Here is a 120,179-nt window from a genome sequence, read left to right on the forward strand (position 1 = left end):
GTTCTCTGCTGTGTTCCCTAGCTCAGCTAGTCGCTGAAAGGGCCCCAGCCTTTTGAAACTATATGGCTCCAGTGACACTCTGCTGACTTAAAGGAGGGAAAGGAGGCTCCCCTCCTCGGTCCCGCGCCCTACACCCTGCTCAAGCCCCTCCTAGAACGCTCATTGTGGCACAGTTAGGCCTGTGCCGTCTCTCCCTGAGCACTGCCCAGAGCATCCCCTTCCCTGCCTGGCTCTCAGGGGCCAGGGAACTGGCTAGGAGAGTTTTAAGTGCCCCTCAGTGGGACACGATGGAGCCGCATTTGCAGTTCCTCCATTTCTCTCCCTGCTGCGCTGATGTAAGCTCTTCTGTGCAGGAGTCGGCTCATGTCGGCCAAGTCCCATCTCCATCGGGTAAATGAAGCCTCTCCCCTCTTTCTCGACTGATGGGGACGGGGAGAAGGGCCTTGAGACTGCTGGGGACTGCCCCATTTCCATCTGGGGGTCCGCTGACCTGAGCTGTCCTCTCCAGCCTTTTCCTGCGGCTCCCTCCCCGCTCCCCCTCTCACCAGAGCTGCCCTAGGAAGGAAAAATAAAGGCATTGTACCCCCTGTACATTCCCATTAGAACATCAGCCCCCAAATCTGATTTTGGTTTTGTAAAAGTTATATGTTCCAGTGATCTTTTTTTTCTCTGTCTTCAGTACTGATGGGGGAAAAAATAGCTCACCCAAGGTGTTCGATGTTCACATATATATTTATTAATTGGAAGATTTAGTTCTGTCGAGTCTTTTATTACCTCAGATCAGTTTTTGAAACAAACTTTGGAGGCTATTTTATCATTCCTGCTCTCGAAAGACTCTCATGGTGCCTGACAAGTTTACCCTTGAGGGCTTGTGTCTACTTGTTTAAAGTCAGTGGGATTTTTTCTGTGTATTCTAGTTTCTGTAGTAAGAAAGAAAATATAGAAATATTATGCAAACAATATATACTTTTCTTTAGATCATAAACTGATATTTTTTGAGTCAGCCATATGTATTTTGTTTAAAGGATTTAAAATAAAGTGCTGTCCTGTAACCCTGTGGAAGGGGGCACAAAAGCAGCTGTTAGACATGACAGGTGACTCATAGTGTATTTGCAATTGGTTTTTAAACCAATGCACCATTCTACCTTGCTCCAAACAGCCATCTTCATGCTTACGGGGAAGAATTTTGTTGGATCTAGAACTTTTTAATATAAATTTTGCTGGTATGGAATTGAGCAAGTTTAAGTGCTTATGTGCATATATTTTTTATATGCGGTTTTTTTTTTTCCTATTCAGTTTCAGTGATCCCACTGGCAGTGGATAAATATGGCATAAGTTAATAAACCTTTCCCCAAAAAATGGTGCTTTGGATTTGAAAAGAGCCTGATGGGGAAAAGGGGGAAATATTATCCTAGATTCCTCTCTTGATAAAACTAGAAAAATGGGCAGTTGATTACCAATGGGAAGGAAGGCATCCAGGAAGAAGGAACAGCTGGCAGGAAATAAGTGCACATCCCCATGGAAACGGGTATCAGGAACTAGTGATCAGGATCAGGGACCTCAGGTAGATTTGTATTTCTTGAAGAACAGCTAGCAGAGTGGTACCCAAGACACTTGGGCTGCACGGGTACTCTGATTTGGGGGTTGCATTTTTTACGGTTCTTTCATCCTGTTGCCCCTGGAGTTTTCCATTAGTGATTTTTTTGTGCAAGGATTTGATTTGAGACTTCTCCCCCTCCCCTAGAAAAGTTTTATGCAATATATCGGATGAGAGAGAATAGCTCTACATGGAAAATAAAGGCTGGTTCTAGCCCTAGGTGACAGTCTTGACTAGATCCTTCCCATAGGTGTCCTCTGCTTCTAAAATGACTCTCCATCTCTAAGTGTGGTAGAGAGACCAAGAAATCCCGCAGGCACTTGTGAGTTCTTCAGGGTTTGCATTTCTTCTTCCCTTGAGCTTCAGAGGGGAGAATCGCACACTTATATCTGAGTGATTACCTCATTGCCAAAACCCAGGGGCATGGCAAGCTCACATGTGTCCTGAAGCCTCTCAGCTCATCCATCACTTCTTCTCTCTCCTGTCTTCCCTGCCCAGTGGCTGAAGCAGCCCGTGATGCCATCCCAAAGTGCACACTTCCTCTTCCTCCCTCTGCACAGCTGGGGGCCCCCTCGCTGCAGTGGGTGGGGTGGGACCCTCTGTAAATGTCTGCTCTCTTAAGCCTTTCCAGGCTCTTCCTCAGAACAGACCCGACAGGCCTCCGTTTAGCTCAGTGCTGCCCTTGCCTCCCCAGCCTGCTGTTAGACCTGCTGTCCCATTTCCTCCTGATTAGGAGAGGTGCGGGGAGGTGAGCTCCCCACGGCTGAATCGGCCTTTCGTTCATGTGTTCCCCCTGTGTGTGTATATGCTGTGTGTGAGTATGCCATATACACGTGCCAACAAACCTATCTACATTGTTTCAGGTTAGCACACACACAGGGACTCTGAGTTTCTTTTTTTCTTTTCAGTAACTAGTACAACAGGCACTGGTATTTTGTATAAAAGAAAAAAACCAAAACAGAAGATTGATTATTGTGATCTGCATGACATACACAAACGGTGATATCAAAGCAATGTGTACCCCAGTGTGTGTGGTTATAGTCTACAGTTCAGCTGAACAGTGCACCCAAACTGTATTTGCATTTTAATATTATTTAAGCTCTCTGTACAATGTTTTGCATATATTTATATGGTTCTTAGGGAAAAAAATGCTATAAATGGCAATTCTGAAATTCAAATATGTTGTTCCATTGAGACAGGAAGAATGGAAGGGGAGTTTTAAAAGAAGGGAAAAAAGAGATCTTCTTTTAGAACAATGAAGCTGTTGCTGATGAGCAAAAACCAAACTATTGTGCACTGAGTATAAAAATCCATGCCCGCTTGTGACTGTGCTATCCTCTGTATGGATCCACTTTGGGGAAAGGTCACCGGTTGTTGAAATCGAGAAGGGCCCTGCCACGGCCACGTTGAGCGCCTAACTGTGCAAGCCCAGGACTCGGCCTGTTACTGGGTCCTGAAGTGCTTCTCTGCCAACACTTCCCTTTGGTGATTCACAGCCCTGGTTGCCAGTTTCATTCCCTCAGGAAACGAGCTTTGCTCTGCCCACCTTGGTTAGAGTCTGCAATCAGAGAACCATGAAGCTGGGGCTTTTGAAAAAGGATGAATCTGGAAGGATGAAAAAGAGTCAGGTTTGGCAGTCCTTTCTTTCTTTGTTTTAATTTTTAACAAAATGCCTATCAGGAAAATGTTTCCTTTATGTTAGCAGCTAGACTTCCCTCGGAGCTCAGTCGGTAAAGAATCTGCCTGAAACAGGAGACCCAGGTTTGATCCCTGGGTGGGAAAGATCCCCTGGAGGGGGAAATTGCAACCCACTCCAGTATTCTTGCCTGGAGAATCCCATGGACAGAGGAGCCTGGTGGGTGCAGTCCACAGGGTCACAAGAGTCGGACACGACTTAGCAACCAAACCACCACGTGTTAGCAGCTATTCCCTGCCTTCCTTCCTGAGTTCTTCAGTTCCCACCTTCCCAGAGGTTTCTGGGGGGTTGAGAGTCTGTTGTTTGTTTTAGCTGTTCCATTCACTGGGTCTCTAACATGACTAATATTAGGCCTTAGTTTCAGGTCAAAGCAGCCTCCTGGCAAGTCATTTAGGTTTGGAGCTTTCACATCTCAGAATTCAGAACTCCTCCCAGCAACTCTAATCCAGAGGCACCTACTCTCCTTTAAAACAGCAAGTAAGGAAAGGAGTTGTTGGCTCCCCAAGGTATTTTAGGGAAAGTATGATGTTGAAGAAGAGCCCAGCTCTCCTGGCTATTTGAAGAGGTCGATTCTGAAGGAGGAACCAGCCACGGTTGACAAGTCTTCGGTAATGGGAAGTGTTACCCACCTTTCCTGCCTGTCCCAGGTTGCTCTCCACGGGCACGGACACACTGCCCACCTAGGTTCTTTCAAACGTGCTGGGGAGAAAATAACTAATAACCAACCAAGCAAACAGGATCTGGGACTTATTTGAAAACAGAAATCATTCACAAAACAGGACTAAAGTCTTTTTCTTTACTTTGTAGCTTCCATCCCAAATACCCTTACTTAAAAGGGATACAGAATACACACACACACAGCTCGAGTCCTTTCTAAAGTCTGGCCAGATGTTTCCCCCCTGCCTCTCACCTTGTCTTTGCTGGGCCCCACATCTGTGCGTCTGCCACATCAAACAGGATCCCAAGGAGCCGCAACCCCCAACCCCAGTGTGTGGTGAGGCATAAAGCAGAGCTTCAGAGCAGCTTTCTGGCAGAGACCAGTGTTTCCTAAGACATTGGTTTAATGGGGTATATAGCCAGCTCAGCTCCCTAGGCTTGAGTTACCACATGGAAAAAACACTGTTCTTTTCTTCCATCTTTTCCTACCCCTGTTTCTTAAAAAAAAAAGAGCAGTTTCTTTGTCCTCCGTCTTTAATAATGGTTTGTGAGTCTCCCCTTTCTCAACAACTGCATCCTCTCCCAGCGGTCACTGGGTTTGTTTGAAACTCTCCACCAGGACTGACTGACCCTGCCCCCAGCCCCACACCCCCACCCGAGTGTATACACACAGCCAGACAACTCCCTAACTTATTCTGGGCAAATCCAAGGATGACTCACTAGGTACCAGTAAGCTGGTTACCAACCCTTGACCTGGGTCTATTAGGGCATGGCCTCCATGCCACTGCAAGCAGGATAAAAATGGCATGTCCTTTACCAGCAGATTTTGAAACCTGTTATAAATAAAACATGTGAACCTGTTACTATCTGTGTAACATCGTTCACATCCAGTTGTCCCCCAAATGAACCTGAGCTCCCAGGAGTAATAGTCAACTAGATTCATAGACCAGGATACCTTTAGCCTTGTCTTTTAGCCTTTTAGGCAGTGACTTCTGGGTTCTGGGCTTGCCCGTATCATGATGGAACTAATCATACATCTCTGAAATCTGTTTCAAAGCACACCTCCCAGCTCTCAGAAGACACAGTGCTTGAGCTGAGCGGCCAGTGCCATGACACTCAGAGCTGGCCGCAGCGTCTCCGCTCAGGCCTGGCCCCTGGGTTCAGGCCTGGGCACTACATGGCTTCTCTGGTGTCCCCTGGACTAATGGCCATGAAGACCATCCTCCAAACAGCACAACTGATTAGGTTAGGGTTCTTGTTTTAACTCCCGATCTTCATATCTAGGTAGGCCTTATTTAAAGCAAATATAGGGGATTTCTCGGATGTCACCCTGGAGAAGGAAATGGCAACCCACTCCAATATTCTTGCCTGGAGAATCCCATGGACAGGAGCCTGACGGGCTGCAGTCCATGGAGTCACAAAGAGACACGACTGAGCAACATTGACCAGAAGTCCAGAGGTTAGGACTCTGCTTTCACTGCCAACGGTGCAGGTTCAATCCCTGGTCAGGGAACTAAGATCTCGCAAGCTGTACAACATGGCCAAAAAATAATAACAATAAAATTTTTAAAAGAAGCAAATATATATGAATACTTAAAAGAGAATGTGAAGGTGGGGAGAGAAGGACTGGAAACTACTGATTGCCTTCAGACGTGGTTACACAAACTCTTCATCTGAGTTAAGCATTTCTCCATTAAACCCTCGAGCTGAAACTGCTGCTGATCAGGTAGGAAAGAAAGGAGTTTGAATGTTTTTCTGCTCACCCTATGGTGGAGGAGCTTAAACAGAGTAATTAGATGGAGTAAAATCCTGATATAAACTCTGCTTCTTGCCTGGCTTGATTTTCCATCTCTACAAGGAAAAAGTGGAACTACATCAATGATTTTCAAGCTACATTTTAAAGACCTGAAAGGGATTCCTTAGTGTTGATTCAGAGCCCACGGCTATTCAACAAAAGGAGCACTTTTTAAATATATATAGTTAATTGACTTCTGGGTCAGCTGTAGGTTTAAAAAATGACTTAAAAGCTTTATGAACTCGCCATCTCTAAGGGTCCCCAGTTCTGAAATGCTGAGGTTCTAGTGAACAAATAAAATCATCAGTGCTGAAATGATCCAAACGTGGGTGACAATGTCACAAGAAGTTGTGTGAATAAATGTACAAGCCAGCCTAACTGGGATCCTGTCTTTATTGTCTCCTACTATAGTTATTAATGTAACATGAATAATATATAGTAAAACTTTGTGATTATAGATCCTTCAGCTGAGATTGTTATCTGGCTGTTCTGTGTTGGAATTTGTTGGGAAAGAGCAGTAGTTTGGGAATCCAGAGACCTAATCCAGCGGAATGGCATGAAATTAGAGAAGCGAGAGGGCTCATCTGAGCTTTGGTAGACAGAGCTAGCCAGGGAATCAGAAGGCCTGTGTTACAATCCCAACCCTGGGACGTCCCTCTAGTCCAGTGGCTAAGGCTCTGAACTTCCCAAAGCAGGCAGCCAGTTTTTGAAAGGTTGTTGTTGAATTACGATGCCGGGATTCTTGGCCCCCAGAGGAGAAGAATTCAATCTGGGGCCAGAGACGAGGCTTGATCACTCAGAGCTTTTGTGTAGCAAAGTTTTATTAAAGTATAAAGGAGATAGAGAAAGCTTCTGACATAGGCATCAGAAGGGGGCAGAAAGAGTACCCCCTGCTAGTCTTCAGCTGGATGTTATATAGTCACCAGCAGTCTGTTAATGAAAGAAAGGAATGTCTTAAAACTCAGAATGGCACCAGGCCCCTCACCCATAAGATGCATTTTGGGATAATCTTGGCTCCAAATGGTTCATCTTGGGCCATAAAAGGATTAACTTCAATCTTGAAGAAGGGCAGATCACCATACAAATAGTTTCATTTACATAGATTAGAGGAACAATATCGGAGTATAACGTACTGGTTTATCAAGTAGGTTCTGAGCCCAAAAGGGGGAACCGACTTGAAGACAGAGTTTGGGGTAAATGCATAGTACATTAGCATAGCTTAAGAGAAACATTTCCATAAGAAAAAGGCATTGGTTAACTTCAGGTGAAACCAGGTGTCACTATGGCAACACAGAATTTTGAGAGAAACCTCCTTTTAAATTTGTATAGAGAAGGAGAAAATATCACTAGTTTGTTTCCTCCTGCCGCTTAAGAGAGAGAAAATGTCTGATACTTGCAGGCTATTTCCTCCGTTTGGAGACCCCTGGCCTTCCCACCTGTTACCCTCTCATTTTGATCCCTGATCAGGGAACTAGATCCCACATTCTGCAACTAAGAATTCCCATGTCACAATGAAGGCCTGGCACGGCTAAAGAAAGAAATAATTGTTCTTAAAACAATCACCAATCCTGCTGCTCATTTGCTGTGACCTAAGAGTCTCTCCAACTCTGACGCATTTTCCAAGCTTGCTCTGGCACCTAAAATTGCTATTAATAACCATGAGAGAATATCTAGACGGCCTTTCTCCATTGCTTTATCGCCTCTAGAACGCAGCGCTGTGTGTGCGCTGAGCACTACCGCATACTGGTACCTGCAGGCTTCACCTGGGGCTCAGACACTTATACCTGCAACAAAGACAAATTGTTCCCTGGCCCTTAAAGTACAAGAAATCAATTTCTTTTCTAAATCAAGTCAACTCTAGCACCAAAATAGCACTGGCCAAGATCTGCGAGAGGCCTCTGCTAGTCCTTTGTTTACGGTCTCATCTCCTCCCCTTGGATATTGGTCCACTCCTTCATTCATCAAGCACTTATTATGCCAGGCACCAACGAATGCGTTCGGGATACAATAGCGAACAAAACAAAGACTCTGACACTTTTAAATTTAGTCTTGTGGAGAGAGACAAAACAAATAAATAAATACAGAGCATGTCAAATGGTGACAAGGACCAAGGGGAATAGTGAAGTGCTGTGAGAAAAACAGGGAGCACAGGCCATGAGGATTGGTCTTCTGTAGAGCGAGTGATCGGGGAAGGCGTCTCTGGAGAGGAAGGCTGTAAAGAGAGGGTCTGGAGTAAAAGCCTGAGCTAGTAAATATGCAGAGGAAAGAGATTTCAGGCAAAGGATACAGCAAGTGCGAAGGACCTGAGGCAGGCACTCTTGCTCTGAGGCCATGCAAAGGCGGCAGGAATCGCCACTGAGTGACTAAGTGGGAAACTGGAGGAGTAAGTTCAGAGATGGAGGGATGGGAACCCGAACGCCAGCATAAGCTTGGCTTTCTTGAGACAGGACTTCATGAGAGGGCTTTAGCTGAGGGTTCCGATGACCTATCTTACAGTTTAAGGGGGTAACTTTGGCTGTTGCGTGGCTGCAGTCTAGGGAAAATGGAAGGAACACGCGTGCAACACACACCTCACATGGGCCTAGCCCAGTACTAAGGGATACAGGTAAACTCAGCCTCCCTGTCTGGCTGTGGTCCTATGACACACAAAAAGAAAATGCCTGTTCAAAACAGAACTGAACTGTTTGCCGCCCCAGCTTGTTCAGGCCCTGGTTCATGAAACAGTTGAAATGATACTTTGTTCACTCCCAGGAGAAGGGAACAGGGAACCGTCCTGATGTCCGCCTCGCTCGGAAAGGCCTGCTCGGCAGCGGCGCCCGCATCCTCCCCTGGGCCTCAGCCTAGCAGACAGAGGCTGTCTCCCAACCCGGTCTCACTTCTTGCTTCCAAATTCTCCACAACTCTTCCCGAGGACCTTAGGTTGAATGAGAGCAGGGAGCAGAGAAGTGAAAGAAATATTTATGCACTTTCCAAATTTCTCTATCCGAACTCTGCTCTCTCACAGTGTTAACTTAAAAGGAGGGCATCTGCTGCCTTTGTTCTGCTTCAGACATGTCTGGACTGGAGAAGGCCTCTCCATGAGCAAACGTGCAAGGAGGGACAGGGCTATCAACCAGCTGTCCTCCTGCTCCATCGTCTCAGCTCCTAGACCTTCAAAAACGAAGCCTGGCTGTAGCTGTCTTTCCCACAGGGCAATTTTGGCATGTTGGATGAGTCCAGAAATACAAGAGCCACTGATAACCCCTTCCTAGGGCAAAAGTGAAAGTGAAAGTGAAGTCGCTCAGTCGTGTCCGACTCTTCGACCCCATGGACTGTAGCCTACCAGGCTCCTCTGTCCATGGGATTCTCCAGGCAAGAGTACTGGAGTGGGTTGCCATTTCCTTCTCCAGGAGATCTCCCCAACCCAGGGATCGAACCCTGGTCTCCCACATTGCGGGCAGATGCTTTACCATCTGAGCCACCAGGGAAGACTCAAAGGAGAGCCAACACAGGCCCTGGGTTGCCCTTCCTGGGAGGAACAGCGAGGGCAGTGCTGAGATGGCTTTGTCCTCAGCCCATTGGTGCACAGCAGGAAAAGAAGACTAGGACGCTCGTTTCTTTCTCAATATCTCCTCCTGTCACATACTTAGGTCATATCACAACAGCAATAAGCACCAAGAGAACGTCTCAGAGGACCCAGTTAGCTCTTAAGAGTCAGGCACTGCGTCAAATGCCAGAGATGTAATAAATTAAAGCACAGTCTGCCTGAGAAGGTTCAAAGTCTACACGGGGTAACAAACATTTAAACAACTCATCCCAACAACTGGGAGGTGCTATGTGTAAACACAGGGCCATGAAGATACAGAAGAGCAAGAATCCAGCTCCAGATGCAAAGGGCTTTACAGAAGTGGTGATGCTTACGGCAAATTTTTTAAAAGAACAATTTTGGTTTTTTATAAAAATGACACTGCAAACAGTGGGTCCAAAAAAGGAAAATAACCAAATACCTCAAGTCACACACCCAGAAATAAACTCATAAATGTGATTTTACTGGAATTCTACCAAAGAAAAGGACACTGTTAAAATGAAGGAACTAGTGCAAAAGCCCAGACTATGAAAGGACAATGAGCTGGGTCAGCTTAGAAGGCAAAGGGGTCTGGAGCTGACCACAGCGGAAGGGCCGGGACCACATCTGGTTCGTGTGCAAACCGGTACTCTGTGGTGGAAGACATCCCAGAGACGTGTGCTTAAAGAATAAAGGAACACACAAAAGGTAGGCAGGCTAAGCATCCAGAGGGGAAGAGAGAAAGGCCTGAGGGAGTGGTCCATTAAGTGTAAAGAAATGAGCCTCAGGCATCAGGAGATGATACTGTAACAGCAGCCCCATTTAATGAACCGGTGCATATGCCAAGTCCTAAGCCAGGCATTTTTCATAGTTCAACCAATTAATTCTCACAGCAGCATTACTTAAATATCATTATGATTGTCATTTTACATCCAAGGACACACCCAAAAAGATTAGAGGACTTGTTCAAGATCACCCAGGTAGTAATGTAAGATCTGATACTCTTAACCCAGTGCCTCTGTTTTTCCAAAGAGGATGTTTAGCATGTTGCCCCTCCACCGCAAAGGGCTTTGGTTGCTCGGATGCTTACGTTCTGTCCATTGAAAACCAATCCTAGAATCTTTAGAATCATATGTCACATTCAACTCTTCAAGTCACTCAGTTCAGTCAGTTTAGTCACTTAGTCGTGTCCAGCTCTTTGCGACCCCATGGACTGCAGCACTCCGGGCTTCCCTGTCCATCACCAACTCCCGGAGCTTGCTCAAACTCATCTCCATTGAGTCGGTGATGCCTTCGAACCATCTCATCCTCTGTCCTCCCATCTCCTCCTGCCTTCAATCTTTCCAGCATCAGGGTCTTTTCCAATAAGTCAGTTCTTCACATCAGGTGGCCAAAGTATTGGAGTTTCAGCTTCAGCATCAGTCGTTCCAATGAATATTCAGGACGGATTTCCTTTAGGATGGACTGGTTTGATCTCCTTGCAGTCCAAGGGACTCTCAAGTGTCTTCTCCAGCACCACAGTTCAAAAGCATCAGTTCTTCGGCACTCAGCTTTCTTTATAGTCCAACTCTCACATCCACACATGACTACTGGAAAAACATATCTTTGACTATACGGACCTTCGTCAGCAGAGTAATTCTGCTTTTGAATATTCTGTCTAGGTTGGTCATAGCTTCTCTTCCAAGGAGCAAGAGTCTTTTTAATTTCATGGCTGCAGTCACTGTCCACAGTGAGTCTGAAGCCCAAGAAAATAAAGTCTCTCACTATTTCCACTGTCTCCCCATCTATTTGCCATGAAATGATGGGACCATATGCCATGATCTTAGTTTTTTGAATGTTGAGTTTTAAGCCAGCTTTTTCACTCTCCTCTTTCACTTTCATTAAGAGGCTCTTTAGTTCTTCTTCACTTTCTGCCATAAGGGTGGTGTATCTGAGGTTATTGACATTTCTCATAGCAATCTTGATTCCAGCTTGTGCTTCATCCAGCCCAGCATTTCGCATGATGTACTCTGCATAGAAGTTAAATAAGCAGGGTGACAATATACAGCCTTCATATACTCCTTTCCCAATTTGGAACCAGTCCATTGTTCCATGTCCTGTTCTAATTGTTACTTCTTGACCTGCATACAGATTTCTCAGGAGGTAGGTAAGGTGATCTGGTATTCCTATCTAAGAATTTTCCACAGTTCATTGTGATCCACACAGTCAAAGGCTTTGGCATAGTCAATAAAGCAGAAGTAGATATTTTTCTAGAACTCTCTTGCTTTTTCTATGATCCAGCAGATGTTGGCAATTTGATCTCTGGTTCCTCTGCCTTTTCTAAATCCAGCTTGAACATCTGGAAGTTCACGGTTCATGTATTATTGAAGTCTGGCTTGGAGAATTTTGACTATTACTTCGTTAGCCTGTGAGATGAGTGCGATGGTGTGATAGTTTGAGCATTCTTTGGCATTGCCTTCCTTTGGGATTGGAATGAAAACTGATCTTTTCCAGTCCTGTGGCCACTACTGGGTTTTCCAAATTTGCTGGCATATTGAGTATAGAACTTTCATAGCATTATCTTTTAGGATTTGAAATAGCTCAACTGGAATTCCATCACCTCCACTATTTTGTTCATAGTGATGACTTCACACTCCAGGATGTCTGGCTCTAGGTGAGTGATCACACCATCGTGATTATCTGGGTCATGAAGATCTTTTTTGTACAGTTCTTCTGTGTATGCTTGCCACCTCTTCTTAATATCTTCTGCTTCTGTTAGGTCCCTACCATTTCTGTCCTTTATTGAGCCCGTCTTTGCATGAAATGTTCCCTTGGTATGTCTAATTTTCTTGAAGAGATCTCTAGTCTTTCCCATTCTGTTGTTTTCCTCTATATCTTTGCACTGATAAGTGGTTAAAGGCAACATCAGAGCAATTCGGTTTAAAACACATATTCTGTCACCAGGAGTGAACAGTTTTCTTCTACTATCAGGACAAATTACTTCAGATACCTGTTTTCTGTTTTGAGTGATTGGTTTAATTGGTTTACTGTGGTGAGGGCAGGGGTGCAGCCAGAGCCGGGAAACCCAGAGCTCAGTCTGAGGCCTGGGAGCCTCCTGTGAGGAGGCTGTTTCCCTCAAGCATGGGGGCAGGAGAAAATAAGAGGGGATGGAAGACTCGGCTGACTCAAACACGCTATGTAGATGATAAGATCACACAAGGGAAGACCTTGAGATGGTCGCGGGCAGGGGGACGTTCTTGAAAATTTTGTTAAAGCAGCTGTCGAGGTTCTGAGGTTTGGCTCTGTCTGCTTCCCCACCTGCCATCTTCCAGGCTGCCCGTGCACATGCCGTCTGCTCTTGGCACCAGGTCTGGGAAGCCCTGCACCCACGAGCCAGCCACAGGCACCCAAAATCTGCATTTGTTTCTAAAAAGCACCTTCCAGTGCTCCTCAGACACTGAAACAAACACTGTCAATCCGGAGGCCGATAAAACTCAGTATCACAGAAACCCAGGGGGAGCAATCACAAACACCCTATCACCTTGACCCCTCTTGAATCACGCTCCCCGCAGACCACAGCGCATCAGCCAGCCCAGGCAACAGGGTGCAGGCGCCCTTGCTTCTATCATATTGAGAGCTGAGCATCACTTCCTGGGCCCCAGGCTTCATTAGCACGTCGGTGGTACTGCTTCCTGTAGCTGACTATCTGTTTCCATTCTGGCAAAGTGTTTGCTCTCTTCTCTCTGCTTTGGGGGTTTGGGGGAGGATGAACTTCTCAAGGAGCCCGTCTCTGCCCTCTTGGCCGTCTCCCCCTCGGAGCCCCGCACGTCCCCGCCACAAGGCAGAGCGTCTGGCGTCCCCCTGAGCCGAGCTGGGGAGCTCCACACCCAGAAGCGCTCTCCCCTCTTGCAGTCAGCATCGCAGCCACAACCAGGTAGAGCCAAACTTGCTGTTTTATATTTTGGGTCAAGTCAGCCTGACATTTCAGGGATAGACGCAAGGTAGAGTTGGTTGTGGGAGAGAAAGTTCTAGAAAGAAAGACTGGACGCTTTAGAAAAGAAGAAGTAAAAACCAATAGACTTTTTGTGATGGATTTTGATAAATGAAGATTTAAGAAGATGAAAATTTGAGAGTCGAGTTGTATGTCAGGGAATGTTCAGAAAATGGAGACCAGGAGGATTTCTGTCATTCTTATTTACTAAAAAAAAAAATGCTTATACTAGATGGGATTATATGTAAAACACAAACCAATTCTGCCTTTTCTCTTGAGAGTCAGCAGTTTAGGAAGAGACAGGAAAAGTGGCAAGCTGACTGGCAAGCTGATGACGACTAAGAGAAGGCCTAGGAGGAGAAGCTGAAGCCAGAGAGGGTCGCAGAATAATGGATGCCACCACTTCAGCGCAGTCGGAGCCTGCAGGGAGAACCTCAGAGCCCAGCACTCTGCGGGGAACCCTCGGCAGCCTGGACAAGTGAGTGCCGGGGGCGGTGAGCGCTCCCCTCCCCTGATTTAGAAAGAGGGTCCTGGTCTATCCTGGGAAGCTTCTGCCCCAGCAGCCTTGCCACCCCTCACCAGGCTCTCGTCTCCTAAGACCACTAAACTCTTGGCTCAGAGAGGTTTGCTCAGAACTGCTGGGAGGAAAGGAATAGGTATTGCGAACAGAAAGGAGTTGTTGGGAAGAGAGGAAATATGATAACACACCACTTCCTTAGAGCTGGCTTCCTGGCATGGCTGGGTTTCTCATGCTTAGAGGCCCTCATGGCGGTCCTTGAGCTTTCCATTTTCAAGTCCCACAGATCACTCCTCAAAGAAACAGAAACAAAAACCAGTTTCTACTCTGATGGAAACAAACGGCCCACTTTTTACACAGATGTGCTTTTACGTCCTAAACACTTGCCATGAATGAAAATGGAATCACAGATATGATAAAGACACAGCCTTAGATCATAAAACCCCACAGAATTAATCATAGATGTAAATCCTTCAATATTATATTAACCTTCAATATTATATTAACAGTTAAAACCTTCAATATTATATTACAGTTAAAACCTTCAATATTATATTAACAAAAAGTCCATCAATAGTTGAAACTTTGACACTGAGAGGTATTGATTTCAGTGCAATGATAAAAGCACAGCTCAACAGCAATAAATTAAAAATCACTGTAGTTTGGGGAGGTAAATGTCATTACCGTGATAAACAAATACATGTCCCCTGCAGGTGGACAAGGTCGTTGATGGGGAAGGAATTCATAAAGTGTCAGAATCCTGCAGCACTCTTCCAATACTATTTCTACATCCATTCATTTGATAATTTATTCATTCATTCATTTAACAAATATCCATCAGGTTCCTACTGAGTGCCAAGCACGGTGGCAGGCACAAGGTGAATAGGACAGACAAGGACAGCCTCCTGGAGGTTACAGTTAAGTGGGAGGGTCAGATACAAACAGATGAACAAAAGCATGGCTAGCATAACATCAGTCAGTCGTAAGCTATGAAGAAAAACCAGGGCAGAGTAAGGGGACTGGAGGACCCAGGAGGGTGTGACCAGGGAGGACCTATCTGAGGAGGTGACATTTCAGAAGAGTCCTAAATTAAATGAGGGGATTGAACTGCGGGAGAGGGAGCAGCGAGACTGAGACAAGACTGTGCTTTGCTGGAAGCAGCATGGAGTCCTGGTCATCAAGGTCAGAGGAAAATAGTAGGAAAGGAGGTCAGAGGCAGGCAAAGGCAGAAGAGAAGAGGCCGTCACATTCTCACCTGTTAGGGACAATGGATGCTATCCCACGTGTGATGAGAATTCATGGGGGGTTGCAGAGGGGGCACGTGATCTGATTTAACCGTTTAGAGGATCACTCTAGCTCTTGTGTGAACATAGTATGTTGGGGCCAAGAGTGAAAGCAAGGAGCTCATTAGAGAGGTTCTGGAAAAGGTCTGTGTGGAACTAGTGGTGGCTCAGACCGAGGTGGTGGCAATGGAGGAGCAAGAGGTGATGCTTTGGGGTAGATGTACCGGTTGAGCAGATAGAAACTGCTGGTTAACCAGCAGTGGGATGTGAAAAAGAAAACATTCAAGAATGGCTCCAAGGGTTTTGACCAAGCCATTAGATGACAGGAAACACCAGAGGAACAGGTTTATGGGGGGTGGGGGAGAACAGGAGTTCTGTTTTAAACATTTTTGGTTTGAGATGTCTATTAGGTTACCACATGGAAATGTCCGGTATGAAACTGGGTGAACAAGTCTAGAACTCATAAGGACAAAAACCTTCCCTGATGGATGACCTGGTTTCTAGCATTTGGAGGGGCAAGTCTGCTAGTGATGCACTCTGTAACCTCAACTGGCTGATTCCTATAGCCAAAACAGAGCTAGCCTGGCCCTGCCCAGGAATTGCAAACAGCCCGGTCCTTACCCAGCGCATCTGCATGGTCAAATTCCACAGCAGAGCAGAGTGTTGCTTGAAGACCAGCCCCACAAGCTGATGCTACAGGGATTATTAAATGCAAGCAACCTGGACTCTTGTCCCAGAGCTGCTCCTTAATTGTAAGTGGATAATCTCTTCCAAGCAAGACAGAAAGCTGAGGGGCAGGGAACAGGGTAAGCAGGAGCAAATGGATTTGACAAGTTTGGAAGACAGTGTGAAGCCATAGAAAGAAGAGTCTTTGGGCCCAAACAGACCTAGATTCACATTCCATCATGCTCCTTCCTACCTATGTGATCTTCCCTATGTTACTCTACCTTACTGAGTCTAAATCTCAGGTTCCTTGGTCACAAAGAGAGATGGGATCGTTATACAGATTAAATAAGCTTTAATGCAAACCACTGGCATCCAGTGAGCATTCAGAAAGGATAGCTTCCTTCTCCCACATCCTCCTTCCCTCTCTCCATGAGGAGGTAACCCGCTCTTCTACCACCCAGCCCATCCCACCTCAGTTTTCCTTCCCTCGGCTCCCACCCCAAACCCTCAAGTCCTGCCTCTGGAGGAAGCATCTCCCCCCACCCCCCACCCCTGGTCCATGGCTGGATCGTGGCCCTTGGTTTTCCTCACAGGACTGGAGACCACAGCAGCAGCATCTTTTCTGGGTTTGTGGCTCTCCTTGCCATCCTTCTGGTTGTGGCAGTTTTCTGCGTCCTGTGGAACTGCGGTAAACGGAAGAAGCATGAGTCCCTTGTTTGTCCAGAGTTGAGACACACTATGATCAATTGTCTAGTCTGGAATTTAAAGCCCAGTTCTCAGATGGCACAGTGGTAAAGAATCGGCCTGCCAATGCAGGATATGCAGGAGACGTAGATTCACTCCCTGGGTCCGGAAGATCCCCTTGAGGAGGAAATGGCAACCCACTCCAATATTCTTGTCTGGAAAAATCCCATGGACAGGGGCCTGGCAGGCAACAGTCCATGGGGTCACATGGAGTCAGACATGATGGAGCACAGACACACACATTGCCCTCCTGAGATAAACCGTTGCACCGAGGAGTCCTCTGTTCTTACCTGTGTGTTAACACAGGTCATTGTCTCCGTTGGGATCACAAGCTGTGGCTCTGAAAGCTCCATGCTGAGTCGAGCTTCATTCTGAAAGCCATGGCCTGGTACCCTGTGTCCATTTCTTCTTCCTGCTTCTGTCTCCTGAGTCCCCTGTTCTTCTAGCTCAAAGGCATTGGTCAAGTCTGGAAACACATTTTTCATAATACATGGTGAGGATGGGGAATATTTTCAGGTGCAGTCTCTTCCCCAGTTCTGTGCAGCTAAGCCCAGCCATGACCTCTGTGTCTCTCATTGTCTTGCAGGGCAAGTTCCCTACCTCCAAGTTATCACCATGCCCTTGTTGACTCTGCCTCGACCCAGACAGCGAGCCAAAAATATTTATGACCTCTTGCCCCGAAGACAAGAAGAGCTGGGTAGGTTTTTCTTTCTCATCCATGGAATCCAGGCCTACAGAACTTCTGCCCCCAGAATATAGGTCTCACCTGCAAAAGCGGCTTTTTCTAAGCATGCTACCATCCTGCTCTTCAGGGAGCCGGCAAGAGGACGGGACAGACAGGTGGCAAGGTTCACCTCCAGTGGGGCCTGGGGGCTTGAAGAGGGAGCAGGGAGTCATCGGGGTCAGGGATCTGGTTTGGGGTTTTCTCCAGCTTCATTGAGAAATGACTGGCCTATGTCACTGTATGAGTTTACAGAGTACAGCATGATAATTTGATTACATAGGCTACAGTTTTGGTTTTTCTTGATGTAGTTAGCTGGGTATGTCTAAGGTTGGGAAAGACACACAGGAGGAGAACATGGCCTCCAGCCTCAAGTCAGGGAGGGCTCACCCGAGAACACTCCTCCCAGCCAGCCTCCTCGAGTCCTGTGTTAGTGTCCATTTGTCCTCAGCGAGCTGAGGAGTGTTCCTGGTCTCCCAGCTCATCATCCTTGAAGCCCTGTGTTAGGGACCAAACGACGGTCTCTAGGACCTGAGTCATGTTTACCAGAAAGAGACAGGATATGCGCTCATCCTGCCTGGCCAATCATGTAACGCCAGCTACTCCTGTAACTGAGACAAAGAACTGCCTGTATATAAGCCGCCATACTCCTTTGTTTGGGGCTCTTGTCAGATTCCCTTGTGTGGGATGAGACTTGGGCCCTAGCGCGCTAGGAATAAACAAACTCCCTTATTGCATTTGCAATACTGTGGTGGACTTGCTCTCTTGGTCGGTTTGGAGATACGGGCTCGGAGCATAACATCTGGGGGCTCGTCTGGGATCTCCGTCCCGCCAGGGAGGACAACTCTCCTGGTAGAAGGGAGTAACCTCGTTAGGAGATAAGAGCTCTGAGCACCGGTGCTAACGTTGCAGAAACCCGGATTAAGTCCGGGGCCTGGTATCGTACTGGGGAGGCATCTGGCTGTAAAGTGCAGAGGCAAGTCAGTGTAAGGCCGGGGCCTAGTTTCGTGCTGGGGAGGCAGCTGGCTCTGTGAACATCCTGCAGGTAAGATTGAGTGCATTGTCGGTGGCCACCTTGTGTTTGTTATCTGTTTGTCTATTTGTGGTGTCTGCGCTGCTCTTTGTGTGCTCTGTTGGCTCCCAGTGTACTTTTCTGTGATCATGGGACAAACAACTTCTACTCCTTTATCTCTTATGATTAACCACTTCTCTGATTTCAGGTCTAGAGCTCAGAATCTTTCGTTACTGGTAAAGAAGAGCAAACTGGTGACTTTCTGTTCTGTCGAGTGGCCCACCTTTGACGTCGGATGGCCACAAGAGGGAACCTTCAATCCCCAAATTATCCAGGCAGTTAAAGAGAGGGTGCTTACTCCTAGTCCTGCCGGGCACCCAGATCAGACTCCCTACATTCTGGTCTGGCAGGATCTAGTGAGAAACCCGCCAGAATGGCTTAAACCCTTTGTTCTCGCTCCTCCTAAACCTCCCCGTCCCTCTTCCCCAACTCCAACCTCGCCAAGCCCACAGGCGCTAGTCATGAAGGCTTCCGAAGAAAAAGAAGGAAAAAAGGATGAGAATCAACCAAAGCCGGTCTTCCAGGAATCTTCTCTGTATCCTAATCTGATAGATCTGGAAAGCGAATTGTTCCCACCCCCGTATGCGGATCCACATCCGCCCTTGCTTCCACAGGTCCCACAGGTTTCATCGGGAGAAGCCAGGAGGAGAACCGAGCCTTCAGCTCCTCCCAGAGAAGGGGGCCCCGCCCAGGGAACTCAGGGAAAAACAAGAGAAATGGCCAGTGTAGCGGAAAAAGACCCAGAAGTCCCCTCCTCCACTGTTCACGCGTTTCCGGTCCGGGCGGGACCAGCCAGAGAGGGTGGAGAACGGACATATCAGTATTGGCCCTTTTCCACTAGTGATTTGTACAACTGGAAAACCCAGACTCCCTCCTTCTCTGAAAAACTGCAGGGTCTTATTGATCTTTTAGAGTCTATCCTTTTTACTCACAATCCCACTTGGGATGATTGTCAGCAACTGTTACAGGTGCTTTTCACTACAGAGGAGCGCGAGCGGATCCTGTCAGAAGCTCGGAAGAATGTGCCAGGGGTGGATGGGAGGCCCACAATACAGCCTAACCTCATTGAGGAGGGATTCCCCTTGGTGCGACCCAACTGGGACTTCGAACGCGCTGAAGGTAGGGAGCGTCTCTGGGTGTACCGTCAGACTCTTATGGCCGCCAGGAAGCCAACTAATTTGGCCAAAATAAATTCAGTGAGGCAGGAACCAGATGAGAGCCCAGCAGCCTTCCTTGAAAGGATAATGGAAGCTTTTAGACAGTATACCCCTATGGACCCACAGGCAGATGAGTCACGAGCGGCAGTTATGTTAGCATTTGTAAATCAAGCAGCCCCCGATATTAGAAAAAAGTTACAAAAGATAAAGAGGTTAAATGAACAATCCTTGCAAGATCTAGTGAGGGCAGCCGGGAGAGTTTTTAATCATAGAGAGACCCCAGAAGAGAGAGAGGACCACATTAGAAGAGAAGAAAGAGAATTTAGAGCTGAAGAAAACCGTAAAAATCAAAAAAAGCTGGCCCAGATATTTTTTGCTGGGGTTGAAAACAAAAACAGGTTCCAGAAAGGGGAAAAATTGGACTCAAAAACTGAAGAAAAAACGACAAGGCGTAAGCTTGAGAAAAACCAATGTGCATTTTGTAAAGAGTTTGGACATTGGAAAGATAAATGCCCCAAGAAAAATCTAAAAGAGGGGCCCAAGAACCCCAAGAACGAGACTCCCTCTCCAGACAGTCATATCCTCTACGCGGGTGAGGATAGCGACTAGGGGGGTCAGGGCTCGAAGCCCCTCCCCGAGTCTTGGATAACTATAAATGTGGAGGGGAAACCGGTTGGCTTCATGGTGGACACGGGAGCCCAATACTCAGTCTTAAACAAAAAAGATGGACCCATGTCTAAGAAAAGTAGCTGGGTGCAGGGAGCAACCGGGACTAAACAATATGGATGGACTACAAAACGACATGTGAACTTGGGGGCCCACCAGGTAACCCATTCTTTTCTGGTGATACCTGAGTGTCCAGCACCCTTGTTGGGAAGGGATTTACTGTCTAAAGTAAATGCCCAAATTCATTTCGACCACAGACAAGTGTCAGTTTTAGATGGGACCGGGCATCCTCTTCAGGTCTTGTCTCTGGCATTAAAAGATGAATACAGACTCTACTTGCCAGAGGACCCAGCGACAATAAGCCCCGAAGTACAACCATGGGTTCAAAGATACCCTCAGGCCTGGGCTGAAACTGCAGGAATGGGACTAGCCAAACAGAGGCCCCCTATCATTGTGGAACTGAAAGCCAGTGCTTCCCCGGTGAGGGTACGACAGTATCCCATGAGTCAAGAGGCTCAACAAGGAATTACTCCTCATATACAACGCCTCATAGACGCTGGGGTCCTGAAAAGGTGCCGGTCCCCATGGAACACTCCCCTGTTGCCTGTGAAAAAGCCTGGGGGAACTGATTTTAGACCGGTTCAAGATCTATGAGAAGTCAACAAACGGGTGAATGATATTCATCCTATGGTTCCTAACCCTTATACATTGCTAAGCAACTTGCCTCCAAACTACATTTGGTACACTGTTTTAGATTTAAAAGATGCCTTTTTCAGTTTGCCTCTTGCCCCCGCAAGCCAAGAGATCTTTGCCTTCGAATGGCAGGAAGACGGTGGTCAGACCCCTGTGCAGCTGACATGGACTCGCTTACCACAGGGTTTCAAAAACTCGCCCACGTTATTTAATGAGGCCCTGGACGAAGACCTCCGTGAGTATCGGGTTGAACACCCTACCATTGTTTTATTACAATATGTTGATGACCTTATGCTGGCAGCGGCTACAGAAAAAGAGTGCCAAGAGGCAACAGGTGACCTTCTCCAAACCTTGGGGACTTTAGGTTACAGGGCCAGTGCCAAAACGGCCCAGATTGCCAAGCAAGAGGTTACATACCTCGGTTATAAGATAAAACAGGGCCAGAGGTGGCTAACACGGGCTATGAAAGAAACCATCCTCCAGATCCCTGAGCCGGCTAACCCTAGACAAGTGAGAGAATTTCTGGGAATGGTGGGATATTGCCGGTTATGGATCTTGGGGTTTGCAGAAAAGGCCAGGCCCCTATATGAAGGGACCAAAGAAAACAAGGACTGGAAATGGACTGAGTCAATGAAAGAGGCCTTCCAAGAGCTCAGGCGAGCCTTGCTAGAAGCTCCTGCCCTTGCCCTCCCTGATCCATCTAAGCCTTTCCAATTATTTGTAGATGAAAAGCAGGGGATAGGAAAGAGATGGGGACCATGGAAGCGACCTGTAGCTTACCTTTCCAAGAGACTGGACCCAGTGGCAGCCGGATGGCCACCTTGCCTCTGTATCATCGTGGCCACCGCGCTCTTAGTCCACGATGCTGATAAACTGACTTATGGACAGAGACTCTTGGTCTACACTCCTCATGCCATAGAGAGAGTTTTAAAGCAACCCCCAGGTAAATGGATTTCTAATGCCCGCTTGACGCACTACCAGGCTTTGCTACTTGACACCCCACGGATTCATTTCCAAATGCCCTGCACTCTAAATCCAGCCACTCTTTTGCCCAATCCAGGGGAAAATAGCCCCCTCCATGATTGTGATGAGATACTGGCCGGGGTAACAACAATGCGAAAGGACTTAACCGATACTCCACTGGATAACAGTGAGCTAAAATGGTTCACAGATGGCAGCAGTTATGCAAAAGATGGACAGAGACAGGCGGGAGCCACAGTAGTAGATGACTCTGGACGGACGATATGGGCAGAGGCCCTTCCCCCGGATACCTCAGCACAAAAGGCAGAGTTAATTGCCCTGATTCAAGCATTAGAGAGAGCCAAAGGAAAAAGAATAACTATTTTCACTGACAGTTGCTATGCTTTTGGCATGGTACACATCCAGGGCCCGATATATCGGGAATGGGGGTTTTTGACAGCTGAAGGAAAAGAAATTAAAAACTTGCCTGAAATCCGTAGACTTTTAGAGGCTGTACAGATGCCTCCGGCTATGTCAATAGTACACGTACCTAGACATCAGAAGGGTGACAGCCCCACGGCACAAGGGAATCGTGCCGCAGACCTGGCAGCTCGAAAAGTAGCTGATGAAGATTTCATCACCCCTGTGTTGGTGATCGGACTTCCACTTCCAGGTATGGGAACTCTGCCCCCAATCCCTGAGTATTCATCCACAGACTTTGCTTGGATCCAAAAACACACCAACCTTCAAAAAGATAAAGATGGATGGTACCGAGACTCAGATAGCTACCTGATACTCCCTGCTCAGTTGGGATGGCAACTATGTGAGCATTTGCACTTGTCTGCTCATCTGGGAGAAAAGAAGACTCTGATGCTCTTTCAAACTGCGCACCTGAGATTTCCCCGGCACCAGACAACTGTAAAGAACATAGTGCATGCTTGTAAGGCGTGTCAACAGACGAGGCCAGGAAAAGGACAACATGCAGGACTGAGGTATTGGGGAGAAGGACCAGGGCAACACAGGGAAATAGATTTCACCAAGGTAAGGCCAGGCAAGTATGGTTACCGGTACTTGTTAGTGTTGGTGGATACCTTCTCAGGGTGGGTGGAAGCTTTTCCTACAAAGGGAGAAACCGGGACGATAGTGGCAAAAAATATTTTAGAAGAAATAGTTCCCAGGTTTGGCCTGCCAGTGACCATCGGCTCTGATAATGGACCTGCTTTTGTGAGTCAAATAGTTCAGAGCCTTGCCCTAGCCCTGGGGACTAAATGGAAGTTACATTGTGAATACAGTCCACAGAGCTCAGGGCAAGTAGAAAGAATGAATCGGACTCTAAAAGAAACTTTAACTAAATTGGCTATAGAGACTGGCGGGGACTGGGTGACCCTCCTTCCCTTCGCCCTCTTCCGTGCGCGTAATACTCCTTATCAACTTAATCTGACCCCATTTAAAATTCTGTATGGGAGACCTCCCCCTGTATGTCCAATATTTGAAGGGACGAAACTACCGCCTCCCACGTTGGGGCAATTCCAAGAGGCCTTGATGGCCTTAAGCAAGGTGCACTCTCGTGTCTGGAAACTGCTCCGGGAAATACATGTGGGTCAAAATAAGGGAACTATTCCCTCACATGACATTGGCCCCGGAGACTGGGTATGGGTCAAAAGGCACCAAACCAAGGCACTAGAACCCAAATGGAAGGGTCCTTATGTTGTTCTTCTTACCACCCCAACTGCCCTAAAGGTCGACGGTATCGGGCCTTGGGTGCATTGCAACCACGTACGCCCAGCTGCTTCATCAGAGCAGGAAGACGCTAAGAAAGAATGGGAAGCATCTCTGCACCCGTCCAACCCCTTGAGGCTAAAGCTTTGAAGGCGCCAACAGGACCAGGACAACTCGGCTGGGCCATCTTGTGGATGACCCAGTTACTCTGCTCCGGAGTTGCCAGCGTGAACCCGCATCAACCCGTCAAAATCACCTGGAAGCTGCAAAATGGACTAACACGAGAGGTGCTAAACTCCACTACCGCAATACATCCACCAAACACATGGTGGCCAGACTTGTACTTTGACCTTAAGCCGATGGTAAATGTGCCTTGGGCTAGGGGTTATCTCCGAGAACAAGGGTTCTGGGCATGCCCAGGTGCACCCAGACATGACTGGAAGTCCTGTGGGGGGGCATAAGACTCTTATTGTAAAACTTGGGATTCTAATGATGGACCTCGGTGCTGGGAAGTAGGAAATCGAGATTTACTTAATTTTTCATTCGCCAAGCCCCTCCCTAGGGTCCTCGGAGATCCAACTTTTAGCTGTGAAAGTTGCAATTATGCACAAGTCAGAATAAGGTTCAATCCAGAAAAAAGCAAAAAAGAGGGGACCTGGATCTCTGGCCTATCTTGGGGGCTACAGACGAGGGAATCAGGAGGGTTTGGGGTTGATGGGAAAGGGATTACAGTAGTGAGCCAGGTCTTAGAGCCAATTCTTGTACACAGTATTGGGCCCAACAAAGTAGAAAAGCTGGCTGTAACCCCCTGCCTAACGACTTCCATGCCAACATCTTTGGCAGTGAGCCCCGAAGCAGAAGCACTCGCTGAAATAGATCCCCTATGGAAGCTGATTAGGGCAGTTTATGCCACCCTGAATCAGACCCATTCTGAGGCAACTAAATCTTGTTGGCTATGTTACAACTTAATTCCCCCTTATTACGAAGCAGTAGGCCTCAACGCCTCTTATGACTTGGCCAACAGCACCGATCCTCCTCAATGTCATTGGGGGGACCAAAAGGTGGGTCTGACGATGAAAGAGGGATGGGGAAAGGGCTTATGCATGGGCACGGTGTTACCAGCAAAGCCTCCACTTTGTGTGCATGTCGTCGAGCCTGATGACTTGCCTGTAGCTAAATGGTTAATACCTCAAATGGAGGGATGGTGGGTCTGTTCACACACGGGGCTAACTCCATGCCTGCATAGCTCAATCTTTGACACCAAAGAAAAATTCTGTGTTATGGTGGCTGTCATGCCAAAGATTCTGTACCAACCAGAGAATGCAATATATGATTATTGGGCCCAGAAATTAACTCTAAATCCTCCAAAAAGAACTTATAAAGTTAAGAGGGAACCTCTTACCACCATAACCATAGCAACTATGTTCGGTCTTGGAATAGCCGGGGCTGGAACCGGAATAACAGCTCTGTCCCTGCAAGGCCAAGGATTTAACTCCCTGAGAGCGGCCATAGATGAAGACATTACCCGTATAGAGCAATCTATTAGTCATTTAGAATCGTCTCTAACTTCTCTATCTGAAGTAGTTCTGCAAAACAGGAGGGGATTAGATCTGCTCTTTCTGCAACAAGGGGGACTCTGTGCTGCCCTAGGAGAAGAGTGCTGTTTCTATGCGGATCATACAGGAATAGTTAGAGAATCTATGGCCAAAGTGAGAGAAGGACTAGCCCAACGTAAACGAGAACGTGAGGCTCAACAGGGATGGTTTGAATCTTGGTTTCAACTATCTCCTTGGCTGACTACCTTAATCTCCACCTTGCTAGGACCCCTGCTAGTACTTTTACTAATGCTTACCTTCGGCCCATGCATTATCAATAGACTTGTAGCCTCTGTAAAGGAACGCATAAATACCGTACAGCTGTTTGTGCTTCGACAACAATATCAAACTGTGTCTCAGGACCGAGAGGAAGATTCCTCTATATGATCTAAGGACAGGGGGGAATGTTAGGGACCAAATGACGATCTCTAGGACCTGAGTCATGTTTACCAGAAAGAGACAGGATATGCGCTCATCCTGCCTGGCCAATCATGTAACGCCAGCTACTCCTGTAACTGAGACAAAGAACTGCCTGTATATAAGCCGCCATACTCCTTTGTTCGGGGCTCTTGTCAGATTCCCTTGTGTGGGATGAGACTTGGGCCCTAGCGCACTAGGAATAAACAAACTCCCTTCTTGCATTTGCAATACTGTGGTGGACTTGCTCTCTCGGTTGCTTTGGAGATACGGGCTCGGAGCATAACACCCTGATCCTCTCCCCACAGAACACTGGCCCCCAAATACCAGATATCAGACAGGTCCACTTCACCCAGAATGTGAGGACTGAACAGGCTGAAGCACTTGGAGGACTGGCTGACTGTGCTCAAGGTTTGCTCTCTGTCCTTTCAGGAAGACATCTCTCAAGAAGCATCTGTATTGTCAGCACCGAAAGCCTCGTCTCCAGGAATTCTGACAGCCCTCCTTCTGAGCATGTGGTAAGAGTGAGCTCAACGACAGTCCCTTTGGGAGAAATGACGTGTCTCTGGCAGAAGAGCTGAAGTGCAAGAGTTCTAGGTTTTGCTTCTTATTTCACTATAAACAGCACCCCAGGCCCTATTAATAAATGGGAAGACTAGCCTCAGGACCGCCCTACCACCCAAGGCAAAAAATTTCAAAAGAGAGGAGCAAGTGCTTGAGATTTTAAGAAAGGCACCAAGGCACATGTGTTCATGGATACTTGTTGGAACCCAAATGCACTGCTTTAACAAAGACACGATAATGCGTTTTTCCAAATAAGTGCTGTCTCCTGTACCGTAATTACCTTGGGAGGGTACATAAATTTTCCTACAGGGCTGTTGGTGCTCAAAGCACCCTTAAAGTTCTGCTTTGGGAATTACTTCCAAGCCTATGTCAAATTGTTTCCACCTTCCTCCATAGCAGAAATACTCATAAGTCACTCAGCACTGCGACTGGTGTCAAAAGTGTTGAGCGCGTTGGGGATACCTTTGCCTCTGGCTCTGAAGTCAGCTCCCAAGAAGGAGACGCACAGCAGTGTGGGGCAGAGGGACTGTCCTGAAGATCAGGGCGCTCGTTTCTGCAGATAAGTCCTTGTTAGCTTGTTAAAGAATTTTTTTCTTCGGTTTTACCGCATCCCTGGGTGAGTACAGCCATGGTGCCGCTGCTGCCGATTTGCTCGTTACCCAGCCTCTCTTTACCCAGGGCTGCTGATTGGCTCGTTACCCGGCCTTTCTTTACTCAGGGCTGCTGATTGGCTCGTTACCCAGGGGCGCAGGTTTGATGACCACGTGGCCGCCTCCAAGTCGCCACATTTGCTTCCTCCTGCTCTTGCGTGTCCCATTCTTAGCCTCTGGTCCTGCTTCTAAGACTTCCTAGGGCAGGAGGTCCACGTGGCTATAAATGGAAGAGTGGAGGAAATCCACTGCTTAAGCTAGTTCTCAGATTCAGCTGAGCCCTGAGGGGATTTTGCACCTAGAGTTTAGATCTCAAGCTGACTTAAACCTATAAACATGTTTGGATTGTACTCTGTACTGTTTGAAGGACATTTTGAACCAGTTGCCAACATTTAAAAGCCTAAGAGATTTCACACTGAAGTCCAGATATTCAGCCTTTTTTGAAAATCAGACGTTCTAGAAACATCAGACCAGCATTCCTGAATGGCTGTAGCTGATCTGTGTGTCAGCTGCGCCCATACTAATAACAGCAAGCATTTCGTAGTGTCCCCTCTGTGCCAGGAGCTAAACAATTCAGAGACAGTAATTCATTTTTTCTTCACAAAAATCACATGGTATTGATGTTATTATGATTAGCCCCATTGTATAAGTTAGGAAGCTGAGGCACAGTGAGATTAGGTAACTGTGTAAACTCAGCACAGAGTGGTAAGGTTAGGACTTGCACTCTCAGTCTGAACTTAAGCCTCTATCTTTAGCCACTATGCTGGGCCTAGCAATATGTTCTGGGGTTGCAGGCTCTCTCTAGTTCATAATACTTCCCCCACTGAACCCCCACAGTGTGGCCAGAAACTAGTTACAACTTACTGTCACATTTACACTGCTGCTGTCCTTAAACCCAGCGCACTTCACTCATCCCAACCTGGCGTCGGAAGCCTTGTGATCTGAGACCCCTGCTTCAGAGGTTTTCTCTGCAGTGGAGAGCTGAGTGAAGGCGCCGTTAGATACAGCAGTACCAGGTAGGGAGAAGAAAGGGCTTGTCCTTATTCCTATTCCTGCCCTGTCACTTGCCTTCTCTTCTTACTTACAGCCCTCCCAAGCAGGCGACGCCCTCCACATGCACAGAGCCCGTACTCACACCATGGGGTATGTAGTGGGCATCTATGACAATGCCACGCGGCCCCAGACGTGTGGAAACCTTGCTCCCTCGCCTCACTATGTCAATGTCAGAGCTTCAAGAGTTTCCCCTAGCACTTCTTCAGAGGATTCGAGAGACTATGTCAATATCCCCACAGCCAAGGAGCTTGCTGAGACTTTGGCTTCTGCCAATAACCCTCCTGGGAACCTCTTCATCCTCCCAAGCACCAAAGAGCTGGCACTGTCTGAAGAAATAGATGAGGGTTGTGGGGACGCCAGTGACTGTGCCAGTTTGGGGTCTCCAGGAACGGATAACAGTGACCCACTCAGCGATGGGGAAGGGTCTTCTCAGACCTTGAATGACTATGTCAACGTGGCAGAGTTGGACCTCGGGACCCCCCGAGGGAAGCAGCTCTGGGGGACGTTTCAGTGCCGCAGGGATTATGAAAATGTACCACCAGGTCCCAGTAGCAGCAAGCAGCAGGAGGAGGAAGTGACATCCTCAAACAAACACCATGTAGAGGGCAGGACAGATGGTCCAGAGACCCACATCCTACCTGCCGTGCAGTCAGGGAGCTTCCTGGCTTTAAAGGATTACGTGGCTTGTCAGTCGTCTGCCCACAGTGAGACCAGGCCGTGGAAACATGCAGAAGAGACGTCAAGTAAGGACTCTCATGACTATGAGAATGTGTGAGCTGCCGAGACAGGCGCAGGGGCTGAGCAGCAGCCTGACCCACGGCTCTTTCCTGACAAACTGAGACCCAGTCACCCAACCAGCAAGCTACATGAAGTGGTCGATGCTGCCAGAGTCACCCTTGACCACCCTGTATTTCAGTGGTTTCATTTGGTTAGGCTAAGGAGATGAAATGAGTAAGGAGCTAAGGGGCTCTCAAAAGCAGAGTTTTGAGAAAGCCAGAAAGTATTTTTTCTCAGCAAGGTTCTGTTACCTCTCGTATCAACTTAAGAATGTTTGCTGAAACTACCTTACAGAATTTTTAGGAGGTTAAAAACGGAAGAGTCCTTTAGTGAGCAGTGGAAACACGATGTAGCCTAAAATCATTGGCTTTGCTAATACCAGCAGGCTGCAAAGCTAGAATAGATTATTTGGTAATCCAGGCAGAGGCCAAAAGGAATGAAGCAATTGGAGCGGGGTGGGGAGGGAGAGTTTCCACTCTAGAATGAGTGTGGACCACCAAACGCGGGAGAAAATACAGAATAATAATTCTCATCATTGCTAAGGGGATTGCAAGCCATAAGCTTCACTCTGGAAAATTGTTCATCAGTTTCTTATTAACATACACTTATTATATAACCCAGTCATTCCAGTATTAGGTATTTATCCAAGTGTAAAGTTTGTGTTCACAAGAGAAAAAAAAAAAACAAACCTCATACATGACTGTTTATAGCAGCTTTATTCATGACTGTGAAAACTTGGAAATAAGTCTTTCAACAGGTGAGTGGATAAACAAGCTGTCCTATAGTCACACAATGAATTTATCCACACTCAACGGTAAAAATGAGTGAAGTATATAGGTTCATGCAACAACATGGACAAATATTAAACACATTTTGCTAAGTGAAAGAAGCTCTACGTAAAAGTCTACATATTGTATGGTTCTACTTATATGACATTTCTGAAAAAAGCAAAACTGTGGAGGCAGAAAACAGATCAGTGGTTGAGAGGCTTGGGAAGTGGGAACACAGGAGCTGTACAAGGAAATTTTTAGGACAAAGTTTCTATAAGGTGATTGATACTTGACTGTATGTGTTTGTCAAAACACACACAAAAAAAGCCCGTACAGCACAAAGGATGACTTTATTACATGCAAATTTTAAAAGCTCACCAGGCAAAAAAAAAAAAAAAAAAAAAAAGCTCACCAGGCTGTTGGGGGGGCCACAATATAATGCAGACTGTAAAAATTTTGTAAAATTTTGTAAAAATTGAACTGGTTTTACAAATGTATGACATAATGTCACTGAAGGGAGTGGGGGAAAATTGAGCTGGCCCAAGTAACTTTGGAAAACAATATTTTGCTTGGAAATGTAAGATGAAGACACAAAGAGCTGAACACAAACACTGCAGTGTAACTGATAAATTTGTGTCTCATGGGAATATAGTTTAGCAATTTTTAAACTAAGTATATCCTCGAGTTGAACAAATAAGTAAATATGATATAGATAAGGAGAGGCAGGTTTCTTACTCTCAGAGAAAGAAGCAATAAGTAAGCAAGTAGAAAAGGAAATGCAGATGAGTGTACACGTAGGCTTCCCAGACGGTACAGTGGTAAAGAGTCTGCCTGCCAACGCAGGAGACGCAGGAGATGCAGGCGCGATCCCTGGGTTGGGACGACCCTGTGGAGAAGGAAACGGCAACCCACTCCGGTATTCTCGCCTGGGAAATTCCACACACAGAGGAGCCTGGTGGGCTACAGTCCATGGGGTCACAAAGAGTAAGACATGACTGAGCACACACAGCACACTCATGTGTGTATTTCCTAGGCTAGTATACGTATGCGTATCTCCTAGTATACGTATGCGTATCTCCTAGTATACGTATGCGTATCTCCTAGTATACATATGCGTATTTCCTAACTCTGCCCACTAGAGGGTCTAGAAGCCATTCTCCAGTTGCAGTGAATACACTTAGCTCCCAGATCTTGGTTTCCAAATATCATTGTCCAATAAAAGGAAGCAGAACTCCTTGGAGGAATGGCTGGTTTTAGAGCTGAGGCTGGGAAAATACAAGATGAGTTTGAGCACTGTGTAGAAAAGGAAAAAGAAAGAAACAAGGGGTCAGGGGAAGAGAGGAGAAAAGATGAGGGCGTGTCAGAAGGAGCCAATTGAGAGCACTCTCAAAGGTATTAGAGCAATTTAGGCAATAAAAGTAAATGTTTATAATGCAGATTTATAACTCAAGTTAAATATCCACGAATCCCTGCCCTGATACATGGTAAAATTAGCAGGTGGCACCTTATGGAAAAATAAGATAATTTCATAACTTCAAAGAATCTCCCTTCAAATGTGTATTCACTATCATGATGGTTTTAACTTGATCCACAAATTATTTGATACTGCCCTTGGCACTTAAGTCCCTTCGCCTTTGGTGCGGGCTGGATTTAGTGACTCTTGTCTAAGGAAAAGAATACGGAAAAGAGAAAATAGTAAATCTACAGTGGAGAAACCTCTGTATATGTAGGCTATTATACATGTATATTTCCTCTGTCCACTGGAAGGTCTAGAATCAGAGACGCTCCAGTAGGAATGAGTGCACTCAGCTCTCAGGCCTTGGTTTCTAAACTTGGTAGACACTATCTTAACCACGTGATCAAGGTCAACTCACCATTGGGAAGCTATGTTGTGGACTTCCCTGGAGGTCCAGTGGCTAAGAATCCGCCTGCCAATGAAGGGGACAAGAGTTTGATCCCTGGTCCAGGAAGGGGCCACATGCCAAAGGCATCCAAGCCTGTGAGCCATAACTATGGGGCCTGCGTGCAGAACTACTGATGCCCTCATGCCCAGTGCACGTACTCTGCAGCAAGGGAGGCCACCGCAGTGAGAAAGCTGAGCACTACAGCTCAAGAGCAGCCCTCATTTGCCACCCCAGAGAAAGCCCACCCACAGCAGTGAAGACCCAGCACAGCCATAAATACATGCATACAAGTTATGCTGCTCTATGACCAAGGACAAGGGTGCTTCGCCTCTGTGGTATCTTCCCTAAAAGCCACAACCCCAGTCTTATCGTGAGAAGCATCAGAAAACTCAAATTGAATGACATTCAACAAATACCTGGCCAGAACTCTTTAAAGTGTTAGAGTCATGAAAGACAAGGGAAGACTGGAGAAACTGTCAGACTGGCAGAGACTAAGAAGGTGTGATGACTAAATACGTGATGCCTTGGATCGGATTGTAGTACATGAAAAGGACATTAGTGGGGAAAAGTTTAAAAAACAAACAAAAAGAGAAGAAAGTTCATATTGCAGTCAATAGTACTGGATCAATGTTAATTTCTTAGTTTTGACAAAGGTACCAAGGTTATATAATTAGCATTTAGGGGAAGCTGTGTGAAAGGTACAGGAACTCTCTGTACTGTCCCTGCAACTTTTCTGAAAGTTATGCCAAAACAAAAAGTAATTTTAAAGCATAGATAAAGCTGGGAGTGAAGACATCTAGGTTCTTTCCACTCAAATAAGGGTGCCTTTGTTCCTTTCTCTGCAAAAAGGGACATAATATAAAGCACATGCTACTATCGTTGCTTTGGATATTTGTGTTAGTTTTCTGCATGGTTCTGTTAATGTATGCCCTCAGTCTCTCCTATCAAACTGCAGTCCCTTTGTCTGTAGGAAAATATAATTAAATCCTTTGTATTCACCCTAGTACTTAGCACAAGCCCCAAGATAAAGTCAGGTTATCAATAACTGACAGGTGATGTGATTTCAGTGCATGTTGAGTGATGTTTTTCTGTGGTTCAGGAATGGAGGCCGAGGCTTAAAGCTAAGCATCAAAGGTGTAAGAACATCCCACGTTTCTGAGTTCAGAGCACCACCAGCTGTCAGGGGTCAGCCAACAACCCTCAGGGCTTGCTGAGAACAGGAAAAGAAGTCTTAACGCGCACTGCTCTCCACAGCACTGCGCCTCCGCTCCGCGGGAGAGGACCAAGCGTGGCTGTGGCAAGCCTCTGAGGACACACTGGTCGCGAGGAGTGTCTTTCCTCCTCACTGCCTCTGTCCCCAGGGGTGGGAACCATCTCACCATCTCTTCTGCAGGGCACCTGACGCCCCAGGAAAAGGAGAGAGTAGAGTGTGTGCCAGAACTGAGAGGAAGGGCCTTGGAGGGGCTGACTACCCACTGCTGGGCATGGCGACTCTAAAAGTGTCACCAGAGGAAGGCCTCTGGGCCTAGGTCATTTCGTTGGTACTATGTCAACAGGGTGCAGGGCCAGGGACTTCTAGGATAAATCTGTGAGGCATAGAACATCGGAAGTGGCTTCACAAGCACTTGGGTAGGTGCTAGAGACTGCACATTTGTGTGGCCCTGAAATTCATATGTTGAAACTTAATCTCTGTTGTGATACTATTAGATGGTGAATGCATGCTCAGTCACATCAGTCATATCCGACTCTTTATGACCCCATAGACTATAGCCCGCCGGGCTCCTCTGTCGATGGGACTCTCCAGGCGAGACTACCGGAGCGGGTTGCCATGCCTTCCTCCAAGGGATCTTCTCAAACCAAGGACTGAACCCGCACCTCGTGTCTCCACTGCAGGTGGATTCTTTACCGTTAAGCCACCGGGGAAGCCCCATAGAACGTGGGGCCTTGGATGACCAGGTCGTGACAGTGGAGCTCTGATGGGTGGGGTCAGGACCATTGTAACAGAGGCCCCAGGGCCTCCCACCCCTTCTGCCTTGTGAGAACACAGCCAGATGGCTGCCTGTGAATCAGGTGTCAAGCCCTCACCAGACACCCAGTCTGTGAGTACCTTGATCTTAGACTTACCAGCCTCCAGAACTGTGAGAAATAAGTGTTCACTCTTTCAGTCTCCAGCCTATAGTACTGTTGTTATAGAAGCCTGGGCAGACAGACGGTGGGATAAAGGCTGATTTTTACGGGAGCCAGCTCGCATACCTGTTTTGGGTAGATTTCTTCGTTGCTCTCAGATTCACTCTACATGTGACAAGCATTTAAATGTGCCACACACGAGGGCACTGTGTCATTCTGATATTGATGGCCAGTAAAGGTTAGCCTAGGAAGCAAAAAAAGGCACGGAAAGAGCATGGCAACCTCATTCATCAAGTAAAGAGAGATTTGTGTCAGATCTGTATGAAGATTCAGACAGAGCTGGCTCTTAGACACTGGCATGAAAGGCTCCTCATAACCGAGAGATAGCTGCATTGCCAAACCCGGGCCCATGCGCCCTCCGCACAGTGAGGCCAAACACACTGACACACTGGAGTCTGGAGTACAGAAGGTCTATGGCAAGGGCTGTGCACAGAGAGTGCTCAGAAGGCCTGAGCTCACAGTGCTTTTCAGGGAAGAGCTTTCTGTTTGGTTGGTTCTGGTTGCTGCCTGCAGCTTCCTGGATCTTAGTTCCTCCACCAGGGATGGAAGCCAGGCCGCAAGTGAAAGCGCTGAGTCCTAACCACTGGACCCCCAGGGAGCACCCAAGGAAGAGTTTTTACAGGCAATATTTGGGGTGAGAGCTGACCTCTGATCAGTTGGTGGCAAGGTAGTACGGCGGCCTTCGGGAACCTCGGCCTTCAGTCTTCCGGTTCTCCCCAGTCTCAGTCTTCGTGTTCTCCCCCGTCTGGGGTTTCAGCGTGCCCTGTCTTGCTGTGTGTATACTCCCTGAGACAGCACCAGGACTCCGTGCTATCACTGAACTACTGCTTCCTGACTGCTTTTTGTTTGTTCCTGCATCTCCTAATGGTAACTGCCTGAAGCTGAATCTGCTCTTTGGGACTCAGGGAAGGCCTAGGACACTACAGTACTTTTCTTTAAACTAGAAGTGAAGAGTCTTTTGTACCCAAGAGGGCCCCACAGTGTCCTGTTCAGTGTCAACCCTCCTTTTTTTGATACTCCTCAATCATGAGAAACATTGGGCTGGAAGAAGCACAAGCTGGAATCAAGATTGCCAGGAGAAATATCAATAATCTCAGATATGCAGATGACACCACCCTTATGGCAGAAAGTGAAGAGGAACTAAAAAGCCTCTTGATGAAAGTGAAAGAGGAGTGAAAAAGTTGGCTTAAAGCTCAACATTCAGAAAACGAAAATCATGGCACCTGGTCCCATCACTGCATGGGAAATAGATGGGAAACAGTGGAAACAGTGTCAGACTTTATTTTGGGGGGCTCCAAAATCACTGCAGATGGTGACTGCAGCCATGAAATTAAGACACTTACTCCTTGGAAGGAAAGTTATGACCAACCTAGGTAGCATACTGAAAAGCAGAGACATTACTTTGCCAACAAAGGTCTGTCTAGTCAAGGCTATGGTTTTTCCTGTGGTCATGTATGGGTGTGAGAGTTGGACTGTGAAGAAAGCTGAGCACCGAAGAATTGATGCTTTTGAACTGTGGTGTTGGAGAAGACTCTTGAGAGTCCCTTGGACTGCAAGGAGATCCAACCAGTCCATTCTGAAGGAGATCAGCCCTGGGATTTCTTTGGAGGGAATGATGCTGAAGCTGGAACTCCAGTACTTTGGCCACCTCATGCGAAGAGTTGACTCATTGGAAAAGACTCTGATGCTGGGAGGGATTCGGGGCAGGAGGAGAAGGGGACGACAGAGGATGAGATGGCTGGATGGCATCACGGACTCGATGGACGTGAGTCTGAGTGAACTCCGGGAGTTGGTGATGGACAGGGAGGCCTGGCGTGCTGCAATTCATGGGGTCACAAAGAGTCGGACACGACTGAGCAACTGAACTGAACTGAACTGAGCTGAACTGAATCTTGAGGGGAACAGGGGCAAGACAAGAAAGGGAATTGTTTTGGATCGAGCGGTTAATCATAAATTTGGCAGAGAAATTCAGCTTGGGGGAGCACTTGGTTTCAGTTATGAGATGAGAGTTTATGGGATCAAAATAAGTTGTTAAGAGAGCTACCGCTCAGTAAGAAAGGGAGGTTCAACCTACCACAGTTGGGTGGCAGGTCCCAGAGAAAAGAAAGCCAACTCATGCTCATGAGACAGAAGGGAGCAGGGCACACAGTTGAAAAGAATGACATAGCCTGAGGACATGACATAAACCGATTAGAACCAAATAGGTTCAAGATGGTGGCCCAGTCGACTTCTTCTAGAACTTGAACCATACTGTATCCTCAGGGCAACACATCAGCAAGCTAAATCAGAGACCCCCCCCCCCCCCACACACACACACACACACACACAGCCCATGGGAGTTCCAAGGCCAACCATGAAAGACAGAAAGTGAGCAGTAGCTCAGTTCCTGGAAATCACCACCCCTTCCCCAAAATTCCTGGTTAGAACCAACTAGGCCCAATAGTCGTCTCACTCGTTAGTCTATGAACTTACCCACCCCTATAAAAACTGACAACCCCATGACCCAGTGCCTCACCTTCTGAGGTGCCTATTCTCTGTGGAGTGTTTCTTTCTAAATAATTCACTTCTTGCCTATCATTTTTTCTCTCACTGAATTCTTTCTGTGATGAGACATCAAGACCCAGAGCTTCATGAAGTCCTGAGATCAGGTGTGTGACCTCAGTTAAAGACCATGGATTTGAGACCCAGTCTGGCTTCTGACTGGTTCAAGTCCTGGCCCATGAGCTCAGGTTCTAATCTGAGTTGCACTGTTTCACTTATGCCCCGATGAGTTAAAAAGCAACAACAAGCCCCAAATGGAGTCATGTACACTTCACCGCATCCACCCAAGTTTCAATCCTGCCCAGAAATGTGACCTACAAAGCAATCTGAAATTTCCTGAACAGCTGCCAGTGAGGCAATATGCATGATAAACTAAGCTATTTCCCTCCCCTCAGAAAGAAGGAGACCTGGCCCAAAGTAACCCTTTTCTCTTGCTAATAACTGTCTTGCCCTCCTTTGCATAAAAGATTTCCATTTTGTACTACTCTTGGAATGCCCTCTAGTTGCCAGATGGAGTGCAGCCTGATTCATGAATCACCTTCTTAAGCCATTAGATCTCAAATTTACTTGGTTGAATTTTATTTTTAAATGTCATTTATCCTTAAATACATTCTCCTAAATTGAGAATAATTAATAAATTATGTTCTCAGATAGGTAACCTTTCTGTTTATTTCTTCTTCTGAGAATTTTTAACAAATGAATGGATGAAAGACTGTCTTATAATTTCTTCCTCTTATAGTTTTATTTTCTCAAATTAGTTGCCAGGAAATTGTGAGTTAAATGGAATGCTAGTTGTGAAACAGTGGGGAGAGCACAATCTTTAAAAGAATGACATACCCATCATACATACATAATAAGCCACTCCAGTCGTGTCTCTTTTGTGACCCCATGGACTGCAGCACCCCAGGCCTCCCTGTTCTTCACCATCTCCCAAAGTCCATTGAGTCAGTGATGCCATCCAACCATCTAGTCCTCGCCTCCTTCTCCCTCAGCCTTTCCCAGCATCAGGGTCTTTCCCAGTAAATCAGCTCTTCACATCAGGTGGCCCAAGTATGGGAGCATTACCTTCAGCATCAGTCCTTCCAGTGAGTATTCAGGGTTGATTTCCCTTAAGATTGACTGCTTTGGTCTTGCTGTCCATGGGATTTTCAGGAGTCTTTTCCAGCACCACAGTTCGAAGGCATCAATTCTTTGGCGTTCTCACTTCTTTATGGTCCAGCTCTCACAACTGTACATGACCACTGGGAAGACCATAGCCTTAACCATACGGACCTTTGTCAGCAGAGTAACGTCTGCTTTTCAACACACTGTCCAGGTTTGTCATAGTTTTCCTGCCAAGAAGCAATCGTCTTCTAATTTCACGGCTGGGATCACCATCCGCAGTGATTTTGGAGCCCAAGAAGAGGAAATCTGTCACTGCTTCCACTTTTCCCTTCTATTTGCCATGCAGTAATGGGCCCGGACACCATGATCTTAGTTTATTTAATACTTAGTTTTAAGCCAGCTCTTTCACTCTCCTCACTGGCAGCTGTTCAGGAAATTTCAGATTGCTTTGTAGGTCACATTTCTGGGCAGGACTGAAACTTGGGTGGATGCGGTGTAGTGTACATGACTCCATTTGGGGCTTATTGTTGCTTTTTAACTCATCGGGGCATAAGTGAAACAGTGCAACAGTGAAACAGAACCTCACCAAGAGGTCCTTTGGTTCCTCTTCACTTTCTGCCATTTGAGTGGTATCCACATATCTGAGGTTGTTAATGTTTCTCCCACCTGTGTTGATTCCAGCTTGTAACTTGTCTAGCTGGGCATTTCTCATGATGTGCTCAGCATATAGGTTAAACAAACAGGGTGACCGCAGACAGCCCTGTCGTACTCCTTCCACAATTTTGAACCAATCAGTTGTTCCATACGTGGTTCTAACTAACTGTTGCCTCGTGACCCTCATACAGGTTTCTCAGGAACCAGGTAAGATGGTCTGGTATTCCCATCTCTTTAAGAGCTTTCCAGTTTGCTATGATTCACACTGTCAAAGGCTTTAGCACAGTCGATGAAGCAGAGGTAGACGTTTTTCTGGAACTCCCTAGCTTTCTCTGTGACCCAGTGACTGACACGGGGAGTGTATACATGTGACTCCCAGTCTCCCGGTTTGTCTCACCCTCTCCTCCTCCCTGTGCCCACATGCCCATCCTCTACATCTGTGTCTCTTTCTGCCTGAGAAAGAGGTTTATCTGGACCACTTAATTCCATATATATGCATTAATGTAAGATATTCATTTTTCTCTTTCTGACTTACTTCATTATGTGTGACAGACTCTGTGTCCATCCACACATCTACAAATGGCCCTATTTCTTTCCTCTGGGTCACTGAGTAACAGTCCATTGTTCACAAGCACCGTGTTTTCTTTATCCATTCATCTGTCATTTGACATGTAGGTTGTTTCTCCTGCTATTGTTAAGCAGTACTGCAATGAATATTGGGGTACATGCATCCTTCTGAATTAAGGTTTTCTCAAGGTATATGCCCAGTAGTGGGTTCGCTGAGTCACATGACAGTTCTATGTTTAATTCTTTAAGGAACCACCATACTGCTCTCCTGGAGAAGGAAATGGCAGCCCACTCTAGTACTCTTGCTGGAGAATCCCATGGACAGAGGAGCCTGGCAGGCTACTGTCCATGGGGTCGCAAGAGTCAGACACGACTTAGTGGCTAAACCACCACCACCACCACCAAACTGTTCTCCACAGTGGCTGTATCAATTTACATTCCCACCACGAGTGCAAGAGCATTCCCTTATCTTTATTGTTTTTAGATTTTTTGATGATGGCCATTCTGACCGCTGTGAGGTGATGCCTCACTGTAGTTTTGATTTGCATTTCTCTAATAATTATTGATGTTGAGCATCTTTTCATGTGCCTCTTGGCCATCTGTCTGTCTTCTTTGGAAAGATGTCCATTTAGGTCTTCTGCCCACTTTTGATTGGGCTGTTTGTTTTTCTGATATTGAGCTCCATGAGCTGTTTGTATATTTTGGAGATTAATCCTTTGCCTGCTGCTTTGTTTGCAAATATTTTGTCCCATTCTGAGGGTTGTCTTTTTGTATTCCTTATGGTTTCTTTTGCTGTGAAAAAGTATTAAGCTTAATAAAGTCCCATTTTTTATTTTTCGTTTTTATTTTCACTACACTAGGAGTGAGTCAAAAAAAAAATCTAGCTCTGGTTTATGTCAGAGTGTTTTTCCATTGTTTTCATCTAAGAGTTTTATAGTGTCTGCTATTACATTTAGGTCCTTAATCTATTTTGAGGTTATTTTTGTGTATGGTGTTAGGAAGTGTTCTAATTTTATTCTTTTACACGTAGCTGTTCAGATTTCCCAGCACCACTTACTGAAGAGGCTCTTTTCTTCATTGTACATTCTTGCTTCCTTTGCCATAGATTAAGTGACCATATATGTGTGGGTTTGTCTCTGGGTTTTCTATCCTGTACCATTGATCCACATTCCTGTTTTTGTGCCAGTACCATACTGTCTTGATACTATAGCTTTGTAGTAATTTTGAATTCAGAAAGTGTGATTCCTCCAGCTCCATTTTTTTCCCCCAAGATTAATTTGACTATTCAAGGTCTGTTATGTTTCCATACAAGTTGTAAAATTTTTGTTCTAATTCCATGAAGAATACCATCAGTAATTTGATAGAAATTGCATTCAATCTGTAGGTTGCTTTGGGTAGTATATTCATTTTCACAATATTGATTCTTTCAATCCAAGAACATGGTATATTTCCTCATCTGTTGTGTCATCTTTGATTTCCTTCTGCACTGTTTTCTGCCTCATTAAGTAGGCTTATTTCTCGGTATTTTATTCTTTATGTTGCGATGGTAAATGGGATTGTTTTTTTCTCTTTCTGCTCTTTTGTTGTTAGTGTACAAGGATGCAAGAGATTTCTCTGCATTAATTTTGTTTCCTGAAACCTTATCAAATTCATTGATGAGCTCTAGAAGTTTTCTGGTGGCATCTTTAGAATTTTCTATGGATAGTATCATGTCATCTGCAGTGACAGTTTTACTTCTTCTTTTCCAAATTGTATTCTTTTTATTTCCTTTTCTTCTCTGATTACTGTGGCACTTCCAAAACTATGTTGAATAAGGGTGGTGAGAGTGAATATCCTTGTCTTTTTCTTGATCTTAGGTGAAATGCTTTCAGTTTTTCACCATTGAGAATGATGTTTGGTGTGGTTTTGTCATATATGGCCTTTTATTATGTTAAGTTCCCTCTATGCTCACTTTCTGGAGAGTTTTTATCATAAATGGGTGTTGAATTTTGTCAAAAGCTTTCTCTGTGACTGTTGAGATGACCATGTCATTTTTATCTTTCAATTTGTTAAAATGGTGTATCACATTGATTGCCTTGCATATACTGAAGAATCCTTGGAGGATTCTTGGATCAGGCTCGGGACCTCAGCAGGTGCCCCAGGGCCAAGTGGGCAGGGGAAGTGCCCCCAAGGGTCTCTCCCCATCCCCACTGCCAGCTTTCTCTGTGACTGTTGAGATGACCATGTCATTTTTATCTTTCAATTTGTTAAAATGGTGTATCACATTGATTGCCTTGCATATACTGAAGAATCCTTGGAGGATCCTTGGATCAGGCTCGGGACCTCAGCAGGTGCCCCAGGGCCAAGTGGGCAGGGGAAGTGCCCCCAAGGGTCTCTCCCCATCCCCACTGCCAGCCGCTTCCACCAGTCCTCCAAACCTCTTCACCAGAGCCCCTTCCTGTCCAGTTCTGGTGTTCCCCCTCCCCTCTCACTCATGCTCCCTGGACTCAAGCAGGCTGTGGGGGCCTCAGATGATGGAGGACCAGGCCTGAGACCACAGCGGCTCCCAGGGGCCCAGCGGGCAGGGGAAGTGCCCTCAAGGGTCTTTCTTGTCCCCACTGGCCCCGTGGAGGTGTGCCTTTCCAAGCATTGGACACCCCAGTTGCCCCTCAGGACACCAGCCCCGTTGGCTCCACTTCCCCTCCCCCTTCTCTCCCCTGCGTGCTCTATCCAGTCACTGGGGAGTTCCTTCTGGACTCCTCGCCTTCCCATTCTGCCATCTTGTCTCTACCCCTCCATAAGTCTAATTTTATATTTTTAATTATTTAAAAATGTAATTATTTATCTCTGCTGCACTGGGTCTTCATAGCTGCATGCGCACTTTCTCCAGTGGTGGTGGGGGCTAGTCTCCATTGAGGTGCAGAGGCTTCCTGTGGCGGCTTCTTCTGTTGCAGAGCCTGCGCTGTAGGGCCACGAGCTTCAGTAGCTGTGGTGCACAGGCTTTGTTGCCCTGCAGCACACGGAATCTTCTCCAGCCAGGGATCAAACCTGTGTCCCCTAAACTGGCAGGCAGAGTCTTAACCGCTGGACTACCAGGCAAGTCCTGTAAGGATTATTTTAAACTGGTTAAAGAAACTGCAGACACAGCAGGAGCTCTGAAAACTGAGCAAAAGTTACCTTTTATAAGAGACACTTGCATTTCTAAGGAAGCTCTCCATTTGTAAGGGTGTCTTCCTCACTGTTGGAGAAGGCAATGGCACCCCACCCCAGTACTCTTGCCTGGAAAATCCCATGGACAGAGGAGCCTGGGTGGGCTGCAGTCCATGGGGTCGCAACTGAGCAACTTCACTTTCACTTTTCACTTTCATGCATTGGAGAAGGAAATGGCAACCCACCCCAGTGTTCTTGCCTGGAGAACAGGGACAGCAGAGCCTGGTGGGCTGCCGCCTATGGGGTTGCAGAGTCGGACACGACTGAAGCGACTTAGCAGCAGCACCAGCAGCTCCCTCACTGTGCCAAGAGGAGGGAGGGTGTCTAAACTTTTAGAAACCTGTATCACTGGAGAAGGCAACAACTTGAGTCTGCATGTCAACCTTACCCTTGTTTACTGTGCTTTTCCTGGTATCTGCCTGTAACTGGCTCTTCACCACCATGCCCTTTGTCTTTAGCTAAAGGTGGTAAAACATGAAACCAAGTTCTAGTTCATGGAGCCAGAGAATGAACTTCACAAACATGCGAACACTCACACGGGCAAAGTGTATTTTAAAGGATAGAGATACAAAGCTCTCAGCATAGACACTGAGAGGGGGTGAAGTGCCCCCAAAGGTGAGAATAACAACAGTTTATACCTTTACCAGTATTGATCTGTTCACTTTTGGTTGGCTCAGGGCCCTGATGTGTGTACTTTTTGACCAATCATTTTAAATGTTGTAGTGTCCACTTTGTCGTTTTTACGGCTTTCTTTGATCCCCCAGTCCTTGAGTATTCATAGACATTGAGTCATCAGCCTGTGACCTTTTCTCATGACCTCAGGCTGTTTAAGGATCAGATGGATGTTGAAGAATTAGTGGTCCGTCTGGTGTTTTTTTGGTTGATAAGTTGGACTGCAGTTACTGATTTTCTTGTCATCTGAATGCCTGGGAACTAGAACAAAAAGTACAGCTATAGGTTAATGGAGTGAGACACTTCTGTGAGGGAGTAAGTAGGACTGAAAATCTACAACTGAAAAAAGAATCTGGGCTGCAACCATTACTTTGCCAACAAAAGTCTGTCTAGTCAAGACTATGGTTTTCCCAGTAGTCATGTATGGATGTGAGAGTTAGACTATAAAGAAGGCTGAGCACTGAAGAGTTGATGTTTTTGAACTGTGATGTTGGAGAAGACTCTTGAGAGTCCCTTGGACTGCAAGGAGATCCAACCAGTCTATCCTAAAGGAATCAGTCCTGAATGTTCATTGGAAGGACTGATGTTGAAGCTGAAACTCCAATACTTTGGCCACCTGATGCAAAGAACTGACTCATTGGAAAAGACCCTGATGCTGGGAAAGATTGAAGGCAAGAGGAGAAGGGGACGACACAGGATGAGATTGTTGGATGGCATCACCTACTCAATGGACATGAGTTTAAGTAAACTCCAGGAGTTGGTAATGGACAGGGAAGCCTGGCATGCTGCAGTCCATGGGGTCGTAAAGAGTCGGATACAACTGAGCGACTGAACTGAGGCCTCAAGCCTACACTGACTGCCTAGCAATTTCTACCTCAGTAGTATTTAAGGTGCAGGTTTCAATCCTTTTCAGATAGCTACTCAGTTTTCCAAGGTCTCTCCCATGTATACAAGTTATTAAGCTTTTTGTGTGTGTGTTTTTTCCTCCTGTTAATCTGTCTGACATCACTTAGGCCAGCCAAGAAAACGAACAGGCGGGAAGGAAATGCTGTTCCCCTCCCAACCCCACTGAAAAAGTTACATAGCAAGAAAGGGCAAAAAAGGGAAATTCATAAATTTTTCTTCAGTCTGCCCTTCCTCAAGTCAAAAGTGGAGAGTGTTGGTAGAATGCATGTCTCTCAAGCAGTGGAGTCAACAGTTCTGATCACCAGTTACAGGATGTGGGGAGTTTCTCCTGGGTGTCCTACAATTCAGTTCTGACAATATCTACACTGAAATAGCATCAGATCCCACAGGTTAAGGACTGAGTCCTACAAGACCACCATCATTTCAATGCCAACCACAAGTCCTGGTTGTTACATGTGCTTCTGATTATAAATCACAGCTCTTGCAGACTCCTTCTTGGGTTTGATTAATTTGCTAGAGGCAGCTCACAGGACTCAAGAAACTAGTTAACTCACTAGATGACCAATTTATTACAAAAGGTACTAAAGGATATGAATCAATAACCAGATTAAGAGATACACTAATTCATCACCTAATTCTAAAGCTGAGCAGGACACTGAGAGGCTCCTGAGCACAAAAGCCTTTCTGTGGCCCCCATTTCTTGTTTGTAGGGAATACACTTCAGCCTCCAGGACCTCTCCTAAGAAGAAAGGGCTTATTCAAACAGTTGCTCGTCAGGAAAGGAAGGGCAGGAAGAGACAAAGGAGACTCACTCAAGAAATAAGAGTGCAGCCTTGGGGCAGAGTCCTAGCTCCCCCTCAACTTAAGCACAGAACGTCTTTGAGTTTGGCAGAACTAAAACCCCCAACAAATGGAAGATGTTAACTTCTTGATGAAACATTCTTCATTCCAGAGAGAAGGTCACAGTTTGATAACCTCTAGATCCACAGAAAGCTCATCAGGAGACCACCTTAGAGCGGATTAGAGTGCAAGCCCCCCACACACCCTGATCCTTATCAGCAACCCTGTCCTTGAACCGCTGCTATAAAACTCCTCACTAAATTGCACAGAGGGGGGCACTCTTTGTCTCCCTTCTGATGTCCATGTCAGAAGCTTCCTCTGTCCTCTTTTTGCTTTAATAAAACTCTGCTACAAAAAAAGCTCACGAGTGATCAAGCCTGGTCCCTGGTCCTGAAGCTAAATCTTCTGTGGAGATGATGAATCAGACATCATTCTCCATAAGCTATCATCTTGGGGGCTTTTCCGGGATTTTCAGGGCAAGGTTTTAGGTTCCTTGTTCTAAAAATTTTGAGTCATCTTCTTTTGGATTTGTTTTTGGTGTGCTTTGTTCTGCCTCTTAAAATTTTAAACAGTGTGATGCGTCCTGCATGAATAAGCAACCAGTGGATACTAGGAACTGAGAAATTCACAGGAAACACAAGAAGAGCCACTAAGCCAAAAAGCTGTGTCCCCAGAGGCATACCTCAGGCTGGCTGACCCTTCTACTCATTAGGAACACAAGGACTGCGGTGAAGTTTGCAACTCACTCCCCTTTCCTTCAGAGCCAACAACCTCAGTGAGAGACCTTAAGAACTAGATGGGCAGGACATGATTACTCAGTGTCTCCTTCAAGAAGCTGGAAACTTGTGGTAGCTCTTCACGGAATTAAATTCCACCACAGTCTTGACTGTGAGTAAGTTCCAATGGAGGTGCCAGCAGGTAAACAAGATGAGAAAAAAGATTTGTGAAGACACATGTTGAGAAGACCTTTGCACACGAGGCTCACACACCTCTGGGCAAGCTCCACCCCTTCTTGGGAATACTAATCAGTCTCAGGTTGTCATTTCCTGTATGGGGTCACCCAGCACAACCTGAAGCATGCATTTATCTGCCTCATCCACTGCTGCTGCTAAGTCGCTTCAGTCGTGTCTGACTCTGTGTGACCCCATAGACGGCAGCCCACCAGGCTCCTCCATCCCTGGGATTCTCCAGGCAAGAACACTGAAATAGGTTGCCATTTCCTTCTCCAATGCATGAAAGTGAAAAGCGAAAGTGAAGTTGCTCAGTCGTGCCCGACTCTTAGCAACCCCATGGACTGCAGCCCACCCGGCTCCTCCCCATCACCCTATTAAAATGCAAGCCTAGATAGTACCCCTAGTGGGGTGACTGTGAGTCCTAGACTTGAAACAAGATAGTTCCAAATGGAGCAAGAGCAAGTGTATTCAATGAAGTCTCACAGCCTGAAGACAGGGGTTTCAGACTGGAAATGAGAAAAATGAGGAGAGCTATGTGAACACTGAGAAAAGGAGGTGGGATGGAAAAGGTTTCTGGTAGGTGGCCCAGAACTAAAGGATCTTCAAGGTGCATTAAGACCACCTTGTAGGAAGAAAGTGGAATGATTCTCATTTCCACAGACACTTAAATATAGCCAAATTACCATGGAGGGATTTTAGGCAAGATATTAAAAACTAGATAATGGTGAAAGGTGAGTGAGAACAGAATGAAACCCTGAATAGTGTGGCTGTGAGGGAAGGTTTGGAGGAGACACACTCTCCTCGGCATGTAACCCATCAGAGTTGACTTAGATGAGGATGGCAGGTGAGTTTGGAGGGCTCTTTAGGGGCATTAAAAATGCCTCATTTCTCCCACCAAAACATTAGAGTTGCTCCCCATCCTCCCCTAGAGGTGTCAGGATAGGGCTTTGTGATGTCAAGGCCCACCCAGGGCCACCATTGGCTGGCGAAGTGACTTGCTGACCTCATAAAGCATAACGGTGCGGCCCCCTGGGGAGGGGTATATATAGGGGTGCTCAGGGGCTCTGGAGCAGACCACAGGGAGCCTTCAAAATGACTAAAGTGACTGGGATGCCACAAAACTCTAGAGCAGTTATGGAACAGCCAACTCCAGATACCCAGGACGGAAAGATGAAGACCTCCTATCAACCAAGATCCAAGAAGTGTGTCAAGGTGGCCAGGGAACCGTGAGGGTGAATAAGCACATTCAAGAAAAGGTGGCCAGGAAAGCTTCTCAGAGATCTTCCACCTCTAAGAAACTTAAGAAAACCAGAGATTCAAAGCTCTGTAGCCAGTGTTCCAAGGTGAATGAAGAGCTAAATCAGGACAAAGCGGAGGAGGTCACAGAGATCGTGGAGAGCCCTGCCATTCCAACTGGACCCGTGGGCAGCCAGTGACTTCAGAGCACAGCTAGAGACTTCAGGAGTCTTCGGGGGTCTCGCACTGAGACATGGCCAACAGTACAGACATTGAATCTTACACCAACAGCATACATCAATAAGGAAAGTTAAATAAAATCAACCTGATATGAAAAAAAACTTGCACAGATGTTGGGACACAGAGTTGTTTTATTTTTATTGTAACAATGGGGTAACGTGAATATTGTATTAGTTGCCTATTGCTACCATTCAGTGACTTAAAGCAACAAATATTTATTATCTCACAATTTCTGGGGACACAGAATTTTGAGGGCATGAACTCCTGTGTCCCCCTTTGCCTGGCAAAGCCATAAACCTAGTATTTTCTACCTCACCCAAAACTCTTCTCCAAGATTTGATTTGGCACAGGGGAACCAGTTTTCAGTATCAGTTCTACAAGAATTAAGTCAGGAGCCACTCATTAAGTCAGGAGCCACTCAGTCACTGAGCTTCAACACATCCTTTAAGGAATTCAAGATGGAGACCAGAAAGTAAGCATTCTGTGCCCTGGAAAAACAAAAACAAAAAGAAACAGCAAAACAAGCCTTCAGAGAGAGATTTTCAGGAGAAATCTTTATGAATCTGCATTCTTACATCTGCCCGTACTTAGAAAGTCCCATACTTGGAAAACTGTAACTAAGGTACCTGAGCTATCTAAGTGCCTTATGACCTGCAGCAACCTTCCGCTGAGATATGTGCATGATTATACAAATCAGTCCCTCTCTCGTGTCCGACTCTTTGCAACCCTGTGGACTGCAGCACACTGGTCTTTCCTGTGCATTGCCAGTTACCGGAGCTTGCTCAAACTCATGTCCCTCGAGTCAGTGATGTCATACAACCATCTAATCCTCTGTCATCCCCTTCTCCTCCTGTCTTCAATCTTTCCCAGGATCAAGGTCTTTTCCAATGAATCAGTTCTTTGCATGAGGTGGCCAGGGTATGGAACTTCAGCTTCAACATCAGTCTTTCCAGTGAACATTCAGGGTTGATTTCCTTTAGGATGGACTGGTTTGATCTCCTTGAAGTCCAAGGGACTCTCAAGAGTTTTCTCCAACACCACAGATCACAAGCATCCATTCATTGGCACTCAGCTTTCTTTATAGTCCACCTCTCACATCCATGCACGACTACTGGAAAAACCATAGCTTTGACAATATAGACCTTTGTCGGTAAAGTAATGTCTATGCTTTTTAATATGCTGTTCAGGTTGGTCATACCTTTTCTTTCAAGGAGTAAGCATCTTTTACTTTCATGGCTGCATTCACCATCTGCTGTGATTCTGGAACCCAAGAAAATAAAGTCTGTCACCATTTCCATTGTTTTCCTGTGAAGTGATGGGACTGGATACCATGATCTTAGTTTTTTGAATGTTGAGTTTTAAGCCAGCTTTTTCACTCTCCTCTTTCACTTTCATCAAGAGGCTCTTTAGTTCTTCACTTTCTGCCATAAGGGTGGTGTCATCTGCCTATTTGAGGTTATTGATATTTCTCCTGGAAATCTTGATTCCAGCTTGTGCTTCATCCAGCCTGGCATTTCTCATGATGAACTCTGCATATAAGTTAAATAAACACGGTGACAATATACAGACTTGACATACTCCTTTCCTGATTTGGAACCAGTCTGTTGTTTCATGGCCAGTTTTAAGTGTTGCTTCTTGACCTGCACACAGGTTTCTCAGGAGGCAGGTCAGGTAGTCTGGTATTCCCATCTCTTTAAGAATTTTCCACACTTTGTTGTGATCCACACAGTCAAAGGCCTTGGCATAGTCAATAGAGCAGAAATAGATTTTTTTGAATTCTCTTGCTTTTTCAATGATCCAACAGATGTTGGCAATTTGATCTCTGGTTCTTCTGCCTTTTCTAAAACCAGCTTGAACATCTGGAAGTTCTTGGCTCACATACTCTTGAAGCCTTGCTTAGAGAATTCGAAGCATTATTTTGCTAGCATGAGAGATGAGTGCAATTGTGCAGTAGTTTGAGCATTCTTTGGCGCTGCCTTTCTTTGGGATTGGAATGAAAACTGACTTTTCTAGTCCTGTGGCCACTGCTGAGTTTTCAAAGTTTCTGGCCTATTGAGTGCAGCACTTTAACAACATCATCTTTTAGGATTTGAAATAACTCAGCTGGAATTCCATCACCTCCACTAGCTTTGTTAATAGTGATACTTCCTAAGGCCCACTTGACTTCACGTTCCAGGATGTCAGGCTCTAGGTGAGTGATCACACCATCGTGGTTACCTGGGTCATGAAGATCCTTTTTGCATAGTTTTGTGTGTTTTTGCCACCTCTTCTTAATATCTTCTGCTTCATAGCCTTGTCTAACTCAATGAAACTATGAGCCACTCAAGACGGACAGGTCATGGTGGAGAGGTCTGACAAAACGTGGCCCACTGGAGAAGTGAATGGCAAACCACTTCAGTAGTCTTGCCTTGAGAACCCCATGAACAGTATGAAAAGGCAAAAGGATATGACACTGAAAGATGAACTCCCCAAGACTGTAGGTGCCCAATATGCTACTGGAGAAGAGTGGAGAAATAGCTCCAGAAAGAATGAAGAGACAGAGCCAAGGCAAAAAAGCTTCCAGATGTGGATGTGACTGGTGATGGAAGTAAAGTCCGATGCTGTAAAAAGCAATATTGCATAGGAATCTGGAATGTTAGGTCCATGAATTAAGGCAATTTAGAAGTGGTCACACAGGAGATGGTAAGAGTGAACATCAACATTTTAGGAATCAGTGAACTGAAATGGACTGGAATGGGTGAATTTAACTCAGATGACCATTATACCTACTACTCTGGCCAAGAATCCCTTAGAAGAAATGGAGTAGCCACCATAGTCAACGAAAGCATCTGAAATGCAGTACTTGGGCGCAGTCTCAAAAACGACAGAATGATCTCTGTTTGTTTCCAAGACAAAACATTCAATATCACGATCAGTAATGTCGAAGAATCTGAAGTTGAACAGTTCTGTGAAGACTTACGAGACTTTCTAGAACTAACACACAAAAAAGATATCCTTTTCATTATAGGGGACTGAATTGCAAAACTAGGAAGTCAAGAGATACCTGGAATAACAGGAAAGTTAGGCTCTGGAGTACAAAATGAAGCAGGGCAAAGGCTGACAGGGTTTTGCAAGAGAACACACTGGTCATACTAACACCCTCTTCCAAAACACAAGAGTTGACTCTACACATGGACATCACCAGATGGTCAATACAGAAATCAAATTAATTATATTTGCAACTGAAGAAGGAGAAGCTGTTTACAGTCAGCAAAAGCAAAACCAGGAGCTGACCGTGGCTCAGATCATGAACTCCTTATTGAAAAATCGAGACTTAAATTGAAGAAAGTAGGAAAACCACTAGACCATTCAAGTATGACCTAAATCAAATCCCTTACAATTATACAGTGGAAATGACAGATTCAAGGGTTTGGACTGATAGACTGAGTCCCTGAAGAACTGTAGAGGGAGATTTGTGACATTGTACAGGAGGTGATGACCAAAACCATCCCCAAGAGAAAGAAATGCAAAATGGCAAAATGGTTGTCTGAGAAGGCCTTACACATAGCTGAGAAAAGAAGAAAAATGAAAGATAAGGAGAAAAGGAAATATATAACTATCTGAATGCAGAGTACCAAAGAATAGCAAGGAGAGATAAGAAGGCATTCTTAAGTGATCAGTGCAAAGAAATAGAGCAAAATAATAGAATGAGAAAGACTGGAGATCTCTTCAAGAAAATTAGAGATATCAAGAGACCATTTCATGCAAAGATGGGCTCAATAAAGGACAGAAATGGTATGGACCTAACAGAAGCAAAAGGTTATACAAATACCCTTGCCAAAATCACCTACACCCTTTTCAAAAATCTCATCCATACTGACCTCTCGCCTGACCTTTGTGGAAATTTCTCAGAGCTATCTGAGAGTCTGTCTCTAAGGCCATGTTTCTCAATAAGACACTGAATAGGCTCAACTCAAGACTTTTACGTGGTTTTTTTGACAGATACACAGGGTGCTATATCAACAAAGGAGCTTCTATCCTCATAGTGGAAGCACTCTGGTTCACCAACCTGTAAGTCCTCTGAACTCTCCTTTTGGAGCTTTATGTAAGTTTCCTTTCACAGGCAGATTGATCCAATCATTGGTGACTGGTGATTGATTCAACCTCTAGCTCTTCATTCTCTCCCTTCTCTTTCTTCCCTCTCCTTCCCTTCCCTCTAATCACATGGTTTGTTCTCCTGACAATCAGCCCCTCTCTTTAGGTAGGGCCCAATAGCTATCTCATTAATATAACAAAAAGTATCTTTGTCATTAGGAAATTCCAAGAGTTTTAGGAGCTCTGTGCCAGAAATTGGGACAAAGACCAAATATGTATTTCTTTTTATAAGTCACAATATCACAGGAGTTGAAACAGTTGAATTAGTCTTGTACAGTGTTTCCATTGCTCTGGTGAGAACAAAATACAGGGACTTCCCTGGTGATCGCGTGGTTAAGACTCCATACTTTCAATGCAGGGAACACATATTCAGTCCCTGGTAGGGGAACTAAGATCCCACATGCCACAGAGCACAGTCTAAAAAAATACAATTGATTCTTGTTATTCATGGTAGTTATGGTCTAAAAAGTCACCACAAACTCTGAACTGGTGAATACTGAACCACAGTGCTCTCAAAGGAAGTACAGTTAGGTTCCTGAAAGCTTCTGATCATATTTTCATCAAGTGATCAATGCATAACATTATTTTATGTGTGTTTCTCTTTAAAGGTGCTTTATTTAACATACAGTATTTTTTCATTAACATTTGAACTCATAGTAACTGAACTAAGTCATAGCTGCTGCTGCTGCTGCTGCTGCTGAGTTGCTTCAGTCATGTCCGACTCTGCGCGACCCCATAGACGGCAGCCCACCAAGCTCCCCCGTCCCTGGGATTCTCCAGGCAAGAACACTGGAGTGGGTTGCCATTTCCTTCTCCAATGCATGAAAGTGAAAAGTCAAAGTGAAGTGGATCAGTCCTGTCCGACTCCTAGCGTCCTCATGGACTGCAGCCCACCAGGCTCCTCCACCATGGGATTTTCCAGGCAAGAGTACTGGAGTGGGGTGCCATCACCTTCTCCAAAGTCATAGCTAATGCAGGCTTATCTAGCACACATATTTTCCTCATAATGCACGTAACCGCTTTCTTGCCCTTTGAACATTGGACAGCACTACACTTGGGGGTCATTTGAAACAGTGCAGTCATGAACAAAATCCACAAAAATGCAAAAAATGTGCACTAAATAGACCACAAAAAGACACATGCTTATGGTTTGACAGATAAAACAAGAAAGCAGAACTTCATCTCCTTCAACCTGTAAAAAAAAAAAAAAAATTAATAAACAGAAACCTCAGTTGAATAGAGTGGGGGACGAGGAGGGGGAGCTCTCACTGTTGGGAGGATAGCAGAGCCGAAAATGAGGAAGAAACACTGCTCCTCATTCCCAGCAATGACGCAGCCAATGAAAAGCCATGGACTCTGTTTGCTATAGCTCTCCCAACTTCCTTTTCCTCCCTATTGCCACGTGGAGACTTGCACGTGGCATTGCATGGTTGCAGACCTCGAACTGCCATTCTCTGCTGTTTTGAATAAACTCATCTTTGCTGGAGAAATATCTGGCAGTCTGTTTTAAGTCAACAAACCCTGGAAAGAACTATGCATATTGTCAAATTCCAATTTTTCCCAGACTGTACATGCACAAGTCCATGAATGACCAAAAGTGCTGAGAGTATTGATTTTGAGGTTATCAGATAAATTCTAGGTAGTGGGCAAATTCACATACACAGAATCTGCAAACAATGAGGGTCAAATATATACATACATGTACAAGTTACAAAATAAAAATTGTTTAATTTTGGTGATTCCACTGATGAGTTAGTTAAATGCTGATATATATTTGCATTTAAAGCTGGCATTTGTGCAACAAAAAACTGAATGGTAAAATTCAAATAAACAATTTAAAATGTAAGCTTTATTTAGAATGACATTAAGTCATAAGCAAAAAGCACAAGTAAAGAAACTAGAAGGACAAAATTTTCTATTTTATCACTTCAGGCTTCAGGGGTTAATAGTAAGCCGCCTGTTGCTCTGGCTATGCCATGAGAAAATCACTGTGGGAAAAGAATAAAAGCAAAATATAGCAATACAGCATAACCCAAATAAAAGTACATTGGGTTGATCAGTTGGGGTTGTCACACCCTGCTAAGCTAAGGAAAAACATAGTGAGGACCTTGGAACATCAGGTCAGCACAAGTTCAGAACACGGCTTGTGCACACACTAAGATGTTTTCCCAAGGCATATGCGGGTCTATGACCTCCAGCTAGGTGATAACCCTTGTACAAGAAAATAACAAAGACAGTTTAAAGTAGTCAATAAAATGGGAGAGATGACTGGGGACGCAGGAGGCTGACTTCATCATAGCACAGCAGATACTTTCTGCTTGCCAAGACACTAAATAACAGTGACGCGGCTCCAAGGGGCAGGGCTCTTGACCCAAGAGGTCTTGAGTCCCCCAGTCCCATCTTTAAAACTTTAATTCCATCTCTAGTTTCTTTTTCCCAAACTGTGTCGAGCCCTACCTGTTGTGCTGGCCACAGCATCTAACATTTTTTTCCCCCTGATTTTTGAGTAAGGTATCTCACTTTTTCACTTTGCATTAAGCCTCACAAGTTATCTATCCATCCTTGTTCCCAGGAGCCTTTCTTCCCTGTCCGCCAGTTAATGCACTTGCCCCAGTGTTGTGTATGTTTGGTATGATTTCAAACCCAGGTGTTTATGACTTCTGTGAAGTTGTTTTAATCTACTTTTTTATGACTAAGACAAAACAAAGTTTTTATAAGTAAAAGTTGTTTTGATATGAGAATGAAGTCAGGATGTCATCATTTCATCTGTTACTGATAAGCACTCAGTAGATTAGTAAAGCTGAAAGGAGAAAAGGAAAGATATACCCATTTGAATGCAGAGTTCCAAAGAATAGCAAGGAGAAATAAGAAAGCCTTCCTCAGTGATCAGTGCAAAGAAACAGAGGGAAACAATAGAATGGGAAAGACTAGAGATCTCTTCAAGAAAATTAGAGATACCAAGGGAAATTTTCATGCAAAGATGGGTTCAACAAAGGACAGAAATGGTATGGACCTAACAAAAGCAGAAGATATTAAGAAGAGGTGGCAAGAATACACAGAAGAACTACACAAAAAAGATGTTCATGACCCAAATAATCATGATTGCGTGACCACTCACCTAGAGCCAGATATCCTGGAATGTGAGGTCAAGTTGTCCTCAGGAAGCATCACTATGAACAAAGGTAGTGGGGGTGATGCAATTCCAGTTGAGCTATTTTAAATCCTGAAAGATGATGCTGTTAAAGTGCTGCACTCAATATGCCAGCAAATCTGGAAAACTCAGCAGTGGCCACAGGACTGGAAATGTCAGTCTTCATTCCAATCCCAAAGAAAGGCAATGCCAAAGAATATTGAAACTACTGCACAACTGCACTCAAGTACATGCTAGCAAAGTAATGCTCAAAATTTTCCAAGCCAGGCTTCAATAGTACATGAACCATGAACTTCCAGATATTCAAACTGGATTTAGAAAAGGCAGAGGACACAGAGATCAAATTGCCAACATCCGTTGGATCATTGAAAAAGCAAGAGAATTCCAGAAAAACATCTACTTTTGCTTTATTGACTATGCCAAAGCCTTTCAGTATGTGGATCACAACAAAGTGTGGAAAATTCTTAAAGAGATGGGAATACCAGACCACCTGACCTGCTTCCTGAGAAACCTGTATGCAGGTAAAGAAGCAACAATTAGAACTGAACATGGAACAACAGTCTGGTTCCAAATCAGGACAGGAGTATGTCAGGGCTGTTTATGGTCACCCTGCTTATTTAACTTACATGCAGAGTACTTCATGAGAAATGCCAGGCTGGATGAAGCACAAACTGAAATCAAGATTTCCAGGAGAAATATCAATAACCTCAAACAGGCAGATGACACCACCCTTATGGCAGAAAGTGAAGAAGAACTAAAGAGACTCTTAATGAAAGTGAAAGAGGAGAGTGAAAAAGCTGGCTTAAAACTCAACATTCAAAAAACTAAGATCATGGCATCTGGTCCCATCACTTCATGGCAAATAGATGGGGAAACAATGGAAACAGAGATTTTTTTTGGGGGGAGGCTCCAAAATCACTGGAGATTGTGACCGCAGCCATGAAATTAAAAGACTCTTGCTCCTTGGAAGGAAAGCTATTACAAGCCTAGACAGCATATAAAAAGCAGAGACATTACTTTGCCAACAAAAGCCCGTCTAGTCAAAGCTATGGTTTTTCCAGTAGTCATGTATGGATGTGAGAGTTGTACTTTAAAGAAAGCTGAGCGCCGAAGAATTGATGCTTTTGAACTGTGGTGTTGGAGAAGACTCTTGAGAGTCCCCTGGACTGCAAGGAGATCCAACCACTCCATCCTAAAGGAGATCAATCTGAATATTCATTGGAAGGACTAATGCTGAAAGTGAAACTCCAATACTTTGGCCACCTGATGCAAAAAACCAACTCATTCGAGAAGACCCTGATGCTGGGAAAGATTGAAGGTGGGAGGTGAAGGGGATGAGAGAAGATGAGATGGTCGCATGGCATCACTGAAGCAATGCACATGAGTTTGAATAGGCTCTGGGAGTTGGTGATGGACAGGGAAGCCTGGTGTGCTGCAGTCCATGGGGTCACAAAGAGTCGGACATGACTGAGCAACTGAACTGGACTGAGCTTGGTGGCAGGAATCCTATGGAATCCTGAAAGGGGCTTTTCCATAGAACATGTGGCCAGGGCACATTTAGACTATGAGTACCAAGATTTTTATCTGGGCAAAGTTACTCTTTTCTAACCTAGTTCTCCAAAGACATTGGGGCATTAGCCCCAGCTTTGGTAAAGGCTACTTCCTTATTGGCAGTGGTGGTCAAAGACTGGGAGATCAGATGGCCCTCCAACGCAGCTATCATTGCTCCCCAGCAATGTGCTCTAGCAACCAGGGACTTTCATTTCTGCACTGGCACCAGGATGTCAGCTCCACCAAGAATTCAAAACTCATAGAAAAGGTACTCCCTCAATTAAACTTGGGTTTTATTTTCACTTCCCTTTGCCTGGAATAATCTATCACTGGTTTGGAGTATGTTTCTTTACTGACTTACTAAGAGACATTATCTTGCGTGCTATTGGCTTGTGAAATCATTCTTATTTCCACAGTGAACCTGTGTTAAATGAATTTTTTTTTAAAAATCTCAGTCTCTGAGCATAATTTGTCTCCCCCAAAACAAAGCACTGGGTTTCTCTATGGGGATAGGGGACATCCCTCCTCCCTACTCCAACATCCAAGACATCTTTTCTCACAAGAAGAGCTCTGGCTCCCTCAGTCTTTCTCTTTCCTCACTATTCCCCAGTAGAACACTATTCGGCAAGCCTAAGTTTTGCAGGCTTTAGTGTCAGCTGGATAGACAATAAATGACCATCCCTACCTAAGGCTGTGCTATCAGGGAAGTGGCATCACCAACTCAATGGACATGAGTTTGAGCAGGCTCCAGGAGTGGGTGATGGACAGGGAAGACTGGCATGCTGCAGTCCATGGGGTCACAAAGAGTCGGACACGACTGAGCAACTGAACTGGCTGACTGACCTAAGGCTAGCTGAATCCAATAGAGAAAGACAGGCTCCAGTCCAAAGGTCAGTGGAAAGCTAAAAAGAGAAAGACTGATGAATATGACTGCTGTATTAGTTTCCTGAGACCATCAACTTAGTGGCTTAAAACAGCATACATTTATTATCTTACAATTCTAGAAGTCAGTCATCTGAAATGAGTCTCACAGAACTAAAACCAAGGTATTGGCAGAGCTATCTTCCTTCAGGAGGCTCCTTGCCTCTTTTAGCATGTAGCAGCTGCCTGCAGTCCATGGATCATGGCCTTTTTCCTTTACCTTCAGAACACACACGCCAACCTTGGTTTTTGTTCTTATGCCTCCTTTTTTTTTTTTTGGCCAGGCTGTATGACTTGTGGGATCTGAGTTTGTGGGGCAGGGATTAAACCCAGACCCAGTTAGTGAAAAGTGCCAAGTCCTAACCACTGGACCACAGGGAAATTCCCTACACCTCCTTTTCTGATTCTTACCTCTCTGTCTCTTGTCTCACTCTTATAAAGACACTTATAATTACTTTAGGCCCACCCAGATAATCCAGGATAATTTCCCCATCTCAAAATTATTAACAATCACATCACATGAGGTTACCATGTGAAGTTACATATTCACAAAAGCCAAGGATTAAGACATGATCATCTTTGGAAGGGCATTATTTTACCTACTGAAACTACATAACAGTATAGATTAACATACCTGATAATAGCTGAAGCTGATAGCATCTAAAAATCTATTAAAAGATTCAGAAAAGTAAAATGATATGTACAAACACAGGCACAGACACACGTCTGGTTTTATTTTTATTTTTTACATGTCTGGTTTTAAAAGAAGAAATGAGAAAGTAGGGAGAAGGCTGCTAGGCCTGGCACATTTGCTGGGTTCTTGATAAACTGATTCAGATTATATACAACATAGGGTTATTAATTTAGGGGAGGTTCTTCCTTTCCTGGAAGTCAAAGCAACTATCAAAGCAAAAGGCAACCATGCAGAGCTACCAATGCTCTGGGAGATAACAGCAGACGTATCAGGGGAAGCCTGCTGTTGGTTAAATTTATCTTCAAAAAATCCCTAGTAGCTTGCACTTAGAATTTTTGACAAAAGCTACGGTTTGTCTCTGGTATAACGGAAAATCCTGGTTGTTGTTCAGTCGCTCAGTCGTGTCCAACTATTTGCAACCCCATGGACTGCAGCACGCCAGGCCTCCCTGTCCATCACCATCTCCTGGAGTTTGCTCACACTCATATCCATAAAGTCAGTGATGCCATCCAACCATCTCATCTTCTGTCATCCCCTTCTCTTGCCTTCTATCTTTCCCAGCATCAGGGTCTTTTCCAATGAGTCAGCTCTTGGACTTAGGTGGCCAAAGTATTGGAGATTCAGCTTCAGCATCAGTCCTTCCAATGAATATTCACAGCTAGCTTCCTCCAGGATTGACTGGTTGGATCTCCTTGCAGTCCAAGGGATTCCTGAGAGTCTTTCTCCACTAACACAGTTCAAAAGCATCAGTTCTTCGGTACTCAGCCTTTTTTAGTGTCCAGCTCTCACATCCATACAAAACTACTGGAAAAACCAAAGCTTTGACTATACAGACCTTTGTTAGGAAAGTAATGTCTCTGCTTTTTAATACGCTGTCTAGGTTTGTTATAACTTTTCTTCCAAGGAGCAAGTGTCTTTTAATTTCATGGCTGCAGTCACCATCTGCAGTGATTTTGGAACCCAAGAAAATATAGTGTGTCACTGTTTCCATTGTTTCCCCATCTATTTGCCATGAAGTGATGGAAATGGATGCTATGATCTTAGCTTTCTGAATGTTGAGTTTTAAGCCAGCTTTTTCATTCTCCTCTTTTACCTCCATCAAGATGTTCTTTAGTTCATCTTCAGTTTCAGCCATAAGGGTAGTGTCATCTGCATACCTGAGGTTATTGATATTTCTCCCGGCAATCTCATTTCCAGCTTCCGCTTCATCCAGCCTGGAATTTCGAATAATATACTCTGCATATTTCCCATGATGACTCTGGAAAAAGGTCAGTTTTCATTCCAATGCCAAAGAATGTTCAAACTACCACACAATTGCACTCATTTCACACTAGCAAAGTAATACTCAAAATTCTCCAAGTGCGGGTTCAACAGTATGTGAACTGAGAACTTCCAGACACACAAGCTGGATGTAGATAAGGCAGAGGAACCAAAGTTCAAATTGCCAACACCTGTCGGATCATAGAAAAAGCCAGAGAATTCCAGAAAAACATCTATTTCTGCTTCCTTGACTACACTAAAACCTCTGACTGTGTGGATTACAACAACCTATGGAAAATTCTTAAAGAGATGGGGAATACCAGATCACCTTACCTCCCTCCTGAGAAGCCTGTATGCAGGTCAAGAAGCAACAGTTAGAACCAGACATGGAACAATGGACTGGTTCAAAACTGGAAAAGGAGCACATCAAGGCTGTATATTGTCACCCTGCTTATTTAACATCATGAAAATGCCAGGCTGGATGAAATACAAGCTGGAATTAAAATTGCTGGGACAAATAGCAATAACCTCAGGTATGCAGATGACACAACCCTTACAGCAGAAAGCAAAGAGGAACTAAAGAGTCCTTGATGAAAGTGAAAGAGGAGAGTGAAAAAGTTGGCTTAAAGCTCAACATTCAGAAAACGAAGATCATGGCATCTGGTCCCATCACTTTGTGGCAAATAGATGTGGAAACAGTGAGAGACTTTATTTTGGGGGGCTCCAAAATCACTGCAGATGGTAACTGCAGCCATGAGATAAAAAGACGCTTACTACCTGGAAGGAAAGTTATGACCAACCTAGACAGCATATTCAAAAGCAGAGACATTACTTTGCCAACAAAGGTCCGTCTAGTCAAGGCTATGGTTTTCCAGTGGTCGTGTATGAATGTGAGAGTTGGAATTTAAAGAAAGCTGAGTGCCAAAAAACGGATGCTTTTGAACTGTGGTGTTGGAGAAGACTCTTGAGGGTCCCTTGGACTGCAAGGAGATCCAACCAGTCCATCCTAAAGGAAATCAGTCCTGAATATTCATTGGAAGGACTGATGTTGAAGCCGAAACTCCAATATTTTGGCACCTGATGCAAAGAGCTGACTCATTTGAAAAGACCCTGATGCTGTGAAAGATTGAGGGTGGGAGGAGAAGGGGATGACAGAGGATGAGGTGGTTGGATGGCATCACCGACTCAATAGACATGAGTCTGAGTGAACTCTGGGAGTTGGTGATGGACAAGGAAGCCTGGTGTGCTACAGTCCATGGGGTCACAAAGAGTCTGACACAACTGAGCGACTGAACTGACTGAACTGAGAATGCCTTGAAAACGCCACTTATGTCGAGTTGGTTGATAGTGTTGAAGGTCATACATATGCTTACTGACTTCCCTTCTACCGGTTCTATCAGCTACTTGAGGAGCACTGAAGGCTTCAAATGTGATTGTGGGTTTGTCTCTTCATCCTTTCGGTTCTCCCCATTCTGTCTCCATGTGTTTTGAAGCTCTGCTGTTAGGTGCACACACATTTAGAATTGTTATGTCTTCTTAGTGAGCTGACTCATAATTATTTAATGCCCCGCTTTATTGCTGATAGTATTCCTTGTTCTGAAGTCTATTTTATCTGACATTAATATAGCCACGAACCCCTTCCTTTCTTCACTCTTTCTTTCCTTTCCTAACATCTTGCATAACTATGACATGATGATAAAAACTGAGAAGTCAACATTGATACAATATTGCTAACTAAACTATATGCTTTATTTGGATTTTATTAGCTTTTCCAATGTCCCTTTTCTGTTCCAGGACCCATTCCAGGATCCCACACAACATTTAACCGTAGATCTTAGTCTTCCCCAGTCTATGGCAGTTCATCATTCTTGCCTGGTTTTTCACAATTTTAACACTTTAAGCGTTAATACCAGTCGTTTTGTAAAATATTCCTTGATTTTTTTTTTTTTTAAATATCTTCTCATGACTAGATTAAAGCTATACGTCTTTTGGCACATGTGCTCCTCTCTACATTATGGCAATATGTCTTATTACTGGTGATGTCTAACTTGATCGCTTGATTAAGCTGGTATCTGAAAGATTTCTCCACTATAAAATAACTATTTCCCTTTAATAATAAATAAATATGTGGGGGAAGATACTTTGAAAATAATTCAAATACCTAATTTCTCCTTAAATTTTCTCCTTTTACTTTTAGCATCTATTGGTGAATCTTGTCTATGACAATTATTGCTGTTATCTCATAATGATAATTTTTTATTTCCCTCATTCCCTCTACACTTATTAGCTGGAATTTTTCTGTAAGGAAGATCCATTACTTTGCTCCTACCAGCTTTCTTTTTGAATAGTGTTTGCAGATTATATCCTTTTCCATTCTTTTACTTTTAACCTACCTGTGTCATTAATTTAAAACGAGTTACAGTTAGCACTCAAACAAGGTAGTTTTAACTGCATGCATCCAGTTCTGTGCAGACAATTTTCAATAGTTGTTTTGCCAAAAGCTTTCACTTTTGTCTCAGGTTCAAGGGATTTGTTAACAAAATAAGTCACTTGTTCTATAAAAATAAATAATACCAGTATTTATTAGAGACATACCTAGCTTACTTTCAATATACTAACTTTAAAAGAAAAAGAGGAATAGAAACAGCAGAGGATACATCCCCAAATTGGGTTTTGACCAACATCCAGACTCCAACAACACTGGGAAGTCCCACGTCGCAGCACATCTGGAGTCCCATCTGGGAAGAGGTCCCTGCAGCCCTTCTGCTCCCTGGGTGAGATTTCAAAGACTGCAGTCTGGGGTTGCCCTTTATAACCTCAGGCTGCAAACTGATGCCGCCATCAATCTGCGAACAAAACTGCAGCTCTGGTATTATATTAATTGTTTACAATGCTGTTTGCTTTGTTCCGCAAATCTTGGAATGTTGTTAAGCCTGGGGCTTGGTTGGCCAGGCCCCCTCCAGGGACTCAACAATCTCAACATCCTTTTCCCATCTTATCTGTGGTGCCCCAAGGGTTGCATTCATAGCAGATAGTCACTCAGAGACACTAACAGGGCAGTATCCATGCAGGTTGGAGGTAAGGTCAGAGGCCTGCTCTGTTTTGCCTCCGTTCAGTTCAGTCGCTCAGTGCTGTCTGACTATTTGCGACCCCATGGACTGCAGCACGCCAGTCCTCCCTGTCCATCAATAACTCCCAGAATTTACTTAGACCCATGTCCATCGAGATGGTGATGCCATCCAACCATCTCATCCTCTGTCATCCTCTTCTCCCACCTTCAATCTTTCCCAGCATCAGGGTTTTTTCTAGTAAGTCAGTTCTTCACATCAGGTGGACAAAGAATTGGAGTCTCAGCTTCAGCATCAGTACTTCCAATGAATTTTCAGGACTGATCTCCTTTAGCATTGACTGATTGGATCTCCTTGCAGTCCAAGGGACTCTCAAGAGTCTTCTCCAACACCACAGTTGAAAAGCATCAATTCTTTGGCACTCAGTTTTCTTTATAGTCCAACTCTTACATCCATACATGACCACTGGAAAAACCATAGCCTTGACTAGACAGACCTTTGTTGGCAAAGTAATGTCTCTGCTTTTAATATGTTGTCTAGTTTGGTCATAGCTTTTCTTCCAAACAGCAAGCCTCTTTTAATTTCATGGTTACAATCACCATCTGCAGTGATTTTGGAGCCCCAAAAATACGGTCTCTCACTGTTTCCATTGTTTCTCCAACTATTTGCTATGAAGTGATAGGACCAGATGCCATGATCTTCGTTTTCTGAAAGCTGAGCTTTAAGCCAACTTTTTCACTCTCCTCTTTCACTTTCATCAGGAGGCTCTTTAGTTCTTCTTCACTTTCTACCATAAGTGTGGTGTCATCTGCATATCTGAGGTTATTGATATTTCTCCTGCAGTCTTGATCCAGCTTGTGTTTCATCCAGCCCGGCATTTCGCATGATGTACTCTGCATAGAAGTTAAACAAACAGGGTGACAATATACAGTCTTGATGTACTCCCTCCCCAATTTGGAACCAGTCTGTTGTTCCATGTTCAGTTCTATGTGTTGCTTCTTGATCTGCATACAGACTTCTCAGGAGGCAAGACAGATGGTCTGGTATTCCCATGTCTTTACAGTTTGCTGTGATCCACACAGTCAAAGACTTTGCCATAGTCAATAAAGCAGAAGTAGATGGAACTCTCTTGCTTTTTCAAGATCCAACGGATGTTGGTAATTTGATCTCTGGCTCTTCTGCCTTTGCTAAATCCAGCTTGAACATCTGGAAGTTCACGGTTCATGTACTGTTGAAGCTTAGCTTGGAGAATTTTGAGTATTTGGTAGCGTGTGAGATGAATGAAATTGTGCAGTATTTTGAGCATTCTTTGGCATTGTTTTTCTTTGGGATTGGAATGAAGACTGACATTTCCAGTCCTGTGGCCACTGCTGAGTTTTCCAAATTTGCTGGCATATTCAGTGCAGCACTTTCACAGCATTATCTGTTAGGATTTGAAATAGCCACTTGGAATTCCATCACCTCCACTAGCTTTGTTCATAGTGATGCTTCCTGAAGTCCACTTGACTTCGCATTCCAGGATGTCTGGCTCTAGGTTGAGTGATTATTTGGGTTGTGAAAATCTTTTTTGTATAGTTCTGTGTATTCTTGCCACTTCTTAATATCTTCCACTTTTGTTAGGTCCATACCATTTCTGTCTTTTATTGAATCCATCTTTGCACGAAAATTCCCTTGGTATCTCTAATTTTCTTGAAGAGATTTCTAGTCTTTCCCACTCCATTGTTTTCCTCCATTTCTTTGCTCTGATCACTGAGGAAGGCTTTCTTACTTCTCCTTGCTATTCTTTGGAACTCTGCATTCAAATCGGTATATCTTTCCTTTTCTCCTTTGCCTTTAGCTTCTCTTCTTTTCATAGCTATTTGTAAGGCCTCCTCAGATAATCATTTTGCCTTTTTGCATTTCTTTTTCTTGGGGATTGTTTTGATCACTGAAGCTGTACAATGTCATGAACCTCTGTCCATAGTTCTTTAGGCACTCTGTCGGTCAGATCTAATCCCTTGAATCTATTTGTCACTTCCACTGTATAGTGTAAGGGATTTGGTTTAGGTTATACCTGAATGGCCTAGTGGTGTTTCCCACTTTTTCAGTTTAAGTCTGAATTTGGCAATAAGGAGTTCATGATCTGAGGCACAGTCAGCTCCTAGTCTTGTTTTTGCTGACTGTATAGAGCTTCTCCATCTTTGGCTGCAAAGAATATAATCAATCTGGTTTCAGTATTGACCATCTGGTGATGTCCATGTGTAATACTAGTCAGCCATAAAAAGCAACACAGTTGATTTAGTTTGAATGAGGTAGATAAACCTAGAGCCTATTATACAGAGTAAAGTCAGTCAGAAGGAGAAAACAAATATTGTCTATCAGTACATACATATGGAATCTATAAAATGGTAAGATGAATCTCTTTGTAGTGCAGCAATGGAGATGCAGACATGGAGAATGGAGGGGATGTGCCTATGGCTGATTCATGTTGATGAGTGACAAAAAACCAGCACAATATTGAAAAGCAATTATCCTCCAATTAAAAATAAAAGAATTTTGAAGAAGAACTGGGGAAGTTTTAGCTTATTATTTCTTCCTTCAGGTGAGTGCATACCCCTCAGTTCTGTCTCGTCACAACAAAGATTTGGAGTGACAGACATTAAAGCCCTCGGTGCGTCACAGCTCTCGGGTCTTCAAATCAGTGTTACAGCTCCGTATTACAGCTCTATTTTATTTAGATAATAACAGGAAAATCCATCCTCAAGGCGTGAGGGCAAGTCGACCTAAAGACGTGAAGAGAAGAGTATCCTAGCACACGGTGGGTGGGGGGGGGGGGGGGGGGTGGGAAGAGCTAGCTTTGGCTCCTCTTTTGATATGTTTTTCTCTTCCTGGGCCTGTCCTATGTAGATTGGGCCAACCAGGAGTGTTGTTTTACCTGAGATCCTCATTCCGGTCCTCAGATCTTCCTTTGTTTTATTTTCCCGGGCTTTTCTCTTCCTTATCTTTTAGCCACCGCCATTCTGGACTCCTTTTCCCTATTCTAACTACCTAACACTTCTGACATATTTCTGCTTCAATTTGTCTTTCCTCTTTGCAACTCCAGTGTCATCAACATTAGGACTTTTGATATCATTACACAGAAACCTGAGATTCTGCTTATTTTTCACCCAACTGTTTTTCTCTTTGTTCTTTCAGATTGAATACACTCTACTGATTGATTTTCAGGTTTACTGATTCTCTTTTGCAATCAGTGTAAAAACTTTTTGATCTGATTCTTCTTTATAGTTTTATTTCTCTTCCAAGAACTTCTATATTTCCATTCACATCAGTTGTGTTTTCCTTTAACTCATGAAGCACAGTTACTGTAACTACTTTAAAATCTATGTGATAATTCTAACACCTAGAATTATCTGGCATTAGGTTGGCATTTGTTAATTGTTCCCACAACTTTTTTTTTTATACCAAGTAATTGGGATTATATGCTAGACATTTTTAATATTGTGCTGTTTAATATCTGGGTCCAATTAAAATCTTCTGAAGAATGTTTATATAGCTTTTCATTATAGCAGATAATCAGTGCAGTGAGGGTCAGACTGCTAGTTCTGCCTTACCTTCTGTGAGCAGTAGTTTCACTCTCAGTTGACTTTTTAAAGACATTACTGTACTGAATTCAGTCTGTCCCATGCAAGCACTGTTCCAGTACCAGCCTATGACATGCATAGGTTCACACAGAGAGGCAGGTGCTCCCTCCTCCCCCTTTCTCCTCCTCATGAGTCCTCTCATGCTCTCACACGCTCAGAACCACCTTCCCTAGTCTCTCAGGCCAGATAGAATGCCTCTGTTCTGGGTGTGCTGAGTCTCGTTGCTGTGTGTGAGCTTTCTTCAGCTGCAGTGACTGGGGCCTACTCTCTGCTTGCAGCGCACAGGCTGCCCACTGCAGCGGCTTCTCCTGCTCCAGAGCATGAGCTCTAGGTGCCTGCGTGCAGTAATGGCGCAGACAGGCTTCGTTGCCCCTTGGTATGTGGGATCTTCCTGGACCAGGGATGGAAGCCAAGTCTCCAGCATTGGCAGGTGGATTCTTAACCACTGGACGACTGAGGAAGTTCCAGATAGGATTCTAATTGAAATTTTAATTGCCTACATTACCATCCTGGAATGCGAAGTCAAGTGGCCCTTAGGAAACATCACTATGAACAAAGCTAGTGGAGGTGATGGAATCCCAGTAGAGCTATTTCAAATCGTAAAAGATGATGTTGCTAGAGTGCTGCACTCAATATGCCAGCAAATTTGGAAAACTCAGCAGTGGCCACAGGACGAGAAAAGATCAGTTTTCATTCCAATCCCTAAGATAGGCAATGCCAAAGAATGTTCCAACTACCACACAATTGCACTCATCTCACCCACTAGCAAAGTAATGTTCAAAATTCTCCAAGCCAGGCTTCAACATTACATGAACTGTGAACTTCTAGATGTTCAAGCTGGATTTATAAAAGGCAGAGGAGCCAGAGGTCAAATTGCCAACATCCATTGGATCATCAAAAAAGCAAGAGAGTTCCAGAAAAACATCTACTTCTGCTTTATTGACTATGCCAAAGCCTTTGACTGTGTGGATCACAACAAACTGTGGAAAATTATTAAAGACATGGGAATACCAGACCACCTGACCTGCCTCCTGAGAAATCTGTATGCAGGTAAAGAAGTGACAGTTAGAACTGGACGTGGAACAACAGACTGGTTCCAAATTGGGCAAGGAGTACGTCAAGGCTGTATGTTGTCACCCGGCTTATTTAACTTATATGTGGAGTACACCATGCGAAAGGCTGGACTGGATGAAGCACAAGCTGGAATCAAGATTCCCAGGAGAAATATCAATAACCTCAGACACAGATGACACCACTGTTCTGGCAGAAAATGAAGAAGAACTGCAGAGCCTCTTGATGAAAGTGAAAGAGGACAGTGAAAAGGCTGGTTTAAAACTCAGCATTCAGAAAACTAAGATCATGACATCCGGTCTAATCACTTCATGGCAAATAGATGGGGAAACACTGGAAACAGTGACAGACTTTATTTTCTTGGGTTCCAAAATCACTGCAGATGGTGACTGCAGCCATGAAATTAAGAGGTACTTGCTCCTTGGAAGAAAAGCTATAACCAACCTAGACAGCATATTAAAAAGTGTAGATGTTACTTTGCTGACTAAAGTCCATGTAGTCAAAGCTATGGTTTCTCCAGTAGTCACGTATGGGTGTGAGAGTTTGACTATGGAGAAGGCTGTGTGCCGAAGAATTGATGTTTTTGAAACTGTGGTGTTGGAGAAGACTCTTGAGAGTCCCTTGGACTGCAGGGAAATCCAACCAGTCAGTCCTGAGGGAAATCAGTCCTGAATGTTCATTAGAAGGACTGATGCTGAAGCTGAAACTCCAATACTTTGGCCACCTGATGCAGAGAACTGACTTGTTGGAAAAGACTCTGCTGCAAAAGGGGATGACAGAGGATGAGATGAGTGGATAACATCAGCAAATTCAATGGACATGAGTTTGTGAGAGCTCCGGGAGCTGGTGATGGACTGGGAAGCCTGGTGGGCTGCAGTCCATGGTGTCGCAACAAATTGGGCACAACTGAGCGACTGAACTGAACATTACCATCAAAACTCCACAGCCTAAGATGGCAGAGGAATAGGATGGGAAGACCACTTTCTCCCTCACAAATTCCTCAAAAGAACATTTCAATGCTGAGCAAACTCCACAAAACAACTTCTGTAGGCTGGCAGAGGACATCAGGCAACCAGAAAAGCAGACCATTGTCTTCAAAAACAGGTAGGAAAATATATAAAAGACGAAAAAGGAGACAAAGGAGGTGGGAGGGAGCTCCGTCCTGGGAAGGGAAGCCCATCCCGGGAAGGGAAGCCCGTCCCAGGAAGGGAATTTTAAGAAGAGAGGTTTCCAAACAGCAGGAAACACTCTCCCTGCCGAGTCTGTGGCGAACCTTGGAAACACAGAGGGCAACATAACAGGAAGGGAAAAATAAAAAATAATTTAAACCAAGAGATTACAAGCCCAACAGTAACTCCCCCAGCGGAAAAGCAGCACAGACGCCTGCATCCACCACTAGGAAGTGGGGGCAGGGCAGGGAAGCGCGGGAGGCACGGGCTGCAGTGCTTTGTAAGAATTGGGCAGGAACGCCCCACGCGCAACCAGACCGATCTAACTTGGGCTAGCAAACCAGACTGTGGGATAGCTACTACGCGAAAAGCTCGAACATAAGACACCGCCAGGACGGAGCACAGAACAAAGGACGGAACGGAAAAAGCTGGCTGCAGACCATCCCCCGCCGAGGACAGGCAGCCAGAGCCGTAAGGGCTGGAAAGAGACAACTGCAGACCCGGAGAGACTTTACTTACCAAACTGCAAACAGGCTTCTTTGCTAAGACTTCTGGGGGTGCTGGACAGTCACCATTTGCCTCACAAGGGGTGCCAGTGGTCCACCCAGAAAACTGAGCAGCAGAGGCAGAAAAGGCGACAAGTCGCAGCGATTGCGCTCGCCAAACTCCTGAGCTACTAGGACCCGGGAAGGGCACAAAACGCAGTCCCAATCGAATCTGTGCCTCTGAGGGCTACCTGAGTGGCTAAGACCGGGGAAGTGCACGCAGCCTAGGGCCGGCCTCAGAGGGTTCCCGGCTGAGCATTGTAGAGCCGGAGCGGTTTGTGCGCCGCAAGAAGGGACAGGTCCAGCGAGGCTGAGACACTGTGTGCACACGACAGTGCTATTTGTTTGCAGCATCCCCCCTCCCCACAGCGCAACTGAACTAGTGAGCCTAAAAACCAGCATAAAGAAGAAGTTAAACAGAGGGAACCGCCTTGGAAGTGACCCCACACTGCCCAGAACATCAGAGAAGGGCCAGAGATATTTTTACTATTTTTAAAATCATTCCTTTTTTTTTCTAACTTTTTTTTTTAATAGTTAAGCCTTCTATTTCTCCTCTAATTTTTATTTCTATAACCTATTATTAATATTCAAAAAAAAAGACCTTTTTTTTTTTTAAGGCAAACGCCATATATAGTCTTTGGGTGGTTATTGTTGTTTTTTTTCTTTTAATAATTCTTGTGGCTTTTTTTTTTTCTTTTCTTTTTCCTTTTTCCTTCTGCTTCTTTTCTTTAATTTTGTATTTTTGAAAATCCAACCTCTACTCTAGAGTTTTAATCTTTGCTCTTTGGTTTTTGTTGTCAATTTTGTACATTTAAAAACCCAAACTTCACTACCCAATTTTACCTGAGAGCGAGATTACGGGCTTGACCACTCTCTCCTCCTTTGGACTCTCCTTTTTCTCCACCAGGTGGCCTCTGTCTCTTTTCTCCCCCATCTCTTCTCTATCCAACTCTGTGAATCTCTGTGTGTTCCAGACGGTGGAGAACACCTAAGGAACTGGTTACTGGCAGGAACTGGCTACTGTCTCTCTCCTTCTCATTCCTGGCTCTTATCCTCCTGGCTACCTCTGTCTATTTCCTCCCTCTCCTCTTCCCTGTATAACTCCGTAAATACCTCTGAGCGGTCCAGACTATGGAATGCACATAAAGAAGTGACTACTGGCTAGCTTGCTCTCTCCTCTTTTGATCTCACCGCATCTCATTCCAATCACCTCTAACTACCCCCTCCCTCTTCTCTTCTCCTTGTAACGCAGTGAACCTTTCTGAGTGTCCCTCAATGTGGATAAACTTTTCATCTTTAACCTAGATGTTTTATCATCAGTGCTGTATAGATGGAGAAGTCTAGAGGCTACTGTAAAAATAAAACTGAAAACCAGAAGCAGGAGGCTTATGTCCAAAGCCTGAAAACATCAGAGAACTCCTGAATTCAGGGAACATTAAGCAATAGGAGCTCATCAAATGCCTCCATACCTACACTGAAACCAAGCTCCACCCAAGGACCAACAAGTTCCAGAACAAGACATACCACACAAATTCTCCAGCAACACAGGAACACACTCCTGAACTTCAATATACAGGCAGCTCAAAGTTACTCCAAAACCTTTGACGTCTCATAACCCATTACTGGTCACTCCACTGCACTCCAGAGAGAAGAAACCCAGCTCCACCCACCAGAACTCCAACACAAGCCTCCCTAACCAGGAAACCTAGACAAGCCACTGATACAACCCCACCCACAGTGAGGAAGCTCCATAATAAAGAGAACTCCACAAATTACCAGAATATAAAAAGGCCACCCCAAACGCAGCAATATAATCAAGATGAAGAGACAGAGGAATACTCAGCAGGTAAAGGAACAGGAGAGTTGCCCACCAAACCAAACAAAAGAGGAAGAAGTAGGGAATCTACCTGAGAAAGAATTCGAATATTGATAGTGAAAATGATCCAAAATCTTGAAATCAAAATGGAATCACAGATAAATAGCCTAGAGACAAGGATTGAGAAGATGCAAGCAAGGTTTAAAAAGGACCTAGAAGAAATAAAAAAGAGTCAATATATAATGAATAATGCAATAAATGAGATCAGAAACACTCTGGAAGCAACAAATAGCAGAATAACGGAGGCAGAAGATAGGATTAGTGAAATAGAAGATAGAATGGTAGAAATAAATGAATCAGAGAGGAAACAAGAAAAACGAATTAAAAGAAATGAGGACAATCTCAGAGACCTCCAGGACGATATGAAACGCTCCAACATTCGAATTATAGGAGTCCCAGAAGAAGAAGACAAAAAGAAAGACCATGAGAAAATCCTTGAGATAATCGTTAGTTGAAAACTTCCCTAAAATGGGGAAGGAAATAATCACCCAAGTCCAAGAAACACAGAGAGTTCCAAATAGGATAAACCCAAGGCGAAACACCCCAAGACACATATTAATCAAATTAACAAAGATCAAACACAAAGAACAAATATTAAAAGCAGCAAGGGAAAAACAACAAATAACACACAAGGGGATTTCCATAAGGATAACAGCTGATCTTTCAATAGAAACTCTTCAGGCCAGGAGGGAATGGCAAGACATACTTAAAGTGATGAAAGAAAATAACCTACAGCCCAGATTACTGTACCCAGCAAGGATCTCATTCAAATACGAAGGAGAAATCAAAAGCTTTACAGACAAGCAAAAGCTGAGAGAATTCAGCACCACTAAACCAGCTCTCCAACAAATTCTAAAGGATATTCTCTAGACAGGAAACACAAAAAGGGTGTATAAACCCGAACCTAAAACAATAAAGTAAATGGTAATGGGATCATACTTATCAATAATTACCTTAAATGTAAATGGGTTGAATGCCCCAACCAAAAGACAAAGACTGGCCGAATGGATACAAAAACAAGACCCCTCTATATGCTGCTTACAAGAGACCCACCTCAAAACAAGGGACACATACAGACTGAAAGTGAAGGGCTGGAAAAAGATATACCATGCAAATAGAGATCAAAAGAAAGCAGGAGTGGCAATACTCATATCCGATAAAATAGACTTTAAAACAAAGGCTGTGAAAAGAGACAAAGAAGGCCACTACATAATGATCAAAGGATCAATCCAAGAAGAAGATATAACAATTATAAATATATATGCACCCAATATAGGAGCACCGCAATATGTAAGACAAATGCTAACAAGTATGAAAGGGGAAATCAACAATAACACAATAATAGTGGGAGACTTTAATACCCCACTCACACCTATGGACAGATCAACTAAATAGAAAATCAACAAAGAAACACAAACTTTAAATGATACATTAGACCAGTTAGACCTAATTGATATCTATAGGACATTTCACCCCAAAACAATGAATTTCACCTTTTTCTCAAGTGCTCATGGAACATTCTCCAGGATAGATCACATCCTGGGCCATAAATCTAAACTTGATAAATTCAAAAAAATCAAAATCATTCCAAGCATCTTTTCTGACCATAATGCATTACGATTAGATCTCAATTACAGGAGAAAAACTATTAAAAATTCCAACATATGGAGGTTGAACAACACACTTCTGAATAACCAACAAATCACAGAAGAAATCAAAAAAGAAATCAAAATATGCATAGAAACTAATGAAACTGAAAACACAACAACCCAAAACCTGTGGGACACTATAAAAGCAGTGTTAAGAGGAAAGTTCATAGCAATACAGGCATACCTCAAGAAACAAGGAAAAAGTCAAATAAATAACCTAACTCTACACCTAAAGCAACTAGAAAAGGAAGAACTGGAGAACCCTAGAGTTAGTAGAAGGAAAGAAATCTTAAAAATTAGGGCAGAAATAAATGCAAAAGAAACAAAAGAGACCATAGCAAAAATCAACAAAGCCAAAAGCTGGTTCTTTGAAAGGATAAATAAAATTGACAAACCATTAGCCAGACTCATCAAGAAGCAAAGAGAGAAAAATCAAATCAATAAAATTAGAAATGAAAATGGAGAGATCACAACAGACAACACAGAAATACAAAGGATCATAAGAGACTACTATCAGCAGTTATATGCCAATAAAATGGACAACGTGGAAGAAATGGACAAATTTTTAGAAAAGTACAATTTTCCTAAACTGAACCAGGAAGAAATAGAAAATCTTAACAGACCCATCACAAGCACGGAAATTGAAACTGTAATCAGAAATCTTCCAGCAAACAAAAGCCCAGGTCCAGACGGCTTCACAGCTGAATTCTACCAAAAATTTTGAGAAGAGCTAACACCTATCCTACTCAAACGCTTCCAGAAAATTGCAGAGGAAGGTAAACTTGCAAACTCATTCCATAAGGCCACCGTCACCCTAATACCAAAACCTGACAAAGATACTACAAAAAAAGAAAACTACAGGCCAATATCACTGCTGAACATAGATGCAAAAATCATCAACAAAATTCTAGCAATCAGAATCCAACAACACATTAAAAAGATCATACACCGTGACCAAGTGGGCTTTATCCCAGGGATGCAAGGATTCTTCAATATCTGCAAATCAATCAATGTAATTCACCACATTAACAAATTGAAAAATAAAAACCATATGATTATCTCAATAGATTCAGAGAAGGCCTTTGACAAAATTCAACATCCATTTATGAAAAAAACTCTCCAGAAAGCAGGAATAGAAGGAACATACCTCAACATAAATAAAAGGAATCCAAATTGGAAAAGAAGAAGTAAAACTTTCACTGTTTGCGGATGACATGATCCTCTACATAGAAAACCCTAAAGACTCCACCAGAAAATTACTAGAGCTCATGAATGAATATAGTAAAGTTGCAGGATATAAAATCAACACACAGAAATCCCTTGCATTCCTATACACTAATAATGAGAAAGTAGAAAAAGAAATTAAGGAAACCATTCCATTCACCATTGCAACGAAAAGAATAAAATACTTAGGAATATATCTACCTAAAGAAACTAAAGACCCATATATAGAAAACTATAAAACACTGATGAAAGAAATCAAAGAGGACACTAATAGATGGAGAAATATACCATGTTCATGGATCGGAAGAATCAATATAGTGAAAATGAGTATACTACCCAAAGCAATTTACAAATTCAATGCAATCCCTATTAAGCTACCAGCCATATTTTTCACAGAACTAGAACAAATAATTTCAAGATTTGTATGGAAATACAAAACACCTCGAATAGCCAAAGCAATCTTGAGAAAGAAGAATGGAACTGGAGGAATCAACTTGCCTGACTTCAGGCTCTACTACAAAGCCACAGTCATCAAGACAGTATGGTAGTGGCACAAAGACAGACATATAGATCAATGGAACAAAATAGAAAGCCCAGAGATAAATCCACACACCTATGGACACCTTATCTTTGACAAAGGAGGCAAGAATATACAATGGAGTAAAGACAATCTCTTTAACAAGTGGTGCTGGAAAAACTGGTCAACCACTTGTAAAAGAATGAAACTAGATCACTTTCTAACACCGCACACAAAAATAAACTCAAAATGGATTAAAGATCTAAATGTAAGACCAGAAACTATAAAACTCCTAGAGGAGAACATAGGCAAAACACTCTCAGACATAAATCACAGCAGGATCCTCTATGATCCACCTCCCAGAATTCTGGAAATAAAAGCAAAAATAAACAAATGGGACCTAATTAAAATTAAAAGCTTCTGCACAACAAAGGAAAATATAAGCAAGGTGAAAAGACAGCCTTCTGAATGGGAGAAAATAATAGCAAATAAAGCAACTGACAAACAACTAATCTCAAAAATATACAAGCAACTCCTGCAGCTCAATTCCAGAAAAATAAACGACCCAATCAAAAAATGGGCCAAAGAACTAAATAGACATTTCTCCAAAGAAGACATACGGATGGCTAACAAACACATGAAAAGATGCTCAACATCACTCATTAGAGAAATGCAAATCAAAACCACAATGAGGTACCACTTCACACCAGTCATAATGGCTGCGATCCAAAAATCTGCAAGCAATAAATGCTGGAGAGGGAGTGTGGAGAAAAGGGAACCCTCCTACACTGTTGGTGGGAATGCAAACTAGTACAGCCACTTTGGAGAACAGTGTGGAGATTCCTTAAAAAATTGCAAACAGAACTACCTTATGACCCAGCAATCCCACTTCTGGGCATACACACCGAGGAAACCAGAATTGAAAGAGACACATGTACCCCAATGTTCATCGCAGCACTGTTTATAATAGCCAGGACATGGAAACAACCTAGATGTCCATCAGCAGATGAATGGATAAGAAAGCTGTGGTACATATACACAATGGAGTATTACTCAGCCGTTAAAAAGAATACATTTGAATCAGTTCTGATGAGATGGATGAAACTGGAGCCGATTATACAGAGTGAAGTAAGCCAGAAAGAAAAACACCAATACAGTATACTAACACATATATATGGAATTTAGAAAGATGGCAATGATGACCCTGTATGCAAGACAGCAAAAGAGACACAGATGTGTATAACGGACTTTTGGACTCAGAGGGAGAGTGAGAGGGTGGGATGATTTGGGAGAATGGCATTGAAACATGTATACTATCATGTAAGAATTGAATCGCCAGTCTACGTCCGACTCAGGATACAGCATGCTTGGGGCTGGTGCACGGTGATGACGCAGGGGATTGTTGTGGGGAGGGAGGTGGGAGGGGGGTTCATGTTTGGGAATGCATGTACACCCGTGGTGGATTCATGTCAATGTATGGCAAAACCAATACAGTATTGTAAAGTAAAATAAAGTAAAAATTAAAATTAAAAAAATAATAATAAAAAAATAAAAATTTGACCTTAAGTACTATGACAAATATGCAGTGTTACTAAGTCAGCAATGTTAGTCTCAAAGATACATATTAAATGTACACACACAAAAAGGGAAAAGACCAATAGCATAATTGATGAAAAATTTGGATTGGCAGGTAATCTGCAGAAGAATCATCAAAATAGTCAGAAAACAAAAGAATAATCAATGGCATTGATGATCAGGAATATTCAAATGAAAAGATTATATGATCCCCTTGTCCACCTATACTATGCATTTAAAATAGTCTAAAATACTAATTTTTAAGGCTGAGTGCTGAAGAATTGATGTTTTTGAACTGTGGCATAGGGGAAGACTTCAAGAAGATCAAGTCAGTCAATCCTAAAGGAAATCAGTCCCGAATATTCATTGGAAGGACTGATGCTGAAGCTGAAGCTCTAATACTTTGGCCACATGATGTGAAGAGCTGACTCCTTAGAAAAAACCCTGATGCTGGGAAAGATTGAAGGCAGGAAGAGAAGGGGACGACAGAGGACGAGATGGTTGGATGGTATCACCAACTCAACGGACAAGAGTTTTAGTAAGCTACGGGAGATGGTGAAGGACAGGCGCGCTACAGTCCATGGGGTTGCAAAAAGTCAGACACAACTGAGCGACTGAACCACAATGACAATGATACTACTATACACCTGTTTAATATAGATTTTAAATAGTCTAAGATATTATTCTTTCATAAAAATGTAAAGGAAACTCTAACACACTGCTGGCATATAAACAGAAATATTTTCTGGTACTTTAGATTTCATTTGGCTAATACCTGAGAAAGTTTAAGATGCCCTTCTACATGATCCCAAAACTCCACTTCCAGGTATATAGCCTTGAACTGCTCATCTGTAAAAGCTTAGGAAATGGCAACCCACTCCCGTATTCTTGCCTGAAGAATCCCAGGGACAGAGGAGCCTGTTGGGCTGCTATCTACGGGGTCGCACAGAGTCGGACATGACTGAAGCGACTTAGCAGCAAAGGCTTAAGTACAAAAATGTTCACAAAAGAATCTCTTAGGTCAGAAAAATATGCATCAGTGTTGCGGTGAATACTGAATATGCACTAAATAGAATAGCGTGGAATGCTCCATTGACCTCTTATTTCTCTCTGGTTCCCCAGGATAATTATGATCTTTTTCTTTCACAATATTTGACACCTAGCCTATGTATTCACAGGTCATTATCAGAAGAGATGAATATTGGTTTAAACTAAACACACATCTGTGGACATTCAACTTTCTTCTTCCTTTCCTTCGAAGTCACCATGAATTCAGTGTATCTCCAGTCCCATGAGTGGAATTGCCCTTTGGGGAAGCTGGACATGGAAGTAATAAAAAATGATCTTTGTGAGTTTCATGGCATAATGTAGCTGCCTTTTAAACTGGACACCCATCTGTACATAAACTAGAAAAGATATGTACAAGTTAGGGTCTTCCTTCAACTGTTTCCCGACCCACAAATATACACAACAGGCTGATATTCCCAAGGACTGCATCTGAGACTCTGACAAGGATTGGGCTAGCCATCAGACTGCTCAGTAGTAATATAATGCAATATCTTATGTATTTTAAAAACATCAATAGTTGGAATGTTATCTACAGTACAGGGAACTCTAGTTAATGCTCTGTGATGAGCTGAATAACAAGGAAGTACAAAAGGGAGGGGATGTAAGTATAAGTATGCTGATTCCTGCTGCTATACATTAGAAACTAACATAGCATTGAAAAGCAACCACATTCCAATAAAACTTTTCAAAAAATCACCAAAAAAGAATGCTAGGATCAAAATTTTATCAACTAGATCACCTTCAAATATGAGGGGATAACTCATATATTTGTGTGTGTGTATACATACATACACACACATATATATATATATATATATATATATATATATACACACACATACCCATCTGTCTATCCCTGGTGGCTCAGACAATAAAACTTCTGCCTGTAATGCGGGAGACCTGGGTTCAATGCCTGGGTCATGAAGATCTCATGGAGAAGGAAATGGCAACCCATTCCAGTATTCTTGCCTGGAAAATTCCATGGATGGTGGAACCTGGTAGGCTACAGTCTATAGGGTCGCAAAAAGTCAGACACGACTGAGCAACTTCACTTTCTTTCGTTTACTTTACACATCTATATGTGTGTGTGTGTGTGTGTGTGTGTGTGTGTGTGTTTATATATATATATATATACACATATATATATGTTTCTCATACACTTTCTTCTTCAGAAGTTACCCCATAAGTATTTACATTTAAATTTATATTTGAAGGAATAATGAGAAGAAAAATTACACAACTACATGGATGTTAAGTTACATGAGAATTAATATGACCAAGTATATAAAAATTTGTTTTCTTGAAAAATTAATCAAGGATAAAATGAGACAAAATAGAAACCATAATCTACAGAAGTGATTCCAGGAAAGAGATCCTTACAGCTGGAATCTGGAATAGGTTGTCTAATTTGGTTAAGTTAGAGGATGGCAATGGTTTATTCTTCACGGAACTGGGAGAGTGGAAGTCAATGTAATTCAGGGGCAAACAACAGCAACAACCACAAAACTTATCCCCTGTCCTCTTCTGGAATCATGCTACAGGTTTTGAGCCAAAGAACTTCTTCTGTAGGCATGCTCAGAGTCTCTAATTTCTTGGAAATGCAGAAAGCACATCTATCTGAATTTAACTTCTCCAATTTAATCATTGGAGTTAGCAATAGTATAATGTAATTTCAAATGTTCTTTGACTTGACATTTCTAGTTTGGTTTGGGAAAGAAGGCCCTGAGGATGAGTTGTAACTTTGATAGACTCCTGTCAACCTGCCTACCTCCCATCTCTCTTCCACCCCTTCTCCCTCCTCTGGGGAGATTAGAGGATCCTTCTATTTTTGTTTTGTCACTAAGTCATGTCCAACTCATTGGTGATCCCATGGACTATAGCCCCCTAGCTTTCTCTGTCCATGGGATTTCCAAGGCAAGAAGACTGGGGAGGGTTGCCATTTCCTTCTCCAGGGATCTTCCCAACCCAGGGACTGAAGCAGGTTAGCCTGCTTGGCAGGCTGATTCTTTACCACTGAAGCACCTGGGAAGCCCTAGAGGCCTGTGTAATGGACAAGAGTTTGGGTAAACTCTGGCAGTTGGTGATGGACAGGGAGGCCTAACGTGCTGCGGTTCATGAGTCGCAAAGAGTCAGACACGACTGAGTGAGTGAACTGAACTGAAAGTTCAGTTGTTCTGTCATGTCTAACTCCTTGCAATCCCACGGAGTACAGCACATCAGGCTTCCCTGTCCATCACCAACTCCTGGAGCTTGCTCAAACTCATGTCCATTGAGTCAGTGATGCCATCCAACCATCTCATCCTCTGTTGTCCCCTTCTCCTCCTCCTTCAATGCTTCCCAATATCAGGGCCTTTCCCAATTAGTCAGTGCTCCACATCAGAGCTTCAGCCTCAGCCTCAGTCCTTTCAGTGAGTATTCTGGACTGATTTCCTTTAGGATGGACTGGTTGGATCCCCTTGAGCCCTCAAGATCTCCTTGAGAGTTCAAGGGACTCTCAAGAGTGTATATACATACATACATTTTCAGAAAATAGTGTATTTTGCAAAAATATTAACATACATCATCATAGCCATCAATACAACCATCTGATTAAGTAGTTTGTTTATTATAAAGATTAATAAACACAATTTTCGGAGAAGGAAATGGCACCTCACTCCAGGACTCTTGCTTGGAAAATCCCATGGCGGAGGTGCCTGGTAGGCTGCCTTCCATGAGATCGCGCAGAGTCAGATACAACTGAGTGACTTCACTTTCACTTTTTACCTTCATGCATTAGAGAAAGAAATGGCAACCCACTCCAGTGTTCTTGCCTGGAGAATCCCAGGGACAGAGGAGCCTAGTAGGAGGCCGTCTATGCGGTCGCACAGAGTCAGATACAACTAACGTGACTCAGCAGCAGCAGCAGCAAACACAATTTAGCTCTAGGCATGGCCTTAAGTTTAGAGTACATGAAAACTGACCTGTCAATAACAGATTATGTAAAAGTCCGAGTCTTCCTTAATGAGCTAATAATATCTCAGACATGCAAGATGAGAAAAATCCACAATCATATTATAATAAATAAAGACATATAATAGACATAGGACCTTGTTCTGTTCCTAAACCTATTATACTCATAATAGGTAATGTAACCATCATGATATATTTATCATTCCCATTAGTAACAACAGATCATAAGGAGTAAGTGAAATTCCACAATCTGACAACAGAATCCAGAATTCAATGGAAAGGGACACTCGCTTTATGTTGAAATTATTTTTCTGCCATGGAGGACAAGGTGGAGGGTACATGTGAGATTAAAAAGAGTGAGCACAAGCTGATTCTTGAAGTGTCACCGAGAATTCCATGTGAAAATGTGAGAAAGACATTGCAAACCAAAAAACCAAATCATATGCAGGTGTTAGATAAATATGATGTGTTTGAAATGCACTTGTTTGCTATGTGGTACAAGTCACTTCTGTTCCCAATATGTACAAAACATGGCGAAAGTGAGGATGAAAAGTTAGAGGGAGTTAAGTTATATGAGTGGAAGATGTGTATTTATAAGCAAAATTCACAGAACTTTGTGACTAATATGAGAAAGATGAGACTCTTAGAATTATTGTTATATATTTTTATTGTCAATTTATCTACCTATAAAAGTGATATAGAAATATTCTCCCATTAACCTTCACATGATTTCTCCTTGACTTATAGTAATGCTGATATTTTAAAATCCAATATACTATGCATATTACTAATAATGACATGTTGAGCAGGTTTTCAGCATATATTTAAAGAGCTCCTGATAGAACCCCAGACATTCAATATACTTGACAGCTATAAGAAAAAAACAACTCAGAGCCTTCTTTTACCTTTCTCCCCAAGAATAGAAAGGATTTCTCAAAGATGGGACTCAAAAGGGATAATGCATTTTTTACCAAGCAATATGACAGTAGCAAGTTCTTCTTTTACAGATACTAGATATTACAAAAGTCCCATAGGATATGTTCTGAAGATAGAAACATAATATGTCAGATGTAAGCAGACAGATATGGAATAATCTGTCATCCCTCCTGAAAATGACCTGGTTTCATATTGTTACCCATGGCACCCTATTTTCAATAAAATTTTTGCAAGTGACTCTCTCACCCTCAAGTTGAGGTCTATCACTTATTGGTATCGTTACCAGATTTGGCAAGGGTCAAAGAGCATCCTCCTCTGTGGGCCTTGGTTCTTGATAAGGAAACAAAGAAGAATCTGAGGTCTTACTCGTGCCAAAAACAAGTTTATTAAAGAAAGAACAGAAAGGACACCTCAAGGGAGAGACGGGCCGGTCCAAGAGAGGCACTGCTGCTGGAATGATTAGGTCAGAAGGGTTTTCAAGAAAGGGCTTTTGCATATTCATCTAGGGGGCATGGACTGGCAGTTTTGACTGACAGTTGCAAGTTGCATAACAGTATACAGTATTGCTCATATCTTTCCATAATTCAGTCTGTTTTAATCAGATGCACGTATGTACAGAATATTTGTGAACATTTAATAGGCTCCCAGCTGCCTAAGGCCACTTGAGGACACAACTGCGCATCAAGGGCAAATCCTTATGTATCTCAATTGGTCGTATCATCATCATTTACCACCAGATATCAAGACTCTTATAAACCATTGGTAAATAAGATTGTGAAGCATTAGTGTAAAAATAGGAAGAAGAAAAAAGAAAAGGCCAGTAAAACAGAATAAAACAGAAGCCAGACAAACATATATTAGTACTTTATAAAGTTATGTTATGTGTAAGAAATCTTCCACTGCAGTGAAGTGAGAGGAAACTGTACTCTTTTTAAGAAATTGAATGAGTTTGTTTAAATAAGTGCACAGAAAAAAAAATAATAATGTAACCACCTACCTCATACTAAAGGCTTCCCAGGTCACAATGATCCACCTGCCAAGCAGGAGACAGGGGACACAGGTTCTATTACTGGGTTGGGAAGATCCCTTGGAGGAGGAAATGGCAACCCATGCCAATATTCTTGCCTGGAAAATTACATGGACAGAGGAGGTTGGAGGGCTGTAGTCCATGGGGTCACAAAGAGTTGGACTTAGTGACTAAACAACAACAGCAACCTCACACTAAACACATAAATATATTCTAGATACATTATAGATATAAGTGCAAATAAAAATAGAATTCTCTCTTAGAAGATAAAGCATAAGGAAACATATTCAAAATTTGGAATAGGAATTATTTCTTAACCAGGATTTGAAAAGTAATAACTACACAGGAAAATATAAGGAATGGAAATATATTATGAATAAGAACTTCTGCTTACCAAATGCATTTTGTGATTAATACACAGGCCAAAGTATGGAGAAAGTTATTTGAAATATATATTATTCTAAGACTCATAGTCCCAATTATAAAGAAGTTTAATGTAAAGGCAAATAACCCAACAAAAGTGGGCAAAAGAAAGGGATGACCCAAAAACTTACTTGCATAATATCATTAGTCCTCAGGAAAAATACGTATTCAAGAAAATTAGGACCCATTACATACTCAACAGGATGAATAAAACATAAAAGAAAAAAAAAATTACCAAAAGGTGGTGACTGCTCTCAACACCTGAAATTCATCTCTGTTAGTGTTTGGATTGTAAATCTGTAGTATACCTTTGGAAAATAAAGCAGCAAAATATCTTTATAGTCATGAAACAAATTCAAATCATTCTACTCAGTCAGCTGATTGTATATATAAGGGTAACAGGTGTGAACGTGTTTTTGTTTAAAAATAGCAATATTCCTACTTGAAAACTAGGTGACTGGCCGTGACTCGGTCTTTCTGATCACCGGACAGCGCACGTGCCCCTGTCCCCCGGCCCTCTCTGTGCCTGTTTGTTGCCCTTCCCCATCACTTCCGGCTTCCCCGCCTCCCGCCCGCCCCACACGGGTGGCCGCCCAGCGCCCTCTTACCCTGTTTAGGACCTAACCGCCCTCGCCTCGTGTGGGTGTCCTTCCCTGGCCTCCATGGCTGGTGGCATCTCTGGGCAGAGAAGCGCCCTCAGTCCCTGAGGGGGGAAGCTGGGCAGAGCAAGTTGCCTGTGAGGGCCGTGGAGGCGACAGTACTCGGCGAGAGAGTTCTCCGGGGCCAGCTGTGGCTCTGGGTGCTGGTGGTGGTGGGCGCGAGCCCCAAGAGGGGGGCCCATGGGGGCCAGGAAAGGCAGGAGACGTCCGGGGTGCCGGGGGACCGCTCCTGTGCTGGAGGCTCCTGGCAGTGAGATTCCGTGGCGTGACGCGGAAGCTGCCTCACTTCCGGGTCGTTGGGAATGGCTTCCGGGCCCCTCTCTGTCGCTCGCGGCCGCCCCACCTCCACCGTCGGTTCTGTACCTCTTGCCGCGTCTTGGCCACAGGGGCCTACGTGGCCGTACGCTGTTGGTGCCTCGTCCGTCCCGTCCTCTGATCCCTGGGGCTGCACCCTGGTACATCTCGCTTCCCCAGCCCGCCTTGGCCCCGCTCTGTTGACCTTTGCGCCTTCTGTCCACTGATGTTGTCGCGTGCTGGACCAGGAGGAGCGCCTGTGCCCCAGGCGCCCCTGCCCGCCCATGGCAGTGTGCTCCTCTGAGTGTGCACGGGTCACCTGCTGGCTACCGTGCCTATACCGCCGCCCGCCTGGGCCGGGGGATGGAGGTGAGGGTGCCACAGCCATCCCCGATATGACCAGCTGGTGTCCTTGGCCCCACTACCGGCCCACTGGGCCCTCGAGGAGCGTCTCCCCATCAGAACTTTGGGGCAGCATGCTGCGTCCCTCGTGGACAGAGTGTGGGGGATCCCTTGGCCTCACCAAGGGAGGAGCCGGTCGGCCGGCCTGGAGTGATCGCCCCCATTCCTTACGTCATGGGGTTTTGCTGCCACCACCCTTCACCCCACACCCAGCACGCCAGGCACCCTGTGCTCACTTGGGATCCCCAGGTGGCACAGTAGAAAAGAATCAGCCTGCTAATGCAGGCAGTTGCGAAAGATACAAGTTCGATCCCTGAGTGGGGGAGATCCCCTGGAGGAGGAAATGGCAACCCCCTCCTGTATTCTTGCCTGGAAAATCCCTTGGACAGAGGAGCCTGGAGGGCTGCAGTCCATGGGGTCGCTGAGTCAGAGAGGCGGACCCGACTGAGCTCATGTAAGTATACACATGAGAAAAAAGAAGAGAATCCCAGTTACAACTCAGCTGTTGTGTAAAGAATTTTGTAATTGGCTTTCCAGAAATGCCGCCTTTAGTAGCTGACTTAGTAGGAGGACCCGCATTACACAGGATGGTTGAGAAAGTGGCTTCTGTATCCTGTAGGAATTTAACAGGATGGCCTCTTCTAGTTAGAGTCACCTGAGGCTCCTGAGTGTCATGAGGACAGAAGCCAAAGTGGGAAGCCCTGGGCCCTGTAAATCCTGATCTTGTGTCTGAATTTCTGACCCCTGAAACCTATGTCCCTGAGGATATTACTCTTCTAGTGATCTCCCTTGCAAGTGGGGCAAGGCCTTGGTGGTGGCCTCTGCTTGCCTTGGGGGCATTGTCCCTTGAACTGTCCATCCTGGCCACAACAAAAGCAGACTCTGGGTGTTTGCTTGTGTTCTCCCACCTTTGTAACCCTAAAGTTAACTCCCTGTAGGGCCATAATGAGAGCGTCAGCCTTTCTCTTACCTCTATTCTCTTTTTCTTTAGGTTCTTCCTGATTTCTGTTTAAGAATCCTGATGTGGCAGCTCTTACCAGTGTAGGGTAAGGGAGTTAGAGGCAGCCAGGTTCGGGAAAAGAAGGACACTGGCACTTTATGGAACAGATTCACCTTTACTGAGGCAAGAAGGGGCAGCAGTCAGATTAGTGAGCTGCTGCACTAACCCAGGAAAAGAGTAAGTATATGTAGGCATATATGTGGACATCTACTGTTAAGGGGGCCTGTTCTCCAAGGTTGTCTGGAGAGAGTGAAGTCACTCAGTTGTCTCCAACTCTTTGGGAGTCCATGGACTGTAATTGGAGCCCTACCAGGCTCCTCTGTCCATGGGATTTTCCAGGCAAGAATGCTGGAGTGGGTTGCCATTTCCTTCTCCAGGAGATCCTCCCGACCCAGGGATTGAACCCAGGTCTTCTGCATTGTAGGCAGATGCTTTACCGTCTGAGCCACAGGGAAGCCAGGGAAGTGTTCGCAGTAGTGTTTTTTAATTTTTTATTTATTTTTTAAAAATTTTTATTTTACTTTACAATACTGTATTGGTGTAGTTATTTCTTAAATGGCTGGGGCAAGGAATTCTGGAGACCAGCTGGGACCAGCTGGGCATGATCAACCTTTCTGTCCATTTTTTTCTTCAGGTCAGTGTTCTTTGTTTTGCATAGAATGGTGAGGAGGACCTGAAGGGAAGTTTTAACTCCAGACTATTTTGAGCAGTATTGCTTTCCTTAAACAAGGCCCTCTAAATTTATATGGGAGGCAAAGGCCAGTTTTGGAGTTTCCTCTGAATATCTGGTGGAGAAGGCAATGGCACCCCACTCCAGTACTCTTGCCAGGAAAATCCCATGGATGGAGGAGCCTGGTAGGCTGCAATCCATGGGGTTGCGAAGTCGGACACGACTGAGCGACTTCACTTTGACTTTTCACTTTCATGCACTGGAGAAGGAAATGGCAACCCACTCCAGTATTCTTGCCTGGAGAATCCCAGGGACAGGGGAGCCTGGTGGGCTGCCGTCTACGGGGTCACACAGAGTCAGACACGATGGAGCTGACTGAGTAATCAATTTGTCTTTAAGAATAAGTTTGAAGCATCTGGGTCCAAATTAGTGTGCTTTCTCAGTGCCTTCCTGAGCCTTTCCAGAAAAGCTGTGTGAATTTCCTCCTTTTCCTGAGTCACTCCAGATAGTTTGGAGTAGTCTAAGGGCTTAGTTCCTGACTTTTTGAAGCCTTCCTCAATGCAAGTGAAAAAGTGAACTCTCTTCCAGTCCCCACTGTCTTTGTCATGTGCCCAATTAGGATCAGCTATGGGCACTACCTGGAGCCCTGTAGGTAACCAGGCTGATTCACTGTCAGGTCTCCCCTGCATGCCAATAGCATACCACTCATCTCGCCATCCCTGGGCATTTTTAATTACTACTTCTTTCATTGTCAGCAAGGCTGCTGGTCAGGATTAGCATAATATCTTTCCGTGCCATTTCAAAGATTGGTTTAGACCCTGGAAAACGCTTATCTAATTGTCAGGATCTTCAGTAAAGCTTCCTAGGTCTAATTTAACTTGCGTTAAATCTCGGAGGGGGAAAGGAACATGGACGCCTGTGGCTCCCAAGTCCCCATTAGGAGCTTCTTGTAATAGAAGGAGGGGAGGATATAGCCTAGAGATGACCAGTGTTGGGTTAGGAGCCACTGGGGCAGGAGCTGCTGCTGGTGCCCAAGGCATTACTAGAGATTGTGGAGGCTCCTGTGGGCTAGGTTTGGGCAGCTCTGGTTAAGGTCTACAGTTTGGACCTGAGGACTTGGAGGAAGTTGTAGGCAGCATGGAAGTAGCAAGCCCACAACTCCTGGATAACAGGGTTTTCTCTCTCAAGACAAAACCTGTATATATGGCACTTCTGACCATTTTCCTTCTTCTCTACAAAAGAGGTCTAGTTGGAGGATGGCATTATAATCAAGTGAGCCCTCAGGGGGCCATTTTTCACCATCAGATAGATCCTATTGAGGCTCTGCCTTGGTGCAGAAAAAGATCATACCCTTCTTTAACAAGGTCTAAGGGTCAAACTTCTTCTAGTTCTTCAGTATACTTGCCAAAGGCATCCACTCTGAGCTGGGTGTAGGCACGAAGAAGTGGCTCCCATCTGAAAGACAAGACCAGCGTCCAGTGCTCTTCCTCTTTTCTCTGGTTCTTCTCATGGAGGGTGTCCCCACCTTGCACAGTAGGAGCAAAGAAACACCCATGAAGTATGCTTCCCTCAACTCTGGAGCGCACCTGGTCTTGAGCACCATTATCCAGCTACCCTGGACTGTTGTGCTCTTCCTGTCTCTACCTTCCTTTCCACCTAGAGATAGATACAGAGTGAGAGCCTCAGTTGGTGGATACAGAGTGAGAGCCTCAGTTGGTGGACTTGCTGTGCTCTTGAACATTGGGTGCCTGAACTGGAGTTCCCCTAAAGCAAGCTATGTAGTGCACAAGGTTAGTAGTCTTTACACACACTCCGAAATGATCCTACCTTAAGTGAAAAATCTCATAACCTCTAAATGTTAGGAAAGACAAATGGTAGCTATCCTGCGGTTCTCACTGAGGCAGCAGCCTAGCAGAGATTTTGCTCAGCAACCTAGGTCAGTCTGCTGGCTAATACTGAGGACGCTGTCTACTGACTCTTTCTGCCTTTGGAACTCATACAGGCTTGTGAAATAGAGTGGCTCAAGAGACCATGCAGGTGGATTAGGTAATGAGAAGTGAATGACAGATTTGAGAGTGAGTGTGCTTACCTTGAACAGGCATTCAGGATTTCCAGACGAGCCCCCAAAAGATGAGACAGGAATCCGAGTTCTTGTCCACCCAGCCAAAGAATGGAATTCGTGAACATACAAATGCTCATGGTAGTAACTGAATAAGATTTATTAAAGAGGAGGAAAGTGCAAAGCTCTCAGCATAGACCCTCAGCATAGAAAGGGGGTAAAGAATCACCCCAAGGTAGTTTTTATACCCTTCCTTTAAATTACATTATTTCTAAACATTCAATTTAAAGGTCAAGATACTTAGCATCATTTTTATGGCTTCTTTTGATCGTTGGATTAACTCACCACTCGTTTTCATACCCTCTGTCCTTTTGACCATGGGCCAGATGTATGGGCTTAAGACTAATGATCACCATTGTTTCTCCCTGAAGCATATGGAACAGAATTTAATTGCTGCTCTTCTTTGGATATGAGTGCTAATAATTTATCAGACTAAAGACGTATTCCAGGAATTCAGGAGAATGGAGCAGGATGTTTACTGAAAACAAGACTGAGGTTTCAGAGTTTTACACTGAAGGCCTAGTAATTGCTACTGCAACACCACTGTCATGGCAGAAAGCAATAAGGAACTAAAGGTGAACGAAGAGAGTAAGAGAAAAAAAAATGCTAGCTTAAACCTCAGCATTGAGGAAATCAGATAATGGTATCTGTTATTATAATTAAGACAATGAGTAACCTAGACAGCATATTAAAAAGCAGAGACATTACTAACAAAGTCCCATCTAGTTAAGGTTATGGTTTTTCTAGTAGTCATGTATGGGTGTGAGAGTTTGACTCTAAGGAAAGCTGAGCACTGAAGAATGGATGCTTTTGAACTGTGGTGTTGGAGAAGACTCTTGAGAGTCCGTTGGACTGCAAGGAGATCCAAGCAGTACGTCCTAAAAGAAATCAGTCCTGAATATTCATTGGAAGGATTGATCTTGAAGCTGAAACTCCAGTACTTTGGCCACCTGATGCGAAGAGCTGACTCATTTGAAAAGACCCTGATGCTGGGAAAGACTGAGGGCGGGAGGAGAAGGGGTCGACTAAAGATGAGATGGTTGGATGGCATCACTGACTCAGTGGGCATGAGTTTGAGTAAACTCTGGGAGTTGGTGATGGACGGGGAGGCCTGGTGTGCTGTAGTCCATTGGGTAGCAAAGAGTCAGACACGACTGAGTGACTGAACTGAACTGAACTGAATGTCATCTGGTCCCATCACTCTGTAAGAAATAGATGGGGAAACAATGCAAACAATGAGACTTTATTTTCAGTTCAGTCCAAGGGACGCTCAAGAATCTTCAACACCACAGTTCCAAAGCATCAATTCTTCGGCACTCAGCTTTCTTCAGTCCAACTCACACATCCATACATGAATATTGGAAAAACCATAGCCTTGACTAGTCGGATCTTTGTTGGCAAGGTAATGTCTCTGCTTTTTGGAGGGCTCCAAAATGACTGCAGACAGTGACTGCAGCCATGAAATTAAGACACTTGCTCCTTGAGAGAAATGCTTTGACAAACCTAGACAGTGTATTGAAAAGCAGAGACATCACTTGACCAACCAAACTCCGTATAGTGAAGGCTATGGTTTTCCATAGTCATGTGTGGATGTGAGAGTTCATATGTAAAGAAGGCTGAGCAGCAAAGAGTTGATGATTTTGAACTGTGGTGTTTGAGAAGACTCTTGAGAGTCCCTTGAACAATCTGGAGATCAAACCAGTCAATCAACTCTGAGTATTTATTGGAAGGACTGATGCTGAAGCTGAAGTTTCGATAATTTGGCCACCCGATTCGAAGAACTGACTCATTTGAAAAGACCTTGATGCTGGCAAAGATTGAAAATGGGAGGAGAAGGGGATAACAGAGGGTAAGATGGTTGGATGGCATCATCGACTCAATAAACATGAGTTTGAGCCAACTCTGGGAGATAGTGAAGAACAAGGAACTCTGCAATGCTACAGTCCATGGGGTCGCAAAGAGTTGGACATGACTAAGTAAATGAACAATAGCAACACAGTAGTTCTATTTTGAGTTTTTAAAGTAACCTCTTTTCCATAATGGCTTCACCAATTTATAGTCTCATTAACAGTATGGGGTGGGGGTGTTCCATTTTCTTCATGCCCTCTCCAGCATTTGTTATTAACATTTTAATGATAACCATCCTGACTATTGTGAGGTGGTACATCGTTGTAGTTTTGACTTGCATTTCTTTTTATTAGTGATGTTGGACATCATTTTTTATGCTTATGAGTCATCTCTATGTTTTCTTTGGAAAAGTGTTTATTTAGGTCTTCTGCTCAGTTTTTGATTTGGCTCTTTGTTTTTTTGTTATTGAGTTGTATGAGCTGTTTGTATATTTTGGAGATGAATCCTTTGTTATTCAAACCATTTGCAAATGTTTTCTCCCATTCTGTAGATTGTTTTTCATTTTGTTTATGGTTTGCTTTGTCGTGGAAAAGCTTATGAGTTTGATTATCATGTCATGTCTTGTATTTAAGACTTTAAGCCATTTTCAATTTTCTTTTGTGTATGGTGTGAGGGTAAACTTTTGAACTTCATCAGTTTACATGGGACTTTCCAGCTTTCCCAACACCATTTGTGGATGAGACTATCTTTTCTTCGTTGTATATTCTTGCCTCATTTGTTGAAGATTAATAGACCATAGATATGTGTGGTTATTTCTGTCCCATTGATCCACATGTCTGTTTTTGTGCCAATACCATTCTGTTCTGATTAACATAGTTTTGTATCATTGACTGAAGTCTGTGAAGGTTATGGCTCCTGCTTTGATCATTTACCATAGGATTAGTTTTGCAGTTTTTTTTTTTAATGTTTCTGAATATATTTTGGGATATTTGTTTCAGTTCTGTGAAAAATGCCATAGATGACTTGACAGAGACTCCATTAAATCTGTGGATTGCTTTCTGTAGTGTGGGCATTTGAACAATATTAATTACTTCAGTCAAATGTCATGGGTATCATTGCATTTGTTTGAATCATCTTCAGTTTCCTTTCTCCATGTTTAATATTTGTCAGCATATAGTTCTTTTGCCTCCTTAGTCAGGTTTATTCCTAAGTATGTTTTTTCAGGCAATTTTAAAAGGGACTTGTTTAAAAAAATTATTCATTTGCCTTATGACCCAGCAATTCCACTGTTGGGCATAGACACCGAGGAAACCAGAATTGAAAGAGACAACGTGTACACCAATGTTCACTGCAGCACTGTTTCTAATAGCCAGGACATGGAATCAACCTAGATGTCCATCAGCAGATGAATGGATAAGAAATCTGTGGTACATATACACAATGGAGTATTACTCAATCGTTAAAAAGAATACATTTGAATCAGTTCTAATGAGGTGGATGAAACTGGAGCCTATTATACAGAGTGAAGTAAGCCAGAAAGAAAAACACCAATACAGAATACTAACACATATATATAGAATTTAGAAAGATGGTAATGATAACCCTGTGTGCGAGACAGCAGAAGAGACACAGATGTATAGAAAAGTCTTTTGGACTCTGTGGGAGAGGGAGAGGGTGGGATGATTTGGGAGAATGGCATTGAAACATGTATAAAATCATATAAAGAAATGAATTGCCAGTCCAGGTTCAATGCAGGATACAGGATGCTTGGGGCTGGTGCACTGGGATGACCCAGAGGGATGATATGGGGAGGGAGGTGGGCGGGGGGTTCAGGATGGGGAGCACCTGTATACCCGTGGCAGATTCATGTTGATATATGGCAAAACCAACACAATATTGTAAAGTAATTCCCTCCAATTAAAACAAATAAATTTAAATTTTAAAAAATATTCATTTTTATTTGGAGGATAATTGCATTACAGTATCATGTTGGTTTCTGCCATACATCAACGAACCAGCCATAAGTATACGTATGTCCCCTCCTCCTTAAAGCCCCCTCCCACCTTCTATCTCATGCCACCCTTCTAGGTTGTCACATAGCACCAGTTTGTGCTCCTTGTGTTATATATAAGTTAACATTAGCTATCTATTTTACATATGGTAATGTATGTATTTCAGTGCTATTCTCTCAGTTCATTCTATTTTCTCCTGCGCCCACTGTGTCCAGAAGTCTCTTCTCTATGCCTGTATCTCTATTCCTGCCTTGCAAATACATGCATTAGTAGCATTTTCTATATTCTTTATATATGCAACACTTGTTGTTTCTCTTTCTGACTTACTTCACTCTGTAATGCTCAAAATTCTCCAAGCGAGGCTTCAGCAATACACAAACTGTGAACTTCCAGATGTTCAAGCTGGTTTTAGAAAAAGCAGAGGAATCAGAGATCAAACTGCCAACATCCTCTGGATCATCCACAAAGCAAGAGAGTTCCAAGGAAACATCTATGTCTGCTTTATTGACTATGCCAAAGCCCTGGAGTGTGTGGATCGCAATAAACTGGGAAATTCTGAAAGAGATGGGAATACCAGACCACCTGATCTGCCTCTTGACAAACCTGTATGCACATCAGGAAGCAACAGCGAGAAGTAGACATGAAACAGCAGACTGGTTCCAAATAGGAAAAAGAGTACATCAAGGTTGTATATTGTCACCCTACTTATTTAACTTTATATGCAAAGTATATCATGAGAAATGCTGGGCTGGAGGAGGCACAAGCTGGAATCAAGATTGTCACGAGAAATATCAATAACCTCAGATATGCAGGTGGCACCACCCTTATGTCAGAAATTGAGGAAGAACTAAAGAGCCTTTTGATGAAACTGGAAGAGGAGAGTGAAAATGTTGGCTTAAAGCTAAACATTCAGAAAACGAAGATCGTGGCATCTGGTCCCATCACCTTGAGAGAGTCATTATTAGGAAGGTTGATAAGAAGTCCAGGGGTCCCCAAGGAGAGAGGGGTCTGGAATTCTCAATGAGGAAGAAAGGACAAACTTTTGTGTCCCTCTACATTCCTTCGGATATTATAGCAATAATGTATCCTGCTTGAGGACAGTCTCTGGAAAAAAAGCTTCTGGCTAATCCTGTTATGTTAAGGTATAAATTATGGGAGTAGGTCTAGTGAGGTCTTTATAACCTCCAGATGTTCTTTTGATTCACTGTAATAACTAATTAGAGAGTATGTAACTCCATGGCTAACACTAGCAAGGAGGTACTCTTGCTACCCCCTTCTGATGCCTATGTCAGAAGCTTTCTCTATCTCCTTTATACTTTAATAAAACTTTATTTCACAACAGGTCTGAATGATCAAGCCTCGTCTCTGGCCCTGGATTGAATTCTTCTCCTCCGGAGGCCAAGAATCCTGAGGTCTTTGCATTGTTCAGCAACAGCCTTTCAACTTCGTGGCAAATAGATGGGGAAACAGTAGCAACAGTGGCTGACTTTATTTTGGGGGCTCCAAAGTCACCACAGATGGTGATTGCAGCCGTGAAATTAAAAGACGCTTACTCCTTGGAAGGAAAGTTATGACCAACCTAGACAGCGTATTCAAAAGCAGAGGCATCACTTTGCTGTAAAGGTCCTAGGTCGTATGGTTGTTCCAGTAGTTGTCCAAATGTAAGAGTTGGACTGTAAAGAAGGTTGAGTGCCAAAGAACTGAAGCTTTTGAACTGTGGTGTTGGAGAAGACTCTTGAGAGTCCGTTTGACTGCAAGGGGATCAAGCCCGTCACTCTTAAAGGAAATCTACGGCAAATACTCATTGGAATGACTGAAGCTGAAGTTCCAATATTTTAGCCACCTGTTTTGAAGATCAGACTCATTGGAAAAGTCCCTGATGCTGGTAAATACTGAAGACAAAAGGAGAAGAGGGCAGCAAAGGATGAGGAAGTTGGAGGTAGGTAGTTAGCATCACTGACTCAATGGACATGAATTTGAGCAAACTCCAGGAAATAGTGAAGGACAGGGAAGTCGGGCATACTGCAGTCCATGGGGTTGCAAAGAACTGGACGGGACTTAGTGACTGAACAACAGCAGTGTCACACAGTGACTGCTTTAGATTTAAAAGTAAGATCAGGACTTATTTAATTACACTCTTACATCCGGCAGACTGTATCATATCGGAAATATTTTCAATGAGAGATAAGTGATGCCAAGTACTCACTAATGGATTTAATTATGATACAGATACCATAATCAGGGAAGGACTAGGAAACCTCGCATGCTGCAGTCCATGGAGTCACAGAGAGTTGGACACGACTTAGTGACTGAACAACAACAAGAAACTGTATTTGAATAACTTGTCTTCAATTTTACCCTGGCTAGTACACTTGCAAATAGGAATAAGCACGTATCTGTATGTGTTCAGGGGCCTGGGTGTCTCAGGCAGATCCCAAGCTGATAGAAGTCTGGCATGACTTCTAGCCCCTCACACTGTTACCATTACAAGTCATTATAATATATACTCCAATATCATTGAGCAAAACATCCAAAAGCTTTGATTTGCTGTCATTATCGTATTTGTCCTTCATTAAAATGTAGAATTGTAATGTATTAATAAGAAGGTATGATCAAGAATGCTGAGGGATTATTTTTACTGCTTCATTTATTCAGAGTTTCTTCATGAATAAACCACAATGTAAAACGATTAGCAGTGCGTGTCTACCAGATCAACAGATTTTCTTTCGTTTACTTTTGCCTTTCTATCAAGAGTTAATAAGCAAGAACTAGGGCTTTACGCAAAGGGCCTTAATAGTCCCCACAGTTGGTATAAACTGCAGACATTTTTAAAAACTAATTTGTCTTGGGTTACAGTGGCTTTACAATGTTGTGTTAGTTTCTGCTGCACAGCAAAGTGAATCAGTTACATATATGCACTCATTTTAGACTCTTTATATATATATCAGTTATAGAGTGTTGACAGGGGAGCCTGATGGATTACAGTCAATGGGGTCACAAAGTGAATCAGTTACATATATACACTCATTTTAGACTCTTTATATATATATCAGTTATAGAGTGTTGACAGAGGAGCCTGATGGATTACAGTCAATGGGGTCACAAAGATTTGGGCATGACTGATGACTAAGCACAGCACATAGAGTTATGAGTAGAGTTCCCTGTGTTGTATAGTAGAGCCTTATTTGTTGTCTACTTTGTATATAACAGTGTGTAAATATAAATCCCAATCTCCCAATTTCTTGCAGAAACTTTTTCTTATCTCCTTATTCTTTAACCATCTAGTTTAGAAGGTGTGTCAATTCCTTCTCTACCATGATGATGTGTGAACATTTTACAACCCAGGAGTTTCTTGCTCCAGAACCTGTGAGCCCACCTTCCTCAAAGTGATAATCTGAAAAATGGGTCCCTTTATCCGAGTCTGTGTGGAAAGGTGGAAGCTACATTTCCACAAGTGCCGATGACTAAGCACAGATGGGAACCTTGAGGCTGAGGGCCTGTGTTACCTTCTCATTAGGTCACTCAGTGTTTACAAATCCCCATATCCCCAGTTACTTGTTTCAGGAGAGTTGAGTTCAATCCTTCTCCTTGCAATAGTCTCGACCTTTATCACAATGTCTTGAATAAAGTTTTCCTTGCCTCTTTAACTCTCCAGGGCAATGTTTTTGGGAGGATCTGTGGCTCCTTTCTATTAACTACATAGCTAAAGAGAAATCTTACTCTCAAAATCCATAATGACAGGTGCTTCCGGCAGTTAGAGGTGCAGTAACAGAATACCTTGGCTGAGGGTGCTTATACAATAATTATTTGTTTCTCATAGTCTAAAGGTTGAGAGTCAAGGTCAGGATTCAGCAAGGTCAGGTTCTGGTGAATGTGTCTTACCTAGACTTTGCCACCTTGTAATTTATGTTCATGTGGCAGAAAGAGAGAAAGGACTAGCTCTATTCCTCTGTTTAGAAAGATGGTAATGTCATGGGAACTCCACCCTCATGATCTAATTACCTCCCAAAGGCCCAACCTCTTGGGACCATCTCACTGGAGGTCAGGGTTTCAACATATAAATTTATGTGGGGACACAGAGATTTAGTCCATAACAATAATAGCTCATACTACTTATAGTCAGCAGAATTTAGTTAGGATGTTTGAGGTACTATGCACTTAACAGAGTGATGTTCATAAGTTGGTCCCGTTTCCTTGTTTTACATAATTTATCCTGTTTAATTATTGTAAGTATTCAGCAACGTTTATAAATAGTTCGTGAATCAACTATAGGAAAACTTTCATAATGTCCAATATGTTGTTTGGTTAAAGAAATACACATATACTTGGCAAATTGAAGCTATATTAAAAGTCAGTGAATTCTCCACCATTGAAATCATTAACAGTACATAACAAATTTAATCACAAATTCTTTTAAAGTTCTGTAACTAACATTAATTGAACGTGCCCCTTTTCTCAGAAAACAACTGCAAGTTCATTATGTGATGAACAGACACTTTGTGAATGAAATTTGTTAAAATGACTTAATCAGTGATGTACCATCATTATCACTTCCAAAATGTTCTAAGGTTTTTGAGACATAAATGATCACATGTGCATTACAAAATACTCAGTTCCACTTATGACTGGATCAGGTTATTTCTACTCTATATCATTTCTGGGGGAAAATTTCTATCATTACCCTAAGAAATTAATCAGTCCATTTTGACAAACATATTTAGAAATATTTAGAATTGTTTAATAGATTAGTTGTCTTAAACACCTGCTGTTATTTTCCTATTTATTCAAATATTTTTAAAGGGATACTTGGCCCTTAATGAGAATATTAGTCATAACATCCTTCTCCTTTTCCTTCTCACAACCAAAATAACAAAAATATTTAAATTACTGGTGTTTTTGAAAATAAAAGTCTTCATGATATAAGCAAAAGTAACCATAATAAAAAGACAGTGATGGGACTTCCTTAGTGGCCCAGGGGTAAGAATGCCTGCCCTGGTCTGGGAAGACCCCACATGCTGCTGAGCAACTAGCCTGTGCACCTCAGCTACTGGCCCAGGGCTCTAGAGCCTGCGAGTTACAGCTACTGAAGCCTGTGTGCCTGGAGCCTGTGCTCCATAACAAGAGAGCAGTCCCCACTCAGGACAGCGAGAGAGAAGCCAGGCATGACAAGGGAGACCTAGCACAGACAAAAACAAACAAAAAACAGACAAAAAAAAAAAACTTAAAGAGAGTGATAAATTGAAAACATGCTTGCAACACATGACAAAAACGTTCATTTTTGTGAGAATAATTTAGAGGGCTCCAAATAAAGAGTACAAGTGGATACATAGGTAGGAAACTTAATTTTGTTTATAAGATTAACTCTTAGTCTTTGTTTCTTCTAGGGAAGTCTGGGGACTCGGAAAGAGTAGAAATGGGTGGAGGAGACTGTACGAGGGGAGGGGTGGGCGCACAGTCAATATTGTAAGACCTTTAGTGGGACCCTTAGACTAGGGTTAGAGGTCATGCTCCACCAACAGGAGACCTGGCAGCAGTCCTCGCCGGAGTCGATGAGTCCGGGACAGAGGCCTTCTCCATGCGCTATCCAGGCCCTCAGGCCTCAGGGCAGGTGGGTGAGATGGGCCCCAGGACAGTTTGGGACCTGTGTTCCACAGAGTCCCAGAGCCCTCGCCACGGGTGCCCACAGGCCAGATCCAGGCCACAAAGCAGCCGAAGTGAAACTGAAACTCGCTCAGCCATATCTGACTCTTTGCGACCCCGTGGACTATACAGTCCGTGGCATTCTCCAGGCCAGAATGCTGGATTGGGTAGCCTTTCCCTTCTCCAGGGGTTCTTCCCAACACAAAGCAGTGAACCTCTCTCCAGTCCCTGCCTCCATGACCTATAAGCTGCAGAGGACGATATGGGCATGGTCCCCAGAGGCCTGGGCAGCTGGAGGATGTGACCCGGGCTACTAAGGTAAGAGCTTCCCAGCTCCTGTCTCTCTGTTCACGTTTCCACACTTGGTCCAGCACTGATCGGTTGTCCACCCCCAGGAGATGGCAGGAGGTTAGGTTGGTGTGCAAAGATCTTACACATCATTTCAGGCTCGCCTCTGTGGTTGGGACCTCTCTCAAAGAGAGTAATTGTTGTGAACTAGGTTTTAACTCGGTTGGAAATTGTTACAAGTGTCTCTCTGCAGCTTAAATGAACAGCCTGAGGCCCAGCTGGGTCCTGGGCACCAGGCACCCAGAGAGATAAATGTTGGGTGGGGTCTTGGACCCAGCTCTGAGGTGCTGCCCGCTGAGACCTGCCCCCTCAGCCAGGGCTGGGCACTGGATGGAGGACCCCGACTTCGTGCCGGATACTCTGACCACATAGGACCCCCTCCTCCTGGCCTGGGCCTGGACCCCAGAGGTAGACGGTGGTGCCTGGGACCTGATGCTTTCCTGTCAGAACTGAGGGTAGCCTTTGTTTTGGGGGGAGGTTTACAGCAACATTACGGCTTCCCTCATAGCTCCATGAGTAAAGAACCTGTCTGCAGTGCAGGGGACCTGGGTTTGATTCTTGGGTTGGCAAGGTCCCCTGGAGAAGGAAATGGCAACCCACTCCAGTATTCCTGCCTGGAGAGTCCCATGGACAGAGGAGCCTGGCAGGCTACAGTCCATGGGGCCGCAGGAGTCGGACTTGACTCAGTGACTAAACCACCACCACCACAAGAACATCGTGACCTGACCAGGACCTGACCTCAGGAACAAAGACTCTGACCCCAGACGCAACCAGGCCACTCCCTCAGCTTTCCTAGAAAAGCACTTTGCTGAAAGTTTTCTGGGTGCTCAGCTTTTTGTGTGTGTTTGTCTTTTCTCCTTGTGTGGCCCTGCAGTAAGGCTTTCTCTCCTCACTGTGTGTTAGGAGCACAAACTTGTGATCAGTACCAAGATGATATTCTAATCAAGAATAGAATCTCTGTTTATTCTCAACGTGCTAGATTTGTCCCTCCTCACCCTGAAATGTTCACTATCAACTATACCTGGGGACAGAACATTTTCACTCATATGAATTATTTTCATAATCAGAGAGGAGTGTGTGAGCCTGAGAGTCAGGTTTTGAAATAAAATGTTGACTCGGACAAGCCAGACTTGTCCATAGAACCACAGCGGCAGTGGGACTCGCCCTGTGCAGAGTCCAGTTACTTCTGAAGGTTCTGTGATGTGTGGTCGCCATGGTAATGTGGTGGTACACATTCCTCATTCTGCACGCAGTGTGTTTGCGAGCTGACATCTTCGTGTATTGTGGCAAAGAGGAATGGGCAACCTAAACTGCTGTTTGGGAGGTAGGTTCCCACTGATCCTCTGAAGCTGTTCCTTCAAATGGGCTGGTTCACCTTTACTGATGAATTTTCCTCATCTTTTTTTTTTTCTTCCATCGCTCTAATTTATCTACAGAGTTATAAATGTGCTTTATAGTTTTGTCTTATTCCTTAAATTATATTTTCATTCTCCTGTCAGCTGGCTGCCTTAAATATCTTCCTAAATTTCCAGTTTCCCAATGCCAGTCTTGTACACACTCTTGCCAGAGAACTGATGGAAAGGACGAACACAGGAGAACCATGATGTCTCCTCAGCATCGGACACGATAGTAAAAGGGAATTCCATCGCAACTCTTCTCAAATGTTGCTGCCCAAATCTGTAAACACTAGCATTGTAAATCCAGAGACTTAAAAAAAGAAAGAAACTGGGATTTACTGGTGGGATTCCCATGGGTTGATGTGGGCTGGATCATTGTTTGGCTGTTGCCAAGGGGTTTAGTGAGATGGCATAGTGCTGTCGGGTTAGTAGGAGGAACATTTGGTCACTGAGGAAAGGAGAGTATGTCTATTGATCCTCAAGGAGAATCTAGGGTTACTGTCTCCAGGCTGTGAGGATGGAGATAATTTTCAAAAAGAATATGGGGCTCTGTTGTCTTCCACTACAGGGTCTAGAGCTCAATGAGAAGATGATAGAGTCAGAATATTAGTGGGGAAAAGATTAAACTCCTGCCCATTCTTAGCTAGCAGTTGGTCCAGGCTGCTCAAACAGGTGTTCAGATCAGCTGTGAGACTTTGAGCATCTCAGACTTAATTAAGCCACCAAAGGCCAGCATAGATGACCACCTCCCCAGTGAAGTCACATTAGCTGCTCATCCAGACTTGGTCAAGTTAAAGGGAAGCTAATTCTTGGTAGGGCCATATTGTGGCCTTTGGTTTAGAAGGTTCTGAGCTCTGAGCCAACTTGTTGGCCAGACAGACCACTGGTCACTTAGCAAGGTGAACTGGGCTTTGGGAAGGCTGCTCGTGACATGGTTGAGTGTGTGAAGAAACTCTGGAGGATGGACAGAGTTGGAATCCTGTGGTCTTTCTGAGGGGCTTTGCTCAGAGGAAACGTGTATTTTGGATCAGGAACTGAAATATAGAGACGAGTGGTAGGAGGAGGATTTGAGCTCTTTTGAAGGCTGAGGCATCTTCTTCAGGGCATCAGCTCTCATCCACAGAAAACTAGGGGCAGGATAATTTGAGTTGGGGGTAGGGTTGAGGTCCTGGTCAAGGGGTTTTAGCACAGGTCTCAGAGCTGCAGGCATCTGTGTCCTCAGGGAACCATCTATAATCCTGTCCCAGATCCACTATTTATCATTGTGTGATGCTTGGAAAGTCACTTCATCTCTCTAAATTTCAACACCGTCGAATGTAACATATGGATTACAGCCCACACTTGGTCCACCCTTCCTCTTGAACAGGGCAGGGTGTCAGAAGAGGTGAGAATAGATACTCTCCATGAGCTGTAAAAACTTGTTTCTGTGAAAAAGCTGAAGAATAAGCTTCCATCCCCACTTATTGGAGCCATCAAAGGCCCTCTCTGCTTTCAACCACTCCTGAAGGTCCATCTTATTCTTGCCATCCTTCAGTGTTGAACACTTACAGAGAAATTATGAAGCACCAGTCCTCTGCTTTTCTATTTATTGATTTGTCTGTCTATCATTTATTTAGTTGGCTGCATCGGGTCTTAGCTGTGGCACACGGGATCTTCATCACATTGTGCAGATCTTTCGTTGCAGGGCACTGACTCTCTAGTTGTGGTGCTTGAGCTCAGTAGTTGCAACATGTGGGCTTAGTTGCTCCGAGGCATGTGGGACCGAGTTTGCCGATCAGAAATCAAACCCCGTCCCCTGCGTTGTGAGGCAGATTCTTACCCACTGGACTGCCGGGGAAGTCCCTCCTTTATTTTTCTAATATTTTCCCTGTATTTAATCATTCCTGGCCTCATGATACTAAAACTAGGCCATGTTAACATTTCTCCAACTCAGGACAGGGAACTGAGGCAAAGAGGGATCCATATGTCTTTCCCAAGTACGTGCTTCTCCTAAATGCGATGTGAATCCAGTCCATCAGGAATGGTCACCATGCTCTGCTGAGCTTCGAGGTCTCAGTTAAATAGAGATATTTGCACACACAGCCAGTCTGTTGGGTATTTTCAGTGCACATGAAACTGCAGATCTTCCTAAGTCCACCTTGGATTCAGGAGGCCTTGCTAGGCATCTGGTGAGGAAGGGGACCAGAGGATTGAACTGTGGATCAATTTTTATTAGTTCCCGGGTGGTCCTCTGCTGGCAAGATGTCAACAGCTCTCACCATTATAATGCATTTCACAGGGGGTTTCATCCAGAAGCGGAGAAGAAATAGCCCTGAGATTAAAAAATTAAGAACCAGCCAGATGAAGAGACTTCGTTGTTGGCCACATAATAGGGTGCACCCTAGTGGCTCAACTGAAGGTACTGTGGAAAGTTTCTCATTAAGTTCATTCAAAAATGATTATTGTAGTATGTTCAGGGCCTTATTTAAGAAAAAAAAACAGAAATATTAAACAATGTTCTTCTTTTATTTCATGTGTTCAAATTGAATCTATATCACTTGGTACTGCTTTAACTATGAAAGGAAAGATGCATTTTAAATTCAACATTTGGTTTATGCTTAAAAGTGAAGATGGTCTCTAGCTATGGTTTGGACATTAGCTAATTTTTTAACACTAGGTGTGATGTGTTCCCCCCTGAAGTCATGTTTCAAGATTTCTTTAAATTATTAGACTTTATTTAAAGCAGGATTACATTGACATAAAATTTGGATGGATTATACAGAAAATTCCTATATCATATCACTTCAGGCTCAGCTATCAAATTCTACTCACAGATAACATATGTGTGGTGCATTTTTTACAATTAGTGATAAAATATATTTTTAGTAATTCAAAGTCTAACATTGTTAGTTCACCTAATATTCACACTTCGTATTGTTATATTCAGTGATATTTTAAATATGCACATTTAAATTATAGTACCATACAGAAATCTGTACACTAATATTCACAGTGTATTATTTGTACTTAAATACTAGAAACAAAACAAAGAACATCATATGATGAATGGATAAATGAAATGTGATAAGTACTCAGAATGGAATACTATCTCACCATAAAAATGAATTAAGGATTGAAATATGCTATAAAATGGAAGGACGATTTAATACAAAAATTTATTCTAGTTAGTGAAATAAGGCAGGCACAGAAAGACAAATATTGTATGATTCCACTGGTTTAAGGTACACAGAATAGGCTAACTCATGGAAGCTGGAAATAGAAATTACCAAAGCGAGGAGGCAATGGAGAAGGTGGATTCTGACTTAATGGGTACAGAGGTTATACTGGATCTGATGAAAAAGATGTAGATGGTGTTGATAGGTACACTAAATTGTGTATATAGAAAAATCAAGATTGGCAGCAGAAATATGAATAAGCTCAGATATGCAGATGAGACCACCCTTATGGCAGACTGAAGAAAAACTCAAGAGCCTCTTGAGGAAAGTGAAAGAGGAGAGAGAAAAAGTTGGCTTAAGCCTCAACATTCAGAAAACTAAGATCAGGGCATCTGGTCCCAGCACTTCATGGCAAATAGATGGGGAAACAGTGGAAACAGTGGCTGACTTTATTTTTCTGGGCTCCAAAATCACTGCAGATGGTGATTGCAGCCATGAAATTACAAGACGATTCCTCTTCGGAAGGAAAGTTATGACCAACCTAGACAGCATATTCAAAAGCAGAGATATTACTTTGTCAACAAAGGTCTGTCTAGTCAAGGCCATGGTTTTTCCAGTAGTAATGTATGGATGTGATAGTTGGACTATAAAAAAAGCTGAGCACCAGAGAATTGATGCTTTTGAACTGTGATGTTGAAGACTCTGGAGAGTCTCTTGGACTGCAAGGAGATCCAACCATTCCAACCTGAAAGAGATCAGTCCTGGTTGTTCATTAGAAGGACTGATGTTGAAGCAGAAACTCCAATACTTTGGCCACCTGATGTGAAGAGCTGAGTCATTTGAAAAGACCCTGATGCTGGGAAAGATTGCGGGCAGGAGGAGATGGGGACGACAGAAGATGAGATGGTTGGATTGTATCACCGACTCAATGGACATGGGTTTAGGTGGACTCTTGGATTTGTGATGGACCGGGAGGCCTGTTGTGCTGAGATTCATGGGGTAGCAAAGAGTTGGACATGACTGAGCAACTGAACTGAACTGATGGAAGTTTTTAATTCTTAAAAATTATGAAAAGAATAAATACAATGTATTTTTGATGACAATGCTCAGTCGCTAAGTTCTGTCTGTGAGCCCATGGACCGCAGCACACGAGGCTTCCCTGTCTCTCACTGTCTTCTGGAGTTTGCACAAAATTCATGTCCATTGAGTCGATAATGCTATCCAGACATCTCATCCTCTGTGGCCTCTTCTTTTCCTCCTGCCCTGAGTCAATCAAGGGCTTTTCGAGTGCGACTGTTCCTTACATCAGGTGGCCAAAGTATTGAAGTTTCAGCATCAGTCCTTCCAATGAATATTCAGATTGATTTCCTTTATGATTAACTGATTTGATCTGCTTGCTGTCCAAGGAACTCACAAAAGTCTCTTCAGCACCACTGTTCTAAAGCATTAATTCTTTGGCACTCAGCCTTCTTAATGGTCCAAGTTTCACAACTGCACATGACTTCTGAAGCATAGTGTGATTTTTAGTGCTTCCCTCTGTCAGACCGAGTTTCAAGTCGATCAGGTTCTCCTTAGCCAGAAAGCTTAAGGCTCTCTGACTCATTTCAGAAACATTCATCTCCTTTGCCTTCCTCCACCCATGAGAAAGGTTGTCCAACAGATTTCACTCCACACTTATTAACCACCCACATCCACACACTCCCCCCATGTGTCCACATTAACAAGGTCTTCCCGATCAGCATCACAGATGTCCTGACAATTCCTCTATGTCCTCCTAGATCTCCCTGAGGAGCAGCTTGAGGAGCGATCCATTTCAACGTTGGAGGAAGAGGCTCTGCCCTACTCCATAGTAAGTGCTTCCTATTCATCTGAGAGAAAAGTGTTGCTTAATGACTTTATTGTCTAGCTGAATTCAGATAAAGGTTCAAAATATTCAAGACAGTTCATATAAACAGTTTTTAATTTGATGGATAATTTCTCCCAGCAGATAACTTATTCAAAAGGATAATGCTGACATTTTCAAAAATGACAACATAAATTGAAAACTGGAATCAGGAGGAGTTTCCTCAGCAGAAACTGTTCCTTCCTAAAATGAAAATTTTAATTACTGGTGAAAATGAGCTGGAGAGATCTTCCAGGGGGAGCTCCAGCCTTTCCCTCAGGTGTCCTCTCTGTGTTCTTTTGGGGCTATGGACTCAACAGCCCAATCCCATTTGTTTTTCTGAAAAGAAAAAGAGAACAAAAGACCTGAAGGCGCAGCACTCAAGACGCTGACACCCTCACGCTGTTTTCTTCTTTCTAATTGCAGGCGCATGAACAAGCCAGTGAACACGGTAAATATTCAGGGATCATCATTTTGATGAAACTAATGTAGCTGATGGATGTGGCAATCTCTTGCCAGCTCTGTTTGGAGAGTCACCCTGATGCTGGGTTCCTAAAGAGGGTGAAGGCAGGGGGTGCAGATAAGAGACGGATCTCCCAGGAAAGAAAATGTCTGTGCTCTATGGTATGGGTAAACAACTACATCAGTTAGATAGATGGGCTTGGGTCCCACGTGTGAGCCTATGCAGTGTGATTCTAAAGCCATTTGTCTGGTGTGTTTCCTCAGGAGATTTTTCCCTCTTATACAGCACAAGTCGACTGTGAACTTTCTAAACATTTCTCATCACACTGCGCACTGGCTATAGATTACCTAATTCTTTCCTCAACTCAGTCATTCCTCAAGTTTGGTTACTATTCATTTTGCTCAAATGGAGATGGTGCTGAGAAAAATGGACCAAGCTATTGACCTCCTAAGTGGAAAAGGATAAACTGAGAACCTCGGGGTGGTCTCAATGTGTCTGCTCTGGACCCCTGACCCGCACTTATCGCTCAACCATGGGATCCTCAGTCATGGAACAAGGGGGTCCCTGCATCTATGTTTATGCCTGGAGGTACTAGAGCTCCAGAGGTCCAGACTGTGCCCATCATTGTAAGATGGGCTCAGTGGTCATGGGACCCAGGGCAAACATAGCTGGATTATCGCCAACATTGGCACAGTCATTATAGTGAAAGGCACCTTGGGATTCAGATCCTCCTGGTCAATTCAAAGATCTGAAAGTTGTGTTCCCTTGTTTAGACAGTACAGGCCATATCTGTTGGTGCTAGTGTCATTGCTTAACCAAGGACAAAAGCAGATTGTCATCAGGGAGATATTTCATTGTACTGGGTGACATTGCCATAAGCCTTACACTGGTTAAACCGGGTAGCACACTTTCAAGGGAAGGTGTCAAATAGATCTCACAGTGGAACTGGAGACTCTGCTTGGTGCCCTTGACTCTTGCTGTAAACCTCCTGCACACCAGGGTCCAAGAAGGTCAACGTTGACCCCATGCTTTGTCTCCATGAGGAACTGTCCCACTAAATGTATGGCTTCAATGAGTGTGAACAGACACTGACTCAGTGGATGTGCAAATATTGTTTGGAAAATGAAGACTAGGAAGAAACATCACATGATAGATTATAGCTATTTGGCAAGGTAGGGTTGAAATCAGTCCTCTAGGAGAGATGCTTTTAATCAAGAACAAAATCTTGTAGAAAACTTAGTAAGCACATCAGCTGAAACTGAATCCTGGGGAGGCAGTGATCTAGGAGGAAATCTTCTGGATAGGGGTGGTTTTGCCGAAGATAGAAACAGGCAGGAGTTCCATGAATCTCTGTCATTGAAAGGTGGCATGCATTTCAGTGTTTCTTTTTTCCAGAACTGTTAGGTTATCACTAGTTAAAACACAGAAGTTTTGTTTCGTTATTTCCTGCTCCTCTGATTTGCTCTTATTCATACAAGGATGATTCAACAGCAACTCAGTCCATAGTTACTAATGCCTTGTGAATACACTCCACCCCATGTCCCCCCCACATGAAAAAGATTCCTGAGAGATTAGGGAGCAGCCTCACTTGTGTCCCAATGGCTATTCTGTGTCCCTCTAGCTCCCCAGGAGGACATGGCGGTGGAACTGTCCCAGGACCAGGCTGCGGAAGAGCCTCTGGACACTGTGAACGTAAGGGCACCTTTCTTAATCTGGGATAAGACTATGGCTTCACTTCTTTATTTTCTTTTCAGTTGAAAACAGTTATAGTACTCTGACAATTTATGTTACCACTGAGGGATGCAAATCCTTGGCTGGGAAAGTAGAGAGCATAAATCCGTTATCAACACGGTCCTGATTCAGAAGGACATTTAAATAAGACAGCATCATTGATTACTGTAGGTACTTTGCTCAGCAGAAAGTTTTACTTCTTGAAAAACAATTTGTAAATGTTGGTCAAATTAAAACTGAGAGATCTTATGTGAAACAGGCCAGTCTTTCCAACAGGAGACTGTCTGTTTTATTTTGGAGCCACTGAAATAGAGTGCTAGTTACCTGAGGACAAAAACCAGATAACAGAAGACTTAGTGCAGGAAATTGAAGATGCTGACACACTCACTCTGTTTTCTTCTCTGCAATCACAGGAATCTGGGGAAGCCAATGAACATGGTAAATATTCAGGGATCATCACTCTGCTGAGGGACAATCCAACTGAAAAGGTGGGGTTCTCTGGCTCTGGTTGGACAGTGGCCCTGATGCTAGATTCCTACTTGGGGTCGGGCTGTCGGTGCAGAGAAGAGGCTGATCTCCCAGGAAAGAACACTGTCTTTGTTCTGTGGAACCTGGGAGCAACTGCAGCATTTAGATGTTTTGGGTGTGTGTGAATCAGGGTTGGGGGCCCACGTGCGAGCCCAGGGGGTGTGATTCTGGAGCTCTGTGTCTGTGTGTGTTTCCTCTGGAGATGTTTCCCTGTTACACAGCACTAGTCAACTGTGAACTTTCTAAACACTTCTCACTACCACTGCACACTGACTATACATTACCTGATTCTTTCCTCAACTCAGTCTTTCCTCCAAAATGAAAGTGAAAGTCATTCCGTTTGTATTCAAATCTTTGGAGCCCCATGCACTACAGTGCATGGAATTCTCCAGGCCAGAATACTGGAGTGGGTAGCCTTTCCCTTCTCCAGGGGATCTTCTAAACCCAGGAATCAAGCACAGGTCTCCAGCATTTGCACGCTGACTCTTTAACAACTGAGCTATCAGGGAATCCATTCCCCAAAATAGCTTAATATTAATTTTCCTCAGGTGAAGATGGCAAACGGACAAATGTCCCAAATTCTTAACCTCCTAGTGGAAAAGCCGAACTGAGTACCTAGGGTTGATCCCAATTTGGCTCCTCTGGATGAGTAACCTGCTCCTACCAGTCAGCCATGTGATCCTCAGTCATGCGGAAAGGGGGTTGGCATCTATATCCATCCCTGGAGGTACTAGCAGGTCCAGGGGTCCAGATCCTGCCCTTCATTAAAAGGTGGGCACAGGGGTCAAGGAACCCAGGGTAACCATAGGCGGATTAACGCCAACTTTGACACAGTCATTATTCAGAAAACAATCTCGGGACTCACATCCTCCTGGTAAACTCACAGATTCTGAGTGTTAGGTGGCATTTTATAGAGTGTAAGTCCTATGTGTTGGCGTTCCTGTCATTGTTTACACAAGTACAAAAGCATATTATCATCAGAGATGTGCCTCACTGTACTGGGTAATATTACCATAACCTCACATTGATTAAACCCTGTAGTACACACTCAAGGGAAATTGTCAAATAAAACTCACGTTGGAACGTGAAAGTTTAGTGACCATGACTCTTGTTGTAAATCTCATGCACAGCTGGGTCAGACACAGTCAGGTTCACTCCATGCTTCCTCTCCATAATGAACTGTCCCACTAAAAGTATGACTTCTGTGAGTATGAACCACCACTGACTCAGTGGACATGCAAATATTTTTTGGAAAATCAAGCCTGGGAAATAACATCGCATGATTGACAATAGCTATTTACAAAGGTAGTACTGAATTTAGTCCTCTAACAAGAGTTTGCTTTTAATCAAGAATAAAGACTCAAGACTTGGTCAGTACAACAGCTGAAACAGCAGATTCTGAGGATGCAGTGATCTAGGAAGAAACCCAGAAGATAGGTGTGATTTACCAGAAGCCCTAAACAGAAAGGAGGGTCATGGGTCTCTGCCACTGAAAGCTGGCATGCATTGTAATGTTTCACTTTTCCCCATTGGTTTGTTGATCACCAGTTAAATGCAGCCAATCTCTTTCACTGCCTTCCTGCTTGTCTCTGTTGTTATACTTCATCCAGGAAAGAGGAAGATTGAAGAGCAGCTCAGTCCATAGTTACTAACCTCTGTCATGTATGCATTCCACCCGATGTCCCATCAAACGAACAAACAAAAACCTGGGATCTTTGTAAGCGGCCTCTCCTCTGTCCTGATGGCCTTCTGTTTCCCTCTAGCTCCCCAGGAGCACCTGGTGTTGGAACCGCCCCAGGCCGGGGCTGAGGAACCCCTCTGCATCCCCCTGGAGGTAAGCTCTACTTGGTGTCTCACACAGGCTGTTGCTTCCCTTCTTTATGTTTCATTCAGCGAACAACAGTTACAGTAATCTGAAAATGCAGATGAACACTTACGTATGCAATTCCTTGCTGGTGAAATATTGACGTTAAATCTGGTATCAACACAGACCTGATTCAAAAAGACACTAAAAATACCATCAATTACTACTGTAGGTACTTTCCTCAGTAGACATTTTTTCCTCCTTGAAATTGAAAGATCTTAAGTCAAAGAGCCCAGCCTTTTCAACAAAGGTCCTCAATGTTTTCTTTTGGAATGATTGATTTTTTAAAAGGTTTAGTTACCTGAGGAAAACAGGAAATCAGATACCATAAAAGTTACTGCAGAGAACACACGATGCCGCCAGCCTCACACTGTTTTCTTCTCTCTAATCACAGGCAGCCAGGGCAGCCAGTGAACACGGTAAATATTCAGGGACCGTCCCTCTGCTGAGGAACAGTTCATCTGATGATTGGGGGCTCTCCTGCCAGCTAGCTTTGCAGAGTCACCTGATGCTGGATTCCTATGGGGCTGAGGGTTGGGGCTTCTGAGAAGAGACTGATCTCAGGGAAAGAACAGTGTCTGTGCTCTGTAGTCCCTGGAATCAGCCACATCTTTTAGAGGATGTGAGTCTGTGTGAATCAGGGTTGGGGGCCCATGTGTAAGCCCGTGTGGTGTGATTCTGAAGGTGTGTGTGTGTGTGTTTCCTCAGGACATGTTACCCTCTTATGCAGCACAAGTCCCCTGTGATCCTTCTAAACACTTGTCATCACCACTGCTCACTGACTATACATTACCTGATTCTTTCCTCAACTCAGCCGTTCCTCAAGTTTCATTAATATTCATTTTCCTCAGATGAGGATGCTGCTGAGCAAAATGGCCCAAGCCCTTGTCCTTCTAAGTGGAAAAGCCAAACTGAGAACATAGGAGGCTTCTAGTGTGTCTGGTCTGGACCCCTCACCTGACCTGGTCACTCATCCTTGAAATCCTAGTCATGAAACAAGGGGGTCCCTGCATCTATGTTTATGCCTGGAGGTACTATAAACTCCAGTGGTCCAGACCGTGCCCATCATTATAAGGTTGGCACAGTGGTCCCGAAACCAGGGCCAGCAAAGTGGATTAACAGCTAACTTTGGCACAGTCATTATTGTGAAAGGCACCCGGGGTTTGCATCCCCTGGTGAACTCACAGATTGTGAGAGTTTTGTGGCCTTGTGTAGACAATGTTGGTCCAGTCTGTTGGTGCTAGTGTCATGCTTAAACAAGGAATAAAGCAGATTATCATGAGGGAGATATTTCATTTTACTGGATGATATTATCATAAGCCTTACATTGATTAAAGCTGATAACACACACTGTAGGGAACGTGTCAAATAGATCTCACATTCAATTTTGATAGTTAGCCTCCTGAACATGAGTCACTGTAATCTCCTAAAGAGCTGGGACAGAGACAGTCAGCATTCACCCTTGGTTCCTCTCCAAAATGAACTGTCCCATTAAATGTATCACTTCTGTCATTGTGGACAGCCACTGTCTCGGTGGACATGCAAATATTGTTTGGAAAGTGAAGACTGGGACAAAATATCACAGGATTGATAATAGATATTTGTAAAGGCAGGATTGAATTCAGTCCGCTAATAGAGCTTGCTTTTAATCAAGAATGAAAGTTCATAGAAAACTTGGTAATTTCACTAGCTGCAACTTTGCCTCCTGGGGAGGGAGTGATCTAGGAAGAAATCCAGGGCTGATTCAGCAGATGCTCCAAGGAAGCAGGTGGGACGTTCATCTCTGTCATTTAAAGCTGGGATGCGTTTCAGTGTTTCTTTTTTCCCCAATAGTTAGGTTATCATTAGATCACTTGTTAAAATACAGAGGCTTTCTTGCATGTCGTTCCTGCTCCTCTCCTTTGCTCTCCTTCATCCAGCAAAGAGGATAATTCAACAGCAGCTTAGTCCATAGTTACTTACCCACCTCATGCATACACTTCACCCTTGTCCCTATCAAAAATTTAAAAAAAGCTGAGTGACTAGTGAGTAGCCTCACCAGTGTCCTAAGAGATACTCTGTCCCACTAGCTCCCCAGGAAGACCTGGTGGAAGAACTGTGCTTTCAATAATTAACTGTCCCACTAAAGAGATGGCCCCTGTAAGTATGGACAGCTACTGGCTCAATGGACATGTACACACTGTATAGAAAATAAATATTGATAGAAAAATACTCTATTATTCATAATAGCTATTTTTAAATGGAAGGAATTCAGTAATATAAAATCTTGTGTATTTGATTTTCTTTAAGACAAGTAATTAGTGAATTAATAGAATAGCATACTTTGCCCAGGATTGATTTCAGTCCTCTAACAGAGTTTACTTTAAATCAAGTACAAAGTCTCATAGAAAACATGATGAACAGAGTAGCAGCAACTGTACATCTCAGGGGAAGAGTGACCTGGGAAAAATCAAGAGACAGTGGCCATTTAGCAGGAGCTCAAAATGAGCAGGAGGAGTCATGAGTCTCTTTCATTGAACAGTACACACAGTTTAGAGTTTTCCATTTTTTAGATTGAATATTTCATGTTGACTAGGTTCCTCTAGCTAGAAAGCCAAAGATCTGTTTCCATTTCTTTCCTCCTCTCCTTTACTTTCCTTCCTCCTCCAAAGAGGATGGATGAACACAAGTTCAGTCCATGCTTATCAACCTCCACATCCGTACACACCACCCCACGTCCACACAAAGAGAAAACCTCCTGCATGATTCCTGAGCTGCCTCTCTAGTGTTCTAACAGCTACTCTGTCCCCTAGGTTTCACTGAGGACCTGCCAGTCAACCCAACTTGTGACAGCACCGAAGAGACTCCATGTGTCTCCAAGGAAAGTTGGTTTTTTTTTTTCCTGGTCTAAGATAGAAATATTGTTTCCTTTCTTTTTCAGTAGAATTAAGTTATGAGTCTTTGAAGGTGTTCGCTTCAGATAGAGACAATTCCCTTGGTTGGGATAATGTGGAGTGAGACACTTATTACCAAATCATGACGCCTCAGTCCACAGGATATTAAAATTGTTAGCATCCATTACACCCTGTCGAGTACAGATTTCTCTCTCCTGCAGCAAGATTTCCTCTAAGAAAAGAATTCTGCAATTTCCAACCCAAAGGATCTTGGAAGCTCCATCCTCCAGGCAAAGGCCTTGCCTTTCATCCTGAGTATGTGTGTTCTGATATTGCTGAACTCCACCGCTGTTCCTCATCAGGAACTGTCACCAAATGAACCAAGGATTGTGCATCTATGTGATCTTATCCTCATAGCGTCTTCTCTTCTGTACTTGCAGGTGGCCCTTTCAGAATGTGAAAGCGGTATGTATTCTAGAATCATTCACTTTGGGAGAAAAACTTTGTAGATGAGAAAGTTGGGGCTTTCTTTCTGGCTTTAGTGTAGAGGCCAAACTGATTCCAAATTCCTGCTGGCAATGAGTATAGGGGCCCGAGTGATAGTAATTTATAAGTAGAGCAATGTGGCTGATTACTGTAGTTCCAGGAAGAAGCTGTACTATGGTTAATAGTGTAGGTTTGTGTCCATGGGAGTGGGTGTGTCTCTATGTGTAATGAATAGTGTGATTCTCCATGTGTCTGTTATTTTTCTGTCTTGTGTTTTACTTGATATTTGTCACCCTAAACATCACTGTTACTGGTGTCAACTTTCCCCCCAAATTTCCCACCACCATGTACCATTAATAAGTATGTATATAAAAATTAAACCAAGTATACACATTCACTGTATCCACTGATTTTATAGCAAGTGACCATCCAATACCCTGAAAGACAAATCCCATCACTACCCAGGAAAATGTTTACCTCGCAGTCTTTTTAATTTTTCTTGAATTTCTTCTTGGCTCTGCAGGGTCTTCATCGCTGCACAGGGTTTTCTCTGCTTGTGGAGAGTGAGGGCATCTCTCTAGTTGGGGTGTGTAGGGTGTGCAGGTGTATCCCTTTAGCAGCTTCTTTTGTCGCAGAGCATGGCTTCTAGGGCTCTTGGGCTTCAGTCGTTTTGGAAGGTGGGCTCAGCACGTGTGGCTCCTGGGCTCTAGAACACGGCTCAGTCCTTGTGGTGCACTGAAGGGTCTGGTTTCTCCAAGGCATGTGGGCTCTTTCCAGACAGGGGATTGAGCTCGTATCTCCTGTGTTAGCATGCAGATTCTTAAGCACTGAAGCACCAGTGAAACCCTATACAATTCTTGAAAACAAAACTGGGTTTTAGTATTCCCCTCCTGGGTCAATCACACCTTCCTTTAGTCATAAATTCCATTTCTTCCTGGGTCTTATAGCATTTTGATTGGTCATGATTCATCTGCCATTTCCCTTATTCAAACGCTTTCCTATTAGAGCCTCAGAATGGATCTGTTCCCCTCAATCAAGGCCCCCAGGACTGGGGAGGCTCCTTCCTTCTGCAGGATCCCTGGTGGTACCCACGTGCCACACCCAGGTCGAGAGGAATCTGAGAAAGGAGGAGCCTAAAAGCATAGACGAAGTTCAGGCCAGCTTTGCCTCTTACGCTTTGAAGTGTCCAGTCAGTCCTGTTCATTCAGTGCACTGTGTTGCTCAGCTTGTCTCTAGAACTTTTCCATCCTGCAGCAAAGATTTTATAACCATTAAACAGACCCTCCTCCCAGTTCTACTCTCTGCTTCTCTGAATTTTCCTTTAGAAACCTCAGGTAAATGGAATTGTACAGTATTTGTCCTCCATTGACTACCTTATTTCACTCTTAACAGTACCCTCGAGCTTCATTCACAGTGCCGCGAATGACAAAGTATGCTTCATCTGTAAATGCTGCAAGGCTTCGAGTGTGTGTATACACCGCATTTTCTTTTTGATTTCTCTCCCCGTGGACACTGGGCAGTTTTCTTGGATTTTGTGTGCAGTATGGCAATGCATATGTGATTGTAGATATCTCCTGGACATTCTCATTTTATCTTCTTTGGACATAAACTCAAAAGAATGATTCTTGGATCTTATGATCATTCTCTTATTAACATTTTGAGGGACTTTCAAACTGTTCCATAACGGCTATGTCATTTTACATTCTTACCAACAGTTACAAAAGTTCCATTTTCTACTTTGTTGCCAAAATTTTTTTATTTTCTTTTTAGAATACGCAACCTGAAAGGTGATATCTCCTTTCGACTTGGTTTCCATTTCACTGATACTTAGTCATGTGGAGCACTGTTGCTATGTATAATGATCATTTCTCTGTCTTCTATGAAGAAATGTCGATTGAAGACTTTACACATTTTTTAAAGTCAGTTATTTGCTTTTTGTTGTTTGGAAGCTGAGTTGTAGTAGTTGCTATATATTCTGGATAGTGGCCCCTTATTCCGATGCAAAGTTTGCAGATACTTCCTCTCATTCCATCAGTAGCCTTTCTGTTGATTGTTGAGGAGACCATCTTTTCTTCATTTGGTCATTTTAGAACCCTGGCAAAGATCTTTTGGCCTCACATGTGTGAATTTATTTAAGATTCCCTCCTTATGATTCATTGGTCTCTCTGCCTATTTTGCTGCGGGTAGAACACAGTTTTGCCTGCCCTGGCATTCTTACCTGTTTTGAATTCAGGAAGCCTGAAGGCCCCACTGTCGTTCTTTGCTCTCAAGATTGTTTTTGCTCTTTGGGTTTCTCTTCGGTTGCATAAATTTCAGTATTGGGGGATTTTTTCTTTCCATTTCTATAAAAATGACATGAGACTTTGTGAGTCGTTTCAATATGTACATCACTTTTAGGAGTTTAGGAAGGTCAACAACACTCAATATTCCAGTCTATGAATATGATATTGTATTCTGATTACTTGTCTCCTCTTTCTTTCAAAAGTATTCTATGGTTTTCAGTGCACAAATCTTTCCCTTCCTAAGGCGCCTTTTGTGTTGCTTTGCTTGGGACCTCTAGAGTCAGGGATGGGAAAGATGGGCTCTTGAAGACTGTGAATGTCCCTCCCCTCCCCTCTGTGCCTACTCTCTAGTTACTTGTCAGACGAGCTCTGGGCCATGCCCGTCACTTCTGTCTACAAGTGACCCCCTCCGGGGAATTTGCTTTGAATCTGCGTGTTCACCTTACTATTGGCATGTTCACAAGCACTCTCCCAATGCCTGGCCTCGGTTCAAGAGCCCCAGGTGTACCTACATATGAATGGTCTCATCAGGGCATCAGAGTGTCTACAACAGAGAACAACCTGAAGAGGCAATTAGTTGCCTTTTCCTTGTCTTTGGAGCTATGAGAGCTGAACTTTCCGATGTAGTAGCCCGTAGTCAGATCTCCCTATCTGTAATTAACATATTTCAAACAATATTTAACATTTTTTAAAAATCACGAACAACACACATTTGTTGATCATAGTAGCCATATTTCCAGTATGTTCATAAGTGTTGGAATTTCAGTTTTGTAAGCTTGAATGTAAGAGCTATATTGGACCTGTAGAAGTGTAAGGTTAAAATGTGATTCTCTCAGCATCTCTCTCTCATATGAAATTTTGCACTGGGATTGACATCTTGTTGAAGGACTCTGACTCCGCAAACAAAGGGGAGGTCTGTGAACCTGGAGGAAAGACCAGGGAGATGCTGTGTGAGCCAAGCAGAGGAGGAGAAATGGGTGGGTCACCTTGTATAATAACTGTATTATTGCTCATGGTTGTCTTTCTGCAGACTGCTTCCTGGAAAGTATTAGCAGCAGTGATGCAGAAGAGAATGCAGTTAGGGAACAACTCTCAGATGGGATTAACAGGGAGAGGGTTCCAGGACCACTTGGGTTACACTTAACTCTTTGGAGATGAAGGAAGGTGAATATAAACTGAGGAAGTAGAGGGACATATGTGTAGAATTTTTATTTGTTCTTTTCATATTTTAATGATTTCATAGACCCGTGTGATCATGTGCAACATTGTGCTGTGGTTGAAGACATCTCTTTTTCTTTGTCCATTTAAAAATCTCCTTTCTGAGAAGACTGCTCTTTCCTTGTCCTTTCACTGCTCAATGTGAACGCTTGGCTTCTGGGCAGTACCTGCAGGGTTTATGTACGAGGAACTTTGGCTTTATGTTTCAATTCTCCTATGACGGCCACATCCTGTGGGCACAAAATTCTCATGGTCACTTGACACTGGAGACCAAGTTCCGGCAGTGAGTGTCAGGTGGCGGGTGAGACATGAACTCTCTTCCTGTGCATTTTCAGGACTTGTGGTTCCCCTCAAGTTTGTCCTCACTGTTTGTTCCTTGTGTGAAGGGTGCTCTCAGGGTTGGATGAGTGAAAGCTCGTGTGATCTGGTCTCCCTGCCTGGGCTGAGTCTCCTGGAGCTCATCTCAGCACCACACCTCCCCAAGGATGCTGTGTTGTGTGAGAGCAGTCCATGTGCACCTGCCCCTAGAGCCCAGCACGGCCACAGATTCTAGAGACTGTGACGGGGCCGCTGGCTTTCTTTACACATTTGCTCTAGCAGCCCTGCTGACCTGATCTCCTGGGACTGACCAGACCTAGGTCAGAGACTCAGAGCAGTAGGACCTGGGGTGACTGCTCCCCTTAGAACCCACTACTCCCTCCAGACCAAAGCTCCAGGTGGTTTTGATCATCATCTTTGCACACTCCTCAACTCATTTGTTTACCTTTGATTTTGTTATTTGTTTCTCATTTGAGCTGTGGGATTTTTTGATATGAGTATGAGCTCCTAATGTGATATATGGTTTGCAATGTTTCTGTAGGTTAACGTTTCATCCAACAGATTGTTGAAGAGACAGCCCTTTCCCTATTTTGTTGTCCTAGAAGCTTTATGAATTTCATTTCACCTTGTATGCATGAGTTTCCTTGTTTGTTTGTTTTTCATTCTGGTATTTAGGGCTATGCATCTATTTCTATGTCAGTATCAAACAGCTTTGATTCCAATAACTTTGTAATGTGTTTTGAAATCAAGAGGTGAGAAACTTTGATCTTTGCTCTCAAGATCATTTTGTCTATTTGGAGTTCTTAGTGGTTCCATACATATCTTTGGAATTATGTTTTCTATTTCTATGAAAATGACTAATATTTTGATTGGTGTTGCAATGAATCTTTACTCAGGTTTAGGTACTGTAGAAATGTCAATAGTACTAAGTCTCCAGGCTATGAGCATGGAATGTCATGTTAATTTCCCGTCCCTTGAGTCACTCCCTCAGTGTGCTGTGTAGTGTTCAGTGTGCTGGTCATGTGTCTCTGAAGGCCCTGCGTCCCTCCCTCCCTGATCTCAGAGTCAGTGGTGGAGGGATGGGCTTGTGAGGAGACACAGTGTCTCTCCCTCCCTCCTCTCCTCTTCTCTGATGATGGTCAGCACAGGAGCCCTGGGCCCTGTGTCCATACCTATCCCCTCAAGAGGAACACCTGCTGGGAATTCCTCTAAGATCTGGGTGTTGACATTGCTGTTACAGTGTCCCAAAGGCTCATGAGTACCTGGCATGTGTGCATGAGCCCAGGAAATGCCTACAAATGATTCATCAAAGCAAGCCAGTCAGATGCTCTGCAGACACTGTTGGGGTACAATTCAAAGGCCTGCAAGTCCTGGGCTTATCTAGACTTGAGACCAAAGAAAGATCCCAGAGTTGACAGAGATATCAAAGGTTTAATACACGGGGTGATTTCCATGTCTGAAGTAAAAGGGTCCTGGAGAGACACCCACTGTGGATAGCAGGGGACAAGCAGAAGACAGCAGCTGCAGCACTCTTCACTCGGGGGATAGGGAGTCCACCAGTGACAGTGGGAATGAACAGCAGGTTGGCTTCTGGGTTGCAATGGTTACCATGGAAACCAGGAGAGCATCCCATCCCTCTCTTAACCCCTCAGGCTAAATAGTTTCATGGGGCAGAAGTCTTGTGTTTGCTAATCTATCAGCAAACAGCTATCTTGAAATGGCCAGAAAATGCAGAGGAAATAATCAGGAGATGGAAAATAACAGAGAGGTGGTATCATCCTATATATAGCCTTGCATGCTCAGTCACTCAGTTTTGTCTGACCCTTTGAGATCCCATGCCCCATATGACACCAGGTTCGTCTGTCCATGTATTCTCCAAGGAAGAATATAAAGTGGTTCACCATATCCTTCTTAAGCCTCTTCCCAACCCAGGGATCCAACCCATGTCTCCTCCATTGGCAGGCAGATTCTTTACTACTGAGCCACCTGGGAAGCCCTACACCCTCGCTTGTAACAGAGTCCCCTGGCATTCCAAAAACTGTTCTAGCACAGTCTATCAGAAGTGTAAGAATAAATGGTACTGATCTCCAGATTCATTCACTCTTCCCTGGTGACTCAGACGGTAAAGAATTCACCTGCAATGCAGGAGACCTGGGTTTGAAACTTGGGTCAGGAAGATCCCCTGAAGAAGGAAATGACCACCCACTCCAGTGTTCTTGCCTGGAGAATTCCATGACAGAGGAGCCAGGAGGGCTCAGTCCATGGGGTCTCAAATTGTTGAACATGACTCAGTGACTAAGCACATGCCCGTGTATAAGCTTACACAGTGGCTGTTGTGGGCTATAGTGTGGCAGCCACTAGCCAGATGTGACTGTTATAATTTGCTTCAAGGCATGTTTTACATATGTCAGAACCACTTGGAATTTCAGGTTGCTCAGCATGAAGGTGAGAGCTCTAATGGGCCTGTAGAATGAGAGGTTGAGAACTGACTATTTCAGCATCTCTATCCTTAGGTTTGCTACTGAGATCAGTGTCTTATTGAAGGGCTCTGACTGCACAGAGCACAGATGACTGCCATCTGCTATCCACAGTGAAGTGTCTTTCCAGAATCCTAGGGAAAAGTTCAGGGTGATGCTCTGAGAGTCAGCAGGGCCTCAACTGGAGCTGAAGTGGGTGGGTCGCTCATTCTAATCACCTTGTTGCTCCTGGTTGTGTTCCTATGGAATGCGTTGTGGAGAGCATTTGGTGCAGTGATGAGGGAGGGGACACTGGCAGGAAACAGCATTCAGTTGGGATCTGATGGGAGAGGCTTCCTGGAAATTTAAGGTTAAACACCCTGCTTGGAGGCTAAGGAAGGTGAACATGAAATTAGGAAGAAGGAACTCTGTGTAGAGTTCTGACTTACTGTTTTCATATTTTAATGATATGATAGAGAAGTTGTGTCCTGGACTTGCATTGCTCTCTGTTTATAAACACCTTTTGTTGCTTTCCTCTTCAAACATTATTTTGCCCGTAAGAGCTGCTCTTTCTGTGCTTCCACTAGTATGGAAGCCTGGTCTCTGGTCAGCACATGTCGGGTACTGTGCACTGCAGACTCTGTTTCTATTGCATGTGGAACTATGATGGCCACATCCTAGTGGGCACAAAACTCGCCTTGCCACTTGACCCTGGGAACCATGTACTTGTAGCACATGTGAGGTAGTGTGTGAGACGTGAACTCTCCTGAGCTTTCAGGACTTGTGACTTCCCTTCATGTCTGTCCTCACTGTTAATTCTTCATGTAAAGGGCACTCCCTGGGTGGATGAGTCCCAGCACACATCTGGGTCCCTGCCTGGGCTCGGTCTCCTGGAGCTCATCTCAGCCTCTGCACCAGCCAAGGCTGATGTGCTTCCATGTGATAGGTCTATGTCCAGCTGCTCCTAGAGACCCTCCATGGCTGCAGATTCTAGAGTCTGTGAAGGGGCCACTGGGCTTCTTCACACACTTGCTTTCACAGCCCAGCTGACCTGGTGTCCTGGGATTGAGCAGTCCCAGGGCAGCAGGTCCTGGGGTCACTTCTGCTCTCATAACCCACTGCTGCATCGGACATCCAGAGAGTCCTGTCCCTTCTCCCCAGTCCCAGGCCTGCCCCATCCTCTGTCCTTTCCTTACACCTTCCCAGGTCTCATCCCTCCAATTTTCCAAGTCTCAGTGCAAACCCGGCAGCTACCAGGTGTTTATGGAGGACGCTTGCCACAGCATTCTGGCTAAATGTAACTGGAAGTGTTTGCCTCTGTCCTCTCTAAGGGTTTAGGAAACTTGAGGTGTTGCTGTGAGCATTAAGCATCTCCCAGATACCTCAGGTCACCCCAGTCAACGAGAGAGTGTCTGTTGTGTGGAATTTTTGTCCTTCCCTCCCGCAGGGGTTAAAACACTCAGATCCATGCCAAGTCCTCCCTGGGAGGGATGGATTGGTTAATTCAATAATGGGCTGATTGGAGATGCTGGTCATACACCCATGGTCCTTCTTCCAATGTGCCCCTGTTGGAGAACTCTAGGGTTTGTGGAGGTTCAAGGAAGAAGGAAAGGAACAGGGACAAGAGGAGAGAAATGAGGAAGGAAGGGAGAGGAAATAGTGGGAGGAGGCGGCAAGCGAGGTCATGGGCAGAGATGCATGGAGACAGTGACCCCCTGGAGGAGGAACAGGTTGTCACAGCCTCATTCCTGGTCACATGTAGACAAGTTGAGGGTGGCAATAGGATGTTGGAGGGCAGAGACCCACTTTTCATTGCAGAGGTGAAACTCAGGCCCAGGGAGGTCCTTGAAGCAATTACACCAGGGGTCCCAATGCCAGGCTGTGAGGGGCGCTGGTCACATCCTGACTCTAAGTCTCCCATTTGCTTTCCCACAGCCTCTCCACATGACTGCTGCCCTCAGACACCAGATGAGTACATGGCGGATAATGAAGATTCAGAGACAGTGAGCAAGAATACTGAGGTCATTTATTTCTTCTTTCATATCTTTCAAAAATTTTCTCTTTCTCTGATCCGTAGACTCTTCCTTGTAATCCTTCCCCACCTCCTCTTTCCAACTTTTTGTGATTAACCTTCTGGAGGACTTGGTCTCTTGTAGGCACTTAGGGTTCTAGAAGCTTACATAAAATCTATGAAATGTGTCTGCAGCCCTCTTCTCCCATTTTCTTAGCATTGCCCTGACTCCTGACCTCACGTCTGCAGCCTTGAACCTGGCTTTGTCACCATCAGTGGCCTGAGCAGGAGTTGAGGCTGGAGTCAGCAGGTCTGGACCCACACAGCTGAAGGAGCCCCCATGAAGTCTGCACTGCCCTGAGCTACTCCATATGACTGCTTTCCTGCTCTGGGACCTGCCTGACTGATCTCTTCCTTCCAGATGTCAGACAATTCTCTAATCATCGCTTTGGAGAATGGCAAAAATGTCATCAGTGATGATGAAAAAGACCAGGAGGAGCAAGTGTGAACGTGGGGCCTGAGTTGAAAAGGTGAGGCAAACGAGGGCACGTGTCTCCATCACGACCCTAACTCACTTGGTGCTTCAGAAACATGAGCAAAAACCCTGGGGTCTGCTGCAGAGTGTGACCACAAAAGTGGAGACAAGAGGGTGGTAACAATCCGTGCAGACGAGTGGAGGATGCCCTGAGCACGTCTCCCCAGGGCACAGGTCCCGTCCACAGACGGCCCCGAGGTTGCTGGACTGGCTCCCCCGGCAGCTCTTACATTTGCAGGGAGGCTGGGGGCACTGTGGGGCCACTGTGTGCAGGCGTCCAGGAGCTGCTGTTCCAGCATGTTCTCTTTGAAGATCCCCCTGGGGGCTTCCTCATCTCGCTCTGCAGGACCCAGCTCTGCCCTCCACCCCACAAAGGCAACAGGGGATCGCTAGTTTATTCTAGCTGCAGAGAGAGGTTGGGGAGCCTCCACCCTCCCCAGTCCTGGGCTCCTGGGAACAGAGTGAAAGAGACTCGGGTGCCCAGAGCTCATGGAGTCAGGGAGTCACCTGGCAGCTCTGCCTCCCTGTGGGTGCTCCCTGGTCCTGAGGGTCCCAGCGAGCCTGGGGGGTGTCTGAGTCTGGGGTCCCTCAGGATCTGGAACCCTGGGGTCCTGGGTCAGCTCAGGTACCTTTTCTCAACCTGAAGTTAGAGGTTGTGTAGATTCTTCTGTGTATGTGTCCAACTCCAACTTAAGAATCACCAGGAAGCAATTCTGTGCCGTGTGCACTTGGGATGGTGGTGCTAGTGGTAAAGAACCCACCTGCCAATGCAGGAGGCACAGGAGACTCGGGTTCAGCTTCTGGGTAGGGAAGATAGACTGGAGAAGGTAACGGCAACCCAGTCCAGTATTCTTGCCTGGAGAATCCCAGTGACCGAGGAGCCTGGTGGGCTCTCATCCATAAGGTTGCACAGACTCGAACGCGACTGAAGTGACTGAGCAGCACACTTGGGATGAGTGGCAGGACTTAACTTACTCATCTTCCTTTTATTTATTTTTTTCCAATTCTGTCCTTAATAACATATCTTGTTTTATTACTGTTTAAAAAGCAGTGTCTTCTCTCAAATTTTAATGTTGTAATATGCTAAACAAGAAAAATGTACCTTTATATTATAACAAAGGAATAACCGTTTAAAATCATAAACCTCAGGAGTGTTTGGCTGGGGCTTAGAAATGATTATTCAGGAAAATAGAGACCCTGTGTGTCTGTCCATTTCCAGTGCTCAGGTCTCAGGGGCAGTTGTACTGAGTGTAGGATGGGTGAGCAGGTTCTCCTTCCCCCTGT

General features: G+C 44.1%; 2 protein-coding genes and 1 long non-coding RNA gene across 5 annotated transcripts; 2 read left to right on the top strand and 1 right to left on the bottom strand.

Annotated features, from left to right (window-relative positions):
- Positions 1-12,972: 12,972 nt before the first annotated feature.
- LOC132657496 (protein NYNRIN-like) lies at positions 12,973-24,386 on the top strand. Of its 3 annotated transcripts, XM_060396320.1 has the most exons (4): positions 12,973-13,202; positions 13,545-13,737; positions 17,056-19,381; positions 20,639-22,117. In XM_060396320.1, exons 3-4 carry the CDS (start codon positions 18,352-18,354, stop codon positions 20,737-20,739), a joined length of 1,131 nt encoding a protein of 376 aa, XP_060252303.1. In that variant the 5' UTR covers positions 12,973-13,202; positions 13,545-13,737; positions 17,056-18,351; the 3' UTR covers positions 20,740-22,117. The 3 variants fall into 3 exon arrangements, with proteins under 3 accessions (XP_060252303.1, XP_060252301.1, XP_060252302.1); XM_060396318.1 differs by having other exon boundaries at positions 13,539-13,737; positions 17,056-24,386; XM_060396319.1 differs by having other exon boundaries at positions 13,539-13,737; positions 17,056-22,117.
- Positions 24,387-24,878: 492 nt separating this feature from the next.
- LOC121816113 (lymphocyte transmembrane adapter 1-like) lies at positions 24,879-29,894 on the top strand. The gene is made up of 3 exons (XM_060396748.1): positions 24,879-24,984; positions 25,902-25,987; positions 27,771-29,894. The coding sequence occupies exons 1-3, from the start codon at positions 24,879-24,881 to the stop codon at positions 28,509-28,511; spliced, it is 933 nt and encodes a 310-aa protein (XP_060252731.1). The 3' UTR covers positions 28,512-29,894.
- Positions 29,895-41,750: 11,856 nt separating this feature from the next.
- Positions 41,751-81,615, bottom strand: LOC132657497 (uncharacterized). The gene is made up of 3 exons (XR_009595797.1): positions 81,313-81,615; positions 80,252-80,379; positions 41,751-42,362 (listed from the first exon to the last, which is right to left on the bottom strand). It is a non-coding gene; the product is annotated as an uncharacterized LOC132657497 (long non-coding RNA).
- Between the last annotated feature and the right edge of the window lie 38,564 nt (positions 81,616-120,179).

Source organism: Ovis aries, chromosome 12 (assembly GCF_016772045.2).
Source record: "Ovis aries strain OAR_USU_Benz2616 breed Rambouillet chromosome 12, ARS-UI_Ramb_v3.0, whole genome shotgun sequence".
Classification (NCBI taxonomy): domain Eukaryota; kingdom Metazoa; phylum Chordata; class Mammalia; order Artiodactyla; family Bovidae; genus Ovis; species Ovis aries.

What these genes read in the sequence shown, in the direction of transcription:
- LOC132657496 (XM_060396318.1), top strand. Translation starts at nt 20,773, where the DNA reads ATGGTTCCTAACCCTTATACATTGCTAAGCAACTTGCCTCCAAACTAC.
- LOC121816113 (XM_060396748.1), top strand. Translation starts at nt 24,879, where the DNA reads ATGTTCGGTCTTGGAATAGCCGGGGCTGGAACCGGAATAACAGCTCTG. An exon ending in CATAGATGAAGACATTACCC is followed by an intron (nt 24,985 to 25,901) that starts GTATAGAGCAAT and finishes CTGTCCTTTCAG; the next exon opens with GAAGACATCTCTCAAGAAGC. An exon ending in GCCCTCCTTCTGAGCATGTG is followed by an intron (nt 25,988 to 27,770) that starts GTAAGAGTGAGC and finishes TCTTACTTACAG; the next exon opens with CCCTCCCAAGCAGGCGACGC.